General features: G+C 39.8%; 10 protein-coding genes and 1 long non-coding RNA gene across 17 annotated transcripts; 4 read left to right on the top strand and 7 right to left on the bottom strand.

Moving 5' to 3' along the window:
* Nucleotides 1-1,737: 1,737 nt before the first annotated feature.
* Nucleotides 1,738-3,520, bottom strand: LOC131129919 (forkhead box C1-A-like). Its single transcript, XM_058073864.2, has one exon. The coding sequence runs from the start codon at nt 3,277-3,279 to the stop codon at nt 1,948-1,950; it is 1,332 nt and encodes a 443-aa protein (XP_057929847.2). The 5' UTR covers nt 3,280-3,520; the 3' UTR covers nt 1,738-1,947.
* Nucleotides 3,521-10,183: 6,663 nt separating this feature from the next.
* LOC131130029 (forkhead box protein F2) lies at nt 10,184-14,238 on the bottom strand. 2 transcript variants are annotated; one of them, XM_058074075.2, is made up of 2 exons: nt 12,818-14,238; nt 10,184-11,092 (listed from the first exon to the last, which is right to left on the bottom strand). In XM_058074075.2, the coding sequence occupies exons 1-2, from the start codon at nt 13,788-13,790 to the stop codon at nt 10,923-10,925; spliced, it is 1,143 nt and encodes a 380-aa protein (XP_057930058.2). In that variant the 5' UTR covers nt 13,791-14,238; the 3' UTR covers nt 10,184-10,922. The 2 variants fall into 2 exon arrangements, 1 of the variants encoding a protein (XP_057930058.2); XR_013627216.1 differs by lacking the exon at nt 12,818-14,238 and adding an exon at nt 12,215-12,502 and having other exon boundaries at nt 10,946-11,092.
* A 4,661-nt stretch (nt 14,239-18,899) lies between these two features.
* foxq1b (forkhead box Q1b) lies at nt 18,900-20,303 on the bottom strand. Its single transcript, XM_058074076.2, has one exon. It carries the CDS (start codon nt 20,190-20,192, stop codon nt 19,323-19,325), a length of 870 nt encoding a protein of 289 aa, XP_057930059.2. The 5' UTR covers nt 20,193-20,303; the 3' UTR covers nt 18,900-19,322.
* A 15,713-nt stretch (nt 20,304-36,016) lies between these two features.
* On the top strand, nt 36,017-80,945 carry exoc2 (exocyst complex component 2). 2 transcript variants are annotated; one of them, XM_058072298.2, is made up of 28 exons: nt 36,017-36,205; nt 57,600-57,754; nt 58,225-58,401; nt 59,145-59,268; nt 59,821-59,934; nt 61,373-61,497; nt 66,513-66,593; nt 67,206-67,351; nt 67,770-67,851; nt 67,940-68,042; nt 68,254-68,372; nt 69,699-69,812; nt 70,640-70,758; nt 70,855-70,923; nt 71,029-71,186; nt 71,274-71,395; nt 73,411-73,466; nt 74,256-74,336; nt 74,507-74,566; nt 75,029-75,090; nt 75,173-75,239; nt 76,998-77,114; nt 77,934-78,075; nt 78,704-78,759; nt 78,826-78,948; nt 79,147-79,208; nt 80,319-80,378; nt 80,453-80,945. In XM_058072298.2, the coding sequence occupies exons 2-28, from the start codon at nt 57,637-57,639 to the stop codon at nt 80,544-80,546; spliced, it is 2,751 nt and encodes a 916-aa protein (XP_057928281.2). In that variant the 5' UTR covers nt 36,017-36,205; nt 57,600-57,636; the 3' UTR covers nt 80,547-80,945. The 2 variants fall into 2 exon arrangements, with proteins under 2 accessions (XP_057928281.2, XP_057928280.2); XM_058072297.2 differs by lacking the exon at nt 36,017-36,205 and adding an exon at nt 54,967-55,027.
* A 7-nt stretch (nt 80,946-80,952) lies between these two features.
* LOC144898348 (uncharacterized) lies at nt 80,953-90,683 on the top strand. The gene is made up of 3 exons (XR_013627259.1): nt 80,953-81,751; nt 84,551-86,095; nt 86,171-90,683. It is a non-coding gene; the product is annotated as an uncharacterized LOC144898348 (long non-coding RNA).
* Nucleotides 83,567-89,890, bottom strand: irf4l (interferon regulatory factor 4 like). Of its 4 annotated transcripts, none has more exons than XM_058072305.2 (9): nt 89,828-89,890; nt 89,492-89,730; nt 88,789-88,975; nt 88,252-88,328; nt 86,686-86,824; nt 86,505-86,606; nt 85,693-86,070; nt 84,968-85,080; nt 83,567-84,740 (listed from the first exon to the last, which is right to left on the bottom strand). In XM_058072305.2, exons 2-9 carry the CDS (start codon nt 89,687-89,689, stop codon nt 84,585-84,587), a joined length of 1,350 nt encoding a protein of 449 aa, XP_057928288.2. In that variant the 5' UTR covers nt 89,690-89,730; nt 89,828-89,890; the 3' UTR covers nt 83,567-84,584. The 4 variants fall into 4 exon arrangements, with proteins under 4 accessions (XP_057928288.2, XP_057928290.2, XP_057928289.2 ...); XM_058072307.2 differs by having other exon boundaries at nt 89,492-89,691; nt 89,828-89,866; XM_058072306.2 differs by having other exon boundaries at nt 89,492-89,748; nt 89,828-89,854.
* Nucleotides 90,684-91,240: 557 nt separating the features above from the next.
* LOC131129129 (dual specificity protein phosphatase 22-B-like) lies at nt 91,241-95,975 on the bottom strand. Its single transcript, XM_058072311.2, has 7 exons — nt 95,419-95,975; nt 95,310-95,343; nt 94,634-94,716; nt 93,233-93,282; nt 92,107-92,181; nt 91,849-92,020; nt 91,241-91,595 (listed from the first exon to the last, which is right to left on the bottom strand). Exons 1-7 carry the CDS (start codon nt 95,437-95,439, stop codon nt 91,449-91,451), a joined length of 582 nt encoding a protein of 193 aa, XP_057928294.2. The 5' UTR covers nt 95,440-95,975; the 3' UTR covers nt 91,241-91,448.
* Nucleotides 95,976-97,768: 1,793 nt separating this feature from the next.
* On the top strand, nt 97,769-102,290 carry bphl (biphenyl hydrolase like). The gene is made up of 7 exons (XM_058072309.2): nt 97,769-97,947; nt 98,683-98,786; nt 98,906-99,072; nt 99,178-99,331; nt 99,447-99,578; nt 100,069-100,192; nt 101,388-102,290. The coding sequence occupies exons 1-7, from the start codon at nt 97,877-97,879 to the stop codon at nt 101,509-101,511; spliced, it is 876 nt and encodes a 291-aa protein (XP_057928292.2). The 5' UTR covers nt 97,769-97,876; the 3' UTR covers nt 101,512-102,290.
* Nucleotides 102,291-102,918: 628 nt separating this feature from the next.
* On the bottom strand, nt 102,919-109,617 carry LOC131129124 (serine/threonine-protein kinase MAK-like). 2 transcript variants are annotated; one of them, XM_058072302.2, is made up of 16 exons: nt 109,484-109,617; nt 109,279-109,374; nt 109,041-109,181; nt 108,283-108,337; nt 108,001-108,122; nt 107,313-107,395; nt 106,915-107,047; nt 106,602-106,773; nt 106,178-106,345; nt 105,582-105,905; nt 104,902-105,098; nt 104,702-104,823; nt 104,446-104,556; nt 104,206-104,298; nt 103,980-104,078; nt 102,919-103,268 (listed from the first exon to the last, which is right to left on the bottom strand). In XM_058072302.2, exons 3-16 carry the CDS (start codon nt 109,139-109,141, stop codon nt 103,117-103,119), a joined length of 1,932 nt encoding a protein of 643 aa, XP_057928285.2. In that variant the 5' UTR covers nt 109,142-109,181; nt 109,279-109,374; nt 109,484-109,617; the 3' UTR covers nt 102,919-103,116. The 2 variants fall into 2 exon arrangements, with proteins under 2 accessions (XP_057928285.2, XP_078646157.1); XM_078790031.1 differs by having other exon boundaries at nt 109,279-109,611.
* A 246-nt stretch (nt 109,618-109,863) lies between these two features.
* psmg4 (proteasome (prosome, macropain) assembly chaperone 4) lies at nt 109,864-112,606 on the top strand. The gene is made up of 3 exons (XM_058072312.2): nt 109,864-110,141; nt 110,737-110,812; nt 112,290-112,606. Exons 1-3 carry the CDS (start codon nt 109,965-109,967, stop codon nt 112,409-112,411), a joined length of 375 nt encoding a protein of 124 aa, XP_057928295.2. The 5' UTR covers nt 109,864-109,964; the 3' UTR covers nt 112,412-112,606.
* Nucleotides 112,449-130,678, bottom strand: slc22a23b (solute carrier family 22 member 23b). The gene is made up of 10 exons (XM_058072304.2): nt 129,728-130,678; nt 128,017-128,120; nt 125,813-125,967; nt 120,062-120,248; nt 118,545-118,672; nt 116,736-116,838; nt 115,725-115,951; nt 115,578-115,610; nt 115,329-115,452; nt 112,449-114,821 (listed from the first exon to the last, which is right to left on the bottom strand). Exons 1-10 carry the CDS (start codon nt 130,136-130,138, stop codon nt 114,401-114,403), a joined length of 1,893 nt encoding a protein of 630 aa, XP_057928287.2. The 5' UTR covers nt 130,139-130,678; the 3' UTR covers nt 112,449-114,400.
* Between the last annotated feature and the right edge of the window lie 1,000 nt (nt 130,679-131,678).

Genomic DNA, 131,678 nt, shown 5'->3' with positions numbered 1-131,678 from the left:
AATTTATATTGGTGTTCCAATTCCTGCACATTGCAGCAGTGAAAACGGTTGTATGGTTTTGTTGTTTTTTTTTTGTTTGTTTTACTTTACCATAACTATCATGCTCAAATTCAAAGGAAGAATGCCAACATTACTGGAATTAAAAAAATATTTAGGATGATTACTTATTTATCAGTGCTCATGTGAAACTATCAAAATATGACCATGCAAAATACACATTTGACCTGAAATTACTGTTAAATAAATTGACCAATTATGTTAAATATTTCAAGTTAAGATTAAAAACTGTGTTTTTAAGTGTGAATGAGTAAAGGGTACATATCTGAATGATTAAGAAGTTTGGGAACCACTGATGTAGGGCAGCATTTAACTTTGCCCCGCTGGGACACAAAAGTGAGCTGAGCTGAAAACACACCTAAGACAGGAAACGTAGAAGATAAATCGCATGTGCTTTTGAAAGTTGCCATAAAATGTGTTTTGGGAGTTTCTATTACGTTTCCTATCAAATGAGGTGTTGTATGACACTGATATCAATACATGTGAAAATAATATTCCGATATGTTTATACGGTGAAAACAGCTGCAGTCATCCTCTTTAGATGTGGCAAATATATATGATATACGTATGTATTATAGCCAGGCTATATTTCAACACAACAATAAACGCCTCCTACGTCGTATAAATCAACCACTTAAACATAAGTGCTGTTTTTTTTTACTCTTTAAAAAGTATTTGACAACTCATAAAATAACCATGTGTTACTTTATTTTTTTTTCTAAGCTTTGCACGTGCATGGGCATGTGTTACTATCGCTATTGTTATTTATTCGTTGCACAAAACATTCTTTTTTAGAATATAATAATTTAACATACACTTATACGTAACGACCAAACGTTATTTTATTTCAGGAGTTCAGTTCAGACAAAAAAGGCCATGCTTATTAAATGCTTAGATGATCGATAAGTTTACATGATATTAGATTTGGATCAAATTTGTCCAATAAAAGTGTACCTTACTGTATGTTGATTAATATGATGAATTTACTTAATATTATTTATTTTTTACTATTATATTTGTGAACGAGGCTGGCGTCAGTGTTATCTAAATATATAAGGGGCGTTTTTTTATTTCTGCAATTAATAATTCAGTGTTGTATAGTCCATATGATGCATTCAATGTGTCCACGCTCCGTTACTTTGCATCTCATTCCTGCTGTGGTCAGTGGAAGCCTGAACGGGTTCGCAATGACTGATTTGTTTTGCTGACAAGGCCTTTTAGTGGCTCCACAGCGCACTGCCACACGTGTGTTTATTTACATTTACTCTAGACGCGTATTGCCTAAATTGAAATCGAATTACATTTTATCATATGGCAAGGGAGAACCGCAGCTAATGGTCTCAAATGTTTTTTGGTATGTCATTTCTTAATACACACATTTAATTGCGAGTCTGAAATACAGCATTTTTCTTTTTCATGCAAGTATAAACCACTCCTTGTGTATAGTCATGAAAGGCCCCATTGTGGTAGACTTTTACTTAGAATTTAATTTATAATAACACTGCTTCCATCCTGTAGTATTTATCTATGGACTTATAAATCACTCCAATTAAAAGCATGGCACTTTATTATTACAAACATGTTTTGATTCATGAGATACGATGAATAAAATAAACAGCACAGGCCACAACATTGGGGGCTTTTTAAGGTAGTATATGGAATATGGATTTTTTTTAAAAAAATCACTCCTGTAAAAATAAATTAGTAAATTAGGATAATTTAAAGTATCTTGTCAGCAAGCCGTCTTTTAAAAAGAGGATGAACTTACGTGTTTTGGTGTTACACACTTCTGGACCAAAACAGCATAATGTCCATTAAGAAAATATTCAAAACTAAATAATGCAAGGAGGAATATATTAAAGTTATTATTTTAAAAAGATGCCGTGGCTCTCAGAACTTGCTGCAGTCATAAACAAAAGCTCCTGAGGTGCGGTAGATGGACTGAGTGGACGGGAAGGCCATCTGACAGCTATTACTCCCACTGACCGGGGAGCTGTTCAGTCCGATCCTCTGGGACTCGAACATCTCCCTCACAGAGTGAATGTTCTGCTGCTGGGACGGGTATGCCGCGCTCAAGTGGCTCAGGTCTCCGTACCAGGAGGCGAGCCTGCCCTGGTGGGGATGGTGGCCCTCTTGGCCCGCTGGGCTCGCGGTGGTCGTGGTGGTGATGCAATAGTCTGGCAACGCCTCGTCCACGGTGCTGGAGGTTCTGTCCCCGGTGTAGAAGCTCATGGCCTGCATGTTGCAGTGATAGGTGGAGTTCGTGGAGTTCTGGTTGCAGGTGGTGGACGTGTAGGAGCAAGTCTGGTTCGGGGAGTAGTTGAGCGCCAGGGAGGTGGTCGTACCTGTCCTAGAGGAGGTGATGAGAGACGGGGAGAGCTCCCCCTGAGGAGACCCCCGCAGGGACGTCATGATGTTGTCCACGCTGAAGCACTGCGCAGAGGCCTGGCTGTGGTGGTGCTGGCCGGACCCCTCCATGCTTAGTGGCCGACTGGAGGTCACGCTGTGCGGGCTGCCACTCGATACGCTGCTGCAGTCGGGGCTTTCGATTTTAGGAACGGCGTTCAGAGCCGGTGAGGTGGATTGAGGCGGCGAGGAGATCCCGTTCTCCGTCTTTATATCCTGGATGAGCACAGGCTTCACAGGCTCTTGTTCCTGGGCCGGGGTGCGGCCTCCTTGGAGCTCTTTGCTCCGCTCCTCCTTGTCCTTCTGCACGTCTTTCTTCTTGAACCTCCTCCTGCGCCTTAGAAAGCTGCCGTTCTCGAACATGTTGTAAGAGTCCGGATCCAAGGTCCAGTAACTGCCCTTTCCGGGCTTCTTGTCATCTCGGGGTACTTTGACGAAACACTCATTAAGAGACAGATTGTGTCGGATGCTGTTCTGCCAGCCCTGTTTATTATCCCGGTAGAAAGGGAACCTCTCCATGATGAACTGATAAATCCCATTCAGTGTAATCTTCTTCTCCGGTGAATTTTGGATCGCCATGGTGATGAGAGCGATGTAACTGTACGGTGGTTTCACCATGTCTTTAGGTTGGTGCTGAAGGTTATACGCACGGGCCATACCTGCCTGGTACTGGTCGTGGGCTGCGTGGGAATACATGCTCATCGGCGCAGGCATCCCGGCGTAACCACCGGCTGCGCGGTAGTAACTCTGTTCGCTGCCGATGTACGGCACAACCCCCAATGAGTTCGGGCTGGACACGGAGTAGCGCGCCTGCATGCTGCGCAGTGCGTAAAAAAACGTCCAAAAGTCCCTCTCCGATTGTCAGCGAGCGCTCAGGTTGTTCTTTTCTTCTTCTTCCCCGTCTTGTTCCAGTCTGCCACAGTGCACCGGAGACTGAGCAACATTTGGGAAGCGAGGAGGCTGAAAAGTGCCGAGTGTCCGCACAGCTACAAAAGGTGTGGATATATAAATATATATGCACATAGGCACTCGAAACACTTTTACTCCCTTTTGACTGCTCGGGCTGCTCCTCCCCGAATGTGCACGTCATTATCCAATTGGAGGACGGAGTCAAACATCTGGGTGGAAAAAAAAGTTGCCCTTTTACCATCCCACACATTACCTCCCCATCCACCATTATAGGAAGTTGTTAAAATGTCAATAAAACACGATATACTACATGACCAATGATTTACATATATTATGCCATATATTATGTATTAGTATATACATATATACATCAAAGTGAGCAATCATCTGTGCTGGAGCATCTGAATAAGTCAAAGTCATAAATTTAGGACAAAATAGTCATACATTTCTGAGAATAAACTGACAACTGACAAAAGAAAAGTGGTAAATTTACATGAGTAAAGTCCTGCATTTATGATAAAATAGTCAAAAACTTATGAGAATAAAGTCATAAATTTAGGACAATGAAGTTGTAAATTTACGAGAATAAAGTCATAAATCACATTACTGCCAAGGGTAGCTTGGTGGAAATAAATTCCCCACATTAGATGTCATCATTCATTCATTCATTTTCTACCGCTTTTCTTCACGAGGGACGCGGGGGTGCTGGAGCCTATCCCAGCTGTCTTCGGGCGAGAGGCGGGATACACCCTGGACTGGTCGCCAGCCAATCACAGGGCACATATAGACAAACAACCATTCACACTCACATTCATACCTATGGACAATTTGGAGTCGCCAATCAACCTAGCATGTTTTTGGAATGTGGGAGGAAACCGGAGTACCCGGAGAAAACCCACGCATGCACGGGGAGAACATGCAAACTCCACAGGTGGAGGGTGGAGTCGAACCATGGTCCTCCTAGCTGTGAGGTCTGCGCGCTAACCACTTGCCCGCCGTGCTGCCCTAGATGTCATCATTAATTGTAAATTTAAGAGAAAATAGTCATAACTATCAGAATCAACTCATACATTTACAAAAATAAAGTTGTAAATTTACAAGAAAATAGTCATTAATATAAGAGAATAAAGTGGAACTTTATGAGAATAAAGTCATACTATTACATGTCGCACGTGTGAGAAAGTAGAGCATCGCTCTTCAGGATGGAATGAAACTTTCCTGTTGTTTCAGGCAAACTCATTCATTCATTAATTTTTTACTGCTTATCCTCATGAGAGTCACAGCTGGTGCTGGAGCCTATCCCAGCTGTCTTGGGCGAGAGGCGGGGTACACCCTAACCGGCCACATATATAGACAAACAACCATTCACACTCACATTCATACCAATGGACAATTTGGACTCTCCAATTAACCTAGCATGTTTTTGGAATGTGGGAGGAAACCGGAATACCTGGAGAAAACCCATGCATGCACGGGGAGAACATGCAAACTCCACACAGAGATGGCCAATGCCCGAATCTGAAATGTGTTCCACCTGTTGTGTGCTTTATCCCCCATAATGATTGACAGGCCCTACTCGTCAGTCAAGATTGCATGCTTTAAAAGAGCCATTGCCAGGAGTTTGCAGGTGCCTGACTACAATTTGAATCCAGTCTATTCATCAATATTTAAACTATGTACAGTAGAGAAATATTTTAACCAGTAAGTAATATTCCCTTTGTATTTTGTATTACTTATGTTGTTTTTTATATTTCTGTGTATATACATATATATATATATATATATATATATATATATATATATATATACAAACAAATACATGTCTATATTTGTCACAATTAGAAGTTAAACTTTAAAAAGTGGTCCAAGTGGACTGAATGGCGTTTTTTTCATACGCACAAAAACAGTCCCCGAGAAGCAGTGACGTGCGGTGACGTTCATGGCTGGCGAGGCATTTTTTAATGATAATTGCTGGATTTTACGTGACGTTACATTCGGTTGTTGTCGTCACAGGCTCAAAGACTTGTGTGGGAAACATGTAGCTATAGACATCATGTAAAATCAGAGCAAAATGCTGCAGACATTCAGAAAATGTTAAATATATACAGTGTATAGAAATATTGTGTATGTATATATATGATTAGCCATCATAAAAGGAAAAAGTAACAACCAAAAAATGCAGAGAAGGGTGGCTACTGAACCTGTCTCTCTCGTCGAGTGATGCCAAGTCTGAACACGCTCTAGTTTACAGTGAGCAGCAACAAGCAAAATTTACACTTAAAAGTTAAAACATAGATAGAACTTGAAAATGTAACACAAGGAAAGAATTTTCTCATACCATGAAACTATGCACTTTTCATTTCTTCATACTGCTTATAAATGCGATAAATTGCATATATAAATACTAACCCTGTATACTGTACAAGATCGCATTGTTGACACATGCCTGCATTCGGGGGCTCTGTGCAACTTCTTTTGATGTTTCAGATTATCAAACAAATTGAAATATTAGTCAGTGACAACACAACTAAACAGAAAATCATCAAGGGAGGAAAAAAACCCAAACCTACGTATATAGCCCTGTGTGAAAAAGTGAGAAAGTTTTCCCACCCTTAGCAACAACTGCAATCAAGTGTTTGCGATAACTTGCAGTGAGTCTCTTACAGCAATCTCATCTTTGCACAATTCAGCCACAATAGAAGGCTTTTCCAGCAGGAACCGCCTTTTCAAGGTCTTGCCACAGCATCTCTTTGGCCAATCCAAAGTTGTTTTCTTCAACCATTCACAGGTGGACTTGCTGGTGTGTTTTGGATCATTGTCCTTCACCACCTAACTGGTGCTTGAGGTCACAGATATTCTCCTTTTTTCTTCCTTTTTTTGGGTAGACAGCAGAATTCATGGTTCAGTTTATCATAGCAAGTCTTCCAGCAAAACAGCCCCAGACCATCACACTACCACCACCATATTTTACTGTGTGATGAAGTGTGATGTTACCATTATGTCAGATATAATGAGACACACACCTTCCAAATGTTATTTTCCCAAAGGTCTTGGGGATCATCAAGATTCTTTGTGGCAAAATTTAGACTAGTCTTAATGTTCTTTTTGTTCAGCAGTGGTTTTCATCCTGGACCTCTGCCATGCAGGTCGTTCTCATGGTGGAGTCATGAACATTGACCTTAACTGAGAGAAGTGAGGCCTGCAGTTCTTTGGATGTTGTTGTGGGGTCTTTTGTGACCTCTTTGATGAGTCGTCATGGGAAGGTTCCCCACTGTTCCATCTTTGTGAGGCAGGTCCTATTTAAGTATTTATTGTATGTTTCTATTTGATTTTCTTTTATGTTAATATGACAGGTGTTTATACATTCTATGATAGCTAATGTTAGCTAAACTTTGCCAAGTTGCTATCATTAGCTAACAGCACTCGTGTGCGTGATACCTGGAGTGTGGCTGGCAATGTACGGGCAGGAGGGTGGAATATATTGCTTTCAGCAAATTCAAAAGTTAGCGGACCCTATGCCAGCTAACTAAGCTAGACGGCACCTTTTAATATTTTAAATTTATTGTAATTTGTTCCTCAAATAACCTCAGGAGACACTGACCGATAAAGATGTTTAAGAGTCACATTCTCACTAGCTTGATTGTTGTGTCATTTGCATGTGTTATGTTTTATTGTTCCATGACACGTCAGCCAGTGCACAGAGCTGCGACACCTGGGAGGCCCAACCACTTACAAGCCGTGGAGGAGTAGTGCCCCCTGCTGGTAACATTACGTACATACAATGTCATTTGTATAGGTTGTGGATGACGAGCAGCTGCTTGACATGGAACACAAAATTGTAGGCCAACCATAAGGACTAGCTTCACAACCAACCAATTCTTGTTTCATTATTTGCATATAACAAATTATGAATGAATATACACATATAAAAGCGATATTCGTTTCGTATTGACATTGATGAAACAATACAAATACTTGGTGGAGTAGCCCTTCCGTATGGTACTTTACTGCCCTCTAGTGTCTTGAGCGTAACAGTGCATCATAAGTTCAGCTAAACGGCAGTGTAATAGGTAAACACGTGAAGGAGCTAGCTAATTTGTAGCTAGTTATTAATTGCTCGCGGACAACTAAGATTTCCTCGACACTTATGGAAATAACTGAGGAAATTAGCAAGGCTATAGCTCTCGGAAAGTGTGCAGCGACACTATCCATTGATTTAATAAAAACATTCAATACAATTTAATCACAATGTTAGTTCTAAACTTGGTAAAAAAAAATACAGGAAGCAGCAAACAGGAAGCATTTTGCCAAGCTAGAAGAATATACAGGGTCCCTCGAAATATTTTTCATAATTTTTAAAAGAAAATTTTTATCTTGAAAAATACACACCATCACAATGGACATCCAAAAGCGTACATTAATATGACGACAAGTCATATTTGCGACACGTCACAGTTGATGCACTACATTGCGGCTGATGTCACAAAGTTGCAGTTAGCTTCATGCACAATGCCATAGAACATAGTCTTTTTTGGGGGGTGGGGGGGGTCGAGCATCAAGATGAAAGTAGTACATATATATTGAATATCATTGTAAGTTTTATCATTTTGCCTTATAACCTTTCTAAATATCATGTGCATCATAACATGCAAATTCACAGCTCACCGCTTTTTCTTCACTTCTTATCTTTTTCAGGATCACATGGACTAAGTAGTTGAGAGGGAAATGTGGATTGTGACCAAACACTGGTAAGTGAGAGAGGATGGATGGATGGGTCGATGTTTTTCCCATATGAAAGTGCGTTTTAGCAGCTCTTCTCTAACTTCGTCATCAATATTGTTTATATTAAGGGCCTAATAATAACACTGACCGAATTCCAAGAAAATTGTGCTTCCCTAAAGGAATTTGGAATTGGTTTCCAAATAAATAGCTGCCAGTCATCCATGTGCAAAGCATTCATCTTTTGTCAAGTGCTGGACCAAGACTTGTTGCTCTCAAGGCCATACTGATCTGTGAAGCATATAGTGAAGCATAATCTTTTTCTACCACATTCAGAATCTTGCCGTGTTTGTTCCATAAAACAACGGCACGAATGGAGTGACCCCTTTTGCCAGTCATACAGTCTCTTTTACTTGGTGGGTGGAGGCGGGGCCGCTAGCATCCACGCAGAGTGTAGAAGAGTGTAACAGCAGAAATTAAATTAGCAGATTGCAATATATTGTCATGCATTTTTTCATTGTCTCATCTTTTTGTTTCAACACCCTTACTACACATCATTTGCAGCATCTTTGAATGTGTTTTATGAATGCCGTTTATAAATGTTTATGCTTGAAAATGCTAAATTTAGTCAATTGGCCTACGGCACAATGTAGAAATCAAATTAAACCCAACCAAATGTGGAAAAATAGAGCAAAAAGGCAGTATGTAAAGAAAAAAAGTTGAAATATTGATACTAATAATACCACAAAGCTTTGTCCTGAAGTAGATATATAACATTATTCTAGTCAAAAGCTGCCTCTTCCTGCACAAGCCATAATTTCATAACTGGCTTGTGCCCTGCAATTTCTGGCGACCAGTCCAGGGTGTACCCCGCCTTCCACCCGAAGTCAGCTGGGATAGGCTCCAGCATATCCCCGAGACCCTAGTCAGGATAAGCACCATAGTAAAAGGATAGATGGATGTTTTGGCTTGTCCTGCAACTCCATTGCACTGCAGCAACCACAAGATGACGCTATACTCCACTATATGAATATGCACCTTCTAGTATACTGTAGCTAAGGAGACCAATTCATGTTTATTTGGATTTAAGATGCCCCTTTATTTTGTTAGCATATTCGTGTATACGTTTTTCATGAAATATTGTTTTACGTGATTGCTGTTCCTTTTTATCGGTTATCTGGTAGACCTCATGTTTTTTCTTGCACTTCATCATAGCATAAAGGTAGCATGGGGATGCTTACAACTAAATGTATTGAGCTGTTAGAAATCTAACATTTTTTTAAAGAGAGCATTCATGGGAGCTGTCTGATTACTGTGATGATAAAAAACTTATATGTTGATTAAACATAAGAGATGGTGGTCTTGTTCCTATAGTTTTCTAGTAAAGACAGCCACCCAAGTTGGCGTTCTGTTGGTCAGATGATCCAGCTCAGCTCCTTGACTGTGATTTGTTATTGTTGTTTAGTTCATGTATAAGCAGTAGTCTTTTCAAGGTAGACGTGAAGCCGTATGCTGATGTTGTATATGTTGTTTAGAATTCCTGTGTTTGTGAATGCACCAGGGTGTGTGTGTGTGTGTGTGTGATTGGTGGATAAAGATGAAGTGTGGTTGTTGCTGCAGTGCAATATAGTGATTGAATTGAACGCTGCAAAAAGAGTCAGTGTCTGTATAAACATTGCAATGTCAGACCAGCGACCCACTGGGAATATGTAGTATAGCTAAGGAGTAAGAGATCACCTTAAATATCTGCAGTTTATTATTCTCGGATGTAGTCATCTTTTGCATATTTTAAACAGTTTTAGTCCGCTTGTATTTTCTTCCTCTTATTTGTGACACACTATGTGCTATAGTCCTGTTTTCCGTTGTCCAAATGATGACAGGTAACAATCACATTTTATGTGGATGCAATTATGGGCCTACACTTACAAATGCAGTATATCCACACAACACTTCCATCATAACACATTGTTTTGTTATATATTATTAGTAGTATTATTAATACATAATTATATTATTTATTGTGATGAATGGGATATGCACACCATGAATGCAAACTAGTAGACAAGAATGCAGCAACATCTTTATTCAGATATGTTACAAAAGGCATCGCTGTAGAATAAGTGCAATGTTTGTTGCGGTTCATAATAAAGCGCCGCGTGTAATCACAAAACATATATACATAACCATAATTTGTTAAAAGAAGAAACACTCAATAACCAATAAGAACCCATAACACAATGTCCTAAAATGGGCCTTTAACCCCCAAAATGGAAGTGTGTCAGGTAAACAGTAAAGTAGCAAACTCATTTGCAATATAGGAGTTATTTTTGGTTGATATATGTCCTTATATTTGTACAATTTACCATGAACACAGTACGGGAATGTACATTACAGATCTTTGACATTAATTAGTATTTTAGACAAAAAAAAGCACCATCAGAAATATGTTCTATGGGCTCCACTTGGTCTATGGCATTCATTGTCTTTATTACAGTCACAGGTGAGCCCATCATTTCCCTTTTAGGCAGAAATGGGAACTTTTGACTTCTTATAGGTTAAAAATGTATGTTTTCTGAGCTTCTTTTCAAGAAGAAAATGCTTGTCACTGTTGTAGACAAGGTGTGTATTTAAGGCCACGGTGGTTTCTTCATTGGTTTTCCTTTTAATGCACATTTGGTCAGGTCCACTAAGAGGCAACATGTGAAAGTAGTCATCGCGGTATTCATTCTCCAATACAACCCATCTGAAAATAGTCCTTTGTTTCAAGGCTGACGTGCAGTTTGACTGCAGAGTCTGTCTTTTGCATCCAGACTAATGACAGAAGACAGCGCTCACATGACACACGGCTTGATGTCCTGACACACACTCTGAGGATGATGATGATGGTGGTGGTGGTGGTGATAATAGGAGCTGCCAGCCGTGGGGTGGAAGGACGAGATGCCGTTCAAGTTGAACACAAATTCTTTCCTGTCACAGTGGCTCTGATAACGTGGAATCCCCACTGTGGAAGGAAACGGGAGAGATTCAATCGTATTAGGTTTCAGTATACTCATCTAACAGTGTAGCATAGTATAGGGGTTCAATTTCTTGATCCTTTTAATGGCTGGTATGACTACAAGTATGTTACAATGAACACAACAACATAGAATGCCTAAAAACACTGTCTTTGACGACATAAGAACTTATGTGATTTTGGTTATTACAAGCTATTTTTGCTAACATTATATTGGTAAAAAGAAATATAAAGAAACATTTTCCACGAAAGAAGCATATACTAAAATCTAACAATGTGGTGCCATTTTTCTATGTTTCATTTGGTAAAAAGGCTAAAAATAATCCAATAATAATAACAATAATAATAATAATACTATAATAATAATAACAATAATAATATACATTTTTTTCAGGATACTCCAAGACTACAGGTTTAGTGAAAAAACAGCCTCCATGTCAGTTAGTTCAACTTTTTCTCCTCACTTTCTTGGTAATTATATTTTTAGATTGAGCCGTGTGTCGCAAATGGCCCCTGGGCCACACTTTGGAGACTCATGATAAGCATACACACACACTATATACTTTACATATATGCTTAATTCCCTGCACACAGATTAAATTTTTTACTTTCTTCATAATTTTTATGATTGTTGTTTTATAGAAAATACCATATTTAGTATGTTATAAAATTAGCAAAATTGCCCACAACTTCCTTTTGTAAACTATAGGTCCAAAAATGCAAAAACTTCTTGAGCTTTTATGGTTTTATCAATATTTTTAAAAGTCATTATTTTATCAGGCGTCACCCTTTTTAGGCCGTGACTTTATTTTATACCTCCCTTGTAAATCTAGTATTTAAAGATCATGTGACCTGGTGGTTGTTTATGTCAGTTAGAGAGCTTCCATTTCATTTGTAAGAAAGAAAGAACAACTATGGCCGCTTGTGGCTTCATCAAGGTCATAAGGACTCCATATATGTGGCTTTTTATTTTTCCACACCAAGACATCAGACTTCATCCACGACTGGGCCACAACTCCTTTCCCAACCTTCCCTGTCCCTTTCCGGAGACACTAAGGTGTTTGTGACTGACAGCACTATGAGCCATGCAGGTATATAGCACATACCCACCAATGTATTTATCCTTCCCACGGGCTCAATAAAGACGCTGCCTTAAAGTCGAACAAGGCCTCCCGTCTCTTGTGGATACATGGAGGTTAAAATCCTCAGCCGGTGTGGTCCGAACTGCACAGTCTTTGTTTAGTTAACCTCTGAGACCCTTTCAGACTCCAGTGTGGGCTCCTTGTCTCGCTGAAATCCTCAAGACTTTAGTAAAGCCCGGCTGTGTTGTGTTCAAGTAAATGAGCGTGACTTGGGAGGTCAATTAGGTATCTCCAAATTGCTTTAAATAACCCTGAAGGCTTTACATGCAGAGGATAGAAAGAACATTTTTCATTCTGACGGATTTGGGCTAAAACCGATGACTTAGAAATCGAATATTTCTAGTTTAATTACTTTTTTTAAAGAAAGATATCGCACACAATTACAAACTAAAGTCGATGCAATTAAATCGTTAATATTTGTCAGCTTATAATTATTCGTTGAATTGTTATTTTTACCCCCAGTTTGAAGCAGAAATTTACAATTTATTATTTAATGCCCCACTGCAAATTAGGCCTGCTTTAAAATTAGTTTTTTTTTTCGTTTATTGCTAAGAATGGATAATTTTGGTACCTTCCATGTCGTTTGTGTGGCTCTCTCTGCCGTTTTGGTGAATGTAAGTCTGCTCCAGGGAGTAAGGTGACATGCCGGGGTAGAGAGAAGATGATGCGGGACTGCCGGAGGTTAAAGGCTGCTGTTTGATGTAAGGAGACCCGCCAGAGGTGGTCCAGTGTGCGGATGTACTTGCGTACGGGGAGTGGCCGTCCAAGGCGCTAGCAGTGGCAGGGGACGACGGTATAGGACTGCTGCTTCTATCGGGTCCGTACTCTCCGTTCGACGGGACCGGGCAAGTCGCCATGTAAGTGGATCCGGGGCTCGGTGACATGTGGGGTACATGATGGCCCCCGCTTAGCCCATCGTAGCCTCCCGTCATTGAATTGCTCATCATATCCAAATTGTAGCTGTTGCTGTGGCAGGCGAGCGTTGCGGATGGAGTTTGGAAGTCAAAACTTTGCGGCAGAATGGAGGTGCTAAATCCAATGCCGTTCATCATTCGGTACATGGGTTTAAGGGCTTGGCATTTTCTTCTGAAGCCTCTCGGTCTGCGCCGAAATGAGCCCTCTTCGAACATGAACTCGCTGCCGGGATCAATTGTCCAGTAGTGGCCTTTCCCTGGTCTACCCAGTCCTTTGGGCAACTTGATGAAACACTCATTGAGTGAAAGATTATGCCGGACTGAGTTTTTCCATCCCTGATATGAGCCCCTGAAGAAAGGGAACCGGGCCTGGAGGAACTGATATATTTCGCTGAGTGTCAGTCGTTTCGTGGGGGAGCTTTGTATCGCCATCACGATGAGAGCAATGTACGAATAAGGGGGCTTTTCCGGTCGACGTAATCCGGAGTTTGTCTTCTTTCCTTTGGCGGCGGTGGACGAGCTTTCTGTAGCGGCTTGTGTGTTCAGCATTGCGGGATGCAGAGCGCCGGACACCGGGCTGGATCTCACAGGAAGAGGATCCAGCTGCTGTTGAGGGGTCTCGGTCGTCATGTCCACTTAATGCTTTGAAAGTTATATAATTGCTGATGTTCCAGGGCCAATCTCCCGATCAGAGATGCTCTCCTCGCAGCTCTAATCAAAATGGAGAAACTCTGTCTCCAGTCCAGTTACGCACAACTCGCTTCTCTGACGCAAGACGGGTACACACACGGTCAGAGAAGAGGAAAAGGAAGCCAGAGAGGCGGAGGGGGCTGATTATCCTCCACCGTATCGACTATATTATTGTCCAGGGGTTTCAACTCGACAGAGAGGTTCCACTGGGTGTCACAGTGGAGCTTAAGTGGAGCAGCATGGCGAGCCGGGTGGCGATCGAGCGCTTCAACAATCACTCAAGTGGAGGAAACGCGAAAAAGCTTTCTCGTCTTAGTGCGCGCTAGTCCAGTCAAACAAAGCGTGGCCGTTTATCATTTCATAAATCCTTCTTCCCTCCATGAGACCCCCACCCTCACCACTCTTCTTCAAATCTGACTGAAATCGCTGGCCAAGAGAAGCACCCCGCCCATTTGCTTGGCCATATCTGCGCCATTTACTCCCTGCAATCTGCAGCTTTTCTCTATCTTCAACTACACACAATTATTGCAACTATTAAAGTTGCATAATAAAGCCAGTACTATATTGTAGTTGGGACCAGATAAGATTTCCTTACTAAACACTGCCATGACCCACATGCTGACATCTTTGAAAATGCAAGAAATTACAACAGCCTTTCTTATAATCGCTAAAGTTAGCGCCTAATTTCCTCTCTTAATGGTCTGGAGGATAATGAAAACAAACCGCGGTTGGTGGACGATCGATACAAATATCGATGGCGTCGATACCAATCGTAGTAATCAGCGTGATGAGATTGATATTTTGATTCTATTTTATCTTCACACATCCGTTTCTTTGGTGGTATTTTCATATTATTTCGTGTGTTCAGTTAATAGAATATATATGCGAAAACTGTACCTCTGAGTACAAAATATGACAATATTGTTAGCTGTTTGCTAATTTCCCATCCATGCAAACAGGAAGCAGATGTCAGCTCAGACGCCCATCTATGACGTCATCAGTGGCAGACTTTAGGTTTTTGCTAACTAACCCAGTTAGCCACACGTGTCCAAACTGCTCACACAACACGTTTTCAGGGTTTAACAATTCTATTTTTACTTGCATTAAAACCATTCTAAATGCATAAAAATGAGAAAGGAACATGGAGTTACTTACAACAACGTTGAAGACACGACGTAGCAGGGAAAGCAACACGGACGCCACCTTTGGCTACATTTTTTGTTATTTTTCAACCATAATCAAACGAAAAGCAGAGACTTGAAGTGAAAAACACCATTCAAGTCAATAAATAACAGCAAAAAAACAATATGTTAATTCATCCTTTTTATTCATCATATACTGTACATGTATTTTGTATTGTTTTCTGCATGTGAAATTAGCACTGTAAATATTTTTGTAATAACTTTGTTGGCTTTCCGGAAGGCATTCATTGGATTAGCTTTATTTCTTATGGGAAAAATTGATTCGGTTGGCGTATGTTTTGGTTAGAGTTGGGCCTTGTGGGATGGATTAATGATGCTGAAGGTTCCACTGTGTATATCCTATAAATTTTTTTTTTCCTTTTTGCAGGTTCGTCACACAAATGTTTCCGATCATCAAAAAATGTTTAATATTAGTCAGCGACACACAACTTACGTAACACAAAATGTCGTTTTGAAATGAAACCTTTTGAAAGGCACGTCTCAATTTTGCCAGAATACATCTCGATGATCTACAAGACATGTGGCGTAAAAGCAATGCTGCATTTCACAGAACATCATATACCAACAGTAAAATATGGTGGTGGTAGTGTGATGCTACAGGATATGGAGGAGGTTCTGTGATAAATGAAACCATGAATTCCATTGTCTACCAATAAATCCTGAAGGAGAATGTCTGGCAATTTGGTTGTGACCTCAAGCTGAAACAGTTCTGCAGAAGGACAATAATCCACAAAACACCAGCAGGTTCAAAACCCTCCAATGTGGCTGAATTACAACAATTTTGCAAAGATTTTTTTTGGTAAAATTCCTTCAAGACACTCTGTATCTATCTAGGCAAAATCACAAAATCATTTTCATATCATCAAAATCATTCAGCTATCAGTATCGATATCTGCAATACGGTCTCTGCATTTACTTGGTATCGGATCGATACCAAATTGGCAGTATCGTCCACCACGAGAGAGATGCAGAGGTGGTGGTGGGAGTATTTGCATTGTAAGAAGCAGTAGGTGGGGGTTGTTCTTAGTAAATGACTTTGACATGAGTGGAAACAGACTTTTTCCATCAAACACGGTCCTGGATACCACACACAGCGCGCCAGTGTCAGTTTACCGCCCCCGGGCCAGCGGCGGTCCCATGGGCCATGCGTTCATTAGAGAGAGAAAAGCGAAATTAGGCCAGCGGGCGTCGAAAGCTACCCCCCTACCCGCCTCCAAAATAGACATCACACACATTTGTACAACTGTCCCATGAAATAATATCAACATCCGATGGTGCAAAAGCGACTGCCAATAAGAAAAGCTCTGTATTTGCATTTGTGTACAAAGTGCATGCATCGATTACGAAAAATAATTTTAAACAGTTGAAATGTGTGCACACATGCCTCCGAGCACAGCCTAAAATGTTTAATAAACCCCGGAGGATTTTCTGAACAATAACCTTTGCACTTTGTACAAACAAAGGATGTGAGGATAAAATTATTTTCCACCACACACAGTGCAGCGAGGAGGACCTTGGTGGCCTCACAAATTTCCTGCGACATCACAACTTGTGACCCCCGCCGAGATCAGGATGCGTTGGCCTGCACAGGGAATCTTTGTTCTGGGGGGCTTTGAAGATTCCCTGCTACTTTTACACATGCACTTTGGACGACATTTTAATGAGAGGCTGGTTGGAAATATCAAGTGAAAGGTTATAGAAGGTTTTCATAGAAAAATAGTCTTGAGATGCTGTTTGAGTTTGGAGGCCCACAAGTGGCTGCTGCGGAGTTGGAAGCTCTTTTTTTTGTTTACACGTTTGCTGAAATGTTTGCACTAGCTGGAGGATATACGTATTTATAAATCAATTTGACCAAGGTAACCCTTTAGCAGAACATTTGCATATGAAACGTAAAGGTATCTTTTAAATGCAATTGAACTTATAGTAGGTTTATTTCTGTGGGAATAAACCACAGCCAATTTGAACACATTTTCTTTTTCTAATGGTAATTACTTTTAAATGTATGTGATGATTTATTGGTAGACAATGGAATTCATGGTTTCATTTATCACAGAACCTCCTCCATATCCTGTAGCATCACACTACCACCACCATATTTTACTGTTGGTATATGATGTTCTGTGAAATGCAGCATTGCTTTTACGTCACATGTTTTGTAGATCATCGAGATGTATTCTGGCAAAATTGAGACATGCCTTTCAAAAGGTTTCATTTCAAAAAGACATTTTGTGTTAAGTTGTGTGTCGCTGACTAATATTAAAATTGTTTTTGATGATCGGAAACATTTGTGTGACGAACCTGCAAAAAGGAAAAAAAATGTATAGGATATACGCAGTGGAACCTTCGGCATCATTAATCCATATATATATCTCATCACGTACATTTAACAGTAATTACCATTAGAAAACGATAATTTATTTATTTATTATTTATTATTTATTTGAAAAATTATCGTTTTTGTGCTTAGTACCACACACTTTGAATTAATTCAAAATGAATTAAAGTGTCACAGTGGGGTTAGTGATATTTTTGTGTTATATTAACTTCTTAAACAATATAACAATAATTGTCTGGGAATAGTCTTTTCACCCCGCCTGCTCTTCCTGTGCCTGAAGCTTCGGGACCGCCCCTGCGGGATTATTGGAGGTCAGGCTTGGTCCAGGCCAGCATGATAAGTTGTTTGTACCTGACCATCTAACTTGATGTCTGCTTTTAAAGCGTGCTTTCATAACAGTGTCAACCTCAGTGCGAGTGGACGAGGTTCAAACTGTGTGGTCATTTTACAAGAAGGAAGGACGTGAAGCACACCAACCTTGATGGAATGTCGTCACGTGACTGAACCTTTGCACAGGTGTGTTATTCTAGCATTTCACCTGCAGGTTGCAGCATTGCCCTTAGAACTTGAGGAGGTCACCTGTCATACTGTATATGTCCTACATAAAAAACACACACAAATCCAAATTACTTTCCATCAGCCAAGGAATGCAAATGCATTTAACAAATCATAAACTTTGTAATTAATGACCCATTTCAAATTGTTTTTTTAATTCCAGCAGCCATTTGAACCCCAACACCCTGTGGAGTGAATTTAACATAACATATTTTCCAGTATTAAAACACTGAGCTCAGTGATTCTAGGATTTTATATTTTTAAACAAATACACACTATAAATAAGGTTCCATATATGGATATCTAACGACGGTTTGGGGGTGCCAGTTCAGCCTGGAAGTGGGGGGGGGAGGGGTTCAGGACCGTGGAGAGCAACTGGAATTCCGGACAGAGTTGAATGCATTGCAGATAACAAAGCCAAGTTCTGATAACAGATCAAGTTTAGTTCTATGGCCTTAATAGCTTCATCTTTATGTTTCAAACGTTATTGTTAATATTTGTAATATACACATACGTAACTATAAATAGTGTGTTGATAATGAAATGTTTTAATGATTTCGAAAATATATGCTGGGAATTTGACGATTATTGCTGATTATTTATAACACATATATTTGTCTGATTACCTCAACATTATTAATTTTCACAACAAATGCATCAGCTGTTGTACAGCTTTATTCTATTTCCTTATTCTATTTCTTTCCAGTTTATTCTGTTTTTTTTTCTGCCACACAAACAGCTGCCTAACTATAATGCCTCACTATAATTGTTCAATTATCTTATAACATAAACATAACAGCAATTCCACCAATGCTACTATATTCTTATTTAGTTACTATTGTTGTTGCCATTGCTTTATTTATATTATAAATTATACACATTTGTACACCCATCTGCACTCAATTGCACACCGATCCATTCCACCCTCTATAAGAAAAAAGATCACACTGTGATTGATTAACTTGTTTTATTCAGAAAGCTACCAGGCATGCGTGAGTCAAACATTGGAAAAACCTCTGGCTTTTCTAATGCAGCTACGTCATTCCAATGTAGCTCAGTCATTCCATGAATTTGTTTACATTATCTTACAATATCCTATACAGCATTTTATACAAGCCACGGACATATAAATACATTGTTTTATGTTTCAACACGGCCCTTTGTCACCGTCAACAGCAGAAACGACGAATGCACGATGAATAACAAACACTTGTAACACACCTTTACGTCAGTGAAATGTCCTGGGTGGGATAAACGTAATCATCACCACAATGACAACACGCTGTTTGTTTGTACTGTGGGATGAGTGCAGTAGTTTTGATGTGAAAAGCAAGCACAAAAGTGCATATTTTGTGTTAACATTTGGCCACTCTGTGTGTCTTATGACAGCAGGTAGTCTATATGGAAGCAGCCCGCCTTTGGGGGCGTCTTAAGCGCGTGGGAAGCGGCCTCGGGTCTGGCCACTGCGGGTGCTTTGTGATGGAGATTTGTGACGTCATCACTGCCGGACTCCGACAGGTAGCTGTGATGCAGCGGATAGTTCATAGCATAGGGCAGCACGTGAGCCCCTCCGGGCCAGAAAAGTCCACGTGCTTGTGGATTCGTGTAGTCGTCTTCCCGCCGTCTGAAGGGTTTGCCGAGGATGCTGTCGATAGCGAAGGAGCTGGAGAACTTAGCCCCCACCCTCTCCTCCTGGGCGGGAAGATGCGTGTCTTTGCCGGTGATGTCCTGGCTCTCCTCCTTAGGGGACCTCTTGGCGATACGCTTCCTCCTGCGGCGGAACACCCCATCAGCGAAGGTGTACTCACTGTGGGGGTTCAGCATCCAGTAGTTGTCCTTGCCCCAAGGTCTGGACGGGTCCCGCAACACTTTGAGGAAGCAGTCGTTGAGTGACAGGTTGTGTCGCACGGAGTTCCTCCAGCCGGTGTAGGTGCCGCGGAAAAAGGGAAACTTCTTCATTAGGTAGTCATTGATCTCTGCCAGGGTGAGACGGCCTTTGCTGGACTCCCGGATAGCCATTGCGATGAGGGCGATGTAGGAGTACGGAGGCTTTGGTCTGCGGGTGTAAGGTTTCCCTTTGCTCAGGTCGCCGCCCTGATTCGCAGCAGGTGGCGGGCTGTTGGCCACGCAGTCCCCGTCTGACCCCAGTTCGTCTCCGGAGAGAGGAGACGGGATTCCCGCGTTTGTGTCCACGCACAACTCCAGTGGCTTCTGAGCAAAGTGATGTGCAGAGAAGACTTCAAGTTTCATTTTCCTCTCCACACAGAAGCTCTTGATGTGTGAGCAGAACAGGTGGACGAGCCCTGATACCAGACTGTCTGTGGAAAGACTTGCCTGGAGCGCCTCTGTCTGAGCAGCACAAAACAGATCTGTCTCCAGAGACACGCCGGTGTTGCTATAATATAATAGCCCGGGAAGGGACGGCCCAGGGGCGGGGCTTCCACTTCTTACATTGGAAGGACTGACTGATATGCAATGTTTACAATTGGACGCTACCGAGTCACGCCAGGGAGGGGAACGCTGACTTACCTGTAAACCACACACTGTACACATTGGGATTTGAAAATAAGGGATATTTGGGCAAAGACTGATAATAATAATAATAATAATAATAAAAAAATCTTATTATAATGTCAAGTCATTATTTTTAATAGACCTACAAGAACAGCTTTGCACGCTTACTGTTTACTGATGCTACTTCACCGAGAAACACACACAAGCACAAGTCTTATTTATGTCTCAATTGGCTTACTATGCCTACTATATTGGGTAATACAGTATACTATAGGGGTGTTAGTTCATGTCTCAAGGGCTCTAATAATGTTAAAAACCTCATTTAGAAGATCGTAAACATGTTTTCTATGCTCTAACTATGAAAATATAAATAAGGAATCCTACCTCACCAAAATTGACTTATTCCACTTATCTCTGGCACCAATTGTTCTCAATCAGAAATCACTCCACACTCTTTATTGTTCTACCATATCTTACTTATTGTGTGGAAATATGGGGTAATAACTATAAAAGCAATCTTCACTCGCTAAATGTACTGCAAAAAAGGGTAGTAAGGATAATTCATAATTAATAACTCTACAGAGAACATACTAACTCCTTATTTCTAAAATCACAAATACTTAAACTTGCTGATATAGTTCATCTTCAAACAGCTAAAATAATGCATAAGGCTAAAAATAACCAATTACCTAAAAATGTCATCCAATACTTCTCGACAAGAGAGGAGAAATATGATCTCAGGGAAGAACTAAATTTGAAACCCTTATATGCTAGGACTACGTCAAAAAGCCATAGCATTTCAGTATGTGGAATCAAACTATGGAATGAATTGAGTAAGGAACTCAAACAATGCACAACAATGAGCGAATTCAAGAAACAATACAAGCAGTTGATGTTTGCTAAATACAAGGATGAAGAGTCTTGAACCAGTCATGATGTGCTATATATATCACTATATTGACACTTACTATGGTACCCATTATGTCATTGGATGGTCATATCACCTCGTACTTTGGTACGTGACAAAAAAAAACAACAAAAACAAACTTAAAACTATATTGGGAAAGCAGGAAGTGAACAAATGTAACAGTTACTGATTGTAAACGTACCAGATGGAGGGGTAGGATTTAATAAGCTTTGCTTCTTCCTACTCCTTTTGGACATGTGGAACTGTGAACTGATTATGTGATGCACTCAATTGTAATCTGATGCTTGTTCAAATGAAATAATACCATTACCATTACCAATTAACCACGATAAATGAGGGATTACTGTATACACGCTGCAAGTTTTACAACATCATATATACAATACAATACTTTTTCTTTGAAGATGGCTGCGAAGCTCGCATGGTGGAACACATATGTAAACAAGATGGCTTCTTCTTCACCACATATTGGTATTGGTTGTCCATTGTTTAGGACAAGCAATAGCGTGCAGTGATACAACAGAAGAAAGAAACGCTGGGCGACTGTGAGGCATTACAGTGACATAAATGTATTACTCTTTTGAATGCATGTGGTTTTGAGGAACCAAACTCTTTACTTTACTGGCGAATATACATTACATATCCTGGTATGGTTATTATTATCAGAGCATTCACTTGACATGTGACAGTGATGATGAATCATGCATGTTATCGTGCGTCATACGTATTTGTCAACAGACTAATACTAATAGCTAAAGTTGACATTGTGTGTGGACTATACAGCCAGTTAAATCGGTTTTACATAAACAAAAGCTTGTAAAGCAAATAGATGTTTGTCCTACGAATGTTTTGTAGCAACATCTTTCATCAGGGATGGTGATGCAGAGAGGCTGAAGTGAGTTATGAGCTTGGCCTCGGGCCAATCATAACCATTAACATGCCTTCTCTGGGTTTTTAGACTTTGCTGGCACCTGAGAACTTCCTTCAAGTTCAACACTGTCATTCATTTGACATACACTTATACCAGGGAACTACACACGTTTTGTATTGCATATTCCACATATAACATTTATTACTGATGGAATATTAGATATTTCACTCATTTTCTTTATTGCCTGTTTGGTTGAGAAGATTTAGCATATATAGCTGTTGACTTACGTTGGATTGGTTGTTGGATTGATCGACCCGTGATCTTAAAACCAAACTTTGTAGGGAACCGTGATTAACGCATACTGTTCCACTATAACTAGGTCATTACTGTAGGTTTTTAAAGTTCAGCCATCATTTAAATCCAGGATTGTCCATGGAAAAAAATGGGAAATTCTGGGCACAATCAATCATGTACCTTGGAGAAGTGTCCCAAATGGACAAGAAATATGGAAGCTCAACATGAACGATCAAAGTTTTTGGAGCCCAGGAGGCAGACACTCGAGTTATGCATTCCTACAAAAACTACAAGCTACATGAGATACAACAAATAGTCAAATGTAAAAGGTACAAAATGATGCGAGGAAGCTGTACATGTTTGGCACAGAACGCCTTCCTGGTGTGGGTGCAAGGTTTATGAATGGAGTTGATTACTGACGCCGTCCACCTGCCTCATAAATTCCGCCCCAGCCACTAAACCAAATCAACTGAACACAAAGCAAAAACAGGAAAATGCCAGACACAAAACAGCAACTTACGTACATGCAGTCCAAATATTAGCAGTAACCCATGTAAACACCAATAATCCTTTTAAAGAACCCTTCTCCCATGTCTCAGCAATTACTGATAGCTTCTTCACTACCCGGGTTTACCCGGGTTACCAATTTTCTGATAGTGAAAGATGTTAAAGAAAGTCCTAGCATTTAGTTTTGGCTGACTTTATGGACTGTGATCGTATTTATATATGTTTGGAATGATGAGGCTGTATCTGATTTCAGGTACTCTGCCAAAGCAGCTCCACACCCCTGTGTTGATGGGAATCCAACGACTGGTAACACACCTGTTTTTCCCTTTTTATTTTCACTCTGGTCATTTGATATCAGAGTCTGAAGATGTTTTTCCTACATTTATGAAATGATGAAAGATTAGATGTATGACGTCATAAAATTGGTGCTATTGAGAAGTCAACAAGGTCAGAAGAAGGCCGCTCAGTTGTAACGCAGGGTCGCACTGTGCTTATATAACACGTTAGCATGCGTCTGTTAAAATTGGCACCTTGTTGTTTTAGTCGGTCTATTGACATTTAAAGTGTCTCCTGTGAACAAGGAGAAGATGACTTGTCAAAGTGTTGACACGAGTGGAATTCCAGTAATGTAAATTCATCGGGTAAATCCTTCACTGCTCCAAAAATAACCCCGCCTTTGTCGCGGTTTGCGCTCACACGCTAACTCTTGTCTGCATGTCTCTGGATGACTTCTTACCTGTATCTCATCTTCGTCTTCTTTCTTCTATTTGAGTGAAGAGTGTCCAACCCCCATGTCTTTGTATAAACAAAGTACAAACTGTGTGCAAGCATGGCAGGCAACAACAGCAACAAAAGGTGCTGCGTAGTTGAAATTCCCAAGATTCCCTGCAGCAGATTTAATTTTTGACAAAGACTCTGATGGTAGACATGCTTCATTGGGACACATTGGGAATTACCGATGTGTCTTTACTTCACAGTCAACCTCAGCAACCACATGAATTCCTTTCATTTTTGTTTGAAGTAGTCACATGTACATGTGTATGTCTGCCTGCCACTGTATCTGTCGAAGTACGCCAGGGGGGTTGTGTGAATGCTTTGGCCTAATGGAAGATTCCCTATATTTCATCTAATGTATTACATTTTTTCTGATTATTGTGTTTCAAACCATACAGAACCAGACGCAGACGCAGAGAACAAGGGGCGAACTGATACAACAGTATCAGTTCAAACAGTCCGGATTATGATGACATTTAAAAAAAATGAAAGTTTCTTTTTGACGGAGGTGCTGATTTAATAGTTCCAGCTCGTAGCAACTCTTATTTACTTATCTTTGTCTGTTTACGTATTTCACCAGGAAGCGTACACTGGTAGCCTGCTAGCCAAAGGCCGGGCTGCTCTGGAATTTGTTTACAAAGTGGACATGTGACCCTAGGTGCACTTCCTGTCCCTCACTTAATATGTATTGCGTATCTACCAAAACAAACCTTTTTGTCACGAAAAATACACGTTGTAAATACATAGTAAATTACCCTTTGAAACATTTGATGCCAATCTATGCTGTGTTTGCACAGTATCATACTTACTGTATGTGGAGGACAAATACTGTAGGTGTGGGGTATCCTTTTAATCAGTTACCTTAAGAGTAAAAAACACGCAGTCCTCATTGTGCACTGTTGCATGTTGCATGATAATGATGGGTGGATACCTAATACACATGGTGGATTACAAAAAATGGTGTATCCTGCAGTGACTTGCTGAGGGTTTTTGTTTTTTGTAACTGTGGTACTCATGAATGCAAATTCTGCCACATCTGTGCGCTGTGCACAATAAATGATAAAAAAAAAATACAACTGCTTGTTACTATTTTAGGTGCTCTGGTATTTCAACCTGCGGTGAACACACCCTACCATACCAACAGAGGGAGGAAAGGTAGATACACATAGAGATGCAATAGCAACAGAGCTGTTGTTAAAGTAAATAAGGTAAGAGGTAACAAAGATATCACAACTCAATGAATTTTACGACAAAATATGAACACAGACTAAATAATGTCATCAAACTTCACCTGTATGTATTCACACGCAGTATGAGCATTTGGGAATAACGATGAACAGGAAAAATATAAGTATGTTTGTGATAGCACAGGTTAGCGTGCAGGCCACACAGCTAAGAGACCCAAGTTCAATTCCGTCCTCGGCCATCTCTGTGTGGAGTTTGCATGTTCTCCCCGTGCATGCGTGGGTTTTCTCCGGGTACTCCAGTTTCCTCCCACATTCCAAAAACATGCTAGGTTAGCTTAATTGTCCAAATTGTCCATAGGTATGAATGTGAGTGTGAATGGTTGTTTGTCTATATGTGCCCTGTGATTGGCTGGCGACCAGTCCAGGGTGTACCCAGCCTCTCGCCCGAAGACAGCTGGGATAGGCTCCAGCACCCCTGCAACCCTCGTGAGGAAAAAGCGGTAGAAAATGAATGAATGAATGAACGAATGAATTAGTCTGGGAGCACACAACTATGGTGCGTTCAAGGACTGCTGGGAATAAATACTCTGTGAAACATAATGAAACAAAACGACATAAACATGGGCTTTCTAACCGTATGTTATTTTTCCAAAATGTATATGCTTAATGTTCAATGTAGTTAATTTCCTTTTTTTTTTTTAATCATTATGTCCGAAAGCCGGGTGGTTGGGAGCCCTATCTTGCTTGGTTTACATAAACAGATCCGCCTGATGACCATTTAGTTTTTTTTTTTTTTACTGAACAAATGAGATGCTTACTGGAGACTAATTCTTGCACCATTTTTTTTTCAAAATCAAAGCAGACGTAAGCACACCCCTTCACCCCGCCTGCAAAATGTTACTGTTTGTGCATGCCTTTCACTGAACCTCTTCTATGTGGGTAACACAAGTTCTGTCTGACACTATCAGACATTTAATCTCTTCACACGCGAGGCTCCCCTTGCATGCCATGCTGCAAAGTGTACATGGTGCTTGGGTAGAATAGAGGGGATGAAGAATAAAAAAGAGCAATGATTGATCTCAGCCGTAGACACCTTGCTTTATTGTCGCTGCTGATAGAGCCTGCCTCCATTCAGCAGGGCTGTAGGCTGTTTTTGTGTAGGCATAAATGCAGGGCCAAATCAGTACCTGTGCTGCACTGTTTACCTGGCAGCCATTCAGCCTGTTTCTGTCTAAACTTGAAATAGGATCCAAACACTCTACTCACGCATAGTGGTTTGCACGAGATCCTTTGCTTGCCTCCTCAACCTACCGCGGGGCTCCCTAGTGCTATTTTTGCTCTGTCTGAACCTTAACCGCCCCTCTCTTGTCTTTGATTGAGAGGCGGAACATATAACCTGAGGGTTTTAGCTGCAAATATAGCACTGATTTGTGCAGTTACCAAGGAGTCATCCCGCAAAACCCCAACAAACACCTTGCTGATTAATAACAGCTGTCTGCGAGTTACTATATGTACACATTTTTTGCTTGTAATTATAAATCCTTTTTACATGAGCTAAATACATTATCTTCTACATTTATGTCAGTATATGTATATTTCGATTTGTAGTGTAGTATACAATTTAGTATAGTATGCAACAAATATTTTGTGATATAACTATAAGTAAAATTACTCAGTGGGGAACACAACACACACAAACACACCTATCTATGATTAAAAACACTTTACTCCTTAAAGACAATGGTGTTTGTGGGTAAAATGATTATTGATTACATATGGCTCACTGCAAGGATAATTAGAAACCAAAGCTTATGGTTAGGTGTTCCTGTTTGTACAAAATGCAATTACACAGTACAGTATATTGATTTGAGGATAATTCATATCATTAAAAATCGGATGTTCAATTAAATGTTTTTTTTGAATCGGACAGCTGTATTTTAAGGTGTACGTATTACCGTTATAGTGAATTGATCCGCAGGAGCAAACAACAGCTTCCATCAGGCTGCAAAGCAAATTCGAGTACCCAATCTGGTGTTAATATCCTTTCATCCATTTTCTATACCGCTTATCCTCACTAGGGTCACGGGAGGATGCTGAAACCTATCCCAGTTGACTTTGGACGAGAGGCGGGATACACCCTGGACTGGTCGCCAGCCCTGCGATTGGCCCTCTTAAAAGCTGTACAAGGTTAAATGAAAGCAATAGTACTCAAAACATTAAGGAAAACCCTTATATCACACATTCACTAATTACTAAAATATCCCAGTTGAAAATCTTCAATAAAATCATGGTACAATAATACAATGTGTAATAATAATGTAAGACATCAAAGAACTTAAGAAGCCATTGAGTACTATCACATATCAAAATATCAATGCAAAAATGAAATCATAACCTGATCAACCTTCCGTGAATGTCCTCGAGACAACTCATAATAGGCACCACAACGTCTGGGCATGCTCCTGGTGAGATCACAAATGTTTCCCTGGGAGATCTCCTCCCAGTCCGCGATCAGGTCTTTGCACAACACCATGTGAAATGTAGTAACATGTATTACCTCCTTACTGGACAGGTTGATATACAGAAAGTGTGACTGAGTAGGAATATAATGTCATAATATAATATCATGTAATAGTATCTCAGCACGAGTGAACAAAGACAATGACAAATGACCAAATAATGTTTGTAACAGTAATTAAGTGTGTCACTAAAACACACAACAATAAGAGAACGCCATGTTGTGTACTGAAACACTGAGCATCTCGGTACTGCTCTAAACTGGTTCAAGTCCTGGATGACAGGAAGTACTTGGAATTAGTAAGTGTGTTTCAGACCAAATGGCTATGACCTGTGGAGTACCACAGGGGTCAATCTTGGGGCTGCTGTTGTTCAATCTGTACATGCTTCTTTTTGACCAGTTAATACGCAGCTGCAATGTGTCCTACCACAACTATGCAGACGACACTCAGATCTACAGTACATGTACAGTACTTTGTTACTGCATCAAACAGATCAGTGTGTGGATGCAAAACAACGTTCTCCAGGCAAAGTCAGACAAAACTAAAATCATTGTCTTTGGCCCACAAAATCAAGGGAATAGTGTTTAAGACAGATTTAGAGAGACCTTCTCACCAGGCCTTCTAAACAAGCTGTAAAGCAGCTGCAGTATACCCAGAATGCTGCTGCTCGAGTCTTGACTAGAAAATGAGTGTGAGACAAATGCTATATTATACTTTGCATTCTATAGAGACACATTTGGCAAAGAGATCAGCCAGTCACACGGATGGACGGGACAAAATGTTTCTTACAGCATAGACTTATTGACTGGTGTGGAAGTGCCATGATATGGCGGAATGTGTACCCAATGCTACGGCCAGTTAAATGGCCAGTTGAATGGTTTAATGCATTGCGGTTGGTTTTAGTTAAAAAAGGATTCATGTCATTCATCTCATTCATGTCAAGCTAAACTCCACTTACCGTGGGGAAAACTAACTAGCAGCTATCTTTTCAGCTCTTGACCAGGCAGAAATCCAAACAAAAGGTCCTTGAACCTAACACTTGCGTGCCTGCATTTCCAGACATCAGAATAATTATAGTTTGGCTGTTCAAGCAAAGAAAAACTAGCTGATGAAAAGTCAGCAAATCTACAGACTCAACCTGCCCCAACAACATCATGCGTGTTAACTTGTAAAATTGTGCACCCCCCACGCCCATACACACACACACACACACACAAGCTTTGGGCCCATTCGTGCAGGCAAGGTAAAACATCTCTTTCTCAGTGTCACAGCCGTGCAGGTGGGCTTTGCATGCTCAGGTAGATAATATCACTGTTACTATTGCCTGTGTTTGGGTTAGTTCAAAAACACTTTTCACGGCAAGAGCAAAACAAAGTGCTCTGCAGTGCGTGATAACATTGGGTGCTTCGCCTTCACCGGTGAAAACACACACGCAATACCTGCTCCTCTTTTTTTTTTAAATCATAGTTTACAGGATGGTCCTTAGGGAGCTCAGAACAAGAGATTTCCAGAGTGTTAGGACATTTGTCTCAGAGGCCTGAGTAATTCAACCAAGTTATGTAAATCCAACACACTGAAGTGAGTTTTTAATGGATAGGTGGCCATATATAGGAACGTATTCCCAAACTGAAAGTGTTGAGTAGATTCAACAAGACTCTTGCGCAGTCAACATTAAAAATTGTCCTTCTGTAAACAAAAGAGGCTTGAGTAGTCGAAATGTGCTCAGGGCCAAAGCGAGGATGACTTCCATAAACAGATCACCCAGGTGGTCCGCATGTGAAAGCCAGCGGAGCTATGTCACAACACAGGCACAACACTGCATCACATATAACAGCATGTCAGACTGTCTGCCAATCACTTATTTACAGATTCTGGTTTTCCAGTGATTACTGTTGAACACATGAAGGATGGACGAAAGCACATGGATTTCCTAGCAGGTCCAAACACAAAGTGGTTTTCAAAATAATTTGCACTCAGAATACCAAATGGAAAGTTTTTTTTATTTTAAATCTGCTCTAACCCACAACGGGAAACATTTCTTACCATAATAATGTTCAAACATGATGTTGATGTGCCTTATTTTATGTAAAGCATACTTAATATGCAACATTCATTCATTTTCTACAATATTCTACCGCTTATCCTCACGAGGGTCGCGTGGGGTGCTGGAGCCTATCCCAGCTGTCTTCAGGCGAGAGGCGGGGTACACCCTGGACTGGTGGCCAGCCAATCACAGGGCACATAGAGACAAACAACCATTCACACTCACATTCATACCTATGAACAATTTGGAGTCGCCAATTAACCTAGCGTGTTTTTGGAATGTGGGAGCAAACCAGAGTACCCGGAGAAAACCCACGCACGGGGAGAACATGCAAACTCCACATAGACTTTGCATGCTAACCACTTGACCACCGTGCACCCAACCATTCATAATAATAATAATCATGCTAATACATCATGGTCTGCAGCCCAACTAACTCTTACTTTGGTCAGTTTCTACTTTCTGGCGTCTGGCATTTCCTGTCCTCTGTTATGTTTGCAGCAACTTGATGTGGTGACTGGGATGGACCAACGAAATAGGTAAGCACAATTATTATTAGTAGTATGAAGTATTAATTGTTATTATCATTAACCAGTTAGTTACCACCACAATAGAAGGAGAACAAACAGTAGACTGCTACATACAGCTGTGTTAACCACTGTAAATTCCAGTTGTGTACCTTAAAGCATGTGTGCGCCAACGTCTGTTTAATAAAAAATATGATAAAAATGATGTGATATGATATGGGCTATGAATGGTTGTTTGTTTATATGTGCCCTGTGATTGGCTGGCGACCAGTCCAGGGTGTATCCTGCCTCTCGTCTGAAGACAGCTGGGATAGGCTCCAGCATACCCGCAACCCTCGTGAGTATAAGCGGTACAGAAAATAGATGGATGGATGATGTGATACAAATCAACACAATTAGAAGTTTATGAGTCGATCTGGCTAGCAATAGCTTAATTCTATGCAGGTCAAGTTTTTCCACATCAAACCATACAGCTATATTTCCTGGAGCTTGCTTTGTAAATAAAGTTAGTCATGCTGTTGTGTTTTCATCATTGTGTATACAAACTGCAAGGTATTATCAATCCGTTATTATTATTATTATTATTATTATCAGTCATTCCTGTCATCTGCAAAAGTTGAATGTAGGTAACTGAACTTCCTCATGTCAGCTGACATTTCACCTTTAATCTAAAAGGTGAAGCCGGGTTCCCCCGTCTCAGCTGTTGAAATATTTATTTGAATTGTAGCTCTAAGTGCAAGACTGTTCTTGCACTTGTCTACAAGTTCTAGTACACACAATATACGCTGCTCCAAAGAGACACAGGATTCTCTCATCCCTAAGCCACAGCACAATGGCTCGGTGGAAAAATATTTTCTTACACCTACAAGTGTACACCTTATCTTCACGACAGGTGAGGGATCAAGCTAACAATAGCAGACACCTCTTACGTTTATGCAATGTTTGGATAGAATTGTACCTAACGACATGTTTTGTGTGTCCTCGTCTTATCACAGGTCAAGCATGTTCTGTGAATAGTATTGACCCAGGGTTCCGCTTATCCCAGCAGCTGGTGTACTGCAGCCCCTATCTTGTATCTTATCATTTTGACCTTGGTGATTGTGAGAGGTCTGTGTGCACTCTGATGGTTTATGTACAGTGAGTGTGACAGAACGACAAGAAGTCTTGCCGTTCATACCCAAACATCCTTGTGCCATTGGTTGTTCACCTGTGTTTGTCTGAAAGACGGATTACTATGAAATATGAGGAAACAGTGAGTGTCACTATATGACTTTGTGGGCAACCCAGATAGGGTTTCACAACGCTTAATAGTTCAGGTAATAGCTGTGAGTCATTGTTGAGAGAATGCCGTTGCGTGTATGTTGAGCTGTTGAGGTTTGGCATGTGTGTATTTGTCTTGGGGGTGCAATTAAAAACCAGTTCTTCAGAAATGTTGTTTTGACAGATATCAATAGCACAGGGATCACCAAGCAGAGGGGGTTCCCTCCACTGCCAAAACAAAACTCATTTTTCATTCCTTCTAAATTTAGACTATATGATTGTATTTCGACCAAGCCTGTAATTCCAAGATGAGTGATTCAGATCTGCCATTATTCATGCAGGTTTGGATACAAGGTAAGAAGTATATGTTTGTATTTGGCCTTACTCTTCTTGTCAGACATGTATTTTCTCTGACTGCAGCTCCTAAAAACAACACAAAGCTAATAATTACAGTTGTTACTTCAAGCCACCTAGGTTTTTGTCCTTGCTGTTACTATTGAAAAGCAGGTTTGCTTGTTAAATGTACTGTGATGGGAAAACACAATTTCCTTGCTGCTGACATTCAATTAATAGCAGTTACGCTGTCATGGCCGTGATTTATTTGTTTCAGGCCAGTTACATTAGGAACATCATATGCATGATTACATTTACACAGTTCAGCATGCCTGGAAAGGAGTAAGAAGAAGCAGAGTTTATGTAATCTGATTCCTTCTCCATATCGGTTACTAATGTTTTATTCACACCATGTATTTAACATGTTGACTTAATCGTTTGTTTGTTTGCATTTTCTCATAAAGGGGCCGTATCCTGCTGATTTCAGGAATTTTTTAAAATTATGTTGGACCCCAGTAGGACACGACAGTAAGTTTATTTTCATAACATACTCCATAAATCTCAAATTGGGCTGTTTGTTTGGTTCCTCTGCTTACATTTCAGCATTTTCTACTTTGAAGAAAGCTTAGGCAGTTATGAAGAAAAGAAGGAAAGTGTTGACAAAATAAGCAAATACTGTAGGAGACAAAACTGGCAGAATATACTTTGTGCAGTGATAAAGTAAAATGAAAATAAAGGAAAAAAAAAATTATTAAGCAAATAAAATGTTGATAAATAGAATTAATCAGTGGCGTGCTGTCAGGGCCTGCAAGGCCTTTCCTGTTGGCCTAAACACTACCAGAAGTACTGAACTACATTTACAATTTTAATATATTAACAAGCTGGACGGTGGAGTGGTTAGCGTGCAGCCTCCCAGACCTGCGTTCGATTTCACTCTCAGCCATGTCTGTGTGGAGTTGCTGCATGTTCTACCCGGGCATGCGTGAGTTTTCTCCGGGTACTCCGGCTTCCTTCCACATTCCAAAAAGGTTAGGCTAGGTTAATTGGTGACTCCAAATTGTCCATAGGTATGAATGTGAGTGTGAATGGTTGTTTGTCTATATGTGCCTTGTGATTGGCTGGCGACCAGTCCAGGGTGTACCCAGTCTCTCGCCCGAAGACAGCTGGGATTGGGTCCAGCACCCCACGCGACCCACGTGAGGATAAGCGGTAGAAAATTAATAAATCAATGAGTGAATTTTGAACTGCTCCAAATGATGTTGGAGTGTAGACGTTTGAAGTAGAATGATGTTTGTTACATTTGGCTGAATGGCAAATATAAAGTGAAAGTGATAGTGTGAAAAAAGTTCACCTCCCATTATGTGTGGAAGTGGTATGTTTTTGGCTTCTTTAGGTGCTAAGAAATAAATTCAATGCCATCTGGTTAGCTCGCTAGCTCGATAGATTGTTAGCTAACTGTCTTGCTAGCTTTCAGTTATTTTGAGTTGAGCAATGTGATCAAATGCCAAACATCGAATATTTCAAGTCTTTTGGAGTGGCAATTAAGAGTGAATCAATTAATTTAGAGAGAAGTGATGGAAGAAGCACTGCAACGCCGCCAAAAGTTGCTGCGCTGGGAGCAAAAAAAAACATCGGCACTGGACTTACTATTATTTTAATGTGAAACCGTATTTATATGAACAGAAAAAATGTGTTTTACTCTCACAGTTTATGACTTAGTGAACAAACCTCTTCTTCCAATTCTCCTTCCCCTCACTGCACCACAGTGTTTGTCTGCTGCCTATCATTCCTCACATCAGTGCGCTGCCTTTGCTGTCATCAGATTGTCACGCATACTATATCCATGCCACGCTATGGGGGCACTTCCCATCAGCCCAGACCACTTCTATGCTAAACAAGGTGTGCAAAGTCACAGCGGAAGGGGTTGATACAGAACATGCCGTGTATTATGAAGTGACTTTTACATACAGCAGTCACTGGACACTGTGGCTTCACTCTGCGTATCACAGTTTTTCAAATCATGCTTTTTGGTTGTTGAATATGGCTTGTCATTAGTCAAAACATTATGTCTTTAAATATGTCTTTATTATATCTATTATACTGGTTAATACTAGTGTAAAGGCGACTATAGGGGTGTTAGTTTGTGTTCGGAGGGCTCTAGTCATATTAAAAAGCACGTTTAGGTGGCAGAAAACAGGTTCTTTATGCTCTAACTACAAAATATTCCATTTATAAAAAAGGAATTCTACTTTGCGGGAATTCACTTATGACAATTGGGTCTGGAACCAGTTGACTGTGGTAAATGAGGGATTACTGTAGCCACAATCTCCCTTTTATTATCCGGTTTTAGCAGGCCAAACATCCCAGATCAGCATAAGCAATACTACGACTCTGGCTAACAATTCAATGACCCATGTGTCTCCTTGTGATGAGAATGTTCATATATAAGGGGCAGTGTTTGCAGCAAATGAACAATTGCAAATATGAGTGTTCTGGCGGCAGAGCAGCTTATTTTACACAGGAAAAACAATCAATAATACTAAGTAAGCACGAGGAAAATAAATGTATGATTCAAACAAAGGAAATTGTTACAGCCTGTGTTTTATTTTGGAGTCCTGACATTTTGTTTACGTTTCAAAGCCTTGTTTCCTGGTTGGGGCGGAGCCGAGGGCAGCAGCTGCAGCCACTTTTCAGGTAGTCTTCTACTGTTTAAAATGTGGTGGTCAATTGTGTCAAATGCTGCACTAAGAGTCCTCAAATAAATAAGTATTTCTCAGAAAGTCATGTAATTGTTTGGCGACTGCTTTTTGTAGAATCTTGGACAAAAAGCAAGGCTAGATATTGATAATATATCTAAGATTTTTAGGAAGATTGATTATATGTACTGTGGTATGAAGTCTCACACTCTTTAATGACAAAATGTAAACACATGAATTACTGTAAGTGTCAACACATGGTGTGAATGAATTATTAGTAATTGTAATAGTAATTGCCGAGACATGGAGTACGGAAAGGATTAAATAACCTCTGCTTCTTCCTACTCCTTTTTGGGAATGTTGAATGGTGAATAGGAAAACAATTCTGTTCCATATAGAGTACGTAACTTGTGACACATGTCCAAAACAAATACACCATAACGATGACCATATATTTGATTTTCAGACTACACAGATGGCAAAAAAACCCCCACCAAAAACGACTCGCTGGTCACATTTTGGACACCCTCGCCATAGATGGAACAGCCTGGTGCCTTAATACTTTTCTATTGTATCTTTCAATTGTCGGCAAGGGTAACAAACAACAAGATCAGTTCCTTCTGACGTATGTAGGAAAGCTGGTATGTAGAGTCAGACATTCCTCAACACTGTCAACTCGGGGCCCACATCTGACATTGCATTTCTGAACCATCAACGCGCAACCTAACTTGAATATAAACGTATTGCATGCTTTAATCAGTATTAACTTTTTATTAGTTTAATAATGCAACACAACTGCTACTGTATAATTGTACATATGACCTGAATGTGACCCATATTTTATTTTTTTGGTAAGCAACACACAGAGTTGCAAGTTTCCCTAACAGAGCAAGGAGAACTGCAAAGTGGAAGAAACAAGTCCTGATCGAGGGAAAAAGGGTTACACCTTATTCGCTGCACATACCAAAAGTGCGTGAGTTAAAGAGTTGGTGTGTGTGTTTCTTTTATCATCCACCATTCTGATGAGCTGATAGGAAGATACATCATCAGAATTACAACTGTAGCAGGTGGGTCACACGCCATGAACTTCTCTTAAAGATTTGTTTTCTTTTATATTGATCAAATAACATGAGCATTTGTGAGCATACACGCACCCTTTGGGTAAGTGTTGGTGTGCATGTGCAGGCATGTTATGTGTAGCATGAGAAACACAGCAGGGGTTTGACTCTTTCTGGTCTGCAGAGAAAGGGAGGGGGTAATGGGAGTGGGGGGGTGGTCAAGCTGTCACAACAACCTTCATTACAAAAATAACAACACATTTTGCATGGTCTTTGTTCTTGGGGGGGCATTGAGGTGTCCGAATAAAGCCATCTTCTCAATTAATACCATTAGTAGTTTATGTCAGTTTATCAGAAACTGAGCCCTGTTCCAATAATATATTCTTTTTTTTTTCACCCTATCACCTTTTCTGCATATCATCACACTGGTGTCACAAAAGATGTATTTCAAATCCAAACTATCACTTTTCCCCTTGAAAGTACTGTAGGTTTACAGCTCAATTATGGCTAAAAAAGAACTACATTTCCCATAATGCTTAGGCTGCAGTTTCAGGAAGCAGTGAATTGCATGTGGTGGATGCTAATATCAGGTTGTGAGGCCTTGCACAGCAATTGTGTTTGTGATCTTTAAATTTCAATCAGTTGTAGAATTCTTAGGGCCGCAGCTGATGTTGAAATCTGATGTAAAAAAAAAAGTATCTCACAACTCATCATCTGCACCAACGAATGATACTGGGAACTTCATGTGGAGGTAGGACTGCAAGCTATGTGATGACATGGATAGTTCAAGCTAAAGGGCTATTTTGCTTAGAGGCAAAAGTGACACTGACAGAGAGACTGACAAAGTGTGTGACAAAGGAATTATGAGGCTTTTGAATTCACCTGTTGTGACCAGTAGGTGGATGAAGATGAAGGACTTTTCTAGTAGGCTACTGTTTATCTTGCCTTATTACACATACTGTCTGATGCAGTTTGGAAAAAAGCATTTATTTAATAAAAAATGAAAACATATTTTAAAAAACACCATGAAACGAAACAAACGCCATATGATATTTTTATAGACATGCTGGTTGATTATCCAGCCCTGCGGCAACAACTCATAATGGATGATACTCCTAACATTAGAACTTTTTGGCCACACATTGTATGTAAACAGTACATGATAGACACTTTTAATAGATCCTCCAATGTAATGCACAGCAATCCTTCAATCAAACTAGCCTGCCTGCTGTAGTTTAATACATCAAAAGAGATAGTGAAATTAATGCCAAGTATTCTTTCCATGCAGCTTCTGGTGGGTGGGGATGCTAATGGCACAGGTGAGTATGGCTGTGGTATGTGTTTATGTCTGAGTCCAAATGCAAGGCAGATACAAACTGCTCAACCAACCGTTCAAATGCACTCAGACATGTGAGCAGTGCTCTGTACACTCCCATCATCTGTCTCTGCTGTTGTAGTGTTTTACATACCATTCACATGCGTCATGCTTATACATTGTTTGTGATGTGAGTTGAGCATGGTCACGGTTAGTGAACCTGATAGAAGAACAAGCTGGGCAGGAACTAAATCAATCTTTATTGTTATGTAAAACCTACTACTCTTGGAGGGAAGCATTGCAGAAATGGCAAACGTGGGAAGTTAATGAAGACAGTCATGATAATGACAAGGCTGACCTGAAACTGATGAACTAAACTGGCTCACACCAGTTGCACAAAGAATGCATGCATTAGGGCAGACAACCAAACTGCTGTCTAAAATGCTTATGTGCTAATGTGTGCTATGTCTTACGTACTCAAGGCAGGGAGAGGTGAGATTTACAGTCTTTACTCGCAATATTGCAGTTTGATCATTGCTCTATCACGTTTTTTTGGGTTGACTACAATGTATTATTAGTCAAAAATATTGAAAGACAAAGATATATCTATTATTCTGGCCACTAGTAATGTTCCATTATTGAGAGATTACTGGCACACTACATGGAGTCTGCCATGGCATGTGTGACATGACAGAGTGAAAAGAAGTTCTCCTCCCATTCTGTGTGGAAGTGGTAAGTGTTTGGTTTCTTTGCTCTTCTTTTACACTTTGTTTTAAACCCTTTCTTAAGTTTAGAATACAGTAAAAAAAAATGGAGGCTGTCAACTTAATAATAACAAAGTGTAAATAAAGTTAATAAAAATAATAAAGCAACTACATATCAGGAGGGGAGCATAATGTCAGCTGACATATGACATTTATAAAGTGATGTTTATAAAGTTGGTGACATGTGATCGACCCACACTACACCAAAGTAATGGCCTTGATACAGAACCTTGGAAGATGTTAAAGTCCAAATCCTTACTGCACATGCTCACAAATACAGTGCTGACACAAAGCGTGACTTGTCTACATAAGCTCCCCAGACGTTGTTTGGTTTCACTTGTGTGCATGACAGTAAACAGTGTTTCTTACCCAACATATGATAGAAAAAGTTTATGCTTGTGTTCCACTATGTACGTATTTACCTAACAGCAAGCGATATTGAGACACAAAAACATACACGTTGTATACAGGCACTAGGAAAGTCACAAAATTCCTCTACTGTTAACAGATTACCTCTCTGCACTGTCAATGGAAGGTTTTGGGACCTGTTTTAAGTTTTTAAGTAATCTAATCGTTCAGCAAATACCACAGGCTGTTTCTGAAGGTTGCACATAATAGAAAGTCTTAATATATGTGAATAAGAGCAAACAGACTCAACAAGAGGGTCGATGGAAGTTTGGGATCAAAGCTTTGGGCACAAAAGCAGAGATTTAGCATGTTAGACTGATCGTCACTCTGTCGCAGCCAAGCATTGTCTCTGTGTTGCGCTCTTGAAGTTCTTTGAATTCCTGCTCAGTGTAAAACGCTTATTGTTATCCATAGGTTTTACTGCCACAAACCGCGTTTTCCGACTCTGCCTTTCAGACTACCTTCTATTGAGAGGAAGATTAAGAAAGAAGGGGGGGAAAAAAGATCCGGGAACATCAAATAGACTAACACTGCGGCTTCATGTTTTGCTTTCGCTCGCATAATGTCAACAAACTTGACTGAGTGTAGTGAGTCTAAGCAACTTGCAAACACATATTTTCTATGATTGTTGGACTATGTGTACTGGGTGTGTTTCAGGTGTATTTGCTCAGTATGTTCAGCTTCTACGTGCTCTCAGCTCACCTCTGTTTTAGTCATACAACTTGATGAGTTTGGAAAAAGCCCTGCAGTGATTCATTCCAATATTGAGCTGTCTGATGTTTTTTTTTTTATATATATATATATATATTTTAAATGGCTGCACAGCGGACGAGTGGCTAACACGCAGGCCTCACAGCTTAAAGACCCCAGTTCAATTCTGCCCTCAGCCATCTCTGTGTGGAGTTTGCATGTTCTCCCCATGCATGCATGCATGGGTTTTCTCAGGGGACTTCAGCTCCCTCCCACATTCCAAAAACATGCTAGGTTAATTGGCGACTCCAAATTGTCCATAGGTATGAATGTGAGTGTGAATGGTTGTTTGTCTATATGCGCCCTGTGATTGGCTGGAGACCAGTCCAGGGTGTACCCCGCTTCTCGCCCAAAGTCAGCTGGCATAGGCTCCAGCACCCCTGCAACCCTCGTGAGGATAAGCGGTAGAAAATGAATGAATTAACATATTTTTAATAGTTTCAATATCCAATGCATAATTGTCCCACAACTGTTCCAAAATGTTTGCTTCCATGATGGCATTATTTGGGTGCTGGTGCTAAGCAGGGTACACCTACATAATACAGCAAAGGTCTTCCTACACATTTTGATACATTATATGACATATTACATTTAAAAAAATCTGCAGTTTTATTATGATACAAGCGTTTCTTTACATGAATACATTTTTTTCCCATGCACATTCTACTTAATTAAGGGGATTAGCACAATGGTTATAGGATTAGCCACACCTCCTGGACTGGATTAGAGGTACTACAAATTTTGGTATCAATCTGCTACCAAATAAATACTACTAATATGAATAAAATAATGATAAGTTGCCTAACACTTCCCACAAAATATGGATGTGTCTGCTCCACTACATATCTCCAAACAATATGTTGTGTCAGTGCGAAGACTTGTGTTGTCCTCGCTCGTGCAGAGTGAGAACTCACCATGAAATTCCCAATATGTCCTTTGTGTGTGTGGGTGTGTATGTTTGTAAGTATATGCATGATTACACATTACAAAAGGTGAGCCAAGGGCTGATTATGCTGTCAGCCACTGCTGACTCATACACATCTTCGCCACGGTAATTAAAGGCGATGGGGCATACCTGTATTTTCACACACATAAATACACCAGTAAATACGTGCATTGTGAAGTTACATTTGCTTAAAGCATACAGAGGTATAAAAAAGTGATGCAAAACTATTCTTACATGACATCACATTCACCTGTACGCTGTATCCTTACCTTATGTAGCTCCATTTTCTGTCAAAAGCATAGTTTTATAAAACTATGTTTTTTTTCTGTGTATATTGGTCTATTGTCCACATGTAAACTGAATTTTAGAACCCTAAATCAGTGATAATGTTTTCATGATCTGTAGCTCAGTCAACACCAGTGATGGTCAGGTTCAAGGCCAGTGCAGCACTGACTCCTTTGGAGAGTTTTTTTTTTTTTTTTATCCCCATCAGCGGTGTGATTCATCAAATGTGACTTGATAAGCAATGTAGTTCCGGTTAGTTGGTGGGGCCACTTAAGTAAAGAGCTTGGCATCTCAAAACAATATGCGTTCAAATGAGTAATACATTTAAATCACAAAAATGCCTCCTCAAAAACATTAGACTTTACAATCACTCGGCGATACTTCGCGATACTTCGGCGATACTTTCTGTAATTATTGTGCATGTTCTACATTTGCGGATGAAGACCGAATCTTGTCTTCATCTGCTGTGGAACACATTCACAACATACGTTGTTGCTGCACCCCAGAAAGAAAGTATTTGGGATCTATCAGACTGGAAAAAGTTAGAATGCCATTACTAAAGCTGTGGGACTACAGTGAGCCACAAAAAAACACTTTCTTCACAAAAGGTGAAAACATGGGATAGAAGTGAACCATCCCAGAAGTGGCCGGTCACCCTAAATTATTATTATTATTATTCCAAGAGGTCACAAAAGACTCCGCAACAACATCCAAAGAACTGCAGGCCTCACTTGCCTCAGTTAAGGTCAGTGTTTATGACTCCACCATAAGAAAAACACTGGGCAAAAATGGCTTACTTGGCCAGTTTCAGGACGTCGTAAGGCTCGTCTAAATTTTGCCAGAAAATGTTTGTATGATCCTGTTGACCTTTGGGAGAATACTTTGTGGTCTGACGAGACAAAAGCTGAACTTTTTGGAAGGTGTGTGTCCCAGTAACTCCACATTTCAGAAAAAGAACATCATACCTACAGTAAAATATGGTGGTGGTAGTGTGATGGTCTGGGGCTGTTTTGCTGCTTCAGGACTTGGAAGAGTTGCTTTGATAAATGGAACCATGAGTTCTGCTGTATAGGAGAATGTTGGGCCATCTGTTTGTGACGTCAAGTTGAAACAATCTTGGTTACTGCAGAAGGACAAAGATCCAAAACACACCAGCAAGTCCACCTCTGAATGGCTAAAGACACAAATGGAGCATTTGGGAGTTGCCTAGTCAAAGTCCTGGCTTAAATCCTCTTGAGATGCTGTGGCCTGACCTGACAAAGACGCTTCATGCTGGGAAACCCTCCAATGTGGCTGAATTACAACAATTCTGAAAAGATGAGTGGGCTAAACTTCCTCCACAGTGCTGTCGAGACTCATTGCAAGTTATTGTAGATGCTTGATTGCAGTTGTTGCTCCTAAGGGTGTCCCGGCTAGTTATTAGGTTTAGGGGGCAATCACTTTTTTCACACAGAACATGTAGATTTGGATTTTTTTTCTCCCGTAATAGTAACAATTGACATTTAAAAACTGTATTTTATTTTCATTCGTGCTGACGTTGACTAATATTTACATTTGTTTGATGGTCTGAAACATTTCATTTTCCTTAAAAAGGTTGAGCACTAAAGTCAAAGTTCGACAATTCACTACAATTCACATTATTACTCAGGGAAAACTTAAGATGGGCCAATGTACCAAAATATTCTCAACCAAATATACAATGCCCATATTTTGCATCCCCAGCAAAAGTGCAATCAACTTTTTTCATCTTTTGATTGGTAAGAAATTGTGTTTCATGATTGCTGGGATTATTTTTTCCTTGGATCCAGACGCAAATACAGGAGACAGTCCAAGTGAAATGTAAGCAGCAGTTTCACATTCCTCTGTTTTATTTTCAATGTAAACCAAATCAACCACTCCCCTTGCTAACACCAAACCACCACACTTGATGGTTTCTTTGCGTGCCCTTAAGCCACCATTTGGCACTTTGCTTTGTACTGTATGGAACATTACTGTAGGTCTGAGGAAGAAATGTCGATATTTGACACATGACTGGTTTTCTGTTTGAAAGTAGGAGGCACAGTATAGGAAACTGTACAATAAGGTTCAGTAGTGTGACAACTTGCTCATGAAGTCGATTAGTTTATAGCCTTTTGTAAGGATGGTTCTTGTAAAGCACATCATGATAAAGTAAGTAATTTTATATAATGTACACAAACATTCCTATTTGCATTGTCAGAAGTTCCGTGGCATCCCTGCAAGAGTATTATTTTACTGTACTGGCTCGTAATGCCACACAACGTCTGATAATTATAATGCAGTGTTTTAACCTCAACCCCATACACAGGCAGTGGATTACCAATATTCATTATTAAAACATCATTTCCATTAGTCCAGATAACTGAATCAATACAGAACGGGAATTCACGGTATTGTAAAAATGATTAAATAAACAATCATGCCGCAGTTATATTTGGTCCTGGCAAACATATCCTTCATCACACAGGAATAAAACAATCAGATGATAATATTATCATCTCATTGACCAATCCAGGACATGTTTTGGAGACTTGTATCTGGGTTATATATGATTTTGTGTAACTATGACGACAACTGAGTGTGAGTCCAGAGAAAAACATGGCTGCTAGAAAAAGTACAGCTCGGCAGCCATATAGTACAGTGCCTCACAAAAGTGTTTGCAAATATTTTGGGATAATCTATGGGATATGACTGAGGAAATGACACTTTGATACAATGTAAAGTAATCAGTTTTCCAAAATATTGGAAAATTGAAAAAGAAAATTGTGGACAATGACTATGTCAGATAAGAGGCAATGTGTGCCTGTGTGTAAAAAAAAAAAAATGGAAGGCAAATGTGTCATTATGACACAGCCCCCACAATGTAAAGTGACCCTTTTGAAAAAGATAAACTGACCGCTGTGATGATGCACTCTCATTCCCATGGGAGTGCAGTAGAGTGCTTTATGTAATTCAAAGTGTTTGTGATACGGTCAAATGAATGACATCCCCATCTTTTTTTTATGTAACTGGTGTAATTCATATTACTGTAAGAGCAGTCTGACACGTAACAGACACCTCAGCAGTCATTTAGAAGCCAGATTGTGTAACAGTTGTGTTCAGGAGTAGTCTTTGTGAGTAATGTCTCCTGAGACTGTCTGTCTGTATGTTGTGTAACTGCCACATGTCCCAAGGCCTCTACCTGTGGAATCATTACTTCTATTAGTACCCCTTCTCATGCAAACCCATCAGGCCATCGTAGAAAAGTGCCACTTTATTTACATATGTATAGGAACATGTAATTTAACATTTTCCTAGTGGGGGCTTTTTTAGACTCTACCCTGAAAACCAACCAATATTTTCTGTATAAGTTGCACGAATGATGAAGTCTGTGTGTGTCGTGCCTTTTCTTTGGCTTTTTTGTGGACCTTTCAAACAAAGTGCCAGCCTCAACAAGCAATGTTGAAAGAATAACGTGTAAAAGGCAGACGAATATAATATAGTATACTAGGGATACTCTGCCATTGATTAGTATTGGCCGGTTTCCATAAAAATGTTTTTCAAAGCCAATCGCTGCGTTGTGGCAACATGACAATTCATGTCATAACAACACACACATGACGTGAATGTACATGTGTGCTGTAGGGATGCCAAGAACACGGATTGCCACGAGAATCCACACTAGTCTGTAAAACCTCAATGGTTTTAGTTATACAGCTTGACACAGGCTACCCTAATCGATGCCAGCGTGTTCACTCACTCTAATGATAATTATCCACCGAGCTTCCCGTCTCGTCGGACTCCAAATGTGACTTTTTACCTCATAGACATTTTGTTTTTAAAACAAACAAGCAAGGCTGCATGGTGGTCGAGTGGTTAGCGCCGTTACAGCTAGGAGACGAGGGTTCAATTCCACCCTCGGCCATCTCTGTGTGGAGTTTGCATGTTCTCCCCGTGCATGCGTGGGTTTTCTCCGGGTACTCCGGTTTCCTCCCACATTCCAAAAACATGCTAGGTTAATTGGCGACTCCAAATTGTCCATAGGTATGAATGTGAGTGTGAATGGTTGTTTGTCTATATGTGCCCTGTGATTGGCTGGCGACCACTCCAAGGTGTACCCTGCCTCTTGCCCGAAGACAGCTGGGATAAGCACCCCCCGTGACCCTGGTGAGGATAAGCGGTAGAAAATGAATGAATGAATGATACAGGTATCATGTAACATTTACCGTAGCAACACAAATGCAACCACTCATCTTTGACAAGGTTAAATACATACAGTGATACATGATACATTTTTCAATTGTGTGCTTTCACTCACTCAACACAAATGATTTAAATCAATATACAGTACATTGGGTTTTGTTTAAACTACATTGGATATTCGCAAAAAAAACAACGATAGATGTTGAATATTTGGAATCAACTTTAAAAGCATGTATTAAGAAGATTGTGACATTTGTTCCCAAGAAAGGAATAGTCTTGTCAGAGGTTTAGAACTGGTTTTGGTCTGTGGCAACAGACATGGAACAAGTGACTGTACACTACAATGTTTATTTAACGTCTATTGCTACAAAAGGCATCGGCACAATCAACTTATTCCAGCATTTAGTGGGAGAAATACGTACCACTCTTCGAGGGTGAACAAGACATTCAACCACATGTAATGTAATGTTTGTGTATTTTTCTTCAGGTTCAGTAATGAGAGAATTGCAGCTCTATGTATGAATGTAAACCAGTCTGTCCTTTCAATCTACAGAGTCTATTGTGGAATAAATTAAAACAGACCGTTTTGGAACTCCAAAGAAATACAGCTGGAATAGGTGCAGATTCCGGAAGATCTAGAAGTTTCTGTGTGGGTTTAGTCCGCAGCTCAATACAAAGGGCCATAATAGGTCCCCTTTAAGTATTAAATTCCAGAAAATTCACTTAAAACATGTGAATTCAACTTAAATTCACATGGTGTTTTTTTTTAACGCAACTCCTCATTGCTCATAATAACACAACGTCAGATTCAAATGTTCTGATATTCAAGAAACCAAACATGTGATTTTCAGACATGTGTGTCATCTCTTTACATTTTCAGTTAATTTGTTAATTCACACACAGACATGTAAGATCCTGCCCAATCAGTTATTTTTCTTTCAATAAAATACACTAAATTGGACATAGTTCAGACATGGTGATTAATTATGATTAATTACTTTGAAACCTGGCTGCATGGTGTGCAAGTGGTGCAGCTAGGAGTTTGGGTTCGATTCCCCTCCGTGTGCAGTTTGCATGTGTGTGGGTTTTCTCCGGGTACTCCGGTTTCCTTCCATTCCAAAAACATGCTAGGTTAATTTGAGACTCCAAATTGTCCATAGGTATGAATGTGAGTGTGAATGGTTGTTTGTCTATATGTGCCCTGGGATTGGCTGGCGACCAGTCCAGGGTGTACCCCGCCTCTCGCCCGTAGACAGCTGGGATAGGCTCCAGCGTATCTGTGACCCTCGTGAGGCTAAGCGGTATACAAAAATGAATTAATGAATGAATTACATTGAAACCCATCATATCGCCCAGCTCTAAGAAAACATGACAACGTGGTTAAAGAAAACACTCTGAAAATTCCCTGTATGTTAAGTTGCTGCAAAACACCCAATATTTTTCATTAACGGGCATATCGAGTCTACACTTAAAATAAATATTTTATGTATATTATGTAGTCCTCATTTTTTTTTTTTAATTCATGACTGTTGTTTTGCTATCAGCCTTTCCCTGACATTGACACTCTTCACATTGAACCTGCTGACATACTAAGCTACATAAGGCCAAGCATGTCGTGTTCTCTCATACTATCATTCTGTCTCCGTCATTCCGAAGTTTTCCCACTCCAAAAGCCCACAGACACACCCTGAATCTCAACAATGTAAAACTCCCTGACACAAGAGCAATTCTGATGGCTCACCTGTAGAAAGAGAGAACCGTGAACTTCAGGATCTCAATCAATCACACAACAAGGGAGGGAAATCAGGGCACCAAAACATGCGTACGTCGCCGTTTAACCCACAACTATTTGCGTGACTGGTTAAACAAAGGCTGGAGGGAACACCCAAAGCTTACTGTACGGAGCGTATCTTTAAAGCCATTTACTGTAAGCACGAGAAGGCTGGCCTTACCTGTTGTTGCTGGAAAAATGTGCAAGTGTTTATGTTGAATATCACCTAATACAGTCATGAAAGTGTTTGCGTAGATTTGCATAGAACTGCTTTATTTTACTCTCATGCCACAACACGTAATGGAGACACACAAGCTACAGTAGATGGACTTGGGTATACAAGCTTCATGTCACTCGAACATTTCTTCAATTGTTAGAGAGAACAATGCCATGCATAACAATCACAGGGATGTCTACCACCCGGATTATGTTCTCTATGTTGATGCATGCAAAGTAGAGTCCCTGAAAAACAGGCAGTAGATTAAACACTCTTACAGCGACCCTTGCAAGTAATCCTTGCACGAATGGCACCCAGAATGTTCGTCTCCCAAGACACAGGTTGGGATTAAAGCAGGGAGTTATCGACATGTGCAGCACATTCAAAAAAGCACAATTAACATAGAAAGTGATGCAAGCTGCACTTCTTTGTAAGAGTGCGGACCTGAGTGAGTGCTTCTCCATAAACAAAAGTAAGCAGCGACGGAGAGGGTGATGGGGAACGCTTAAACTCCAACCCATACACACCACGGCTACGTATGTTAAAAGGACAAAGGCTGGAAACTTGCTCTTTGTTGTCACAGCCATCATCCACCCTCCTACCTGGAAAGCATTCTTTTATAGTTAACAATATGAACTTTGCTTTTTTTTTGTCCAAGTGCTTTGATGTGCCTCAACAAAAAAATCATACCGCTATTGTGCTTTTAGTCAATACAACGTTGCTGTTCTATGATCCAAACACCACATCTTGAAGATTCTTTTTTTAAGCTCATTACATTTGAATGAAACAAAATAGTTAAAAGTCAAAAGTTAAAATATAATTTCTGTGTTTCTATATTATGCACTCAAATATCAAGTATTCAACTATGTGTATGTGACTAGTGACTAAAAAAAACTGTATGATAACAGTTCTCATTTACATCCTTCATGTTAAGATTTGAGGTTGAATACTAGCACTTTAGTTTTGTTTTTTTTGATCTTGTACTTGTACTCATCAAGCTCATGTGGCAGTTACATGTAAGAAAATTGTTGATATGTAAGAAAAAAGTTTTCTTGCAGTTGATTTATCAGTTTCTGTAAGTAAATATTTTTTTGTAAATCTAGTCTATGAATCTTAGAATAATAGTATGGGCTAAATCAGGCAAAAAAAAAAAACTTGTGGCCATTTTTTGTACGTGTGTTATATCGCACTCATCACAACACAATATCAGTGAATGTCTGGTTTCCTGTTCTTATTTGTTATACTTCCTGCGTTGTTCTGTTCTGTTGTCGGTCACCTTTACTTTTCTTGATTTCACACACCTGCGGCTCATTTAGCTTTTGGTTATTGAGTTCAGTCATGGGCGTCGGTCCGGTTTTTGGAGCATTTGGCCTGTTTGGATCCCTTTTTTCTGTGATGCATTTCGTATTAAAATCATATTTTTACCTGCACTTGGATTCTGTCTCTGCATTCTGAGGTTATACTTTATGCTATTTTATGGTAATTTGTCATTATATAAAAGGCATCACATCTGAATACAACAGTTATAATTTTAAAAAGAAACTACTAACAGTTGAAGCAAATTTTATTTGACCTTTTGGTGAACTATTCTAAATTATCTGATGAGATAATATCATCATCGTCAAGGCTGCACACACAATGTATTTACGTTCATTGAATGACACACAAATAGTGTTTAGAGGACAAGACATAATTCGTATAATGACAACAAAAAGCTAAATTGTTTGTGTTTTAAAAACAAAATTTCACTTCACGTTTGTAGTTTGAAGACCAGACGCTCTGGCTAGCTAGCTGCCGCCAGTGACAGTTAGGTAAAGTATTTAAACAAAGATGCAAGTAAAGCACAGGTTTGATAAGGGAGTGATCAAACACGCTGGCATCAATTGGCGTAGCCTGTGGCTAGCTATCAAACTGAAACTATTGAGGTTTTACAGCCGAGTTTTGATTCTCACTGCAATACAGGACAAAGTCTTGTCTTATAATGCAATACTGTCAGCACTCCAAGAAACAAGATACCTTCTTGGAAAAGGTCATTTATTTTATTAAAATATTTATTAATCTTTATTAGTCTCCTCAAGGGACTTTTAGGTGTGAGTTGTCAACAAACCTGTCAGTCAAGTCAGAGTAATTGTCAAGTAAACAATCCAATTTGTTGGTGTAATCTGATGCAAACATGGTGTGCAAACAACAGTTACTGCTATGGAGACAGGTCAGCATTACTATGTACAGTAAACTGTATGAGTTCCCTACTGTAGAGCAGTGAAAATTAGATATTGAAATAGTTATTGAAGCGTTTCCAGTGTTATAAGTGAAATAAGAAGACGTCACACAGATTGGATCGGAATGGCCGATACCTGCCTGTATTAACAACTTAACATAACATTGTAATGCACAGAAAAAGATAAATAAACAGTCGTCCATGAGGTCAATTTTGGTCAGCTCGGCGGAAAACTCCCAGTACCAATGGCTGCTCATCGAAGACCTTCTTGACACACACAGAGATGTGCAAGCGTTACATATGAATGATGCAAAAATACTGGAAGAGGCAGACACACAATAGATGCATTTTTCTCACTCAAACAAGCTTAACTTTCTAAACATTTCTATTTTCAAATAAAATTAAACCATTTAACCATTAAGAACAAGCAAAACTTCAATGATCAATGTTCATTATGCAAGACAGTATTCTAGCCAATGGTGTCAGCATCCGATCTATAGTCGAGATCTGTGATCAAGAGGTGCCAAAATAGTCCAAAACTCCTACCAAGTTCTGCTTAACCACGTGCACAATTCTGTTTACCGTTAAACTAGTAGTAATAATATGTATAACGAAGGTCTCAACCTGATTACAATGAAGTCAGAAGTCGCTTTTAACACATCTAACAGAACGTAAAAAGACACTCAGGCCACACGCATTCAAAGAACAGATTGCTTGGATGAACATTCATATTGGGAATGTATTGTAAAAGAAAACACCATAGGAAAGGGAGTCGGGGAAGAACTGATAAAGAGAAAAAACTTTGATAAAGTCTGTTCAGATTTATACTAAAAAAAGAGGGGGTGTAGCCATAACAGAAATGGGCAAAAAAAGAGTCAGATGAAAGTAAGAGATTACGTGTAATTGAGTTAACAGATTGTGCAGCATGGGTCTTTATTTATCAGGTAGAAAAGTGAGCTCCTCCATCTGTTCACGCCTCCTCAGCTTTGTGAGGAGAGCAGGATGTCTTTCATCCAGTTAGTCGGAGGGATCAAAGCTAAAATGCTACTCAGCTGAAACTGACCTCAAATTGCACTGCAGTTCACTCCATAGGTTTCCTTCCCCTCCCTCCATCTCCCCCCCACACCAATGTCGCCCATTGAACACCACCTTCCTGTATTCCACACTACCTAATCAGCAGAGGAAATAGCTTATCATCTCAAAACCATTAATTGTGCTATATTTAAACAGCACGTTAATACCATGGAATAAACGTATGCCACAATATCACATTAATCATTCAGAAGAAGAGATGGGTATTACTCGCACACAAAGGAAAATGATGGGGGCAATACCACACACCAAGTGGAACACCTAGAATTCATTTTGTTCATAATGTCAAAGGTCTGTGATATTACTTATGTCATGCATTGTAATTTCCATTTTTGAAAATAATTAAAGTTGAGTTTTAAGTACCTATAAGTATGTTTTGTTGGGAGTTTTTTATGTTGTTTTACTTTTCTTCAGGAGCAAATAGGGTCTACAAATACATGTAAATTGGATTCTATACTACTATGTATTTTAATATGACATACCAATGCATTTCAGTTATTTGTGAATGTCATTTGTTTTAGTCATTGTTACTGTATAATATGTGACGTAAGAAATATCCAACATTTTTATAACTGAAACATAACCTCAGGTAGTTCTTGATTTGAATGACAATGTTTCCGTTTTAGACCATTTGAGTCAAGAAAGATTTGTTTCTCTTGCTTTCCAAAATGTGAGAAATATGAGTAAAGTTTATCATGGCTGTCAGTTCACAAAATAATAATCTTGGGCGCCCCCTTCTGGGTTGTATGAACTCTGAAAGAAATTCTGTTAGAAAAGCTAAATGTGTTAAGATCCAGTACATGTCTTACAAGAAGTAAAATATAATTAACAGTTTTGGTTCGTGCCCTGTCATTTTTGTCCCTAAGATCTGCATTTTGTTCAATATATTTAAAATCTGTCAAATTGGTATTGCCTCAGTGGAGTCCAAAGTTCTGAGGCCATTTGCAGTTCATTTTTGGCCTATGGCAAAAAAGCAAAACAAAACATTAATTGCTGTCTGCATCACAACATTCATAATTGAGGATGATTATGAAGAAAACGTTGTTTGTTATGTAAAAAAAAAACTGTAGGATATTCAAAAATCCATCCCTCCATCCATCCGTTTTCAATGCTGCATGTCCTCACAGGGCATGGGTTTTCTCCGGGTAATCATCCACGTTAATGCAGGTTCATTGGTGACTCTAAATTGACTCTAAATGAATGTGAGTGTGAATGGTTGTTTGTCTATATGTGCCCTGTGACTGGCTGGCGACCAGTCCAGGGTGTACCCCGCCTCTCGCCCGAAGGCAGCTGGGATAGGCTCCAGCACGCCTGCGACGTCAGTGAGGATAAGCAGTAGAAAATGAATGAATGAATGACTCTGAGAAACATGGCGATTAGCCTACTATGTACTGTAACATTGAATGCACCTTGGTGTGAATGTTATTGGTGGGCAAAGAGAAAGTTCAATCTGAAAGCCGACTTTAGTTTGCGCCCCATCGTTCAACACTTGTAGATTTCTCCATAGGCAAAACATAAAAAAAACGTTTTAACCAACATAATTGGTGACTGTAGCAGATTTATATGTGTCATCAGTGCACACACACACAGATGCTTCTTAGGATATGCCCCAATAATCCAAGCGCAAAAAATATTATTTAGTATGGTCAGATTTTAAAAAAAAATGTCACATTGGCTTTGACAAATAGATAAGCAAGCGACCTCCATCCCTTTATCCCGATTCCCCATGTGCAGTGCATATTTGTGGAAATCATTCTGGTTCAGCTATATTTTGCCACCCTTGTGGATTCTTCACAGGCTTTTCCCACAGTGAAGAGGGCCTGTGCCTCTTGATACACAGTAGCCTGTTGTCTGGCCAGGGAGGGGGGAAAGGAATGGTGTTATGAGAGGCCATAGAACATGCTATCTTAACCAGGGTGGTAAAAGCCTGAACATTTCAAAAAACACCCATTTCTATCCTTTCACTTCCATCCCTTTTTCAGAGAAGAGTTCTCTGTCCTGTCACAATAGTATCGACAAGCATGTCACCAAAATTAAACAACTTATACTTATTACTAAATTACTTAATTAAGCTGATATGTAAGTTACACACTCCTGCCCCAATTCAGTTACAGGAAATTAACTTTGGTTTGTATGTTTTTAAAAGAAGTTTTAAAATAAGCAACTTCTCTCACGTTTATTTTTTTCTGTCCTGTTGTGATATAATGAGGAACCTGACTTCAAGGTAGAGAGTTCCGAGCAGGCAAACACATGCACATTGTGAAATAATGACAAGTGACAAGCACATTTTATTAAGACAGTTTATTAATAACTTGACACACTATAACAGCCAGTCAGTCGCTGTGTTTATTTTCCATGGTGACGATAGTTTACCGAGCAGAGGTTCCCAAAGTGTGGGGTGAACTACTGTTGGGTGGCGCATGGCTGCCAAAGCCATGAATTTATTTTTCAGCAGCTGTGCCGGAGGTTAACACAAATGCCAAGTAGGATATGAAAGCAGGTTACGAACAGAGCCGCCATAAATGAACAGTTTAATATGTATGTTTTCATTTGCTTGGAAAGATTGCGGGGTGAATGTAGGGGATGACGCACCGGGGAGATATGTGCAAAAATGTTACTGGGAATTGCAGTTTTTGCTGTACTCATTATAATGCCAGAAATGTAGAAGAAAATGGTGTATCTCGGGAAGCAAAGTCATAGAGAGTCATGTGTGCCAGTGTTAGAAAGGTGGGGCTCGCTTTTGTTCCAAGTTGATAGCACCTGATAATTTTTTCTCGTACAGCATTCTGATTGGATGAGAGTTTTTCATTATTCATTCCCAAACAGTAGGTCCTATCTATGTTGAACCAAGTTCTATCCTTCCAAAAGCTACTACCAGCTTTCCAGTAGTACCAACCACGACTCTCTATGACTTTTTCTAAATTCATCCCACTTTCTGATGTCCCGGAATGTCATGGGTGTTATCGTTGGAAAGCTTGTGGTCACTCCTGAGGGGGTAAATCTTTCAGGTTTCAAGTTGATAGAACCTATTGTTGTCAAAATATGTATTTTTCCAAATGTCACATTTTGATTGTACAAGTGTTTTTCAAATGCTGCATGATTGGAAACGGAGAGTCAATACTACGTAGTGAAGCAGGCCCACCAGAGATGAACATCTCATTTCTGCTGAAAACCTTCCACCATTGCTCCATAGAAAGTGTACTGACTTAGTCCATCCTGCCTGGTTTGGGAAGCTAAACCTAAGCAGACAGGGCTGTTCTCCAGAAGTTAGTTAACATGGCTCAGAAAATCACCTATTGAAAATCATCGGTCAATATAGTACTAGACCTGTCCCATCTAGTCTGACTGGTGTGTGTCCCACCTAGTCTTTGAGCATGAACTTCATGCAGTGTTCACATGAGTCAGCAGGCATGCAGATGCAGGACTGCATACCGGTATCGTGGTGCAATGTTGGGGTCTCTCCACTGTCGCCCACCAAATGTAAAATACAAGATAACAGCTGAGCTTGACTAATATTGTATAATATATAATTAAATATTAAAAATCACCAATAAATAGTTATTATACTAGCTAAAGGACAAAAAGCTGAGACCTGCCCAGGTTATTGTAATGTCAACATTCAGCATATGATCTCACCGTAATGATCTTTGACACTGAGGGATTCTACTTGTTTGATGTCCTGCAGTTGAAATGCCCTGTGCAGGAAGGAAGCGCTCACCCACTGGTCGCCTGTTCCATCTTCAGGAGCTCCAAGGGAGGGAGGGAGTGTTTCAGTGCAATATTTACAGTGACCTTTTCCTCTTACTGGCTAGGGGCCCATGGGAAAAAAATGGAGAAGACAAACAATGAACAATAGGGTTCAGGGATGAGCAATGGTGCCAGCATAGCATGTTCCATTACAGTATGTAGATGACAGATCATCAGGGGTCATTGAAAGCATCAAGACAGCATCGAGCACCTTGGACACCTGTTCCAAAAAGTTGGATGAACTATTTAAACACTAAATATAATCATTTGTTTTGCAATAAAATGTGAATAATTTGAGTGCGTAACTAAAAAAAACAACTAAAAACTACTACTGAAAAAATGTAACTGATATACCACAAACCAAGTGGCCCACAAAACACATTTCTGATGTTTTTTTTCTAAAATTGTACTAATGAAAGGTCCTAACTGGTCTGATAGCACCTTTTTTCAGGAAGTTTTCAAATTGCATTGGTTTTTGAAATACCCACTGCGTTCCCACCAAAGTCCATTCATTCATTCACCCATCCATCCATCCATCCATCCATTTTTCTCCAATGAGACATAATCCCTCCAGTGTGTCCTAGGTCCAGATGGTGGCTGGGCATGCCCAGAAAACCAGAGAAGCGTCCGGAGTCATCTGGACTAGATGCCCCAGCCACCTACACCTCTCAATGTGAAGGAGCAACGTGTGTACTCCCCTCCTGGATGACTGAGCTCCTCACCCGATCTCTTAGGGTATGGACAGTGGACAAAACTCATTTCTCGTTCATCATCTCGTTTTTCGATCATGATCCAAAGTTCATGGTGAGGGTGAGAATATAGATCACCCGGTAAAATGACGGTCTGGTACAACAACCAAATTGCTGCAGATGCCGCAATGTCTCTTTCAAAACCTGCACGTTTTTTTACAGAATCTGGACTTGTGGGTAAACTTCTCTGTAAACTTCTTCACTGACCCACCCTGCTGCTACAAGCCAAATTAAAAAAAAGGAACCTGGTAATGTGTCATTAATTGTGCAATGGTTCCTCTAATTGCATTTGTATAAAACCATTGGCTCACCTAATGAAAACAAGCAGTATAGAAAATGGATGGATGGGTGTCCCACTGAGACTTTGATGCAAATATCCAAGCTTCATCACTGTAAGCGGTTGTTTATGTAAACAAATTGTATCTGATGAGCATCAACATCTGTGCAAACTCCAAAGTCACAGTTGCATCCTTCAATTATCAGAATAGCCAGTCTAATTGAACAGTGCGGCTTCCCAAGGGTGTGGGCCTTGCCTTATCAAAATTTTGTGCCCTGCACAATTTGTTGAGATAAATGTAATTGTATCAGTGTTGTTGTGTGCCTGGGTGGTCTCTGATGCATTTCTAATGATGCTGCGCCTTTCCCAGAACATGTGGAAATACCTCAATGATCCAGCGTGAAAAGAGAACTGAGGAAAGAGGCAAAGCAACTTAAGTTTGATCTTCAAACAGTCTGCTTTTTACAGCAGAGATGACATGATGATTGGTATATAGCCACATTTATTTTAAACTTCATTCAAACATTGATAGAACAGGATTTTTATGATGACAGGTGACAGTGTAAAATGAAAATGAGCCATTTTTTGTCAATTCTATGACAATTTGACAAAAAAACACAATTTGCACATTAGTCTGTGTAATTTTACTTCAAGAGGACAATAAGAATAATAATATTGACAAATATGACGTGTGAAGTAAACGGGGTGCTACAATTTGTCTCGTAGAGAAAAAAACAAAACAACAATTATTTTGAAAGGCTCATACAAGAACGGATATCCGGCAATGAACCCAGAAAACCGGAAGCGATCTCAACATCTCGGCTGGGTTGCAGAGTAAGTTACTTTTTATTGTACTATATTACCGTATCCCTTCAAATACGATTGAATAATGTCGCGTGTCAGATTATATATTTAGGAGCATTTGTGGTTGGATAAGAAGCAAAAACACAAATAGCAGATTACAATTCAACCGCTAGCCAGTTAGCTTTAGCTGTCAGAGCTCTGTCAACATCTCAAATGTTGCTTCATTCTAAAACCATCTACCACATATACTGCATTTGTTATTATTATATTTTCTTGTTGATACTGGTCCGGGGACTGGGGTACATATATTGATGTCCTTCGCCATTTTCACACAGATGTTCATTGGCGAGGACAACAGCGGTTCACTAAGATTTTGTACAGTGATTATTTATTGGCACTAAGATCGGTTTTGCTTAGCATTTCCCCCCACACTTATCAATATGGCTAAACTATTCTACATATGTTAATATAGAACAGACTTAAGGGAAATACATAAGCTGACGTCCATTCCTTTGCAATTCTGCTACGTAAATAGGTATTTTGATGTGGTATATCATATGTGTTGTTTGCCATATTTAAATATGAAGAAAAAGAACATGTGACTACACTGTACATGTGTACAGTTTAGTAGGAATAATGCTTTTACTGCTGGGATGCTCAGGTGCATAATGTTATCAAAGTCACGTGATCACACCTCGAACCTAGCTATATTACGCCTAGCTACCACTACATTGTGAATAAAACTATATACACATGAAGAAGTAAATGGGTTACTTTTTCTTATACCAAATGTTGCTGACTATTGTCTGTTTGATTAATGTCAAGCCTTTACCACAGTACAAAATAAGTCATAAAAAACTATGTATGTTTTGTGTTGATATCAGAGTAATAGCAGTATCATAACAGAAGGGATGAAGCTAAATATATTTGTGGCGTTGACTGGAAAGTATTGGGGATTGTTTCCATTTCATGGAAATAGGAGACATGTTTTTTTTTAATAAAACTGGTTGTTTATGTTAATGTTTTTTTTCTTGGTGATTTTTAATGATCAACACCACCTTCAATTTTAGGGAAGGAGCTCATCAATTAGTATATCAACTGATTGCTTTGGCCCTCCATTGACATGTGGTGTAGAGCAAGGGGTTTTCAAGGTCTGAACAGTGTGCCTTGCAGCCATCTACTGGTCTTTGTCGCTATCTAGTGGGCTTAAGGCATAACTACAGTTTTCAATGTCGTTTTCTGTTATTCTGCACACCAATGCCGCCCCATCTCGCACCTCCCCTGGCGATCTCTGACACCCCTCTGAAAATCCCTGGTTTATACAGTTGAAATTCTTTCATACTCAAATATTTTTAGAGCTGTTCCCCTGTTGACTTAGTCACTGTGCCTCAGTTTTTCTTTTTCTTTTTTTTTTTTTTTTTTACATTAATTAGTGTTGTGGAAGCTCTGAGAAAAATGTGATTAGGCTTGGATGAAGGAAAATAGTTAAAATAGAATCTGTCATTGCCCTTAATACTTTACTCTTAAGATCCCTTTTGTCTTGGATTTTCTGTACAGTGTCCATGTTGTTTCAAGTAGTATTCCATTGACAGTAAATCTTTGAAATGCCTAGGGTTGCACTTTCTATAACCTTGGTTTGTTTGCTAAGTAGTTATAGATGGGCCATGACATGACGTGAAACATTTTCTTTGCTTTCTGTGTGACTTGGTCTGTGTGTGTGCATGTTTGTCTGATCGTGCGCACCCCGGTGTTATGGAGAGGGGTCTGGGCAGTGTTCCCGTGTTCATGCACAGCCCCCAGAGTAAAGTAAACAGCGCTTTTCTCATCCCAGCCGTCGGCAGGCTCTCCTTAGGCCTGTGCCGGAGACCACACACCCAGACCACACGCACACACACACTCCCACACACACAAAGTTATGTATACACACTGCCCAGAGACCCTCTTTAGATTCATCCACGCACTGCCTAACATACTGCCTAATACGCAGACCACACAACACTAGTTATGGCCCTTTGCACGCAATCTAGCTGATCTGTCATTATGACCATTGTGTGTTTGCGTAATGATTGTGCCCCCACCTTTTCTCAGAAATGCTGCGCAGAAACACACAACAAATACAATAGTGCAGTGTTATATGCCTTATAACACTGTCAGTTTGCCTTAGTTTTCAACTGCACACACAGGCTACTAATTTGAAACGGAGAGACTTTCTTTTGTTGTGTTTTGGTCTGCACCAACATGAAAATAATCAGTACAATGCAACTAATGTTACACAGAAATGTGTAAATAATTATCAAAAGAAAGGCACATAACGTACAGAAGTCAATAAGTAAATTAATTCAATACAAGGCTTGTTACTGAGCCACATACACATATGACCACATGAGATTATGCACCAAGCAAAAATGGACAGTAGCACGGAGCTACCATTATTAAACCTCTTTATGGATCACTAACAATACATAATTGACTGTTTTGTTAATTGTTTTTCAACCTTAAAATAAGATTAAATGCATATTGAATATTGCAAAATTGTTTTAAATTCATTTACAATATGTTTGTATGTGTTTCTTACATGTGCCCCTCTGCTGTCATTTTTCAGCTTTTAATCATCCCCAGTATAACTGCCGCAGACCACCATGTCTCGTGCCCGTCCACCCCCACTCGTCACCGGCATCTCACCCAAGGAGGGTGCAGCCTGGACTAAAGTCACTATTCGTGGTGAAAACCTGGGCACTGGTTCCGCTGATCTCATTGGTAATATACTGTATGTCATCGGAATGAATGTCATGCCAATTTATTTCTCGAATTTCTCAAAATTCCATTAGTAATTTTATGATTGTGATTAGTAATAGTAAGTATTCGTATAATTGGTAATTAGTAATACTATTTACTGTTTTATATCAATTATATTATTATGATTGAAGAAAAATAAAGGTAACACACTGAAGCATGGAAATATTGTCTCATAACCTGGCATTAAACAACATATGAGAATGAGAATTAATAGGTAAATAAAGTGAAATTAATTGTGGAGGTCTTTTTCATGGCAGATATTGGTGTTATACACTTTTTTGGAAATCTTTTTTTCAAGTATAACATATATAAAATGCAAACACAATAAATGTAGTCTAAAATGTATTCTAAAGAAGTGTGTGTATACTTATTTTTAATGTGTATCAAAAATTCAACCCTTTCACCTTTCTTCTCGCTTTTGTTTCTTTTAGGTCTGTCAATCTGTGGCCATAATTGCCTGCTTACAGCAGAGTGGATGTCAGCCAGCAAAATAGTGTGTCGCGTAGGCCCAGCAAAGGACGACAGGGGAGAAATCATTGTCACAACCAAGTCTGGGGGTCTAGGGACCTCCACTGTTTCATTCAAACTGCTCAAACCAGAGAGGATTGGTAAGTAACTCAGCGTGGCTTCCTCCTCAGTAAAATAATCTGTTTAAACTGCTGCTAATGATTGTGTGTGTATATATATATCTATATATATATACTGTGTATGCGTATATGTGTGAATTTATATTTGTAGAAAATTTCAAAAGGCCAGCCAATGCAGTATTATCAGTTTAAACCTGTTGTAACTCACTGAAAAGCAGTGTGAAACTTTATCAATACATTAGAGCAGCACTTGCTCCCATCTCAATATTTTAGTAAATGGGGATTAAAAGCAATTGTGGATCTCCACAAACTGAATGCAATGTCCGATATTGCACCCTCCCCAGTGGGTATCAGTTACGTTGCTTTTACTCAATGCCTCTCATAGTAAACATCCAAACAAACCATGGCAACTCCTGGTGGAGCTAAAAAGCCAATATGATGAAACAAAAACCGGAATTGCTCCTGAGGAAGGTCCTTATAGGAAACAAAAAAAACCCTCCAAATTGTGTTGATACATAACATAAATAAAATAAATATACAAAACATAAGCAGTATTTAATATGATTCTACTGAAAAAATAAAAACAGATTTCTTTGTCATATTTACTGTGATATCAATTGTGATGTAGATCCTCTTATTCTTAAACTCCTAAACAGAGCCCGATGTTGACTTTAGATACATACTTTAATAACCTGAATATTGCATTCTTTTCTTCTAATCATTCGCTGTCTTTTTTGAGCTCATTGGCTTGCTTTGTCCTCCAGGTATCTTGGACCAGTCAGCTGTGTGGGTTGATGAACTGAACTACTATGACAGGACTGACCGCAACAAAGGCATCTCACCTCTCTCCCTCCGACCCAACAATCCATTGGGTATCGAGATAGACAAGTATGAAGCACGAGCTAACAAATGCACACATGCATGATAAGTCTTATCGCTTTAAGAACACTCCTTGTTCCATCATAGTTTGCATCCTAAAAGAGAGGTCTCCACATATAAAGCTTATAAAATATGTTTCCAATGTGGCAATAGCTGTTAACGAACTTAAGAGATCAGCATTGACTTTGTTTTAGAAAAATGTAAAGCAGAAACACCCTTAGTTGATATAGTACTACATCATCTTTAAGCCAGCTGCATCCCTGCTTCCTTCTATAAGCCAAGCAGGTAGAAAACTTTTTGTGATCACACATCCAAATAGTGTTTTCTACACTGAATGTTTTGTACATGCTTGAATGTGACTGCACAGTGAGTGGTTAGTTGGTTAGAAATTATTTCTGTAGTCTTCGAGTCATTACTGAAGATCAAGTTTTCCTAATGAAGCCCTGATTTGTTTATGAGCAACCAGGCATCACAATCTTGGCTGTAGCTTCCCACGCCAAACTTATATTTCCCCACTCTTTTACTATTCTGCTGTAAATGTGTTTGTCTTTGTTTCCATAGAGGAAATTTCCCACTGAAAGACATTGAGATGACATTTCCAGGGATGAGTGGAGACTTCACCAGTGAGAACTTCTCTGCCACGTGGTATCTTATTGAAAATCATGCAGGCACTGGGTATGTCTTTTGCTGTACTAAAATTTTATTCCAGAACCACCAAGAATAAAACTTTATTACCTACATTTGCGCTCTGGGATTTTTCAATGTTCCTGAGTATACCGAATTAATTAACATTATCTAGCAATTTTTAAAAATCATCATCAGTTCAGAAATGTGGAAAGACTTTAGGGGTGCATGACAATTATTGCGACCATGACCCGAATAGAGCTGTGTGAATGCACAGTAATAGTGAAATAAAAGTCATTCAATATCCCAATATGTTCCAGGAAAAAAACAAAAACAATTATGAGTTATTTTGGACTCTCCTGCTTTCCTCTCTCCTGCCTGTCCTTTCCGTAACCCAGACCCCGGAATCCTGTATGACCAGGCACTTTATTTGGACTTTGCTGCCTGAATGTTTCTTCCTGCAAAGGAAGCTTCACTCTAGACACTCAACACACAGTCATATATACTCTCTGCATAGGACACGATTGTATGTGATTGTCTCTGTGAGTCAACAATGATGTTTATATCTGACTACATGAAGTAAAATTATTTAGTCCTCTGTAAAGTTTGGCAGCCCTTATAGTAATCTAATATTTATGTAATGCTATTGTGATTTACCGATGTACATTGAAATCACAGTTTTCCCTATGTTCTCATACGCTGTTTTGTTTACATACCTATAATTACATATCACAAAGCTTAGTTCATGCTCTCCTATGGGAACCTACAAGGCTCATTCAGTTGCTAGACTCAAATAGGAATGTTACACAAACTCGTCCATTTGCTACATTATTCCTCAGACTTCAGAACCCAAACAAAGAATCCCAAGCTTTGGTGACTGAGTATTGCAGTGTTATTAATACACTGTGTAGGTACATCTGTGTTCTGAACATGTCTTTATTACAAATAACTTTATCCCGCACCGATTACAGTTCCATTGACTGGTAGGCTAACACCAGGAACACTGGGGAAAAAAGGAAGGCAAAAAACATGCAATGTCAACAACTTATTTCAAAATAAATGCTGCACTGTACATGTTATCCATACTTGTGTTCCTAAAAGCTTTACGTCTGCTTTATGGTCAGATAACTGCGGTTTAAAGACATACTGGCATTAGCTCATTTAGCTAAAATGTAAAATTAACTCTTTCTTAATGGATGTTTCCCATGTTACAAAGGTAAAATCATAATAAGTAATTAATTGGAAAGTTACAGCATATTATACACCCAATTGGATACGGTATATTTTTCATGCTTGACTTTGAAGGAGGCTATCTTAACAACAACAAACAAGTTTGAGGAGACTGCAATCAGAATCTAATAAATTATTAGTTGAATTCTGATTACAAACAAGTGAATGAATGATTAAATGACTAAATAAGTGCAGTATAACCATTTACCGCTTAAGCGTGAACGACATGGACATGTGACAAAGTTTTTTTTATCCCTAGTTTTGAGCAGTTGAAGATTGCTGCCAGCAATTTGAAAAAGCAGGCCACCAAGAAGAATGAGGGGAGTCTGGCCTATGTGAAGGGAGGACTCAGTACGTTCTTTGAGGCCCAGGACGCTCTGGCAGGTGAGAACGATTAAGACATTTTGATGCAAAGTTGGATCGCTCTAAATGGGCAACCATTTATAGAGTTCATACTTTCAACCCATTGACTCTTTTCTGCATTAAAATACTTAACATGTGGTCTCCCCACTCCCACTTTCAGTTCAAGAGTCGTTTGTTCAAAGAGACTCACACAACTGCTAATGCTGCACAGTACAACTCTGATACTATTAATTCACATTCATCAAAGAAAGGTTGGCTGTGCCTGAACAACATTGGCCTTGAGATGCCACTTGGATTTCAAGCTAGCGCCAACTGCTGCCACTCTGGTACCTGAAGGCAATTGTTAAGCTTGTCATTCATGTGTTTTGATTGTTTACTGTCCTCTCCCGTTGTAGCCACTCAGTTACTTCCTTAGACTATTTATATGTACACTTTCTGCCCCCATTGTCATTATTATTATTACTTTCCGCATACTTGTCCCCTGTTTGGGAGAAATGCAATGTTTTCATTGTTAGTGGCTGGATCCAAATAAACATAGCAGCGCACCACAATGCAAGCCACAGTATTAGCATTGATAATGCTGATAACAGACCCAATTTGACCAATGGGAACAATGCACAGTCATTCCTGCATTGAGACAGAGTGTGCCTACTGTGTGCCCACTGCCTAAAAGGGAAATATACACAGATGCGATTATTGATTCTCTTGGGGCCTTGGGCAAAAATTCATGACTGCTCTACAGTAATACTACACTCCACTATGCTGTCCTACACTATTTTAACATCAGAATGGGTTCGGTTTTGTCTACTGTCAAAAGGAAGAAAACTGTTAAATCCTTTGTCTAAATGTTTTGTTTGAAGATAGTTGTGCAATTTTCGGGAATGAAGAGTGTGAACGTTATAATTCCTTTTAGGGATGAGCTGTACAGTTGTTATAAACAAGTATCTGTTACAAATGATGCATTTTTGACAAGTACGAACATCTCGTCATTATCTAAAATCGGGTATTCACTCTTGGTACGCAGTGTATTTCACAAGACAGTTGTATACGGCTTGTGTCACTGATGGTGTTTATTTTCATCTGTTCATTTGGCTGGCCGCACAGTGGTTGAGTGGTTGGCATGTAGGCCACACAGTCAGGAGATCGGGAAGACCTGGGTTTGAATCTGTGGAGTTTGCATGTTCTCCCCTTACGTACGTGGGTTTTCTCCAGGTTTCCTCCCGCATTCCAAAAACAGGCTAGGTTAATTCGTGACTCCAAATTGTCCATAGGTATGAATGTGAGTGTGAATGGTTGTTTGTCTATATGCGCCCTGTGATTGGCTGGTGACCAGTCCAGGGTGTACCCTGCCTCTCACCCAAAGACAGCTGGGATAGGCTCCACGACCCTGTGACCCTAGTGAGGATAAGCGGCATTGAAGATGGATGGATGGAATAAAGTCTTACGGATCACTTACACACATGCACAGTACACATATAGCTAGTCAGGAGTCTCTGTGACATGATTAAGGACATAAGCAAGAATCTGGGATGGTTCAAATGTTTCATTGGTCCTAAGAAATACCCTTAACTGCCCTGCAAAGTGCTTCGTGTAAAGACATTAAGTTAACAGTGCATGCGTCAATATAAACATATAATTGATAAACATACAATTATCAATTGACTGGGTAAGTCCTGAAGATCACCTGGGCTATCACGATTGATGACTTGATGACCCCTGATGTACACTCACACAATTGGAGCAAATTTCATTGACATGCACTTTATTGGCTTTAATCTGCCAAGCACTGTACAAACTTACTGAGTGTATGTGGTCATATTTTTCGTTTGAACCCCTTCTGTTCTCCGGAAGTAATGCAGACTGCCTCTAAGTCATGTGGTTGCAACTCAGCACTTTAAGAATCACCTTACTTTTAAAATCGAGCTGTTGTTGTTGAATATTTAATTAGTGTAGGTTAAAATATATACTCTGTGTACTAAACTGTGCATGACTAAAAAATGGGGCTACTGTGGTATGATGTGTATGGCTCGTCAGAGACAGAGCAGCTGGCTTAATGACTGACAGCCTGTCCAGCTTTTTTGTTTGTGAAATATTGAAATTTGAGGTTTTTCATTGTTGTGTCAAAAGGAAGTCTCCCAGCGATGCAGGAAGCCGAATGGCTACCGTGTTCCAAAAATGCTAGATTCCCAAGCCAATTCCCCAAGCTCCCACCCCGACAGTAGTCAAAACATCTCCAGCTTTAGAAACCAGGGACGCTGTATTTTTATTCATATTCATTTTTGTTCTCAATAGTTCCAGGAAGTGAAGCAGGGACTGTTGCTCCTCCTCAATTCCTGGCCGACTATCCGGAGCTTGGTCTGATGTTTAGGTTAGTTGTGACATCATCAGCCCTTTAGTGTGACACACAGTGGACACACAGCTGGCAACAGGGCAAAGGTGAAGTGTGAGGCAGACCTGCTTTCTTTGTGTGGGTTTTGTTGTTTTCCTGTGTCTTCAGAGTGAGCAGGAGAGAAAAGTTGGTCTCTTCTTGCAGCTGTATGTGCGTACAATTGTTTGGAAAGTTTTAGAATGTGTCTGGTGAGATGTTTGTCAGTTCATCCAGAAGAGCCTTTGTCAGATACAAATATTAGATGAGAAGCGTTGGTTGGCACTCGGGTTCATCCGAAATCAGTGTTGGCAACCCGCAGCTCCAGACCCTCATGTGGCTCTTCAGCGGCTTTGTTGTGGCTCCCTTCACAATACCCGAATATATGTTTGTTTAACACCTGAGTGGGGAAAATGCACATTTTTGAAAAGAGTTAAATATCCTATATTCTGAATGAATGTGAATGCATGTGATTGGATGAGTGCAAGGAAGGGAGGGGGAGCTGGTGTTTGCCTGCCTGTGTTCATGGAGACGTGACAAAGATGTCTTTGCTTTCCAGTAAGCTAACCATCAACAAATCCCCCCCGCCGAAAAAAGTAAAGTAAAGCAAAATGTGATACAGATGTGATTTATTTTTTTCCATATATTGTGTCTTCTGCAATGTGCAGTGGGCCAATAAATAGGGTATGATCCATGTGTCGCAAATGGCTCCTGTGCCGCACTTTGGACACCACTGCTTTTGTATCGGCAGACTTTTTTCATTTGTGTTATAAGACGCAAATGTTTGTGCAACATCATCACATGTTTTTAAACCTTATATCACAACAGAAGGATTAGTTTCATTTTGTGCCACATACACACTCTTCCCGATGGTTCCTGGGCTGCATGTAGTAAGTTTAATTGCAAGTAATTTTAAAGATAATGTGCATGGACGAGAACGATTGGCCAAGCAAACTGGAAATGACAAGAGCATCTCTCGCCATATGGCACGTCTCGCACACAACATGTAACCTTTTTCTGTAATGGATCTGAAACATGGCAGTGATGCTGTGTACAGTAACAACAATGTTGTAACAATAATGTTCTATATAGTGGCGTTTGTGAATATGCCTCACTGTGAATGTTACTGAGAGTACATGTCTCCTCCTCAATCACAACGCCACGTGTGCTCAGTTCGCACAAACGCAGCATACTGTGTGAGAACTGAGCACTACTAAATAAAACTTAAAAGGGCGTCAGCCTCAGGATGCGTGCAGAGTGCAAGAAAGAAGTACATATTGGCAGGCCTGCAAATCTCAATGTGGCGTTAGAATAATGCTAAAGAGAGACCCTGTATACCCTCTTCTGTCTCCAGTCTCATGTTTGGGTACAGACCCTGACAACGACAAGCCGATAAGACGAAAGCAGTGAGGTGTCATTTTTCAGTAGAAACAGTGCTACAAGCTGGAATTGTTAATGCTGCACTGCAGGAAATAAGAAAGAATAATAAAATACTAATAATGAATGTTCAAACTCATACCGTTGCACTTGTCTGCGTTGTTGGAGCTTCTGAAAAAGAAACATTCCAGGGGCTTCCAATGTCCAGGGGGGCTTTTTCGTTCCACAGATTGTCTTTTATTGGCTCTTTGCATGTTTTAAAAATAAAATAAATTAATTAATAATGAGAGATAATTTATTTGCTTTCCCACTTAAAAAGCATTTTTAAAATGGATCAAAATTTTCCTTTGTCAGAACATAAGTTGGTGGCATTTGTTTGCTGGTCGGCATGAGTAGCAAGAGTCTTATTAGTAGCTGTGAGGGGTGCAGAAAAGGGGCAGCAATAATGATTGGAAAATGGCATATTTGAACAGTATATTTTTGGAATACTTTAGTCGTTGCCTTGCGTCTTCTGTCTGTCAGACTGGACCTTAATATTTATTTACAGAGCTCTCCCCTGTGCTGTCTCCAATCTCTGCTAACAGTCAGTATTTGTAATGGAACAACTGGGAGGCAAGGGAAGACAGAGAAGGGAGAGAAGAGAAATCAGTGGATGATATTTTTTTCCTGATGTTTCTCTATCTTAACCACATTCTTCGGATGTCTCCTTGCTGCATATTTGAATGGTTTCATGAGTATGTAGAAGGTCTCAAAACCTTTCCCAGCTCACCTCCCCTTTGTCAATAAACCCACAGTGAAGCTCTCAGCACCCAACGGCCCACTTCGGCACTCCATTTATTTATTCACTGGGTTGGCCACACCACTCACTCGTCCTTTCTCGTTGTTTGATCCTCACATTCCCCATTTTCAAATTCCCTCTCCAGCATAAATGCTCTCTATGCTAAATGATTCATATAAACCATCTGAGAATTCATACTTTCCGTACTCTCCTCTGTAAAAGTTTTTTTGGTAAACATAATTTCTCAGGTAGTCCATTCACATTGTCTGCAGGTCAAAGGGCATCCAATATCTAAAGACAGCAAAACTGTCCTGCTAAGGGATTTTGTAAATTGATCTGGTACAGCGAGCAGATCAGGTCATGACTTTAGCATGCTACTGTAAGTTATACAAGGAGTGGTCTAGATCTTGCAAATTAAGCATTTGCTTTTTCTTGGCCATGTTTATTGTTTAATCTTTGATTCCTGAAATATATATTGTGCTTTTTTTTACCTTATATTTTACTTATGTCTTCAAGCAATTCACCAGAGACAGGAGTCGGATGGTACTGAAAGAGTGCAGGGATCAATGACCCAACGCCTGGAAGTCATCCTCAACAGTAAGTTTTTATGTACAGTTAATTCACATTTGGTATTTCCTGAATGGTTGTATGTACACACAGTATGTGCCCAGCGACCAGTTCTGGGTGGACTCCACCTCTCACCAAAGTCGGCCAGAATACCCAATTTGCATAAGAAATTATATTAGAGTACACCAGTATATGTACAGTATTATTTTTATATAAAAAAGTCACTGTATATAAGTTTCTGTTAGGAAGCATTTTTGTTGTGGGTCACTACCATCGCGATGCGGTGATGCTGTGGCTTTTGTTTTTGTGCTCTCATTTAGCTTTTTCAGACACAATACCTTTGAGCTTCTGAACATGGACATATTTTTCATAGCTTTTCTACATACCAGATTGATTACTGCATAATCAGCAAGCCCATTAATAGATCCACAGCACACAGCCCCAAACAAATGTCATACCTTGTCAGTGTGTCAAAACACAAGTTGACATATTTATAGATTTTCTTTTGATTTTGGCAACTTTGCTGGTTTGACGTTTTTTCCAGTCCATCCACAAATGCAGTAACAATATTTATTTTCAAAAGGATCCTAATTTTTACATTCTGTATTTTTCACTCTTACTCTATCTGTGCTTTCATTGCAGGAGCGAGTGATACAGCAGATACGCTATTCCAGGAGGTCCTGGGGCGGAAAGACAAAGCTGACTCCACACGCAATGCACTCAATGTCCTGCAGCGTTTCAAGTTTCTTTTCAACCTGCCGCTAAACATTGAACGCAATATTCAGAAGGTAGTTATCCTGCAAAGTCTTCACTTTACAAACCAACAGAAGCATATCGTAGATTATGTATACTATAGAGGAGTCACCTGATGCGTCTATACAAGTAATATTTTACATCATTTTATTAAGGTTGCCTTTGTCTATGCACAGTTAGATACAAATCAGTGATCAAATAGAAGACTGTAATTGTATTTAACTCAAGGTACCGACACATGAATACCTTATTGAAATATTCATTGCCAAGCATGAAACTATTTGCTCTGAAGAAACTATAATTCAGCAATCCATTTAGTAATTCTAGGCTGTTTTTATTTTGCTAATAGTGTCTCTCAGCTCATCCCGTTGCTATAGGTAGTTTTTTTTCCCCCACTAGATAGAGCAAATGTAATACACAGTTGGGCTAAATATTAACTGCTGTGACTTCCAGGGAGATTATGATGTGGTGATAAATGACTACGAGAAGGCCAAATCTCTGTTTGGCAATACCGAAGTACCCGTTTTTAAAAAAGGTAAACTCATTATTACCCATTTCTGTAGTCAAACAAAAGTGAAAAAAAAAATCCAATATTATTTTATTTATCTTTCTCCTTTGTGAAGTCTATGCTGAGGTTGAGTCTAGGATCAGGGCTCTTAGGAGTCTTCTACTGGAGAAACTGCTGCAGACTCCATCAACACTACATGACCAGAAGCGATACATCAGGTATTCTGTTTTTGATATGACCCTAGTGCCTATAGCCATTATTCTGTCTGCCTTGGTTTACATATTTGTCTGAACACTATTGCAGTTTACAAAAGCCTTACGAGACCTTTGTTCCTGAAGTTGAAAATATTAAAATTCAAATAAACATTAGTTGTTCAATGCAATTGGATTTAATAATAATGCATTTTCTTGTTTTTGTCTCCCTGTGAAGATACTTATCTGACCTGCATGCTCCAGGTGACCCCGCGTGGCAGTGCATCTATGCTCAGTATAAATGGATCTTGCAGCTGATGCAAGACTGTAGAGATGAATTCATTAGTGGCCAGAAAGGTAATAATAACACATTATGCATTGCATGGCTTTCACTGCACAAGGAAAAGCTATTCAGCATTTTCAATCATTGGATTTAGGACTTCCCTACACATATGATTTGGTTCATTGTCATGCTGGAAAACCCACAACCCATCTTTAGTGTTGTGGTTTAGGCCAGTAGGTACCTTTTAGCAGAGAAACCGCCTCAAAGCAGAATGTTTCCACCTCCATGTTTGACAGTGGGGATACCCATACCCTGCGCTTGTTCACTTCTTCTGCTTATAATGTGCAATTTGCAGGGAAATTAGATCATAGGAAAATCAGTTGGTCACCGAATAATTACAGGGAATTTGGCCAAAGGACATGTGGTTGTGATTAGGCTCAATCAGTGTGAAGTAATGCCTTTTTAGTGTGCCTGTTTCAATAACTAGATAGGTGTGTTTGACACATGTACTATGCTACAGAACTCGACATTTGTGGAAATGATCTCCTGTCTTACACAAAATAATCTAGAAGAAATAGTTTTTTTGCCTCTTAAATTGACAGCATTTAATAATCAGCCTTTCCTAAGCTGTGATATGGAAGTAACTACATTACTAACTAATTAACATTCATGCCTACTCTGTCTCATAGAGACACATAGCCAACACCTGAAGCAACAACAGCCGCTCTCCCCTCTAATGAGTGGAAGACATCTCAGAAAGCAAAACTGTCAATCTCTTGAGTTCATCTTGATTTTTAGAAAGCTTCCCTTCATACTGAGAAATTCTATTTAAGATTTAAGGAAATACATTTTTTGCATACCTCCTTCATAGCTCATTGGTCTGTTGGGTTTTCAGTTATTTCCTGCATATGAGAGACTCACTAGTAATAGTTTCAGAATTGTCGAAAGTATCACGTCATGTGTAACTACATTCATGGTCTGGAGGTGTTGTAGAACTTTAAAGTTGTCTCATAAGCCAAGGTATTTGCTGAGACATTTAGTATAGTTCAGTGTAACACAGCTCCATGTTGCCATCTGGTGGGGCTGTGCTCTTGTACATCAGACGTTAAACTGAAAAGACCCCAGACACCCAAGCTCTCACAAAGTTTAAAGATCGGGTACCCTGAAAAACAGAACATTTTCTTAGCTTTGGACCAACGCAGGGCTGGATCTGAACAAAAATAAAGAGAGAATGAGAAGAACGAGGGAGAATTGCTTGTTTTGAAAGCATTCTGAGATTATTGAGGAATGTTAAATTATGAATGATTTTGATTATTTGATATTTGAAGTGTGTGTTTCTTTATCGCCTGGAATGATTTGTTTTTCATCTGCCATCCCCTCTCCTCTTTGTTATGTGTCAGTCTGTGTCGGAGCTCTTGATCTGGAGGGAGATACCCGTCCATCAGTCCTCACTAGACTCAGCCACACATCATCTTTGAAGAGAGGGGGTAGCCTGCAGATGACGAGACCTACCAGTGAGTACCACACTCACCTCTCAGTTCCACATGCGTACATTATATGGATTTTTTTCTTTCTTGTACAGGGTCAGGCAAAATGATCTGACACATTTGTAGGTTAAATAAAAGGCAAATAAAGTAAAGAAACAAAAAAGTGTTTTTATTTTCGAAAAGTACATATGATGCCATTCTGTTTCATTATGCTCTGAAGTTGGTAACCCATAACAAGATTGTGTTTCAAGCTGGTACGGGATCATTCCTGCCAAGATTGAAGTGCAAACGGAACGCTCGTTGTGTTGCAGTTACAGATTTGTTTGTTTTGATCAACGTTTCTACAATGAACGATGCTCACCAGTCCAATTCATGGCAGCAACTCAAAAAACAAAAAAAAAAACAAAGACACAAAGCAAAATGGCATTATATGTACTTTTCGAAAATAAAAAACACTTTTTTTGTTTCTTTACTTTATTTGCCTTTTAGTTAATCTACAAATGTGTCAGATCCTTTTGCCTGACCCTGGACATGGGTTTCTGTGTTTGCTTTAACATTCTGAGTTTCAATGTTAATAATGTGTTTTCAAGGTTTGAAAAGTGCTAGAATTTAGCATAAAAGGCTTTGCATTACATTCAATTAATGCCATTGGGAAATGTCACAAAAAGCTTTAGGAAATATAATTTAGAATATTTTATGCCTCCAGTTGGTACCAGTGACTCTCATATTCTTTGCCAAGGTGCAATGGACCTTTTAAAGTTCCCCAGTGTTTTTATTAAGAGATGTCATGCATGATTTTAGTTTTTTGTTTGAAAAATATATTGAAATGCAATATGTATCTTTGTCCCTTGTAGACTTTGAAACCCCTCAGCAGGTGAAGTTTGTAGAAAAGCTGTCAGATGTGGTGATTGGTCAACTCCCCAATTTCTGGAAGCTTTGGATCTCTTATGTCAATGGAAGTCTTTTTAGTGAGGTACGTAAATGCAAAATCATTACAGTGGGAAGTGTAAAATCCAAATATGAGATATTAGATAACTGGGTTATGTTTGTTTCCAAATTACTTGTGCAGACTGGGGAGAAATCTGGACAGGTGGAAAAATCAAAGAAGAATGCAAGACAACGGCAAAATGACTTTAAAGTATGCAGCAGTAAACCCTCACAGAAATACCTCTTACAGAGAATGTTTCTTACTTTGGAGTATTAAAAATTGGTTTTCCTGACAGTGACTATATTTCCTCTGTAGAAAATGATTGAAGAAATGACCAATCGGTTGGTCAAGCTTGTACGCGGGGCCCTTCTTCCCACAACACTGCCACAAGGGGAGCAAAGTCTTTATGGAGGCTGGGAGAACAAGACAGAAGTGGCTGGGGCCTGGCTTACTGAAATCATACACATTGTCAGGTCATTTGAATAGAATTTAAAAAATCTTGTGCAGGTCTGATTGTGCTGAAGGGTTTTTAATGGCATGTCTTGTTCTGTGTCATCCAGGGGTTGTCACGAGGCTTTGTCTGCCCTGGAGATCCCAAATGATCTGTTGCATGTGATCCAGGAGTTGCTGCTGGAACTAAGAGTTCACTGCCTCATGGTGACACTGCTGCACACCACTGACGGTAAATGAGGGATGGGGTGTCACCCACTGGTGGAATTGGGTATTGATTACATAGATGGGTGTGAAAAAGTGTTTGCCTCCTTCATGATTTAGTATATTTTTCAGCACGTTTGTCACACTTAAATGTTTTAGATCATCAAACAAATCAAAATATTAGTCAATGACAACACAACTGCGCACAAAATGCATTTTTTTTATTAAACTTTTCATTATTAAGCGAGAACAAAAAAATCCAAACTCAAGTGAAGGCCCCCCTGCTAAAACATAACTGAGATGAATTGAGATCTATCAGTCTAGAAAAGGTGATGTAAGCTCTTTCTAAAGCTTTGTGACTCCAGTGAACAACAGTGAGTGCCATTATCCACAAATGGCGAAAACATAGAACAGTGGTCGTCCAACTAAAATTACCTCAAGAGTGCAATGACAGTTCCAAGCGGTCACAAAAGACCCCACAATAACATCCAAAGACCAGCAGGCCTCACTTGCCTCAATTAAGGTAAGCGTGGCTTGCATGGCAGAGTTCCAAGACAAAACCACTCCTGAACAAAAACAACATCAAGGCTTGTCTCAATTTTGCCAGAAAGCATCTTGCTCTAGATGCTCTAGACCAGGGGTCGGCAACCTTTACTATGAAAAGAGCCATTTTACCCAATGCCCACTGAAGAAAAATAGCCTGGAGCCGCAAAACATATAGTATGTTTAAAACAATATTGGAGGGAATTTGGGGGTATCAAAGTAGTTCAGATAAGAAAAGACGAGTTGGAGTACTCTTGCTAGTTTTGGAGATAAACTTACATAAATGTATGTGTAAACTACTGTAAACGTAAAAACAAGTTCCCATGCCGCTGTTTTTAAATTATCTCAAATTTATTTTTTAGATTTGTAGGTAAGTATTACTTGTTTTTCTTCATGTACTGAACTGGATAGCAGTCAGAACTCACTCAGGATGCATTCATGGTCTCAGACAAAGTTGGATTTTTTAAAACTCATTACAAAAGACGTGCATTTTCCCCACTCGGGTGTTAAAAATATTCAAGCATCGCAAAGGGAGCCACAATAAAGAGTCTGAAGAGCCACATGCGGCTCTGGAGCCGCAGGTTGCTGACCCCTGCTCTAGACCATTGGGAGAATACTCTTTGGTCAGATAAGACAAAAGTTTAACTTTTTGGAAGTTACGTGGCCCATTACATCTTGCACGAAAGCAACGGCACATTTCATAAAAACAATGTTATTCCAACAGTAAAATCCGGTGGTGGTAGTGTAATGGTCCGAGGCTGCAAATATGACAAACAGAGCTATTGCCAGTTTTCACAAATGCTTGATTGCATTCCGATATTTTCATTCTTATTTCGTTGCATGCATGGAATCGTGTTGTGCCTTGCCCGTCTATTCTAATCGTGCCAGAGGACAGGAAGTGTGTCGTGCTTGGGTCATGGAGCAGTGGCCCACCACTAGCCAAGCGTTGTGTGCTTTTGGTGTTTTAGTCAACACGTTGTTTTGTTGCTGTGTGGGTGCCCACTTAATGAAGTAATAGAGAGAGTGTTATTAGACTTAACCTTATTGTGCTCAGTTTCACTTGTGGTTAGGCATGGTTATTTTGAGAAGAGTGCCTTGCTTTCACTTGATGTACTCACTCTTTGTTCTTAGTGATCTTGACTGAGAGATTATTTGTATTGGGTAATTGAGTTTACAAATATATTTCTAGATATATAAATACAATTAGGTAAATTGATGTTTGTTTCTATTGGAAAAACATCCCATCTCAAATATGAAATGCAGCCGGCTTTCAAAAACAGTTCTGCTGTTCTTAGACGTGGAAATTGGTCTACAGTAATTCTCCCTCTAACAACTATCCATCCATCCATCACTCAAAGCATCCTTAACATTGTGACAAACTGTGAATAAAGCCGACTTAATACTTTGTATTATCTTTCTGTTTAGCCGTTTACCTGAACATGTTTATGATTGTGTTATTAAAAGAAATCATTGGTTGAAGTTAATTTGTGTGTTTTTCAGATGTCAAGAGGCTTGCTGAGAAGGAGGACTGGGTTGTAGAGGGAATTACCAGGCTGGTAAGGAAGTAGTGTATGTCATTGTTGACGTTTATTAATGAAATTTATATTTCTTCAATATACAGTGGAACCTCTGTTTTTTTTTTTGTTTTTCTACTAAATTATATGTCATGGTTTTCGTACACTTTCTCTCTTATTGTATGGCCAAACAGTGCCCAAACGCAGCATCCACGTGGTGATGGCGCAATCTTTGTGCAGAATAGATAGTGGGATGGGACACTATAGACAGATTCAAGCCAGGGAATCATTTAATCACCTTTATTGTGTGTGAGTGGGTGCCATATTGTTTGTGGAATGGACACAGAACAATGAACAACTCTGTATCTATCCTCTGTCTTCCTTGTATTAAGCATTACATTGTGCACTGATGAGGCACTGAAGTGCATCGTGTATCTCTGAGGATTATCAAAATTTTGTAGTAGGATTATAATGTAAATTTGCTTAGTTCACACAGGTTGCGGGGGGAATTATTTAACACACAGGTTCTCAGCTAGTTCCGTTGGGGGAACCACAATGGTCCTTCAACAACAAGTGCCGACAAGTGTGTGTAAAGGTTTTCACTACATGGTATAGCGGAGGATTTGAATGACAATGCCTGGACTTGGACTTGAAGGAGAGGTGAAACATCTTTGAGAAAATCAATCAGGTTCAGTTGCTGTGATTCAACTCCTCAGATAAGCAATCAAGCAAGCAATTTGTTGAATAATCCTGTTATCCATTTGTGACAAACACATTTCTGAAGGATGTTTTTGTCATGTTTGCTTGGTCCCTTATTTCTATTTTTTTCAGCCATCACAATTTGAACAGTGTATGATCCAGATGCTGCAATCACTGAGAGAGCCGCTGGAGATCAAACCAGGGGAGATCAATGTAAGATAGTGATCATGATGACAGAAATATGTCTATGTATATTTCATAATGTTGCTTAATTTTTTACCCTTCCTTTACAAAAGAACTAAAACTAAGAATTAATTCTGTAATAAAACTAAAAGGAATTAGAGCAGGTCATATTTTACTTATGTACTTTTGTGTTTCTGCAGATACTACAGCTGGACCAAGTGCAGGACCAAGCCACAGAGCTCTGTGTTAGCATCATGAAAGCAAGTACATTTTGTTCTTCAAACTACTGTGTCAGTGGTCTGAATGGTTGTTTGTCTGTATGTGCTGTGTGATTGGCTGGCGACCAGTCCAGGGTGTACCATGCCTCTCGCCCGAAGACGGGCTGTGATAGGCTCCAGCACGCCCACGTCCCTTGTGAGGATAAGTGGTAGAAAATGAATTAATGAATGCTACTGTGTCGCTGTGTCCATCTTTTAGAGATTGTCAATGCCAAATCAAAGTAATTTACCGGTCATTAAAAACATGGAATATTAAGTGTAATATGTATAGAAATAATGCATTTGGCCAGCATATGACACAAAACAATCCAGGCAACAGAATGTATGAACAGAAGTATTTTGTCTTCGGAGTCCAGCTTTTTGGTGGAAAAAAAGAGAATGTTGCTTTTGAGGATATTCAGAATATGGTGATTATCATGTCTGAGCATCATGTGTTCAATTCAGGTTTTCATCAACTGCCTGGAGCAGCAGAGCACAAAAAGAGATGGAAACATGACCCCATCTCAGTAAGTATTGGGAAATGTTACAGTGTGTATCAGCAGTAGAATTCACTCATTATGTGTTAAATCTGTTTTGTGTTTGCTGTAGCCTATCAATGGATCTTTCCTCTATGGATCTGTTTACCAACATGCAAGAGTGCTTCAGTCCCACTTCTGTAAGTTCAGTCTTTGCTTTTTATTTTTTTGAAAGTCTACATGTCAACACACAGTTGTCTTGTGGTTAAGGATGGCAGCAACAGTCTTGAACCGATCTTAAATCATTTAACCAAAAAATGTTATCAACCTATTTACTGGTTATGGACCAGAAGCAAACACGTCCTTTCTTGTAAGTTATTTAGATGTTTTGTTAAAAGCGTATGCGCTGGGAAAGGAAAGGAGGAGGAGGAGACACTGTTTGTAGTGTGCTTCTGGTAAAGGGAAATGGGGCGAGTGCAGATGGGGTTTCCCCGGCCCAAATAGTCTTGGTTAGCAGATGTAAAGCAGCCAGTCTCCTTTTTATTTTTTATTTTTTCATTTGAAAATCACATATGATAATTGTATTATAAACATTGTATAGCATTAATCATTATTCAATAGATTCTAATGATAATGGACTGAAGGTATAATTATATAGTAACGATATTACATGATTGTCACGCTTAAATGTTTCAGCTCATTATTATTAAGGAAGAAAAAAACAAACCAACACGGCCCTGTGTGGGGGAAAAAAAAGTTATTGCTCCCGTAAACCTAATAACTGGTTGTTCCACCCTTAACAACAACAACTGCGATCAAGCATTTCCGATAACTTGCAGTGAGTCTCTTTGGCCCACTCATCTTTGCAGAATTGTTGTAATTCAGCCACATTGGGAGGCTTTTAAGCATGAACCGCCTTTTTAAGGTCATGCCGCAGCATCTCAATTGGATTCAAGTCAGGACTTCGATTAGACCACTCCAAAGTTGATTTTCTTCAGTTATTCAGAGGTGGACTTACTGGTATGTTTTGGGTCATTGTCCTGCTTCAGAACCAAAGTTTGTTTCAGTTTTATGGTAATGGTAATGGTATTATTTCATTTGAACAAGCATCAGATTACAATTGAGTGCATCACATAATCAGTTCACAGTTCCACATGTCCAAAAGGAGTAGGAAGAAGCAAAGCTTATTAAATCCTACCCCTCCATCTGGTACTTTTACAATCAGTAACTGTTACATTTGTTCACTTCCTGCTTTCCATAATACAGTTTAAGGTTTTTTTTTATTTTAATTTTTATAATGTACCTCATACAAAAGTACGAGGTGATATGACCATCCAATGACATAATGGGTACCATAGTAAGTGTCAATATAGTGATATGCATAGAACATCATGACTGGTTCATGGCTCTTCATCCTTGTATTTAACAAACATCAACTGCTTGTATTGTTTCTTGAATTGGCTCATCGTTGCGCATTGTTTGAGGTCCTTACTCAATCCATTCCATAGTTTGATTCCACATACTCAAATGCTATGGCTTTTTAACGTAGTCCTAGCATAGCATAACCAAGTGTTTCAAATTTAGTTCTTCCCTGAGATCATATTTCTCCTCTCTTGTAGAAAAAACTACAATTTTTAGGTAATTGGTTATTTTTAGCCTTACGCATTATTTTAGCTATTTGAAGATGAACTATATCAGCAAGTTTAGGTATTTGTGATTTTAGAAATAATGAGTTAGTATGTTCTCTGTAGGCGGCATTATGAATTATCCTTACTGACCTTTTTGCAGTACATTTAGCGAGTGAAGATTGCTTTTATAGTTAGTACTTTAGGTCACTAACAGAATACCGAACGTTCTCCTTCAGGATTATCAGTATAATAGTGTTGGCATGTTTAGTGATACAGACACAATGATCAAATAAAAACAGTATTGTATCAGTGTGTTTTTTGTCAATTCAGGAGCAACGTTTGCTGATCCTACTGAGTAACTGTAATTACCTGGAGAGACACACTTTCCTCAATCTGGCTGATCACTTTGAGAAACATGGATTTACAGGCACTGAGAAGATCACACAGGTTAGTGTAATGTTCCAGGCTCTTTCATTGTAAAGTTACTCAAAATGTACTTTCTGACTACTGTGATCTTCATCGTCTTCTGAATAAATGACTCATCTGCACTCGTGTCAATAGTAAGACTAATCAGATCAATCTGTATGCCTTATCATCACACATACAGTGAGGACATTAAATTCCACACAGTGACTAATGTCTGAATCACAAAGCAAGAACATATTAAATCAGTTGTTGTCAGAATATAGTTTGGGATGTGTCCATGTTGGAACATGGGGTATTTTAAATAAATGCTTTTTGCCAAACAGTGCCGAAAAGTGCAATAATAAGTGTAATATGGCTAGTTAAACAACACCATACCAGAAAAGTCATTTGTTGCTGTCCCCAGGGAACTAAATCCACTATATTTGTTTTGAAAAGCATCACAATTGAACATCCTCATAATCCCTTTGTCACACACTTTTGTCAATCTCAATGTCGTTCCCTCGTTCATTGTCTCGCCATTTAGCTTGAGCTATCCTCTTCATTCAGTCTCAAACAGAAGCTGCTGCAATTCTACACTTGATCAAACTTACCTAAGATGTGTCAACAATTGCTGCGTAACGTGATAAACTACTACTTCCTGAAGATGCACTCTAGCATCATGGGAAATTTAATATTTAGCCATAAATTAGCAGCATCACTGTACAAACTTTCCAAAGCATTAGAAAAAAAGTAGTGCCCGAAACACCTGAACAATGACAGCTTTAACTCGTCTTTAAGTTTTGGGTCTAAGGATCTCTGTACCTCACTGAGTCTTGGTTCTGCTTGTGATCCACTTTCCAGGTAAGCATGCTGGCAGTTCGGGAACTGGATGAAAAACTCTTTGACGCATACATTGAGAGGCGAGCTGACCCTATTGCAGGTGCCCTAGAGCCGGGCATCTACGCTGGATACTTTGACTGGAGAGACTGTCCAACTCCCACAGGTACTTACTTACACAGTAGAGACCCACATACTCTTAAAAAGAATTGCTGTGGAAGGATGTGTTTGCAATGGGGAGGAATTCCCCCAAAATGCAGGTAAGTGACCCTGTTTGTGCAGACCTGTAGGAGGAGAACTTCATATCACTGGTCTGCTTTATTGTCACGATTTGCCGTGTGTGATGTGTCATGTGTAAAGTACAGCTCTTAAAGACTTACTGTAACTCCTCTGAGATCATTATTTTGGTCTTGTTAAAGCCACAGAGTATGTGTGGTTTAGCATATAGTTCTTCACACGGGTCGTGACAAAATGTGAGACGTGGGTAATCTCACAACACAGTTTTGAATGACAGCATTGATGATGATGATGATGATGATGATGAAGTTGGACCTTTTTCCAACAAATGTGCGCAAGCTGGATGTGAAAGAGGAACATTTTGGTCAGTTGTAGGATATGATACTTTCATGTTGCGCTCACAGTTTGTGTTTCATGTTGTTTGTATGTTAGTGCAACATTATAGGGAATCCATGTTTAATATAATACCATCGTAACAAATAACAAATAATGCCCATGTTGATGTTAGACAAAAGCATGGAGATATTTCATGAAGATATACGTTTCTTGTTCTGTAGGTGTAAGGAGCTACTTAAAGGAAGCCCTGATGAGCATCATCACAGTTCATGCTGAGGTACAATGGACATCAACACTTTTACTTTCTTATTTGTTTTAACATCTCCAACTCTCCATCGGCCAGGTGTTTACAGTCTCCAAGGATTTGGTTCCTTGTGTGCTGTCCAAAATTGTTGCAACAGTTGCAGATGAGATGTGTCGTCTCATACAGTGCGTGTCATCCTTCAGCAGAAATGGCGCTCTGCAGGTATTTGCATGACACACTCACTTTATCCACTCATAGTCAGACCCCTGACTCATAAGTCAAACCCCACACTTATGGAGGATTTTACCTATTTTGATAATGGCCTGTTTTACTCCAATCTGCCAACCACTAACAGCAGTGGGATTGTGCTGGTCGGGTTGTCCAATATGTAACATTTGCACCTGCAACCTTCATTTCCAGGCTCGACTTGAACTTTGTGCTCTGAGAGATGCCATCGCTGCATACCTAAACGCTGAAAGCAAGTAAGTGCAGCACCCACCACCCCCAACATGCTGCCACACTGGAACCTAGCTCGTGATTTATGGCGGTGTATGTCACACACATAAATCTTACTCACACACACACCTCACTTCAATCCATATTTGTGCAACTTGGTGGGTTGAATGAAAGGAAGTGAAAGCAACCTGGTTCTGCTGTCGCACTCACTCTGCTGTCTCTGTCAATGTGTCTCTTACTCTTCATGTGATTTTTTTTTTCAATCCAAAGAAGTCACATTTCCAACATTTCAGTCATGTGCAATATCTCTATAGCTTGTCTTGTATTAACGCTGATTCTGATTTGTATTTTTTTCATATTTATGACGCAATTACATAACTGGAAAGTAATTCTGATTGAAGTGAAGGGCCAGATTAATTTTGGTACCCCAGTTCTAAAGCCCAAGCCTTCAGTTGTTATTGGTCACATTTGTTAACACTGACACTGGTGTAGTGGTATACATTGCTGCTGCTTGTCGTGCAGACAGCGTAGGTTCAAATCCCAGTAAGGTCCCCTCCCTTCCCATTCATCCCCAAATGTTCTCAGTTGGATTTAGAACATGCAAGATGATCTTAAAGAGTGACGATATTCTTCTGGAAGAAGTCATTACCAGTCATTACCACACAGATGAGGGCCTTCAGTCATGAGGGATCTCCACATACCCAGTTGCTGTTTATGCCCCTGCACAACCTGAAGCTCCATTGAAGGAAAAAGCACTCCAGATCATAGTGGTGCCCCCTTAACTGTGTCATTTGGAGAAAAAAAAACTTCAGGTGGGATCTCCTTGTCATGCCTTGTCTCAAGGTTCCATTTTTTTCACATTAGAGAATAAAACACTCTTCCACCTTTCAATGTCCCATGTCTGGTGCTCTCCTGCACATTCCAAACAGGAATTCAGGATCTTTGAAGAAGTTTCAATTGACTATCTGTCCAACCTCCAACCGAGGCCTCTGTTATACAGCTAATCATTTTTTCATTCATTTGGACAGCTGATTAACAGCCTATTTCCACTTTGATGATTCTTACAATAAATTGCTTAGTCTTTTTTTAATATAAGTAATGCAATTCTTCATCTAACAACAAATTTTTCATTGCAGCACCAGCTTCAAACAAGCGATGGATGTCCTGCCTCAGTTACACAGTGGATCCGATAAAAAGTGAGGGTGCTTCTGCACGTGTTGATGCTACAGTGGTCTATACTGACTGTCCTCTGCTTCATGTCATCTGTCAGGTTACTGGAAGAGCTGTTGAATAAGTTTAAGAGCAGCATGCAGCTGCAGCTCACCTGCTTCCAACCATCCTGTGTCCAGCCTGTGAAAAGATAAAACCTACTTTTTTTCTTGTTTTCCTGCAATCAACATTGTCACTTTGATTTTCAATTGTCCATAAAAATGTAACAAAGCAAATGCTCTAACCCAGTACCATGCAAACCACATTTTTTTTTTAAACAGTGATTGACGCATGTAATTGTATTCATAAAATAATGTTTTCCTCTGTATTCTACTCCTGGTGAGCTTTCCAATGGGATACAGTTGTCCCTTGCGGTTCGAATATTTCTAATTCATCAAAAAGTTCTCTTCATATTTAGTGTGGAAGTGGTAAGTTTTTGGCTTCTGATATTGTCTTTCTTTGTCTCATTTCATCAATAATTACCAAGGTTATACATTTTTACACCATTGACCCACCAGGCCCAATACAAAGTATTTACAGTCCCTGCTGTGTCTTCTGCAACAAATCTTCTACTACATTTTACTTCTCATCAAACCATACAACTGCTAGTTGGAGTCTATGTACTAAACACCAAAGTATATTTCTTACCAATATTGTAGTTCCTGCAGGTAAAACAATATAGTTGCACCACAGCAACCAAAAATTATAAAGCCAACTATTATAGCCAGGTACAATAACTATCCAGATATTACAGCTATTTACGGTAAATATCCAGTTGTTACTCTTGAATGGAACACAATGGTATATTTTTGCAGACAGTTGGTGTGCGTGTTTGCCTCCCTTCAAACCAAGCGGGTGCAGCCATTCATCTGTGCTTACCACTTCCTCCGTACCGTCTGACATGTCACCTTTTCACGCCCAGCACAACTACCCACAGAGTGAACAAAGGGTGTGTGTGGGGTGGGGTCCATCAGTTCTGTTACATCAAGCAGTAAACAGAAAAGACTGCACACGCCTGTTCTGGCTATAGTGTGGATGCAAAGGAAGCAGACTGTTAGTGCAAGAGTAACCTGTATTTAAAAACTTAACTTTAAATGGAGTATGTTTAAGTATAAGAATTAAATCAAACAGTAGTTAAAAAAAATAAAAGTCTTTACCTTTTATTCCTGCAGCTTATTAGGAGGAGGAAGTAGCAGGAGAAACATTGATCCTCGTCTTTCAGCCAAAGCACTATGAACCATTCCATATCATAACACCACTAAACTGTTTGCTTATTACTGTTGTTTTCAGACGTGCACATCCTTTAAGATGCTCAAGGATACTGTAGCCACCTGGCAGTGTTAGAGTTTGGTGCAGAGAGGTTGGGTTTCTGATATTGTTTTTTTTATTTTGTTTTACTTTTACTTAAAAATGCATACCAGATTGTCAATTTATTACTGCAGCCTGACTTGCTAACCATTACATTTCAGTGGCAAATACATACAAATATGTAGTACTAAATACGCTGAGGTGACCTTCCAAACTAGCAATACAGTGCATCCGGAAAGTATTCACAGCGCTTCACTTTTTCTACATTTTGTCATGTTACAGCCTCATTCCAAACTGTATTAAATTAATCTCTTACCTCAAAATTCTACACAAAATACTCCATTATGACAATGTGAAAAAAGGTTTTTTTGACATGTTGTGAATGTATTAAAAATAGAAAACAAAAATATCACATTTACATAAGTATTCACAGCCTTTGCTTAATACTTTGTTGATCCACCTTTGGCAGCAATTACAGCCTCAAGTCTTTTTGAATATGATCCCACAAGTTTAGCACACCTATCTTTAGGCAGTTTTGCCCATTCTTCTTTGCAATAAGTCTCAAGCTCCATTAGGTTGGATGGGAGACGTCTGTGCACAGCCATTTTCAGATCTCTCCAGAGATGTTCAATCGGATTCAAGTCTGGACTCTGGCTGGGCCACTCCAGGACATTCACAGAGTGGTTCTGAAGCAATTCTTTTGAGATCTTGGCTGTGTGCTAATGTCTACTGTCTATATGGTCAAGGTACATGACCAGTCTACTGAGGTCAAGAGCACTCTGGAGCAGGTTTTCATCCAGGATATCTCTATATATTGCTGCATTCATTTTTCCTTCTATCCTGACTAGTCTGCCAGTTCCTGCTGCTGAAAAACATCCCCACAGCATGATGCTGCCACCACCATGCTTCACTGTATGGATGGTATTGACCTGGTGATGAGCAGTGCCTGGTTTCCTCCAAACATGGCGCCTGGCATTCACACCAAAGAGTTCAATCTTTGTCTCATCAGACCATAGAATTTTGTTTCTCATGGTCTGAGAGTCATTCGGGTGCTTTTTGGCAAATTCCAGACGGGCTGCCATGTTCCTTTTACTAAGGAGTGGCTTTCGTCTGGCCACTCTACCATACAGGCCTGATTGGTGGATTGCTGCAGAGATGGTTGTCCTTCTGGAAGGCTCTCCTCTCTCCACAGAGGAACGCTGGAGCTCTGACAGAGTGACCATCGGGGCCTTGGTCACCTCCCTGACTAAGGCCCTTCTTCCCCGATCGCTCAGTTTAGAAGGCCGGCCAGCTCTAGGAAGAGTCCTGGTGGTTCCAAACGTCTTCCATTTACGAATAATGGAGGCCACTGTGCTCATTGGGACCTTCAAAGCAGCAGAAATGTTTCTGTATCCTTCCCCAGATTTGTGCCTCAAGACAATCCTGTCTCGCAGGTCTACAGACAGTTCTTTTGACTTCATGCTTGGTGTTTGTGCTCTGACATGCACAGTCAACTGTGGGACCTTATATAGACAGTTATTATATTTCCAAATCATGTCCAATCAACTGAATTTACTGCAGGTGGACTCCAATTAAGCTGTAGAAAGATCTCAAGGATGATCAGTGGAAAAAAGATGCACCTGAGCTCAATTTTCAGCTTCATAGCTAAGGCTGTGAATACTTATGTAAATGTGATTTTTTTGTTTTCTATTTTTAATAAATTCAAAACATGTCAAAAAAACCTTTTTTCACATTGTCATAATGGAGTATTTTGTGTAGAATTTTGAGGTAAGAGATTAATTTAATTCAGTTTGGAATGAGGCTGTAACATGACAAAATGTAGAAAAAGTGAAGCGCTGTGAATACTTTCCAGATGCACTGTACATACTCTATATATTGTACATTCATACAGAGGACAGTTGCCCATAATAGGCAAATAATTGCAAAATGGTTTCATACATTCAGACACATTTGAATAGGATATTTTTTAATATTACTTTCAGTTTGCATACAAATGTGCATCAATTTGCTATGCCGCTTAATCCCGACTAGTCTCGCTGGAGTATGCTAGACTCTATCCCACCTGACTTTGGGTAGGAGGCAGGGTACACCCTGGACTGGTCGCCAGCAATCCCAGGGCACATATAGACAAACAACCATTCACACTCACATTCATACCTATGGACAATTTGGAGTCACCAATTAACCTAGCATGTTTTTGGAATGTGGGAGGAAACCGAAGTATCGTTGTATAAAACCCACGCGCACACGGGGAAAACATACAAACTCCACACAGAGCTGTCTAACATAGATTTGAACCCAGATTTTCCAGATCTCATGACTGTGTGGCTTACATGCTAAACACTAATCCACCCTGTGACAAAGTTACCAGACTCAGTCTACAGCAAAAATAACCGCACTTCAACTGCACTTTATGGATTATTTCCAGTCTTATTTGGAGTTGTACTGTGTCTTCTGTGGCAGCTATCATAAATAGCTTGCGATATGATCATCATCATTATCATACTTTTCCTTGTTACAATAACTGGTAGCATCACAAAAAATACACAGTCAAAATAAAGCCAATGAAAACGTTAACTACACTTAAGAGGTTAATCCTTTTTGTACATCCTCAGATTTTGTGAGAAATCTCACATGACTTCATGCATGATGATCAATTTTGTTATTGCATGCCTCTTGAGGTATATTTAGGTCAGTTTCTAATTGTAAACAACACGAGGTTGCACTGCATTTCTTTAAAAAAAAAAAACAGTACAATCTGTATCATGGTGAGAGTTCAGGTCACCCATCTTGAATTGTGTCCTGAGAATATTGTCATAAAATACAAATCCTTGCCTGGTCTTCTGTGAAGGTGCTTTGCTCAAGGATCCATTAGGTTGCTCAGGTCACTCTTGCAGGCTGTGATGCTGTGTGATGGCCCTGTGGAGGTCCTCAGAGAAGCTGAAGTGTTCTGTGAGTCCTGTCTGCTCATAGCTGTGGTAGAAATGTCCAGTGGTTTGCTGGGAGTAGAAGAAGAGCTGCCTGGCAAACAGGGGCTCCACCTGTGAGAGGAGCATCAGTGTTGGTCTTTCTGAGTGTGGATTGTTGGAAATGAAAGATGTAAGAAAATAACCAATCCCTATCCTTTATCTAAAAACTACACAAGGAACTTGTGATAATTATACGAAGAGGGATTATTGTATATTTTCTTCATTTCTGTGCAACCACGACCAACATATTTTATTTTGTCTGTAGAATGTAGAATTATAATGAAGTGTCTGTGAGTCACCTCAACAGTGAGGGCTGCTCTTTGTCTGTGGGGGTCAAAACACTCCTCTCCGAAACTCAGCAGAACCTGGAAACGACTTGGTGGTCGACCATGTAGCCCGTACGTCTGGATCTCTGATAGTTAGAAAAGAGAAACAATAATTACCTCTTGTAAAAGCCATGTAGTGTTGGTAACGTTGGTTTGTGGTGTGACCTTTGGGGTGACTCAGAAGGAAAGTCCTGGTGACAACTCAGTTAGACTGAAGTCTACAAGGCTGTCAGAGCATGTGGGTGGGGACCCTTAAGACGGTGTGTAGAAATCACATGATGCATCATACAACACAGCTTGCAAAGTTGTCTGCCACAGCTGTTGATACTAGCTTTGGGGGACTTTGCCTCAGGTTTTGATCACATGATGTCTTGGTATCTAAAATGACTTTTAAATGGCATTTTCACAGAAACTAAATTAAAGTCGAATACTAAAAAGCGCCCTGATGACTCACCAGAAGTATTTAGCGAGTTTCGGGTTACAGTTGGAACATGTTTTTAATTGAATTAATTTAATCGTCACATGGCTGGATATATTATTTTGCTACTATACACACTTTGTGCATTAAAGATGCGAAAACCAATCTGGACTTTACTAGACGATCTGGACTTTACACCTGGCATTATAGCCAGCCATGTTATTGCAAAAATATGTATGTAAAAGTATGTATCAACTGTGCAGCTGCCAGCTAGCCATACCTGTGAGGTAATCCTGTGTGTGAAGGAGTTTACAGGTGACCTCTCTCTCAAGCTTTTTAGGCTTGTCTCCATAGGGCGTCGACCCCGCCTGCCAGTACACTCTGCTCTCACACAGCCGCCGAGCGTACAGTCCATCTGGGGCCATCCAACACAGCACACCTCTCTCCAAGGAGGACAAAGGACTTGGGGCACGCTCATCCGCTCTCCTCTGAGCTAAGAGGGTTTCAACTGGCAGGGGCACCACATCATGGCCTCCTGCCGACACATAGTGCTTATCCTCTGGGGAGCCTGGAGTTATGTGACACCCTTCTGGGCTGGAGGTAGTCACTTCCTTCACCAGATTGTCCCGGAAATACACACTGATATGGAGGCGTGCATCTGGATGGAGAACATGAAAATAAAGGTAGGTGTTAGTAAATGTTTCCTCTTTTATGTCATTTGTCTGACTCAAACAGAAAGCTTTCTTTCGATCTTCCAGATTCTGCACCTCTGGTGTTTCCATGGACTTCCTGCTTCTGACCCAGATAGTCTGTTTAATTTACTCCGCCCCCGATCCTCACTCTCCCAAATGCTCCCAAAAACTTCCAGATAGGTCCGCATTTACTGAGTGAAGGCAATCTGCAGCCCATATAAACAATTCTGGACTGCACTGACGTCAGTAGAACTCTGTAAAACCGAGCATGTGGAGCCATCCAAAACGTCTTCCAGGGCTCAATTGCAAATGCGCAAACCTCATTATCTGACGCTTTGGCATTGTTTAACACAAGAATACAACATTGTAACAGATAATTATAATACTGGCTATGGTTTACCTGGGAGTGCTTCTGCTGATCTGATGCTGGCATCCAGGCTAAATGGTGAAGGCTGGGCGTCAGCTGGACCATAGGAATAAATTGAGGCTCGAAATTGGTATCCTGCACATACAGTAGTGTGTCAGACCTGTGCTCAGAAGATGTAATGTATGTCCAGTGTCAATGTGCGTGAGCACCATACCATTATCCATGGGAGGGACCTGCCATTGCAGGCTTCTGGGGGGACAAGGGCACTGTGTAAAAGGCAGTTCTGACAAGGAGGTCTGCTCCTGACTGAAGTCTCTCCAGCTACATTCTGGAGGAGGAATGTACTGTGGCATCTTTAGAGAAAGACACAACAAACAGTTAATCATCTCGAAAATGATTAATGCACATGATAGCCACTTACCACCCTAAATGTTTGCCATCTTGGCTACGTGGGGGAAAGGGAGGGACTAAATTGAAATAATGGCAGATGAGGAGAAACTCTTGGTTGTGGAAAGTTGTGAACAAAAAAAGAAGAGGGTATATATTATATTTCTGATGAGTGCACAAAAACAGTAATTGATTTGTGACACTACACTGTCAAAATTTGCATACTCAGGAACTAAGTACACAATGTACACAGATATACTGTATAATGAAGTGTACTGACTGAAGTATTTGATGTGAGACCTTTATGGACCTTTTTTTGGGACTATTATGCAATTTTTTTTTACCCTTTTTATTGAGTTGGGGCTGCACAACGTTCGAGTGGTTAGCGTGCAGACCTCATAGCTAGGAGATCCGAGTTCAATGCCACTCTGTGTGGAGTTTGCATGTTCTCCCCGTGCATGTGTGGGTTTTCTCCGTGGACTCCGGTTTCCTCCCACATTCCAAAAACATGCTAGGTTAATTGGCAACTCCAAATTGTCCATAGGTATGAATGTGAGTGTGAATGGTTGTTTGTCTATGTGTGCCCTGTGATTGGCTGGCAACCAGTCCAGGGTGTACCCCGCCTCTCGCCCGAAGACAGCTGGGATAGGCTCCAGCACCCCCCACAACCCTTGTGAGGGCTCATTTCCATATGAGAAAACCTCATTATCTGAAACTTTGGCATTGTTTAACACGAGAATACAACATTCTAACAACATTTATAGGTCAGAGTAGTGGAAAAAGCATAGCAGAGTCAGCCATGGCATGTCCGACATAATAGAGTAAAAAAATTCTCCTCCCATGCCGTATGTGTGGTAACTTTTACTTTGTTCTTCCCCACTCCATTTGAAACACTTAAGTTTTTAGTAAATTGGAGATGCTAACTACCTAGCACAGTAGCAGCGGACATCTGTCATGTCCCTGCAGCAGTCCTGCAGCCTGTGCAATGTGGTTTATATACTGCAGGTATATGCAATATACAATAATAGGAGTGTAAAGGTGACTATAGGGGTGTTATTTCATGACTAAAGGGCTCTAATAATGTTAAAAACTGTATTTAGAAAGTCTAAGTTCTAAGTACAAACATATTCTATTATTCAATATTAAATCCTACTTCGTGGAAATTCACTTACCACAGTCAGGACTGGAGCCAATTGACCGTGATAAACGAGGGACGACTACATACGTTTTTTTTTTATCTTATTGTAAACCCTGTAGCTATATGCGTATTGAATCATCTACCATACATAGATTTACAACCCTAACTAGGACCTTGTTGTTCCTTAAATGGAGGTCATGCATAAATTACCAGCATGGGCTTTCTTATCCACTGTTTCTTTGCGGAGAGAATCACCTGAGTCTGCAGGGCTGGGTAAGCATGGTGCACTGGATAGCTCTTGGGACTCAAAGGACTGTCCTCTTCTCTGGTTCCTGAAAGTTAGTCAGAGTAACACATTATGTTTGTTTTAAATGACAGTCAGTACAGTTAGATCTGGCAGTTAACTGGTGGTTTTTGGCTCAATTTTTATGAGATGTCATTGACATTTTATTAAACATAATTTTAACTTAGGGGTGTCCAAACGTCTTCAGTGAGGTGCGTATACAAAAAAGGGTTGCAGGGAACCACTTGGATACATTTTGTGCATTAAAGATGCTAAAACTAACGTAGGTCAACAAATGCTACACTATCTTCACGAAACATTGTCATCTTAGCTAGTTATGGTGATAAAACAAATTATTGTAAAATCTAACCATATTAATCAGTATGCCAAAGACCAATAAAAATGAGCGGTGGGCCACAAATTGGACACCTCTGACTTACATTCTAAAGAATACTGATGAATGTTGTTACAACATAACCCCAGTATGGATAATATGACATGTAACTAACTTTTCTTGGCACCCTCTGGAATGATGTGGTATACTTTGTAAGGGTCTGAGATGTCCAGCTGGCTGCGCTCCACAAGCTCCTCAAAGTCATTGCTCTTGTTGAGCGCACAGCGGAGACGTGTCTTCCAGGTCGGCGGGTCCGGCTTATCGATTCCCTCCCGATACTTCCCTTTAAACAAGGCCCAGGCCTACAGGGACACCACCTTTAGAACCTTTACACCAAACATGATTCAACCAGCAATGTTTTAAGATTTTCTTCATTTTTAACTTGAAGATTTCCAATAATTTGCAAATGGTTATAAAGTTACAAATTCACCACTGTGCTTACAATGTCCACATTTTGAATCTCCAAGGATATTGTAGCATGTTTTAATATGTGTGTAGTGTAGTATATATTTAATTATAGTCAATCATAACTCATTGGCTGGGAGAAATCACATTTTTCTACTGTATCTGAAGCAGGGGCCACTTGCAATAGTTTTTTATTGGCCAGCAAAATACAATTACACGAGACAACAGTAAAAAGTGGAAATGATTATGTGTTGTAACTATAACAAAAAGCTGTTTGGGGGAATATATCCACAACATCTTATTCCACATGGGTTGTTTTTAGCCTGTTCGTGGTTATACATGAAGTTGTGAAAGGGACTATATGAATATGTTCCTCACAGTTGGCGGATGTTTGATTTCACTTTTCGTCTTACCTTGAAAAGCGCGGCGTCCTCATCACGGTTGTAGTCCTGTTTGCCGGCGTGTTTCCATGGTATCCTGAAGATGGTTTTCTCATCATTCTCCCACACCAACCCGGCATATTTCCCACAATCCACCTGTTCAATCAGCCACTGTCGCAACTTTCCGTTCCCGCTGCTCCCGGAAGCTCCGTAGTCAACGTCAGGGTTCATATCTGTCCAAATAGACGGCACTTTCACCGCCAACGTTGTAGCTATAGCCAATAAAATGTCTATCCAAGTTAATGATTACTTACAGTACCTCTTCTAAGTAGCTAGAATTTGCACGTTTTACACAATAAGGTGCCTTACCTGTCCAACTCTGTAAAAGTTGACAACAGTCGGTGTGAACAGGCTTGCCATCATCACACTGCTTAAATCTTTTGGCACGCGCAGCAGGGGGCGTGGTAAAATCGGAAGTGGGCGTGGTCAGGGGATGCTGAGGACGCACCTGCTTATGCTGTTGTCTCGAAGCCTACAACGCTAGTCTTGCTGCACCTTAGTGACACAAGAGCCGGGAAAACCCTACCAGCGTCTGCCTCCCCCACACCTACAATTCTTTGAAATAACACCTTACCATTTGTAACACCAATGTGAACACAAAGACAGAAAGTCAAAGGTGAAGTTTATTCCAATTTAAAGATAACTTATAGATAATAATAGATATAGAAAATGGCAGGTAAACCCGTGCTAAGATCATTTTAACATACAGTTTAACATAGCATACAGTTCAATAGTTCTTATTATATTTTTTGAATTAATACGAAACAACATACTAAAATATCAGTGACACGATAACAAATAAATATGGGACACCCTATGTTACAACAGAGTAAAATAAATTAAATTAAAATGCTTTAAAATGGTTTTTAATGCATGAAAAGCATTAAAATATGTTTCAGTTTATTGGTTTTCCACTTCTGTTTTATAAAAACTAAATCAATGATGAAACAATTCAAAGTAAATACAAAAATGTGTATTTATATTTTGCACAATTGTATAAATATGTACCTTCAATCATACACAGTAGTGTATGATTGTATGTATGTAGTAGTACAATCATAGACAGTAGACACAATATGAATTTCTTCCTCCAACATTTGCATTTGTTCTCTGATAAAGTAAAAAAAAAAAATACTGCACAGATTTGCGATCCCATCAATGAAAAATGCTCATATTTTGTGAATACAATTTGAGGGGGGAGGAAATGCTCAAAATTCACATTGACTCTCCACACCTTATATATTAAAAAGAACATTTTACACACACATATATATACAAAACTTTTTTTTCTTCCTTTGGTTTTATGCTTGACTGCCCTTGCGTGTTGTTTTGACAGTTAGGACCAAGAAGATGTCTTGTCATGGGACTGACGGTGTGGAAAAGAAATCCCCACATTTTATTGCAATGCCTTTACGATATGACAAAATATAAATTAAGTTTAGGCTCTACAAAACATGCCGACCAAAGTGCAGACTAGTTACTTGGCGGGGGTCTCTAATTGATCCACACACCAATAGCAATGATCTCAAGTGTAGTATAGTCTGATCATTGTCAGGGTTTGTTTTTTAACATGCTTAACAAGTTGCATTAAAAAACATCACTTGACCAACCCTGCACAATTTAATTCAAAGTCCACAACTCAATACAAAGCGCCAAAAATGAGCATAATAGGTCCCCTTTAAGGTTACCCTGAGTGCTATTGTTTAGGGAAGAAGATCAAAAGATTGCCAGCAGTCTTTAGTTGATGGACTCGTATAACTCCCATGAATTGACTTGCAAGATTGGACAAAATCTTATTCAATGCTTTGTTGTGGTTCAATTGCTCTGTTCCCAAGACGGCATACACCGATGTGTAGTGGTAATAATGAGAGAAACATGGATGAAAACAGCCCATGGTCCAAAAGAGTGGCAGTGGAGGACTTTGTGACTTTCACGAGCCACTCGTGGCCAGAGCTTTTGTAATGATGGTTGGGAAGGCACTGCCGTTGCCTTCAGATCTGTGCATTAAGAGTTTTCCAACTTCCTCTTCATCATGGAGTGACTGTTTCCCATAATGTGTCTTCCACCAGGTCTGATACTAGACGGGCAGAGTAAAAAGAAGTGAGAATGAAATAAAGAAGAAAATGGGAGCAAATGTCTTAACAGATCAACAGCCAATGAATTGAAGACAGACCATCAGCATTAATTAACGACATGCTGTTAAGTCCCAGAGTGACAGAGTATACAAAACCTTTTGGATTTGTTGTCATGTGATGTGACTATCCCAGCATATGGCTTCCCCAATGATCAGTTGGTGTCAATCCCTGTTTTCCTGGCAAAGTTCTTCTTACTTGTTTCAGTTCTGTGTTCTCAAACTCCTCCAGCTGACGTAAGAAGCCCAGGTTGGGTCCTGCACATGGCCGTGCTGCCCTCACTGCTGCTAGGGACTCTACCCAACCCCGACCGGTCACGGTCATGATGTAGGCCACCACCAGTGTCACACTACGAGACACCCCTGCCACACTGAAACAAAAGAGCGGTCATATAATGTAGCCGACAAAGATTAATCATTTTTGATAAGAAATTCTAACGGTCTTTGCCTTGCTTACCAGTGGACAAGGCAGCCCTCTCCTTTCGCCCTGGATTTATGAATGAACACGATGCTGTCTTTGAAGTACTGGATCCTAGCAAAATTGGAAGCATTGACCGACTTTAAATACATTCAATAAATGAGTAGGAATTGCATTATAATATTTCTCAAGAAAACAAGTCATTTTATTCTATGTTTTATACAGTCATAGAAAGAATATTAGAATATATTATAGAATAGAATATAGAATATTTAGTTTATTTGTTCACTTTAATGCTTGGTACAACAAAAGGTACATTTGTTCTTACATCAATAGCTATGGCATTGTACCACAAACAACAGTGCTTTTAGGCATTCCATATTGTCATGTTCATGGTATTCCTCAGGTAACATACTTGTAGTGGTACTAACCATTACATTTAAAAATAAATTGAAGAAACAAGGCTTGGCTAATCAAGTTTTCCATAACTGTATAAGGACTGATTCATTTTCAGTAATTCTCCAATAAATAATACTATCAAATAAAAATGTATTATTATATCATATTATTGTGTATATAGTGTAGTGTAGTAGTGTATCGTGTAATTCCGTAATCACTGTTATGTGTTATTTTGAAACATTAAATATAGCAAATTGATCTCTTAATTCCTGGGCTTCAGAGGCAAATTATGCCTGAAAATGACATTTTTCTCATTCAGTGGTTCTCAACTCATTGTTCGGGACCCAAAAGTGGGTTGCGGGGCCGTTATCAGTGGATCGCGGGCCTTGCCAAAAAATGAACTAATAATTTAATGACCTAATGACTGTGAACGCATCTCACATTCTTGTCGATGCCATTGCAGCATTGTGAGGTGCGTTCAATGTTTCTAAGCAACTGTCAAGTTTGTGTGGGAGAGGAAGGACATTGAGTGGAGACTTTACGTGCGGGCTGTCCGACACACTGTTGCAGATATCTGCTAGAGACGAGCACGCCACGAACATGACAGTGTATTGCAGCTCTTAAAATATAAGATATATGAGAAGTTTGAGTTGAAAAATTCCTGCAATTTAGGTCACTGCTTGTCATTGAGGGGTGGTGGTGTGCTCTGCAGCCGAACCAGTTGAGAACCACGGGTCTACATGGACTTAGCGTATATTGTACTTACAGATTTTGCTTCTTGTGATCAGCTGCAGATATACAAAGATATGTCATGCCCTGCAGAGGAAAAAAACAGTTTAGATAGTAAATACTGTACTTTCAGATCAACAAAATAAAATGGGACAACAGTGACCTGCCAGATAATGTGCCAAGAGTCACTAACATTCCCGTTAAGGCAGAGGAAAGGACAGCTCCTGAAACCTTGCCACTTTGACCCTGCTACTCAACACGGGTGTAGTAGGTAATGATCATGATACATGCTTGAATGTGTATTTTTTGCACCTGGCAGCGAGCGTGTACACACGTGTGGCCCAGAAACTAGCTTGTCCCTCAATGGCTTAATGAGGTCGCTCAGAAAGCCCCCGAAGCCCTCTGGGACACACTAAGTTCACACAGATTTGATGTATTACTTTTACACACTTGTCTCTTTTGGTCAAGCATTGCAAACCACTGTAAATAATTGCTTTTCTATCAATTTTATCATCACTGTGACTACAGATAAGTAATGCTATTAATAGATTATAAACCAAAAACAGTCAGTTTGACACGATGAATCTCCATACTGCCCAGTAAACTGACATCTTAAATAGGCACAACACTATTTTCCCAGAAGTCAGTCAGTTACTTATGCAAATGAACCACCTCATATGCTCATTTAGGGTGACACTGCTAAAGCAAATGTGAGTCATTATTGTACCACAGAGATCTAAAGGCCAGGCCATGTGTAAAGAAGAGGGAAACCAACAATATTACTTCAATACTTCCAATGGCTCATATAAAATCATGACCATACTACAAAGTACGTCTGGATAGCTGTTCGCATTTCCATTTTGTAGGGATTTCTGCCAATTTTTTTAAATATTTATTTGTTGTATAGTACCCCTATTTTGTTTACACAATTAGACGTGATGTGAAGACCGGAAGTGTGTTATATGCTGGGTGCAAGAATAAACGTGCCTCTTGTCTTTTTTCCACTCAGAACTTGCACGACGTCAGCAGGCATTGAAAAAAGTTTTTTTTACATTCAAGTAAAACAACACGGTATAAAAACTCATTCAGATTGAGTCACACACACAGCATCCTCTGCTAAATTAAGCTAACGCAGTTAGGTTCTATTCGAGAGAATTTTTCACGTTTTTTTTTCCCAATTTGCTTCAGTGTTTTAGGTCACCGTTCTGTTTTGATTGGCGGTTCATTTGATTTCACGGTTCAAACAGTGCCTATCTTGCTAAACTCACATTTTACGTGTCACATTGAGATATAGCACATGAGCTACTGTCTACTGAAGAGAGAGGAATGAGGCAACACAGACAGTGTGGGAGAAGTGGTCTCGGACAGTGGCTATACACTGGCTGCATTTGTTACTATGAGTGGGGCGCACTGGCAACTAAGTCGAGAAACAATTTACCTCTAAGACAGGTGCAGCTGTATCGTGGATGGACAGGATGTGGGTGATATTGTGCTGCGTCAGCAGATCCTTGTCACGGGCATCTGTAGATTCAAGGGAGACCACAAAATATGTATTCCTCTCTTCTAAATTACCATAATTGACCCTTAGTAGGGTCATACCTAATTATAGTTATTTTTGCCCAACAACAAACACCCTCCCAACATGTCTCCTGAGAAAACACGGCCTTGCGGCCAACAGGTTTTGCTCATTTTGAATCGAAAGAAAAACCGGAAAACCAGTGTTTCTAAAACGTCTCCCAGCTTGTCCTAAAGCAAGAAACATACATCTTTTAATCAAATTTTACTCTTTAAAAGGAAGCCAAGCCTTGGACAGATGTGTCTTGTTCTCAGGTTTTGCAGTATTCTCATTATACCACCTAAAACCCCGAACCCTCTTCCATTCAAGGAGGGAGGAGTCATCCAAATTTTTCAACATTTGCTCAATTTACTGGCTTGTGGTTTGAATTATCTTTGGTTTTCTTAAAATCAATTAAGTTCACTTTTGTCTTTGTTACATGTGTATTCGTTATGTGTGTATTGATAGTGGGTAATTACCATAGCAACACAGACACAACTTAGTACCCCCCCGGTTTGAACAGATTAATAGATACATAGAGAAAAGATAGATGATGTACCTTTGATATTTCCAAGATACAGATCTGGAAGAACCTGGAAGATAGAAAAATAAATTGAATGGTGCAAACAGGAGCTGTCAGAAAAAGAAAACAGGGAACTGTAACTGACCTTATTGATGCCATTACCCATGTTTGCCTAACGGATTGGAAAAACAATTCAAGTTAAAAATTAAAATCTTATCAAACTTGCAAATACAGCATCACTTTAGCCAAGTCCCGTTGACCGTCTGGTGACCAATGTCACGTCTTGTCACGTTCACGGCCCCAATGACGACTTCTTAACATGACCCGTGGGATCATAAATCTTTCAACGTGTCTGCAGCTCACGCCCCTATGATGATTTGGGATGAGGTAATGTGACCTACACGGCAAAACTGCTACTTGGATGTTTATATTTAGACCTTTAGGGGATCAAGTGACTGATGACAAGCACATTCCAAACAAAGATGGCCACGGACCAGAAATTAGAGGAGAATATAACTAGGAGGTACAAACTAGGTTAAATTAATTGACACAGATGCCTTTTAATGGCTTTGTCTTCATCGTCGGAGTTATTCACTACTGCCGCCAGTGGTTAGCATGTAGGCCACGCAGTCAGGAGATCGGGATCTTGATTCTCCGCTTGGGCATCTCTGTGTGGAGTCTGTATGTTCTCCCCATGCATGCATGGGTTTTCTCTGGTTAGTCCGGTTTTCTTCCACATTCCAAAAACATGTTAGGTTAATTGGTGACTACAAATTGTCCATAGGTATGAATGTGAGTGTGAATGGTTGTTTGTCTATATGTGTCCTGTGATTGGCTGGCAACCAGTCCAGGGTGTACTCCACCTCTCACCTGAAGTCAGCTGGGATAGGCTCCAGCATACCCGTGACCCCAGTGAGGATAAGCGGTATAGAAAATGGATGGATGGATTCAGTACTGCCGATGAGCAGAATATTGTAATGTACATCTGTACAGACAGTAATGTAAAATTATGATATTAATAGGACTGTCAAAGTTCCCTTTAACACCATTATTATTTTTGATGCGCGATTAACTTGCACACATCCTGTTTGACCCTTAGGCCCGCACCAGGTCTTGAGAAAATGCAGTGGTTTTGCAGTTAATGTTGCGCCCCAAGAGGGCTTTTGAATTGTAAGTTTAGCTTCATAGCACTGGCAGATGGCTCTCGCAACAAGACCAAAATTATTTGCATTATTTGCGTCACTGTGGGTTCAGTTAACACTAGAGTACTTCAAGTCTCAAATGCCACTTACTGTGCTCAGCTGTAGAAATTGCAGAATCTAGAGAATGTGCTGGTGCACTGCAGGTATTTTTATTATCATTTATACAGTGGTACCTTGTCCCAACGAACCAGTGTTTTTTTTAGATAAGAGCCATCTCTCGGCTGCAAACTAAAATTTGTGTTACAAGCTGCTACTTACCTGCAGGCATAGCCGAAGACAGCTATTTGCAGGGTGTGTGTGGATTAAGTTGCCAGACTACGAAAAGTGTGATAAAATGTGTGTGAAAGAGGATTTGTGTCTGTGTTTGGAAATTAAGTATAAGCTGGAGCCTGTCTGCAATACAGTATATGGACACAGTAATAGTTCTGTAAGTCTGTTCTTCAGTGCTTTTGTAAGTTGTCAATATTTTTCCCAACATCCTTTTTTAATTTCATTTAGTCCGTGTACAATAGTAGTATAATCATAGGATGTCTGGTAAGGTCAAAGTTCATGTCAGAAGTTCATGTCAGCTCCCTGTCAGCACGATGGTGGGAGACTTTCAATTGGCCTGGAAGTCAAAGCAAGCTTTGAGAGAACTGGGGTCAAAGGTCCTTGTCACTATTCTCTACTATGATTTTGTCACTCATCTCCACATTCTTACTTTGAGCAGCTACCATGTTAAAGTCATACAGCTTGTATAGCATCTCAGTATAATTAATCACCTAACGTTGTTTCACATTCCAAGTGTGCTTTTTTTTTGTTTTTCTTTTGGCTTTTGCCTGATTACAGAGTCGCCTAAGTGAATCTTTTTTGATCTTGCTGAAGATTTTTTCCTCTGCATTGATTATGTATTGGCAGAATATAGATGGACAGATTTGCATTTCATTAAAATTGCTCATAGATTTTGTTTTCTTACAAAAGTAGACTCGGAGAATATGTGAAAATGAAAACATCCCCATAATAGCCTAACTTCATTACCTCTGCCAACCCTGGGTCCAATATCTACATTATACTTACAGTACAATGAGGATATTTTGAACCCTATTTGAGGACACTATTAAAGGGATACTTGGTGAATTTAACTATACTTGGTCAGTGTTGGATGGACAGTAAACAAATGTTTTCGCTATTGTGATTATGGATAAAAGGAAATCTACGCATGGTTCAAAATTCCCAAAATAACTTTAAAATCCAGTCTGCCATTTTTTACCTGCACATTGTGTGCGTGCCAAGTTGCCAAGTTGTTTTGTGTACTTTCACTTTAAATGTTAACGTCGACGGTCCACAGTGCAATCCTGCTGTTTGGCTGGAGACTTCCTTTAATACTTCAACTAGCACTTAGCAGAGCAGAGGACAGCACGAATGGCGTTGTTCTTACGTGGAAGCCGTCTGTTTAATATTCGGAAAACGGCGACAGCGATGCAGTCCTCCTGGTAACGTGTTGATTTTCCATTACAAACTATGTCTGTTGAAATATTGTGTTTACGTCGTGGAATCGGTTGCTAATCGAGGAGAAACTTGTCGCTGCACGTTCTCGAGAGATGTGCAAGTCATGAACGAGTCGTTCAAAATTCGTCCTTGTTGAGTCCTTTGTTGAATTGGAACTAACGGGTACTTGTCTCGTTTAAGTCGTTTACCTACTCACACTTGTTACCGCTAGCTAAATTGGAAAAGGAGTATGAAATTCTATCATTTATACCGGTCTAAGTAATTTTCTTGTCATTAGAAGAATTTATACCAAAATATAAAAATGATCGCAGAACCTTTATGTAAACATAGCATGTAGTTAGCCAAATTTTGATTTGTCTCTTTTCAACTTCACAAAGGGTTTCAAATGGAGTGAGGAACAAAAACTAATTTCAAATGAAGTGGAGACAAAGTAAAACACACCACTTCCACACGGAATGGGAGGAGATATTTTTCCACTGTCATGTCGGACATACCATTGCTTACTGCATGCAGTGTTAAGGTAATGCAACATAATGGCATTACATAGAACTTGTCCTTCAATATTTTTGACTAATAATAGGCTGTATTCAACTACAGCGATAGGGACGAGGGAGCGATATTCAAACCCCAATCTTGCGAGGGATGACCATACAGAGTATATTGCCCAACACTGGAATTGCCTTTAGCATCTTTTACAAAGTAACATCTATTTTTTGCAGCTCCTCACTGACATCTGGCAGGCAGAATGTTAACGGAGTGGATCTTTACTACGAGAAGACAGGCACAGGGAAACATGCAGTGCTGTTGCTTCCCGGTGCTTTGGGTACATACAACATTACATCTACAGTACATACTAAGGGAGAGTCAATACTCCTAGATATTGGAATAATGTGAATAGGGTCTGTCTCATATTCATAATATATATTTTTTTGTTTACACCAGGAAGCACTAAGACAGATTTTCAACCCCAGTTGAAGTCTTTGAACAAGGAGCTGTTTACTATAGTGGGCTGGGATCCTCGTGGTTATGGACGATCACGACCTCCAAACAGAGACTTCCCACCTGACTTCTTTGAAAGGGATGCAAAGGATGCAGTGGATTTGATGAAGGTGAGAGACAGAGCATGTAAACAAATCTAATTAAACTACCGGAGGTAAACTGCTAATATGTTTTGCTTCAGTATAGCTCACTAATGCACTGTGTTTCTATTTTAGACATTGGGGTTTGACAAGTTCTCTCTGCTGGGGTGGAGTGATGGCGGAATCACGGCCTTAATTGCTGCTGCGATGAACCCCACATTAATCAACAAGATGGTCATATGGGGAGCCAATGCTTTTGTATCTAAACAAGACCTTGACATGTACAATGGTGAATTCACTGTACATTTTACTCTTCAACTCGTTTTGATTCATCTATCAACCAGCATGTTTTGTCACATTGTCTTGCATTTCTGTGCCGCCTGCGCCTTCATTTGACCGCCAAGCGATCCGTGATGTATCCAAATGGAGCACAAGGATGAGGCAGCCGATGGAGGAGATGTATGGAGCAGAAGCCTTTGCTAAAACATGGGTGGCCTGGGTGGATAGATTTGCCCAGTTTGCCGAAAGACCACAAGGTAAGGATTTGTGAGTGAGTGAGTGCAAGCAAGATCATCAGGGTTATCCTGGAAGGACCACGGTCACCCTACTAAGCATATTCTTTTATCTTAACACTCGCCAAGCCGTTGTCACTTTTCCATTTAGTAGTGTGATTGATTGAGGCTAAAGGTGCAACTTCAAGCTCACAAAAGCATTTGCTCCTCCCAGATATCGTCCTGGCCACACTCAGACAAATGGTAGTTGACCTTGTCTCTTAGATTTGGTATTTCTGGGTACAATTCGGATAATTTATACAGTAGATTCCATCCATCCATCCGTCTTCTATGCCGCTTATCCTCACAAATGTCGTGGGTATGCTGGAGCCTATTACATTATATTCGTTCTCTAATATTTATATTTCTAAAGCTAGAAATATAAATGTCTTAAGAAAATCGTTGTGTGTATCTGTACCGTAATTCAACTTTTTTATACCATAAATGCCACATGTTTTTAAATTCCTCTCTTTAGGGAACATCTGCATTGAACTTCTGCCCCTGATCAGCTGTCCGACTCTCATCATTCATGGAGAAAAAGATCCCATGGTGCCCAGCTTCCACCCGTACTTCCTTCTCAAACATATCCAGGGATCACGGTGAGACAATACAAAATACAGTGGGGGGGGTGAACCTGAGGACTTTTCCAAGTTTACCCCTGTACAAATATATCAACAGCCCAGAATTGTTATGGTACGTTTATTGTTTATTGTCCTCATGCTAGTCATTTAATGAATGTGATCACTCCTCCTCACACAATAGAGAGCAGATGAAAAATGTTAAACATAAAGAGATAAGGCAATTGGGGAACAACGAACAAACAACCGGTTCTATATGAAGAGTATTCTTAAATTACTTTTGTTATGATCTGGTGCAAAGACAACAACAATTTTATGAAAGCTGCTGTATCATACAGTACATATAGTACATTCAGTGATAACTGATGTTAACTCAACTTTAGTATGTTGCTATCATTAGCTAACAACACAACTGTGTGTGCCCATGTTACATCGGGCAGGGTTAGTATGTGCCTTTTTGATTGGAAGGCTTTGGTCCTCCACTGTCCCCCACTGGGGGACAGAGATGTTTTCACACCTATATATCTGCTATTCATCTGTACTGTACAGACTGAACTCAATACTGAAACCAGCCAAATGCACCAAAATGGAGAGCAGTGAAGCATACAAGCGTGTTCAGGAGTCAAATTGGCCTGCCCCACTATTTGTGAAGTACTGGGTTAGGGTAAAGGTGTGTCTTTTAGCCATCTGTAGGGTCAGAATGCTTATTTGTCGGTAGGGGATTTAATACTTTCACAAATTCATTTATCACCTTAATTTTCTTTTTGGATTGTTTTACATTCTATCTCTCTGTGCTAACAATAAACCCACCATATTATTCTGCACTGTTCATATATTTGTAAGGGGGCAAACTTATTAGTCAAACTTATATATTTAGTGAATTTGGATGTTAGATGTTTTTTTAGGTAAATTATAGTCACTGATTCAAAAAAAAATCTGTAAATGTTTTTCTTCATCAGCTTTCATTAGTGATATAATTTATTCATACAATCACAAGTGGTCGACAAGTCATTATTTCCTGTTTGATTAGTAAAACAATTTCCAACTAGTAATGTGGCAACAAAACAGGAGCTGCTTGAGGAAAAAACCTAAAAACTTGATCACAGTCAATGTACCGAGAATCTGGTCTAAAATCAGTCACCAATTTTTCTTTTTTTTTCCCATGTGTAATATAAGAATTATGCCATCTGTGCTAATTGTTATGTCCTAAATTTAGATTACATCTGATGCCAGAGGGAAAACACAATCTTCATCTGAGGTTTGCTGAAGAATTCAACAAACTGGTGGAAGACTTTCTGGAAGGACAGAATATTTACACTCCAAAAAAACATTCACTGTGATGATGCAGAGGTCATTACATCAAGCTATTAATTTCCGATTTTCATTTTTGTTAACCATTATATGTGATAAGATTAGTTTAAATTGACTACTGAGCAATGAGGACAGCAGCAATCAAGCTATTTTTACTGGGAAGAGTCTTTTTGTTTGTCTTTTTTTGTTTTTTGTCTTTTTATCAAAGGGAGCAATTACATTTCTGGAAGACAAAATTCTGGCAGCATAAAACCAAAACGCAGTCTCGCCATGTAAAAAGGAAATTGGCACAAGAAGATGAGGAGACTTGTACACAAGCAGATCTGTTTTAAAGTTGACAGGAAGCCAGTGCAAAGACCTGAGTATTGGACTACGATGGTCATATTTCCTAGTTCTAGTCAGGACTCGAGCAGCAGCATTTTGGATGTACTGTAGCTGTTTTACAGCTTGTTTAGTGAGGCCGTTACAGTAGTCTACAGTTGTGTAGTCTGCTGAAGTGTACTTACACTTTAATGTGTTCAGACTCACACAAAATGGCCAAAATATTGAGTGTGCGGTGATGGACACTCATCACCCTCATTAGTCGCTATCTAGGCTACGTGGTGTTAGGGGAGCAGAGTTGCCAACTTATCGAGTTTCGCAAGTATTAAGCCCCCATGGTGACTTTTTAAAATAAAACGACCATTAGCAAATCTAGCAACTGTTTGGGGTGTATTTGGAGACTGATTTGAAAGTACATATTGTTCCTCAGACTGGAATATATGGAATATAATCACTACATTCCGATGTAACACCATCTTGGTCCTTTATTGTAAAAAGCATGTCATGCAATTTTCTGCCAACACGCTAGCAACCTCAACTCTTACTGACCCATTATCTTGTTAACTTCTTTCATCCTTAGCAAACAGTGGTAATTTAAGAGAAACAGGGAGTTGTTGGGCCTGGAACTAAACAATGTGTTATAACAGTCACTTTGAATTCAAATGTTGATTAGAAATTTGAGAAGTCGGCAATGTGAGATGTACTGTACATCCACTGGATGATTGATATCCACACAGGAACCAATTATGCAAATTATAGACAATTACTTAATTGTCAACAATCATGACTTCTAGGGCAGCCAATAGCAACTTTCCTTACTCAGGATTTTGAAACACTGAAGGGAATGAGAGGGAGTAACGTAAAGCTCATTGTGAGGGAAAGTAATTCTATATCTGCAGTAAGTCTGCAACGCCATTAATCATAGATACTTTATTGATCTCCAAGATCAATGATTGATGAAATTAAGAAAGCACTACACTGTCAACATTTGCACCCTCAAGTACACATGGTGAGATGTCTGAAGGGATATTGGACTAAAGGTTTTTGGAGCCACTGCATTAGTATCAAGTGAGACATTTGAAGTTAACTTCCACATTTAAAAAAATGTGTAAATGTACTTATATGGTACCCAATACGCTGTAATGCATCACCACTCCATGAAAAAGTCTTGTTACTCAGCTGTCACGGTGGCTGGTTCAGATCTGGACTTTGGATCCATACAGGAGCAGCGCTTACATAGACCATGTCCAAGCACATCAACAGAGGCTCAATTTGCATGACAATGACATTGACCACAAGTGGCCAAGACGTGTCTATCGATTGCCTCCATATTTAGCAGTCCAGTCTACTCGTCCATGTACTGGTGGGATGGTAGTGTTTCTGGAGAATGTATTCATTCCTGAGAAGCTTGTACTTGTACAAGGGACTTGAGGAGATCTGAAGTCATCGTGGTCTTTCTGGATCTCTGGAGATCAGGAAAGGTTGATTATTGTAACTGCTTGGATTATTTAAAACTGTATTTTACATTTATTTACACTATTTACAGTGGAAAAGCTTCACAAGTGATCCAATTCTTCTCGCCCCCTCTAAGTCTGTGACTATGCATTTTTGTTACAGATATGCACTCTGGGTGGAGCAACCCTAAAACATAGGCAGTCCTTTTCAAATCTGGCCTTATTTCAGAACCCCTTCCTGACACAACCCTCCCATTTTCCCGGGCTTGGAACCGGCACTGGACAGTTCCAATGTTGAACCTGCTCAGCAACATGTACCACTACACTAACCAGTGAAATGCCTAATATATGCCTACATCTCATTTATCATTATCATTTTTACAGTATGACGAGGGCCAATAAAAAACTAAAACTAGCCGTGGGCTGAAAATGCCCACTTAGAGCACTTTGGACACCCCTGTTTTCCGCCATTTCTTTTTAGGAAAGTGCAATGATGTAGACAAGTGCAACAGTAACTTATAACTAGGCATGATGAGTCGCTGTATTTGTTTACTGAGTAAATGCTTAACACGAGGTACACTTCCTGTGCCTCACTGAGTGTGTACCGTGTGGAAAATCGGTATGTCTCCGGTATGTCTCCGGTAAGGCTCCGTACTGAAAAATCTGATTACAAATACATGTAACATTACATCCAGAGTATATACCCTGTATATTGTATTTACCTTTATTAGAGAAGATCCCGCTCTTGGACAGTTTGATTTTTGAGTCAATCTTTAGATCGGCGGGGGAAGACAGATCAACTAAACATGCTGATGGAAAGTCTGTTGGAGCAGTTGAAGGTATGAACAGGACACTTTTTAGACATTATAGTCACCTTTAATGTCAGGTGACATTATGTTGACTTATAATAAGTAATAATAAGTATTGACGTGTGTTGATGTGGCGTACCAGCACAGGGGCCTCCGATCTGTGTCATTTGTTTAGTATCTCTTGTTTCTGACTTCTCACAAGGTGAAATATTTGTCTTGGACATGAAGGAATCTGGAAAGAACGTAGGGTATTTAGCCACAAATCATTTTAAAATGTTATATATGCACACTGAAAGACTTGCTTCCTTTTACCTTATCCTCAAGAGCATAATAGTTGTCCATAATTGTTTTTTTGAGAGTGAACAGTTCTCAGACTGACCTTTAATAAGAGGCAGCTCCACTTCCTGTTCGTGAGCTAAACCCAAGAGCTGCCACAGGCTTCTGCTGACTGCTTGGTTGCCCGTTGAGGAGCTGCTTTTTGGGTCAATGCCTGAAAAAAAAAAAAGTATCAAGACAGAATCCACTATTTTCCTCTGTTGGTTTGCTAATAGAAAACTTTACAATGTCCATCCATCCATTTTCTATATCACTTGTCATCATTCGAGTGCTGAGTTGTTGTTGAGATGTTTTCTCACCTGGTAGATATCTGGACTGCCGCAGATAGTGTTGCTTAGGTGACAGTGGTATGGAGTCACCTCTGTCCAATCCATTGCTGCTTGTTGGTTTTAATGGCGTGGGTGTCCTGGATGCTGGAAAACTAGACAGCAGTCCTTTTTTCTTTTAATAAAGTCTTCAAGATGTACTAAAATATAACAGTGAACCAAATAGTACATACCAACTGCTGGGCACATCAAAGGTTCCGTCCCTCAAAGAATTCATTGTTGGTTTTTTGGAAATGGAAACTCCAACGTCTGCATCATCAGAAGTGTCCCAACTGTCGACGGACTTGATAGACATTTGGCCCCATCGTCTTCGTCCAGCCCTCACTCTGGTAACACTGTTCTCTGTCCCCGTGGCTGCTTCTTTTGTTGTCTTTCATTTTTTTAGGAAAGGGGAGGGAATTAGTTCTTTAAAATCATGTTGCCATTCAACTGTACTCACAAAAGGCCGGACGTAGGCCCCTGGTGCCTACTGGCCTATCCATTCGCTTCTCCCATTAACATTTATCATGCTGTGTTACTGCAATTTCCCTGACTTTGTGGATTCTATCCAGTCATATCTCAAATCGTTCTAATGATGTATTTTGTGTAAGGTGGCAGCTGTTGTTAATTACTTGGAAATTATTTTAAAATGATGTCATAGAGTCACAAATATAGCCCAGGCTGTGGGTTTGACTTTTAGATTTGATTGGGTCTATGTATGTTATTTTTAATGGTGTTCTTTCATTATATGACTTGGCTACATTGCATGCATGCATGTGTGTTCCAATAATGTCAGATGCCATGCTTTAGGTGTGCTTGAGGCTTTAGCACGGTACGATTGGCCGAGTGTGGGTAGGCATTTGGTGATACGTACCGCTATCAGTTGCTTATTTTTAACCAAACTGAGTGGTTCCTGCTGTTCCTCCGACAGCATGCTGGGACATGTTTGTTGTTGTGTGTCCACCTGCTGGGACAGTTGGATAGGCTGAAGGGGCTGATGGGGCTGATGGAGAGACTGGCTACAGGTTTGTGACTCTGTTTGGGTCTTTCTCGGCTCCAACTTGCTTGTCTTACACAAAGACAAAGCGTTTGCCTCCACAGTGTCTTTGACCATCGTTGCCTGGACTTTGGGCTGCTTTGAATACTTGAGTGGGTCACAGAGTGCCTGACCCACATAGAAGTATGGATACTGCAGAGCCTGAAAAATACAAACCATGTTGAGCACAAGATTTTGTTCACAAAATGTAATAACATCTACAGCCTATTTCAGTTCAGTGGTTGTTGAATAAATTGCTTATTCACAGTTTTTTTGTCTCTCTTCCATTTCTTATTTTTGCATTTTAAAGCTCTACTAAGAACCTCACAAGATCCAACAATGCAGAATGTAAATTATTAAAAATTTCAACTAGTTGTAAAGTCTTGTTTGCAGCTTCCTGTCTTAAAAGTAATGAATCAACACATTCTATGTACCTGAGCAGCACTTGGCCTTTTCTTTGGATCCCATTGCAGCATGTCTTTCATCAGTGTGATCGCTTCATTGCTAGCATTGGGAATCAGAGAGCTGAGGCAGGTTGGGATACATTTTGGGAAGCGAAAGTTCATCGAGCTGGCTATAATGTAGCCCTCAGGCCATTCAGCCTAATGTGATGAAAGACACGATCAAAACACAACAATCAATATCATTGATCATTTTGCATATCAAAGTTAAACTCTTGAACCCTGGGCTATTTTGCTCACAGAAAACAAAAGGTTTTTTGCATGGATGGTCAAAGTAAAGGGGATAATTTGATGCTTATTTTAGATTTAGAAATAGGGATCTATACCACTGGGTAAGGCTGTGCTGCTTGTGCAGTGAGTTTTAGATGTTAAATAAGCTCCTTGTGTGTTGACTCACCTTCTTCAAAGTTCCTAACACCTGGCAGATTTTAAAGATCTCATCCACTTCACTGTTGCCGGGAAACAATGGCCGAAATGTGTACAACTCCGCCATAATGCACCCCACTGCCCAGATGTCAATGGGTGAGCTGTAAGAGGTGAACTTGAGTAGAATTTCTGGAGCTCTGTACCTGTTATAACAATAGTTGATACTCACAACTGTTTTTCACACAATTATCAACATTTCACACTTATATCTTTGTTATTAATCCATCACATATACTAACCAGGTATTCTCAAACAAGCCAAGCACTATCTAATTTAAGACTCACCATCTGGTGGACACATAATCAGTGTATGGTGGCTGGGAGCGAATTTCTCTGGCAAGCCCAAAATCTGCAATTTTAACCAGCTCCGGGCCCATGCAGAGCAGGTTCTCTGGTTTCATATCACGGTGGAAATACCCTTGATAACACAAATAAAGTGGAAATTAAAGCAACAGTTGGCCTTTTGGTTGTAACCCAATCAAGTCCGCTGCCCCAAGGAACCCAAAAAAATGTTATTATCTTTATTTCTTTTCTCCATCTTCTTCATCAAAAGGGTTTGCTCTGTAGGAATAGCTGTCTGACTATTTGATGAAAAGAGTGGAGTTTACTGCTTGACCTTTCAATGACCCGGGTAGGTTACCGAGTTTTGGCATCTAAAATTATATTAAAAAGGAGTTGCTTACCATGTTTATGCATAAATGCCAAACCAGACAGCACTTGGAACATGATGTTCCTGATCTCATTTTCGGAAAACATTGCATAGTTCCTGGCAGCATCAAAGTCACAAAAAATAAAACAAGAGATGCATTAAAGTACTGAAGTGAAGCTCACACAAAGCCATATAAGCACAAGAAACTAAAAAATGTAAACTATATCAACAGAACTGATTTTTGCATTGATTTTTTGTTTTCGTGTTATTCTTCATTTTGTTTATGTGAAACTTTCTGGTTTGTTTGCATGCAAGACTTTTTCGTACTGTCAACAACAAGCACATTTTCACCGACTATGGGCCTTAAGTGGAACATTACAAAAAAATGTCACATTCACATACAAATTGCAGAGAGTTCGCACACATGCATAGCAATAACCCATTAATATTTTGGTGCAAATGGCAATAAATATGTGGATATACTATAGCCAAAGATACTATACTGTACTATGGTGTCCCTTCTTCACAGAAGTTATTGATTACAAGAAGTTATTGATTGCACAATTAAAATAAATAGTGACTTCATATAAATGGAAAACATATATGCAACACATATGCAACATTTCATACGTTTCATAGTTCATCATATAATTTAAAAACAATACAGCATATCCTGTTTTTGACATGTGAGTGATTATTGGTGAAATGTAAATGTACCTTACCTCTCATTCATGAGCTGGTAGAGGTTTTCTTTCATATATTCAAAGACAAAAAAGAGATTATCATTTTCCCTTATGACCTCTTTCAGTTTGATCACATTGGGATGGTTCAGTTTCTTCAGGGACTGTACGGGGAAGACAATGAATCAAATGATGTCATCATCTCAACATCTCTGTACAATACAACAGGACAATGGGTCTCTTTAGCCAATGTAGGTGTACCCACGACAGTGCCCAATGAACATATATTGGTCTTGCCGTCACAATAATAAAATAAATTGTCACCTTTAACTCCCTCAGATTCATGCACTCTTCCCAAGAATAAAACTTCCTCTTCATCCTGCAGAATGACATAATTATAATGATTGTTATTGTTTAATTGTGCATGCATCTAGAACAAGTATATGTTAAATGTATCAATTTTACCAATACTTTATTTGGAGGGCTTTTGTACTGTTTTTATTTATTTATAAAAGCATCAGTAGGATGGTCGGATCGATCCAAATACCAGTAATCTTGATACCAGCGTGATAAAATTGATATTCGTCCGTTCTCTTCTTTATTTTCACACACACCTGTTTTTTTCCCGGTTGTATTCATAATTATATTTATTATACTGTATAATATTGACAAACTAAAGGTCTGTTCACTCATACCAAAATTTGCAGAATTTTATTTAGACGACAGTATAGCCATTACATATATATTTATATTGATGGTCCATTAATTTGGCCTCTTTCTATTGCTTACTATTATAAAAGGTGGTGGTTATTGAACATAACTGTCGGGGAGCGATAGTAATACAGGTCTGGGGCGGAATGCAGCATAGTGTACAGTAGTCGCATCTGAATATTCATTTTTATTCCTGTATTATTATACATTCTGGGATTTCATTCACTATGCACTATATAATAACTATACAGTAATAACACTAACTTAATCTGTCACCTAGAGGTCCATGAGTTTATCAAATGATCTCCAGAGACCCCAGTCTAACCCTATATTGCATTAGCTGTAGACACAGGCGGTGCGTTTGAACTTGCCTTTTTATGGCTACCAGCTCCCCGGTCTCATTGCTCCTGCCCAGGAGTACACTTCCATAGGTACCGTCCCCCAGTTGTTTGAGCATGGCGTAGCGGTTCATTTTCCAAAGACTCACTCCTTAGCACTCCTGTTCACAGTCACTGTAAGTTTCACAGTGGCATTCCTGTTGAATTCTGCACTACTTACACTTACTTCCTGTATTAATTCTCAAATAAACTAAGGGCCTTTGTGATTTACCTTTCTCTCTGCAGATTTAGGCTCGGTGTGTGGCTGCAGGTTCCAGGTTTGGTTTGTTTTGCACTACCTGTTTGTCTCATCTAACCAAAGATAAGCCTTTCACAGCAGACAGAAAATCCCCAGTGAGTGGAAGTGGATTAAGTTGACGTGTGGTTCAGAAGGTGTGGGTCAGGAAACAAACTCAAGGGAGGACTGGCAGTCTTACCAAGACTGGAGCAGGTTGTATTTCATTACTAATGTTGTTACCTGACTGCACCCAGTTTAACAACATGTAATCAATATCCATTTTCTATAGCTCTACAGCTGACTTTGAACAAAAGGTGGACTACACCCGGAATTGGGCACATATAACCCATAAGAAGCCATCCATTTTTATTGATTTAAATGTATTGATTGTATTATTATCATTGTGACTACCCTGTCAAATATATGACGGCAGTGTTTACAAAGCTATTGTGAGACCAAACGTACAGTATTTGTTCAGTATCAGTTTCATAAAGTGTTGGTCCACATAACGACCAGCGGGTGGCGGTATTTCACCTGAGAACTGCCACTTCAACGAGATCCAAAAGACAAAGCACGATGAGAACCGGATACGTCGATTGCTTCTTTGCTCCTAACCCGGAAGTTGTTTTTCCAATCTCCAAATTGCGTTGCCAGCCTTCGCATATAAACATTTGCAGAAAATGAATGAAGTAGGCAACGGTGAGATGTTGGGTGCCATTTCAGTTCACAATTTTTCGGAGAGAATTTTGGAGCAGACCGTACACTTTCACGTCATGAAGCTCAGTGGCGGATTTTTTCTTTGGGTTGGCTCGAGTCCACTTCTGTCCAACTTGGCGGTTTCAATGAGCAGCAGATACGTGAGTATACACGCTGATTTGTGTACGCGGACAATGACGTGAAACCACTTCGGTTTATTAAAAACGGCTTAAGAAACGAACGTCACACAAGCAATATGTTTTTCTTTGAAGTGGAGTTAATTGGGAAATGTGAGAATCGTTTTGGGACGATTGGTCTAATCTGGGCTTCGTTTTATTCACCATTGGTATACGACAAAGTAGAAGGACTACATTTACCATGAACGCACCGCGTAACATACATGTAATATCACATTGTTTTTACATTCATTTTAAAAATGGCATCAGAAATGTGTTCAAAGTGCCACTTGTTCTGTGCCCCGTTTTAATTTACTTCACGGGTTAAATAAGCTATATCACATACCACGCCCTAAAACCAGATTTTTTTATTTTCAACTATTTAAATTAACGTGTAACTGAAAGTCATTGTAACTGAATGGGCCTAATCTCCAAATTGTGTCCCATGGAAAAGGCATTTTACCTATAAGTGGTGTACGTTAGTAACTGACAACTTGACTTCATGGCAATACATAAATAAATCCAAAACATTATTATCTGGTTTATTCATTACCTCTCCACTCTGTCTGTTTTTCTACAGGATTCAATGCCATTATCGACATTAGTGATGGGGGATCCTTCGGATACTACGCCAAATTCCTTGGCACAGAGATTAGGTATTTGTTGTTTTATATCACTGCATAGAAAAGTTACACAATGGAACACTGCTATGCTACATGATGAAGTAGGTTTTCTGTGAAAGTAGCCCAACCAACACAAGCTTTGTCCTTAAGATGCATTTTAACAAAACTAAATTCCCAGAGCAGAACTACACGGTTCTGCAAAGGTTCAGCTAACAACTGTGCGTACATATAAAAGGGTGCATTTGATATCATAGTATTCTACTGTTTTTACTCAAGATTGGCGGGTGAAGCCTTGTGAAGTCATGAAGCTTTGTGGCTTTCCTTCAAATTGTGCCAAAACAGATTCAAAACTTTGGTGCTTCAGTGAAAAGCAACATTTTGTGGAAGAATGAAGTCAAAGCAATTGATGTCACTAAAAGGAGTGAAACACAGGTCTCCATTACAAACGCACAAACAAACTCGCCAATGCTGTCATTACAAGCCATCATTGATCAATAGCTTGGTGGTTATTTATATACACAAATTAGCACCAAAATAACTAATCAAAGCAATGACAGACATCAATCTATTTCGAACTGTCAATATGTGCTGTGACGTATGAAGCTTCAAACGTAATCGATCAAGTGATACAAGCTCTGAAACACTTATTTCAAAGCAGTGTGATTCAGGAAGTCCAGATACAAGCTTTGAGGCTTTGGGCTCATTTTACCATCTCTAACTTCCGCTTGAAAATGAAGCCATCCCGGCTGGTGTATTCTACAAAATAACTAATCATTATGGAATGTTATGACGAGTTCCCGAAAGATTATGACTGTTAAAAGCAACATCGTTGCAGCCAATAGATAGAGGGCGAACCCCTGGCAGAATAATGCAGAGCATGTAAGTTAATACTGATTTATTATACTAACTATACCCGACTAGTCTTTTCATTTATCAACACTCTAAATGGACATTTTAATACTTACACGCCCCAATGTATTTATTTTTAGGTCTTTTTTTAATCTTTGAAGGTGTCTTCTTGTATCTAATTGTGACCACTAGATTGCTGTGTTGACCTTTTTAGTTTTTTTCTTTTGCAATTGTCCATAGGTATGAATGTGAGTGTGAATGGTTGTTTGTCTATATGTGCCCAATGATTGGCTGGCGACCAGTCCAGGGTGTACCCCGCCTCTCGCCCAAAGACAGCTGGGATAGGCTCCAGCACGATCAGTTCCAGTGTCAAACTGTCACCATCACAAAGTCATTACTAACTGTACTAGCTATGTAATATTTTAGTATTCTTAGCTGCCATTATGCATCATCACACTTTTTCCCATTTTAAATGATAATGTTGACTGAGAGCATTGGTTTCCATATATTAATGTCTTCAGTATATACACAACATACAAATCTCTTAAACAGCCTGGAGAACACACACAAAGATGCACCCATAGAAGTGAAGCCCATCTACAATTTAAATACTCCAAGCCTAAAATATACCAATGTTGTCTGTTTTTGCCTTATCGTGCAGCAAAGAAGACCAAAAAGCAAGTGTTTGTGAGTTACAGTCTCCCTGCGGCAGACTCCAGCCTCTCTCTGCTTGTGGAAAACCGAATCAAAAAGGAGCTTGAGCTTCATCCAGATAAATTTTGATCCTTTAGTGAACTTTTCTTGTTGCAATGACATCCACCACACACAGTCATAGTCATGTCCATTGTTTTTTTTTATTGACCCAATAAATTAAGTGATTTTACTATCAAAATGTGTAGGCCTATGGCTTTTGTACAAATGCATCATTAAAAAAGAACACTTAGAAAACGGTATAAGTGGCTGAGATTTTTTTTTCATTGAAAACTTACAAACTAGCAAGTCGTACAGGTGGGTTAAAATATAAGAGTAAATGCTGAAGGAAGATGGTGGACCCTAAAACTGTCACTAGTAGGACAAAATGTTTGCTGTTACTATGTAATGCTTACATATCTAACTGTACGGCGAATGTTTCTCACATTATCATTACAAGGTACATTGATACACCTGTTTGCAGTCCTAAGGAATATTTGTATGAATGAACACTAATAACAGTGAGCCAAAATTTAGGCTGACTGGTCTATTCTAATCACAAAAATTGTGCTTTCTGGCTAGAGTTATCAAAGGAGCTGGATTACATCATTACCACAGTACAAAGAACACAGATGTGGAGTGGGATATTTGCTAGAGAGAGATCATTCAGACAGTGTGAAAAAAAATTAAATACTGCTTTTCCAAAACGCCATTCAAAATGTTGAGATGCATCATAAGACATAGAGAAGATCATTTCAATGTCCGCTCAACTCTCAGGTTTAGGTTCGCATTACCAGCAGTCTCTAACAGCTACACATAAAGTGTGCATCAAGGTCTCAGGTTGTTCATCATTGCACACAACCATCATATACCCTCACCAACAGCTGTAATGCTTACTTTAAAAAAATCAGTGTCTACATTGTCCCCCCTTCAGAGGATAAAGTGCCACTGTGGACCACAAATAACAAGAAAAAAACTTTGTGCCCATTCATGCAAAACAGTGGTAGTGGTTAAGCCAATCCCTGTGTCTCCAGTTTGTTGGCTGAGGAACACAAACACTTAATAATAGTGTCCCCTGACTTTTAGTGCAAAATAAAGAACCAGAGAAGGCAAATTCTGTAGAAATTGTATGAATGCTGAAGCTGAATCCAAAGGCTGTGTGGAAAAGGTGGGAATTTTTGGTATGTTTGAAATTGTTCGCCTGGGATGATTTCAGAAATGTGGGAAAAAATGTGAATTTTTTTGGCCCAGAACAACCTTGGAATTACAGGAATGAGGAACCCTGACTAGTCTGACTGTTCTGATGTTTGAATACTGTCGTGTGAATCATTTGGGGAAATGTGGAAACCATTTGAAATTCAATATCCAAGAGAATTTGTATTACAGAAAATGTGGGTCGAGGGGAAAATTGGGAATTTTTGGTGTGCTCTTCAGTATTCACAATTAGAATATGCACTGAACACAAAACATTGATAACTGTTCCATTTGCCTTCACCCACTCTTTTTACCAGGAAAGGACTCAAAAAAGGACTCAAAAAAAGTCTCATAAAGTTAAGTCAGGTTAAATATTTTGGCAGCTCTCGAGTCATTTTTGTCATACAAAATCATCTTCACCTCTATTTCAACCTCACTATTATTTCATAAGAGATTATCAGGCATTTTGGAAATCTTTTTCTTTCAAAATAGAGGATGTGTCTCAAATTGAATACTTCCGTCAATACATATAAATATAGGTACACAATATTAGTTCCTGATGGAGCGAATTGTTGACAGTGTAGTGCTGTCCCAAATTGATTCCTGTCATTGCACACTTACCGGAAATGACGATTACAATATTTGTGATCACTACTTTGCCCTGCAACGGGTTGTTCCTGAGCTGCCATTATTTCAAGTTTGTCCCGTCCTTTGGCTTCATAGCCAAGATGGTGACTATTTAGGGCAATAGTAAGAGTCCATTACCGCGCAATTACCCCTTTTGGGTTCACTAAGTGGAAGTACGGAAGTGCGCAAATTGAGACACAGCCACAGGTTTAATCAGGCTTTCAGTCTTCTCAATGGTTGCACAACTAATTGTGGTTAAGTTCAAACCCCATTGGCTATGGCGTGGTTGCCAATCACCTCTCCACCAGTGGCCAGGGAGTATGAGGCAGGTACCGCTGCCAGAGCGGTGGCTGCTGCAACGGTAGCACTCCCAGTGGCGGACAAGTGTAGCGGTGTGTCATGTACGCGGGAGTAGTCCTTGTCACTCTTGGCGAGGAGAAGGTGCTGCTCACCCGGGTGAAGCAATGTTTGACGGGTGAACGTCTCTCCGTCGGCCAAGGTTTCTGGCAAAGGTTGACCTCGCGGCTCAGGGAGCAGCAGGAGGCAGATGATACACAGTAGCGTGCAGCAAGCGAAGATCACGTGATGCAGGAAGTAGCCCTTCTGGTTGTGGAGCTCCATGATGGGCGCGGTGAGCATGCCGAAACCCGCACTTGCTAGGACCAGGCCGAGACCTCCACCCCTGATCCAAGAAAAAGATTAATGTAATCACAAGATGGAGCCAGGATCCCAAATTTGACATGCAACACAAATGGCTGTACAAACCATTTAATTACATAGAATTGATGATGCATTCAAATACAAGAACTACCTTTATAATACTCTTGTCGTAACAGGCATTGTCTGAGGCAGCTATTAAAATGGGGGACTTATGTATGTGACTTTCTCGAAATCTCACAATTTTTTTCTCAGTGTGCCGCTAATACTCCATCTAATACGCAGCTTACATTTAAAGTAAATATGTTACTTAATACAGTAACATCACAACGCGTTGGAATGCGTCTTCTGAATGTATTTGTATTTTAGTTCATTTAGACATTTTTATGCTTGAAAATGACATTAAATGGAAAACAATATGTACATTCTGCTGAAATAGGCACAGTTTTAAAATGAATAATAAGCTGTTCAACCACATTTAAGATTATTATTATTTAAGATTTGTATTTGAGGACCGCTGGTATCGACTTACCTGATGACCGTTGGTGTGATTTCAGCACAAAAGAAAATGCTGAGAGTGCTGACCGCATGAGAAGAGAACATGCCGATGATGGAGAAGGCCACAGAAAATTTTCTGTTGAGAGTGTCCCTCAGAACTATAGAGGATGAAAACAAGTAAGAAACAATCAACACATAGAGCACATCTATTATATGATCCATTCCACATCAGTGTGACTCACTTCTAACGGTTCTAATAATATCCAGTTGGAAACAACTTTACCTGTGTCATGCCGAAGACTGTATTTTCCAATTACTGGTTGTCATTAGTGGGTTGGTGTGTGGAAGAGAAAAGAAACTCATAAGACACTTATACTGCATACAGTACATACCATACATGTGCTTACTATACAGCATCATGAAAACTCACAATTGAGCAAGCCTAGCTGCAGGAGTGATGCAAGGGCTGTGATGATCATGAAGGTGAGAAGCCCTCCACGTCGACCCATGAGTCCAACCATGGGACACAGTGCCAGGCATGTTGCCACGGCGATGCCAGCCATCGTGTAGTAGTCTGTGTGGCACAAAGCAGTGGGTTGGGCCTCAGGGTCCATCATACTTCGAGCAAAGCAGTGGTGGATCCCATAGCCCGTCAGCCTGCAAAAAGTGAACAACAAAGACACAAGAGGGGATTTCAATGTTTTTCCATTCCTTCATCCTTCATCCAAGGTTGTGTGTATTCAACGCCTTTCAGATGATTATTGTAGTTTGTCACCGGGATTACCGAGAAACAGTGCCACTGCAACTCCATGTTTGCAGATAGATGATGTCGGGCTCATATTCAGCATTTCTCTGACTACATCCGATTTTCTCAAGCTGTATCTGAGCCAGGTATTCATTGGCAGACTTCAGAGGTGCTTGTACCTTTCCCTGTACCTTCTTGAGCAGGGGCGGCCTTTCAGGCACTACAGGATCTCAGTCCATCACAGCAAAGCACAAGTGATTTTCCTAGTGACAGTTTTCAACTCCCTTGAACTCATTAACTAGCTTGTCCCTTGTAAAAACCTTTCTTGGAATCATCTTGATCCCAAGAGGAATCTTGCATGGAGCTGACTGTTGCTGATGGCCTTGTAGCCCATTCCAGCCTTGTGGAGGTCTACAGTCTTGTCCCTAAGGTTCTTTAACCTTTGGAATGGAAGAGACTGTTGTGTGACTTTTTTTTTCCCACCATACAACAAGTTTGTGTTCTTCATGGGCACATACGGACTGTGGAGGTCAGAATACTTACAAATACTTGTTCCCTCAATCAGATACAAATTCATGCTTTAGTTATGTTTTTTTCTGGATTTTCTGTCAGTCACAAGATACCTACCATAATAATTGTGGACAACATTGCCATAATCCAGACAGCAAGTAAAATAAAGTAAAAATGCACACTTACGAGTTCACACAAAGCACCACAATGTTTTTCCACAAGTTCCTGGTGCTCATCATCTTCACAATGCAGGCTCTCTGGGGTTTCTTGTGCAGTTCTTGCTCCAGCTCTGGTAGGAAACATGACACCCACACCTTGAGACATCTTTTCCATTCAGAGTGAAATGAGGCTGTGACCACTGAGATACTCTTCTTTAATATACCTCAGAGAGACTATTGTCATGTGATGCTTTAAAATAGCAACACGAGTTCCCCGTGTCATCATCTTAATCATCACTCACTCAAGAGTTGACAGTTGGTCATGCAGTAGAGAAAACGATGTCTCACAAATGAGTACGCCTCCTCATATTTCAGCAACCATTTATATCTCTTCAAGGGACAATACTATAGACATGAAATTTTCTACGTATATAATTTAAGAATAGTCAGTGTCTTGGGAACCAGTATAGATTTACCATCCTAACACATAGCCATTACTTTCTTAATAGTTCAAAAAAGTTCCCTATTATAATTCTTCTTTCTCTTTGGGCTTTTCCCTTCAGGGGTCGCCACAGCAAACCAATCTCCTCCATCCAACCCTGTCTTCTACATCTGTCTCTCTCACACCAACTACCCTCATGTCCTCCTTCACTACATCCATAGACCTCCTCTTTGGTCTTCCTCTATTCCTCCTACCTGGCAGCTCTAAACGCAGCATCCTTCTACCAATATATTCACTATCTCTGCTCTGGACATGTCCCAACCACCTCAGTCTGGCCTCTCTGACTTGATCTCCAAGGCCTCTAACATGTACTTCCTGATCCTATCCATCCTGGTCGCTCCAAATGAGAACCTCAGCATCCTCATCTCTGCTACCTCCAGTTCTGCTTCCTGTCTTTTCCTCAGTGGCACTTTCTCTAGACCAAACAACACAGCTTTTCTCACCACAGATTTGTATACGACATCATATGCAAATAATTTGCAAATTACTGATGACTTCATCTAGCAACCTGTATGACAGCCAAGAGCTACTTTTCTTCCTGTGGTGTTGGCACCAATGGGTGGAGCAGAATTTGATTAGTTTAAAGAGTTTGAGCATAAACGTCAACTTGCAGCTTCTATTATAACAAAATGTATTTGTATAGACAGAAGGTGGAATACAACAAGAAAATGTCTGAATGAAATTGTCTCATTCATATAAATTGGGAAAAGGGAAGCAGAGAGTGTTCAATTTGAGATGAATTGGAAGGCAATTAAGGACATCAGGCAGAACCTCAGCATCCTTATCTCTGCTACCTCCAGTTCTGCTTCCTGTCTTTCCTCAGTGCCACTGTCTCTAGACCAAACAACATGGCTGGTCTCACCAGTTTTGTAAACCTTTCCTTTCATTTTAACTGAAACTCTTCTATCACACATCACGCCTTTCCTCCACCCGTTCCATCCTGCCTGCGCACACTTCTTCATCTCCTTTTTACAATCTCCATTGTTGTGAACTGTTGACCCCAAGTACTTAAAATTCTCCACCTTCTGTATCTCTTCTCCCTGTAACCTCACTCTTCCACTTGGGTCCCTCTCAGTCTTGCTGCGGCTAATCTTCATTCCTCTCCTTTCCAGGGCAGACATCCACTCTTCTAGCATCTCCTCCACCTGTTCCCTACTCTCACTACAAGGTTCCGTATTATAGTTACACATAAAAGGCCCACAAAAGAGGTACTGTAGAATTCATGTTTCCCTTATTGAACTTCAGCACTCCTGTCATTTTCAGTGGACAGTAAATCTATACCGCGATACAAGCTGTACACTAGATATTGTAGAACCACCCTGAAATATTTTTCACCTGCAAGAACTCCGCTGGATTCACTTGTCATGTCAACTTTGTTTTTTCTTGCGATGCGCAGCATCATAGCTTTTGAGCGTCTGTAATGCTGGGTGGTCAACAGCCAGCGTAAAGACTCAGGAAAAATCCTGGAAAAGACACACAATACATACAGGTCAACGTTCTTCATCGATTGGAAAAAATAGGGAAAGAATAAACAATTTATGAAAGAATTTCTTTCTCAAAATGTGCCCATTATTGTCTGCATGGTGCTAAAGAGAGTACATGCCACTGCAACTATGAAGTACGATGTAAACTCAATACCTCACAAAGACCTCACAGACAAGCATAACGCCATCCATTCAGCAATTATGGGATTTACAGAAGTGAGTGGTGTTTGTTAAAAAAGCAGTGTTCTGGGAATCCACAAACTAGTTGGTGACAATCGAGAAATGAGCTTAATTTGCAAAACTGAAAAGACGGAAACGACAGTGATACAAACACAAGCCATCAAGTAATGGCACAAGAATTCCAAAACAGAGCATTGTGTTTGGGACTATGCGTAAATAATCCAAAGAAGAGATGATTTTAATACAGGTTGCTAGGAGAATTAATAACCACATTGAGCACGAGCACAGGAACAAGGTACAACTGCATACCAGCACGAAATAAATATGCATGTCAAAGTTTATAAGGTCTGTGGCTTGACTTTGTTGTGCATTGTTGTTTATGCAAAAGGTCTTATTGGGCGCCTATTAAATGTTCTGGAAATCACCAATATGGTATTGCTTGGTTTTCCCCCACTGGTTTCTTTTTGTTTTTCCTCTGCAAATCCCTTTGGTACTGGTTTGAGGTAGAGCAACAAGACACACCTGTAGTGTGTCCCAAGTAGTGTCAAGTACAGCTGCTGCAGCAGGAAGATACTGGATTGTTCCTCTTCCTTGTATTCCATATTTCTAGTTACAAGCCAGCTGTGAGCGTTCGTCTTGTTTCTTCTATTACTGTTCACGTTTTCAAGTTTATACTCAACTGAATTCTCCCATTGATTCTCTGTCTTCCTGCCACTTTAGTTGCTGTGTTCACGTTGCACACGTTTGCCAAGTACTTGTAGCAATTGGTTCAGTCTTTTGTGGTGCCTCATCTTTGGTTATTTCCTGGCTCCCTTGTTTTTGGTTGCTCCCCATTGTGAGCACATGTTTCTATTTTTATCTGCGGACTATTGCGCTGCATGACATTTATTCAGGCTGTATTTTTTTTGACAATCCCACCTTTGTTTCCTCATCTTATGGTCCAATCCTACACAAAACATTTTCAGTCAACTTTAATTATACAGATATATACTATTGTAAGGCTATAATGTCTGTATTTAGATCCCAGATTTAAACACTTGATACGCGTACAAAAATGATAACAGAATGTGTTGCTGAAGCAAGAAAAGGAAAGAGAATAGTGTATAATAGAAATAGTATTGTGTGTTCAAATGTGCTGCTCAGTAGTAAGTAATGTGTTTGAGGTACAAGCTGGTTCAGTGAACTCACCAAACGTAGGGCAGCATCAACACAAAGGGGCTTATTATTACAATCTGCAGGACCTGCCAGTCATCACGGTGTGGCCAATTGCGACACAAAGCTGCCACCCCAGGCATCAGTAACTGCCCCCCCACCATCAGGAAACTGGCCACCATGGTCATAGAGAAACGCCAGCCTGGCAGACAAAGCTCAACCCCTGAAATAAAGAGACAATGAAAAGAGAAACTCTGGTGAGACTTAAAATAGACATTCTTAGCAAATGTGACAGTCACAGTCATGTGGAAAAAATGAGGACACCCGTGGTTGAACCCTGTGGATTGCACTCAAAAGGCGACACGTTACTGGATATGTAATTCTGAAAGTAAAATGAATTCATGATTAATAGGTCATATTATTACATATTACAGTAATTAGTTTTGTTATGTTAACACAAAGCAAATATGTGAATGCTTTCTTTAGCACTTGATGGCATCATACATTATGTATAACTGTGCCTGTAAAATATTTTACAGCATTTTACGCTGATATTTGGGCCATACATTTTTTTTTCTTAGATCCGGGTCCCTACACGCTACATATAGTATTTTCAGATAGACATTCATGTCATACTTATATTAGTTATTGCTGACTAAGCAATATTACAATGCCATGTCATTTAGCCGTGTACTGTAGCTTTCTTTTAAGGAAATATATACACATTTTTAAGTTTTTGACGTAATGAGAAAGTTGTTGTTTGCTAGAATGTATGCGCTTTTCAGTGGACTTTGTTATGCTGCTTGTGTACTGTTAGGATCAGTTACGTATCAGACTGGGCATGACGCACACGAGAGAAATCAAATGTACTTTACACCAGTCTCATATAACAACAATCCTCAACTCCCTGTGGAGGTTTCTACTGCTGCCAAATCAACTGGGATATCACACAGACACCCAAGCAAACATCCCCCCACCACACACACACACACTGGCATAGACCTTTTGTTCTTGCTGAGTTGGAGAATGGTCTTCCTTGTGCTGATTATCTCACCGCCCCTAACGATGACACTATTTAGTTTGTTGGCTTCCTTTGTCACAAGTGAACAGAGTGTGAGGTGCACACTGCACATTATGCAACACCTTTTGGAGGGGCAAGAGGGAGTGTACACTGTCGCTATAAACCAGCTTTAACTCATCGCTGCTTAAGTGGTTCAGCCTGTAAACCCCCATCCCCCACCTCGACCAACGCTTCGTACCCCTTTGGTCATCTTCCACCTCTTCTCTGCCCCTATTCTTTTATCAGGGGCTTTTTAACTGGCTTTTAATCTTAAGCAGAACTGACAAAGACGGAGAGTAAATACATTGAGAAGGTGACACATGGTCCAACCCACCTTTGATGACAAATAGCTGACTACCACACAATACTATGTCTCAATTCATCCACTTCTGTATTTACACTTAGCCTTTGGAATGCTGAGTAGTACAGTAAAGTGTGCTGTCAGTACTTGGATGCTGCACTCAAAACAGCCAAATGGTGAGTGCTTACCCTCAATAATCCCTATCTTGGCTGTATGGCAGAAGGGGAGAGACTAACCTAAATACGAAATGGGGGAATATTACAATCATCATTTCCGCAAAGCGCACAAATGCAGTAATTGATTTGTAACAAAACTGCACTGTCAAAATTTGGCCGATCAGCAAAATGTACGAAGTATGTATGCAGTGTATTCAATTTGAAACACGAACTTTGTGTTGTTTGTTGTTCTTTCGCTGTCCTTGCTGGGGAGTATGAGAACAGAGAGCATGATGAGTTCAGAGGCTGAACCACTCTCAGTAGCCCCTTTCACATATCCTACAAAACTGATGTCTGAGAGCTGTAACAGTGGATTCTTCATTGCCTTTCGCTCTGAGCCCTTTTCCACAACAGCAAAACGTAATACTGGTGCCAGGCTGGTTTAGAGGCCAAATCAAGCCGGTTCACAGACAACCCTGGCTGCGATCTGACGCTACACCACTTTCGTTTACCATGCTGTCGTGCGGCCATGTTATTATGTCACAGGGGTTACACCTCCAATCGGGAAAACAACAAAAGCAAATCCATTGTTATTTTACAAATAGGTACTGTATGTCATAATTTAACCCCCTCTAAATCATCAGCGTGTGTATGTTTGAAGCAACTCTACACACATTGTTGATTATTTTGCAACATTTTGGAAAATTCTATACTTCATTCAAACTTGAGAATAATATAAAATCACTTTTTAAGGCTGGAATAATGAATGGGTGGGATAAATGAAAAACGAGGACTAACTCCAAATTCTTCAAATTCACCACAAATCAGCAGCAAGTTGGCTGAAACCTGAAGAAAAATGGGAACGGTGATCTGCTTTTGGAATGGATGAAGCAGGCTATAACATTCAGGGCCCCGAAAATTAATATGAGATTCATGCCTATGATATGTGTATGTATACTGTACTTCTGACTCCAACTGTACTGCATGTCATTACTCTACGGCAGTTATGCTTAAAAGCAGCTCAGAAAAATTTGCATTCTTTTGCACAGCAGCTGTTGTCACAGCATGTACAGTGGATTTCACAGCTGACCTACTTTCATGACAACAAAGCACACTAAAACCTACAGAAAACTCCTTAATGACTCGTACCTAATGAACCCATTTTCTGCTGGTATACGTCCCAAAACAAAGACAGTATGTTAACCACAACAAACAAAGCCAGTACTAATTTCCTTTGCCGACTGCACGCTCAGTACAGAGGTTATGATTTTGCTGGCGTTTATTTGTTTATTTGTTTGTGTTCAAAATAACTTGAAAAGTTCTGAATGGATTTACATGAAATTTTCAGGAATTGTCGGAAATGGGATATGGAAGAATTATTACATTTTTTGCATTGATCCGGATTACTGACTGGATCCAGGAATTTTAAAAAAAGATTCTTTAACGTTGTGAGATAGGACCATAGTCGCAATTTGTGCATAAAACTCCACAAAAAATGGTCTGAGCACATGGACAAAAATACAGAACGCTTAGTTGAGGTCTGCGCTCTCTGAGTGCTTTTTCTTTCTGTGGTATAACAACAGAATGTACGTTTGTAGGCCTACTCTGAATTAATTTAAACACTGGACTAAGTAAGCCTTTTTGTGCGGTTCCCATATTTGTGTAAAATTAAAACAAAATAGCCAACTTTACATTAAAATACCCATCAGAGCTCAGCATCTTTATGTCAGTGTTTTTTACGCAACACCGTTTACACCTGTGCTATGTCATCCGCTTGCCGACTGGTGATGTTTAAGAATATTCTATTGGTCCTGTCCTTGTTCAGCTTCCCACTCCTTCCAATTTCATGTGTTGCCAACTTTGCGATTTTCTCCGTGTATCTGGCAACTTTCCAAACTTATTTTAGTTACAAGTGACCAATGATGTAATTGGGAGACTTTTCTGGTGTTTGCGGACTTAACAGTGAAAGCATGTATTGTTCTGCCTTTGCTGCCTAGAGGTCCTCCCCGCCTAACAACAGTCAATGTGCAGTCAGCTCCCGCAGGACACTGTCTGCATCTCCCGAAGTCACCACCTCGGCACTTAGCGTGTCACAGGCTCCAAGCACTTAGCTACAGCATGTTTCTCATTATAAAACATATTGCTATGCACTCGTTAATTACATAGTTTTATTTTACTGTACATTAACTTGCTTCAGACTCAACTCAAAACTCCCTCTCCTTTGTTCTATCCACTGCACACATTGGGCTACTCCACTTGGCTTGCTCATCCAATGAACACAGTCTAGATGCATTCAAGGGCTTGCGGTGATTGGATATTTGACATTCTTTTTTTTTTGGTGTAAAAAAAAATCCCACACTCAACCAAAGTAGCTGCAACAAGGGGTCTGAAGAGCCATGTGTTGCTGACCCCTGGTTAGTGTATTTTTATGGAAGTACTTAGTGTGGACTATTTACATTCACTGGATCATTGCCAAATCTTAAGGTTGTTTCTAGGGCAAATCTGCCATCTTGTCCTCTTGGTTGAAACACTTGGATTCAGCAGCCTTCTGCCTTGACCACGCCTACTCTATTGTAACTGGGCATGGATCCAGGGTCAGCTCAAGTCCCCCACCATGCTCCACCAATCAGAGCTGCACAGAGACACCATCACCCTCACTACCATTAAACTGGTTATGTGCTAATACTTACCAGCAAACAGTAATGAAGAATTGGATATAATTGGCATTTGGCATCGTTTAACACGAGAATACAACATTCTAACTACATTTATAGGTCAGAAAAGTGGAAAAAGCATAACAGAACCCCTTTAAAAACACATCAACCTCATGATATTGCACTTCTACATCATTTAGAACAAGAGTACAACATTTTAAATGTATACTTTACATACGTCTAAAAAGATAGAAATGCAGTATAGGACCCCTTTAAAAAAGCAATAACCATTTGAAAACTCATTTGGATTTGATTGATGATTTACATAACACTAATTTACAAAAATGTCAGCTAATGTCTTAGCAGATAATTTAGACATTTCGTTTGTGTTGAAAAACAGCCAAGCATTATTAACTCCTGCTGAGAACCAAACCCCTCCCAAGCACCCATCCCTAAAGCTTGACCTCACTCCACACATATTTGACTAATCTCTTACTGACCTGAGGGAGGGTGGTGAGAAACTGGGACAGACATTAGCACCCACCAACATATCCAGGAACTTATTAAGCCAGATAAATTCAAAGTTCCATAATATGTATTCATATCAGGTTAATGACATTTCATTCAGCTGGAGATCCCAAAACACTATGAATAAATATCCAATATGTCTAAAATGTGATAATGCAAACACATCCAGTTCTCTGTCCCTAATTTAGATTACTGTTAGCGTATGTACTTGCATTCCATTTGTGGTACATACCCCAAAACAACAAACGTGCGGTTCTCTGTGGCTGCAGTGCACTCAGCTGCTCATAGAACTTGTTGGTAAAAGTTCAGCTGTTCTTCCACAGACTCAGTTGTTTCATGTCACCAACTTGGAGTTCGGCTGATTATTTCCTTCCGCAAATAGACTCATCAATCCACTTCTCGTGGCATCTCTTTTTTTGCTCCATTTTCCGAATGAAGTTTGGTGGATGAACAGAAATGCTGCAAATGTGTTCCACCAATCAGCATCCTTCAGCACATAGCCCACCTATCAAAGGTTCCACGGAATATTAAAAAAAATACCTAGTAGTGGGATGGTGGTCTTATTTGGGAAAGTTTTGGTTGTAATGTTTGAAAGGTAATACTCGTGGAAACACACCAAGTCAAAATCCCGGGTTAATGAGAAAAGTTGTGCGGAGAAGGGACTAAGCTAACTAACCTTTAGTAGCAAAACATTTTCACACCATCAACAATTATGGCTGCGAAAAGATACTTTCTACATTTTCATGTTTTTGTGTTTGTATTGTTTTTCTTAAATATTTTACTGATGAAAATTTTGAAATGTCATATCCACAGTTGTAAAATAAATATTAAGATTATAAAAAATTCCAAAACGGTGTGTCAATACAAACATGTTGTGCATGTTATATAAGACTGCACATTGATGGGAGACACATTAATACGTCACAATGATTGTTGTGAACATTTACCAAAGCAAAATATTGCAGGGATTTTAAGTGTTGTTTTTTTTCAGTTATACTACATCGCTGATCACAAAAGCAAGCAGAGAGAAGAAATGGACAATGCTTATGAGAAATCAGAGAAGCAGACAAGTGTGAGACATGTACTTACTGAGCACGTAGAGAGAGAGAGCGAGGCCCGCCAAGCAGAAACCCTCAAAAAAGCGTAAGGTGCTGAACATGGTGACGTTCACAGAGAAGGCAACACTCAAACCAAACACCAGCATGAAGAGCACAGAGAGGATCAACACTGGGTGTCGACCAAACCTTGGAAGCAGAGAGAAGAAGAAAGACAAAGTGTTTCAAATTGAGAACACAAGTCAGTCTGCTGAACAAGACCATTGTGGCTATTGTTTGGCTCCCTTGCCGGTTTAGGGGGGTCAGTAGGTCAGTCCATCAGGTCAGAGCGAAGCCTTGGTACCATGCACATTTCTTTACATAGTTTCCATGGTTACTGATCCGAAACACAATGCAAAGGCTTTTTTTTCCCACGAGTGAGCCAAGTTGGCTTTCCACAATGTAACATATATAATATGGTGAACTGACTTCACTTTTTTGCTACCTAAATACAGATTAATCAAACAGCACAAGTTATTTTTGACCAAGGCACCTTTTAGTCTAAGCTGATTACCCCTACTCTGTTTTTCAGGCTTATATATATATATATATATATATATATATATATAAAGATACTTTCTACGTTTTCAAGTTTTTGTGCTTTTATTGTTTTTGCTAAATATTTTACTGATGAAAATTTTTAAATGTTGCAATTTTTAAATGTCATATCCACAGTTGTAAAATAAATATTAAGATTATAAAACATTCCAAAACGGTGTGTCAATACAAACGTGTTTTGCATGTTATATAAGACTGTACATTTATGGGAGACACATTAATACGTCGTCACAATGATTGTTACCAAAGCAAAATATTGCATATATATATATATATATATATATATATATATATATATATATATATATATATATATGCATGTGTGTGTATTTAAGCCTGAAAAACATATATATGAGAACATATATATGTATATGCATTGGTCAAAAATAACTTGTGCTGTTTGATTAATCTGTATTCATATATATATATATATATATATATATGTATGTGTATATATATGTATGTATATATGTAGTATATATGTATGTGTATATATATGTATGTATATATATGTATATATATATGTGTATATATATGTGTGTATATATGTATATATATGTGTATATGTGTATATATGTATATATGTACATGTGTATATATATATATATATATTTATGTATATATATATATATATATATAATGCCGCCTGATACACACTATAAAGAGCTCAATTTTACCGGTCCATATACAAATTCTGTTTTTGAAAATCTTTAACCTAGCCAGAGTTTTCCCAAATCTCAGGTTTTCAAGGGAGAACTCACATAAAGAGTGCAAAAAGATTAATTAATTAATTACACAATAATTTAAAATTTACTTAAAATTTTGCTGGCCTGCATGAATGTCTGGTTTCCTCCTCACCCGCCTCCAAACAGGCAGACAGAGGGTTCACTTTATAAAACAACAGCTTGAAATCTTGTCAGTCATACAGTCACTTTGTCTCTGCGGGGGCAGGCGGGGCCGCTAGCATACACACAAGAAAAGAATGGAGCCTCATGAGAAGCAATGCAAGGTAAAGGTCAGGAAAAAAAATAAGATGGTTGCAAATCCAAATGCCACAGCCCCCCGTGTGGGAATACAAACAAGGAGAAAGATGAGCTCATCAGCACGGAAGCCAGTATGTCGAATTTGTTAAAAAGTGTTAACAAAAACAAACATACCCACCTAAACATATCCATAATCAACTATGGACAAAATCTAATAATTCAATAAAAAAATTCTTGGTCAAAGGCAGCCCTATTTTTAAGATATTCGTGTTCGAGTGGACGTACAATACATGGCCTAATATAACATATAGAATCTGCGTTTAACTGTGAGACATTGTTCTGTGTTGTTGTTTTTGTATTCCTTAACTGTTAAAAATATTTGTGTAAAACAATAAATAAGAGCAACAGTAAAAATCTGTGACCATAAACAACAACAAAAAAACCCCTCCCATTTTCATCAGTCAGTCATGTTATGGTAAAAACTACACAAGGTTAATCTAAAGCTTGTTGCACTTCATGGACTAATCAGTTAGGCAATAAATGGTCCGAATGAATATGAAGCAAACACCTGCAGCTGACTAAACTGCCAGTTTTTTTTTTTGCAATGAATTTACAGAAAGCCAATGGAAGCAAACAAAAAGTACAAATGGAAGCCTACCAGTCAGCCATGACACCCATCACTAGGTAGCCAAATATGGAGCCCACCAGTAATGAAAACTTGGCAATGTGGACCTTCCAGGCAGAGTCACACACCAGGTTCCACTGGAAAAAAAACAGAGTACATATATCAGGTTTGGTGAAAACAATCCAAATTTAGTTTCACTCTCACTGCCCAAAAAATATTTTGGAAATATTTAATTTGGACGTGCATCCCGGGCGTATACATCTGTCAGAGACGAAAACAGTTCCGCAATGTGGGCACATAAAAAAAAAAATCAATAGTTTCTTCCAAACCCATGGGTCAGTTAACACACAATGCAGCTCTCAGCATCTGAAAGTCAGTCAAGGACATGTGTGGAACAAATAGCTGGGGCTGAAATTAGTGATGGCATTTTAGCTTAGAGATTTACAAATTATACCCCCACATGGATGTCACTTTGTGGTGATGCAGCGACAGAGGAACGAGATGATTATTAACTATGAAACGGCCAGTGGTGGTGACAAAATGTAGTCATTATTTTAGACCATGCATTCACATACCACAGGGGTGTCCAAACTTTTTACAATGAGGGCCGGTATAATTGTTGCCACTTCATGGTTCGAATTGTGCAGGTTCACTCTACCACAGTTTTGCAAAAATATATGAATTCATAAATCATGCTGCTTTGTGGTTGAATACAGTGTATTATTAGTCAAAACATGCATATTTAAGGAAACGTTATGTATGTCTTTGGCCAAAATTAAGCATTGTCAACCATAAAAATTGCTAAATGAACAAAAATATAGACAATGCATTCTGAAGATGCATTCAAAGACATGTTTTAACATGCTAAGATGTTAGACAGTTGTTATGTCAGCTAAAGTTGACTAAATGTCTTAATAGTTCAATCCGTTTTAACATGTCATAATATGTCATGTCCATAGGTATGAATGTGAGTGTGAATGGTTATTTGTCTATATGTGCCCTGTGATTGGCTAGCGACCAGTCCAGGGTGTACCCCGCCTCTTGCCTGAAGACAGCTGGGATAGGCTCCAGCATGCCCGCGACCCTCGTGAGGACAAGCAGTACAGAAAATAGATGGATGTTTTTCTTGTTGCATTGTTGCTCATTTCGAAACAGGGTTTTAGCTTTCTTGTATTTTAAGAAGGTATTTTTTTTAATAAGCTGGCAATATTTTTTTACCCAATACGTTTACAGGTAATTACAGTAACAGTAATTCCAACACTGAGGATCAGTTTTGGTTGATATATAGAGTTTACTAGAAGTCGATAATGTTTAATGACAGCTGTGATAAGATATGCATTCATTTGTATAACAAGGGGCAATTCCAATAGGCTCCAGTAAGTGTTACAGAAAATGCATGTATGGAAATTTAGAACCTACTACACGAGCCACATGTTTATAACGCTCTAACAATGCTGGTGTTGTAGTTTAAACAAAACATTGAAAACTGGTATTGTGCATCATTTAATATATGGAGGACATCCTATTTTTGTTATTTATGTGCAACACATTAGACTAATGAAATGTGTGGCATATTGTTCAGCACTAATATATTAACACAAGCACCTCCACACACACACACACACACCCTCTCAGATTGAGGTCAGTGGGTGAGTTGGTATCAGATGCTGCTGTAGTCATCGTTCACACGATCAGTTTTATATTATATAATTGATATTTTTTCGATGTAGTGCTCTCTCGTTACCTTGGTAACCACATTCTGACTAAGTCCCGTGAGCAGCTCCAGCCTCCTCTCCTTGCAGGCGCACAGCATACCGCTACCGTCACCGTATCCCTCTCTGGTACCGTTGACTTTGAGATCGGTGCCGGTCACCGGAGGGAATTCCACGGTCCAATTGCTCTCGTTCGACAAAGGTTGCAAGCACGTGCCATTGGGCTGTGCCAGGAGGAAATAATCCGAGAACTGGCTAAAGCCTATAAACAATGCCGGTATCCAGGTCAGAACTACGAGCTGCTTCTGATGCTTCCCGAACCCCCCAAGAGACGGCAGAACCGAGCGGTCAATGTGCGGAAGCAGCCTGGGTGCTGGGTGATCCAGTGGGGTGAAGCCGTTCTCGGGCGGGTGGTTGTGTGCCTGGGGGCGGCCGGCTGCCATCACTGCCGGCCCCAGGAAGCAGCTGGGCGAAGCAAAGCGCCTCTGTTGAACCCTTGTGGACACAAAGGGACCCCAAGTTGCAGATAAATCCGGAATGTAGCTTAAATAGAAGCAAAGTGCACCGAATCACGGAACAGTCGTCCTCATGGCGAAGGGTCCCGAGGCGAGCAGGGGGAATCCGAGTGGAGAGGCTGTGTCAAGAGGACTGGGCTGTGGGAAATCTCCCTGAGAGGAGTGGGGTCGGGCAGGCAGGCAGGCATGCTCATCAGCATGGGCTTTGTATTCCATGTGTTCACCTCCCACGGCGAGATCCATTCATGTGGAGCAGATCTGAGCCACTGTATGGAAGTGGAACGAGGAGAATATGATCCGCTGCGGGGTCATCCATGTGCGCCATCACAAGTCTCATCCATGACCCCTTGAAGCTGGGCATCAACTCCTCGAGTCCACGCCAGAGCTCGATCCCATCGTTTTGATCGTCCTGGATGTTAAAGTCAGAGACGCGGAGGAATATGTTGTCGCGTAGCCAATGGGACACTCTGAGCCCAATACTGGGGGAGGGCGGATCGATCCAAATATCGATAACATCAACACAAGGGTAAAATCGGTTTCGGGTCGATACTAGACGGTTGAGATCGACATTTTTCAGTTCTTTTACGTTTATTTCCAAGTTTTTCTTGGTCATATTGTCACATTGTTGATAGTGTTATATTTACTGTATATATTGTTTAGAAAGGGAAGTCGTCTCCCGGAATATGTCATTCCTTCATATTCCATTGTTGTTTATGGTGCTTATGTGTGTTTTTATTCGGATCATTTCTGTTTTTAGAGTGTAGAATTTCTCATTCTTTCCGGAAAAAAAATTCGCTTGTTTTGTTTACAAATTTTGGCAAGTATGTCGATACCAAAATATGCAGTATCACTCACCCCTACGAGATTGGCCCACAGACTTGTGATGGGAGATGGTGGGGAAAAGGGGCAGTCAAACCCCGCCCTCACCGGTCGCGCTATGCTGTGATTGGACAGTCTGCAAAGGGCGACTGCGCCACTGACGAGCATCTGCAACCAACAATTCTCCCCATTGTGCACCTTCTTTGCCCTCCAAACATCCAAGCAGTGCCGTCACCATCCATTGAATTGTTACGAGCAAGTACACATCTTTAGCTGTCTTGTGCTTTTAGCGTCGTCCCTTTTTATTTTGTATTTTCTTCACCTTCGCAGTAATATTTAGCGATTTGAGAAGACAATGGAAGGGGCGTTGAGGTTTTGGATGGAGTTATGCTCACATTTAGCCGGATGGGGGCGACAAACAACCACAACAAGCAAACGCTCGCTACAGCTCATGTGGGTTGAAGTGACCTCAAGTTAGGGAGCATATTTGTGGTGTTGGAATAGATATAAAGAATGCAACGTTGACCTCACAGCGAGGAGACCGAGTTCAATCCCACCCTCCGCAATCTCTGTGTGGAGTTTGCATGTTCTCCCCATGCATGCGTGGGTTTTCTCCGGTTTCCTCCCACATTCCAAAAACATACTAGGT

This window comes from Doryrhamphus excisus, linkage group LG4 (genome assembly GCF_037039965.1).
Source record: "Doryrhamphus excisus strain RoL-2023G ecotype Guam linkage group LG4, RoL_Dexc_Guam_v1.1, whole genome shotgun sequence".
NCBI lineage: Eukaryota > Metazoa > Chordata > Actinopteri > Syngnathiformes > Syngnathidae > Doryrhamphus > Doryrhamphus excisus.
The sequence above is the reverse complement of the archived record's forward strand: the minus strand, read 5'-3'. Positions and strand labels throughout refer to the sequence as shown.

Excerpts from the sequence above, each read along its gene's own strand:
- psmg4 (XM_058072312.2), top strand. The coding sequence starts at position 109,965 with ATGAATGAAGTAGGCAACGGTGAGATGTTGGGTGCCATTTCAGTTCAC. Across the intron at positions 110,142-110,736 it reads TTTCAATGAGCAGCAGATAC|GATTCAATGCCATTATCGAC; the intron begins GTGAGTATACAC and ends GTTTTTCTACAG. Across the intron at positions 110,813-112,289 it reads TTCCTTGGCACAGAGATTAG|CAAAGAAGACCAAAAAGCAA; the intron begins GTATTTGTTGTT and ends CTTATCGTGCAG.
- LOC131130029 (XM_058074075.2), bottom strand. The coding sequence starts at position 13,790 with ATGACGACCGAGACCCCTCAACAGCAGCTGGATCCTCTTCCTGTGAGA. Across the intron at positions 11,093-12,817 it reads CCACACAAACGACATGGAAG|TGGGGATTCCACGTTATCAG; the intron begins GTACCAAAATTA and ends TTCCTTCCACAG.
- bphl (XM_058072309.2), top strand. The coding sequence starts at position 97,877 with ATGGCGTTGTTCTTACGTGGAAGCCGTCTGTTTAATATTCGGAAAACG. Across the intron at positions 99,073-99,177 it reads ATGCAGTGGATTTGATGAAG|ACATTGGGGTTTGACAAGTT; the intron begins GTGAGAGACAGA and ends TTTCTATTTTAG. Across the intron at positions 99,332-99,446 it reads AGACCTTGACATGTACAATG|CGATCCGTGATGTATCCAAA; the intron begins GTGAATTCACTG and ends TTGACCGCCAAG.
- slc22a23b (XM_058072304.2), bottom strand. The coding sequence starts at position 130,138 with ATGGCAGCCGGCCGCCCCCAGGCACACAACCACCCGCCCGAGAACGGC. Across the intron at positions 128,121-129,727 it reads GTCAGAATGTGGTTACCAAG|TGGAACCTGGTGTGTGACTC; the intron begins GTAACGAGAGAG and ends TTTTTTTTCCAG. Across the intron at positions 115,611-115,724 it reads GCAGCTAGGCTTGCTCAATT|TAATTGGAAAATACAGTCTT; the intron begins GTGAGTTTTCAT and ends AATGACAACCAG.
- LOC131129124 (XM_058072302.2), bottom strand. The coding sequence starts at position 109,141 with ATGAACCGCTACGCCATGCTCAAACAACTGGGGGACGGTACCTATGGA. Across the intron at positions 105,906-106,177 it reads AAAGGCCAAGTGCTGCTCAG|GCTCTGCAGTATCCATACTT; the intron begins GTACATAGAATG and ends TGTATTTTTCAG. Across the intron at positions 103,269-103,979 it reads CGGGATCTTCTCTAATAAAG|AGATCCAGAAAGACCACGAT; the intron begins GTAAATACAATA and ends CCTGATCTCCAG.
- exoc2 (XM_058072298.2), top strand. The coding sequence starts at position 57,637 with ATGTCTCGTGCCCGTCCACCCCCACTCGTCACCGGCATCTCACCCAAG. Across the intron at positions 67,352-67,769 it reads TTGAACGCAATATTCAGAAG|GGAGATTATGATGTGGTGAT; the intron begins GTAGTTATCCTG and ends TGTGACTTCCAG. Across the intron at positions 73,467-74,255 it reads TAGAGGGAATTACCAGGCTG|CCATCACAATTTGAACAGTG; the intron begins GTAAGGAAGTAG and ends TATTTTTTTCAG.
- foxq1b (XM_058074076.2), bottom strand. The coding sequence starts at position 20,192 with ATGAAACTTGAAGTCTTCTCTGCACATCACTTTGCTCAGAAGCCACTG.
- irf4l (XM_058072305.2), bottom strand. The coding sequence starts at position 89,689 with ATGAACCCTGACGTTGACTACGGAGCTTCCGGGAGCAGCGGGAACGGA. Across the intron at positions 88,976-89,491 it reads AGGACGCCGCGCTTTTCAAG|GCCTGGGCCTTGTTTAAAGG; the intron begins GTAAGACGAAAA and ends GTGTCCCTGTAG. Across the intron at positions 84,741-84,967 it reads GAGCAGCCCTCACTGTTGAG|GTGGAGCCCCTGTTTGCCAG; the intron begins GTGACTCACAGA and ends CTCCTCTCACAG.
- LOC131129129 (XM_058072311.2), bottom strand. The coding sequence starts at position 95,439 with ATGGGTAATGGCATCAATAAG. Across the intron at positions 95,344-95,418 it reads TGGGTAATGGCATCAATAAG|GTTCTTCCAGATCTGTATCT; the intron begins GTCAGTTACAGT and ends TCTATCTTCCAG. Across the intron at positions 91,596-91,848 it reads AGAACACAGAACTGAAACAA|TATCAGACCTGGTGGAAGAC; the intron begins GTAAGAAGAACT and ends CTGCCCGTCTAG.
- LOC131129919 (XM_058073864.2), bottom strand. The coding sequence starts at position 3,279 with ATGCAGGCGCGCTACTCCGTGTCCAGCCCGAACTCATTGGGGGTTGTG.